The sequence below is a fragment of the Nomascus leucogenys genome, chromosome 7b (genome assembly GCF_006542625.1).
Source record: "Nomascus leucogenys isolate Asia chromosome 7b, Asia_NLE_v1, whole genome shotgun sequence".
NCBI classification, from domain to species: Eukaryota; Metazoa; Chordata; class Mammalia; order Primates; family Hylobatidae; genus Nomascus; species Nomascus leucogenys.
Genome location: NC_044387.1, coordinates 76,786,745 through 76,930,923, shown reverse-complemented (window position 1 = coordinate 76,930,923; position 144,179 = coordinate 76,786,745). Strand labels below are relative to the sequence as shown.

General features: G+C 35.9%; 1 pseudogene across 1 annotated transcript; it reads left to right on the top strand.

The window, feature by feature from the left end:
* The first annotated feature begins 134,703 nt into the window (after window positions 1–134,703).
* Window positions 134,704–135,676, top strand: LOC100582324 (annotated as a pseudogene). Its single transcript, XR_121156.4, has one exon. The product of XR_121156.4 is annotated as a 60S ribosomal protein L5 pseudogene (transcript).
* The last annotated feature ends 8,503 nt before the right edge of the window (window positions 135,677–144,179 follow it).

Below are 144,179 nucleotides of genomic sequence, written 5' to 3'. Positions count from 1 at the left end.
TGTAAATTATTAAATGTTATAAAACATCTATTACACAAAATGGTATTCAGTTATTATAAGTGAAATTTTTAAAAAATATCATTGATGGGAAATACTCAAGACAAGTTAAATGTGAAAAACAGGGCATGCAGGTGCATATATTTTATGAGCTCTATGAGGTATATATGAATATGCAGCACATTAACTGTATTCTTTGCAAATTTTGAATTAGGGATGTTATACATTTCAAAAATGTATAGCCAGGGGAAAATATTTAAAATCTGAGAAATTTTCTTACCTGAAAAAACAAACGAAAAAATCTACAAGTGTGATTCTCACCGTGCAAACAATGTGTTAAATAAACTATTACCACCTACCTACAAATATGACAGAAAAAACATCTTAAATTTAAGGCCCATCAGTTTTATCTGACAAAACAGTTATTATCTATGTCAAACTTTTTGTCAGATAAAACGGATGAGTCTTGTATTTAGTCATTGACCTATTCATAATGTAATGCCACAATATGATCAGGTGAGAAGAAACCACATATATTTTCAAAGTAAAGAAACTTAAGAACTGTAGACAATGATGCCCAAAAACATAATTTGGTGGTTTAAGTACTAAATAGACAAAATATATGTATTTATGTGAAGCACGCAATAACTAACTTCATCAAAGAAAGTACTGTTGATTTTAGTTCTGAAGTGTCATTGCCATGACTACAGCTCCCTGGAGAATGAATTTAGCCTTTCTGTGAGAAGCAATATTTATTTTTAAACAAGTACTTCAGTGACACCTTCATCCTTGCGAATGTGTAACTCAATGATTTATGCATGAGAAGGGAAAGACTGCAATCTCTTCAAGTCTTCTTAGTCCAAATGAAACAGAAATTTGAAGACATTTACCTTTCATTCTGAGTGATAACAGGTTCTCACATGTATTTTCAGATAATTGCCTCAATTTTTTCATTCAATTTGGCAGAGAATTCCCCAATTCTCTGCACAGGAAAGAACTGAGATTATGCAAAACCAACACTGTTGCAGAGTTCTAAAATGAAGGGCAAACAGATGAATAAAGCCAAGAAAACATCTAGGAGAGGCTCTTGGTTACTATGGAATTACAAGCAACTCCAGAAAAGCTTGTGTCAACATGGATTTTTAAATGACCAAGGAGTGTTCTGAGAGGTTTTGCCATGAGAGCAAGTAAATACAAAAATTCATTTGGAAAATCTGAAGCACAGATGGCCACTGGTGTGTTGGAAAAATACAATTCCCAGTGCATCTCTGTGTCGGCACAGTAATTGTGGTTTTAAGTTTATCCTTTTTATTGTTTATCTTTTTTCCTAAGCACAAAACAGATTTATGGCCCTAGTGAAATCTTTAAACATTTTTGGAATTAGAAAATCCACTGCAACTGAAATAAGGTGCGAACACTTCACTTCCAATTCTACTGTTGTATTACGTGATCCACTGGCAAAAGATTTACCTGCTGTTGAGTTTTATTCTGCCCATTTCATGTTTCTTTCTCTACAAGTAACTGAGGTGAGAATCATGTGGGTTTTGGAGTCAAACCTACCTTTAAATTCCAGCTCGGTCACAGACTCACAGTTTAACTATGGACAGAATGCTTAGCCTCTTCTAAGCCTCAGGTTATTCATCTAGAAAATGGTGTGTGTTGGGGGGTGGGTGGGTAATACCATTTACTATAGAATAGGACCTCTATGAGAATTAAATGAGATTACATATGTAAAGTTTCTGACACTCAAGTCCTCAAATGTTAGTGGACCCTCACCCCTCACTTGACCACTTTCCTCCTTCCTGGTTATAATCTGGGACTGGGCCTTCAGCATTTCCCACCATTCCTTCTCTTGAAGATTAGATAGAAATGAGAAACTGAAGTAAGGATACAAGCTGTAGGATAGAAAAGAGAGAAATTACAATAAAGAAGAAACAAAAGCTTCTATTCTGTGATTTTTTGTTTGTTTTTCCAGATTGATTCTAACTCAGCCATACTTCATTTCAACTGAATATTGAACTTGAAAAAATTCAGAATCAGAGACATGGAAACACACAGTCAGAGGAAAATAAAACAACTCAAGAGTAGAACTCTTTAAGAAAAAATAAGTAAAACAGAAAAAATAAATAAATGAAGCAGGTTCCATTTAACAATATTACCCAAGTATTTTCCCCTCTTCATCACAAAGTACAACAGAACACCATTTGATCTTGTGAGAGAAGACACCGGGTTATCCAACCCCCCTCAAAATTCTTCCTATAGGTCAGTGTTCTGCCTAGCTACCCACAGAGAACATCAGACAAGTGCTCCATCTGTGTTTTCAGTCATGTTATGGTAGGAGAAACATTCCTCTGAGCTGTACTAATTAGAGAAGAAAATTATTCAAACTAAAAGAATAGGTACCCCCTAAAGAAAATTCCTACATTTATCCTGATGTCACTCACCATTCTCTAGCTGTCCCTGCATTACGCCAGACATTGTTGAGTCCTTGAGGTGTCTTAGAAATTGTCTCAACTTACAAACAACTTTATGTGAGACTTGTCTGAGATTATTTATTAATGTGTCCAGTCAATCAAACATATCATTAAGCACCTATAGTAGTATATATCTATTAAGGACCAAAGATATTATCATGAGCAAAACAGACATTTTCCCTAACCTTGGGACTCTTAAAAAAGAAAGATACTCATTAGAGATTTATAAAATCACATGCAACTACAAACACTAACGGTGAGTGTGAAAGAAAAGAAATGGGTTCATTGTTCTGGATAAAAGGAAAACTTGCTATGGTATGAGATATCGGAGAGATTATCTATGGAACTGACAATTTTGTTGAGATTTAAGGATGTTAAACTGTAGTTCAGGAGAAAAGAAATCACATGAATTTGGTGCTAGATGAGAAGTGAGAAAGAAAATAGAGAATGTGAGAAAGTGAATGAAGGCCGTGGGGGCTGGAGAGCATTGAGTGCAGAAAGGTCATAGAAGAAGGCTGGGGCCACATTATCCAGGGGCTTGTTAGACACATTGAGCATTTTGATCATCACATGCCAAAAGCTAGGAAGAGATCCTAAGATTACTGCTTTCAAGTTAAGTTCTCCAGGGCAGAAAACCTAAGTTCAATATAGAATTCTTGCATTGATTACCTGTATGACATGAAATTAGAAATTTCCTATTGTCAGAATTTCAAGTAAATCAACAAGCTGAAAAAATGAGCACAAGTTACCTGCAAATTATAAAGAAAGCAGTACTGAAGTATCAGAGACCCTTCCAAAGCTTATGAAAAGATTGCCAACTCTCCAGGGCAGAGACTGTCAGTACTCACCATTATCCTTGTGCTTCTCTTATTTTCTCAGCCACACTTGTAGTCAGGCAGGGGCATGTGTCTCAGTTTTTGCTGGTAAAGATGTAAAGATAAGGCCGGGCACGGTGGCTCACGCTTGTAATCCCAGCACTTTGGGAGGCCGAGGCGGGCGGATCACGAGGTCAGGAGATCGAGACCACGATGAAACCCCGTCTCTACTAAAAATACAAAAAAATTAGCCGGGCGTGGTGGCGGGCGCCTGTAGTCCCAGCTACTCGGAGAGGCTGAGGCAGGAGAATGGCGTGAACCCGGGAGGCGGAGCTTGCAGTGAGCCGAGATTGCGCCACTGCACTCCAGCCTGGGCGACAGAGCGAGACTCCGACTCAAAAAAAAAAAAAAAAAAAAAAAAAAAAAAGATGTAAAGATAAATGATATAATCCATCTACAGGCTTTGTGATTTTAAAATGTCCCCTTCGCCATTCCTGTCCATGATTTTCTACTCCAGGCCACTCTCTCCTGCCATAGCGGCTTTGGAAATCCACAGCCAGGATTCAGGATGGAGTGGGGCCATTAGATTACAATGTAAGTAAAAGGAAATATTTTGTTGTTGTTGTTAAGTCACGACTGTTTTGGAGACCATGGGGGTTGTTACTCATATAGCATAGAGCATTTGATCACTGCTGCATAATCAAACCACAAAATTTAGTGGCTTAAAAGCAATAAACATTTATGAGTTCAGTTTCTGCAGGTCAGGAATCTAAGCATGGTTTAGCTGGATGCCTCTGGCTCAGAGTCTCTCACAATCCAGTCAACTGTCAGCCAGAGCCTCAGTCAAAGCCACTAGAGGATAAACTCCTTCTGAACTCACTCACAAGGTATTGGGAGGTCTGCAGGCTGCCAGAGATATCAGTTTCCTGCCATGTGGGTCTTTCCATAAAAACAGCTCAAAACATGGCAGCTTATGTCTCTAAGAGAGAGAAAATAAACAATACAGAAGTCATAGTGTTTTTGTAACTTAATTTCAGTAGTGTTATCTCATCACTTTTGCCATATTCTGTTCACTAGAGATGAGTCAGTAGCTCCAGCCCACACTTAAACAGATGGGATTCTACAAAGGATTGAATACCACGAGATGAAAATTATTGAGTGCCTGCCATCCTAGAGGCTGCCTGCCACATGTGGTGCCCCCACCTACATGTTCCCAAATAGCCTATACAAAGGGAAAACATAGATAATTTAGAAACAAAGGAAATTGGAGCATATCAGAGTAAGAAATTGTAGGGTGCAAATTATGGCTTTTTTATGTTCTCTCTCTAAGCTTCTTGCTTACCTCCTGCCAAGTAAATGTGGCTTGAAAAGAACCAACCAGAGAGTCTAGGTTGATAACTCTGAGCTGAAGAAACATGCATGCTCATTTCTATTCTGCGCCCAGAGCAGAGTGACCTGAATGCAGTACTGTAGAAGACGTCAGTAGGGTTATGGAAAGTAAAGTTTGAATTAGACATAAGATTGAAATTTCTTAGAAGCCTCACCTAATAATGTGGGACACCTAGATGTGGATGCCTGCATCCTATTTAGCAAATTCTAAAGTACAGGATGACTAGAATAGCTCAATATGACAGGGATGAGACAGGTTATGAAGGGAGCCACTTATAACCCAGTGTGGTATGTCAAGAATCTATAAGTCTCCCAAGGCCCAGCTGGAGGTGACAGATGATACATAGGATTTAGCCACTGTGGTGGATAGACTCCAAGGGGACTCCCAGTGATCCCAACCTTCTGGTACTCAAATCCTTATATAATCTCTTCCCTTTGAGAGTGGGTAAAACCTGTGATTTGTGTAACCAATGAAAAAAGCCAAAGTTGATAGGATGTCACTCCTGTGATTATGTTACATCCTATAAGACTTTGTCTTGTGAACAGTCTGCACTAGAGACTCTCCTTGCTGGTTCTAGAAAGTAAGTGGCCATGTTGAGGAATTCCACTTAGGCAAGGAATGGCAAGTGGCCTCTAGGACCTGAGGGCAGCTGCCATCTGACAGCCAGTAAGAAGCTGAGGTTATAAGTGCTAAAGACACAAGGAAATGAATTCTGCCAACAACCTGAGAGAACTTGAAAACAGATTCTTCCTCAATTGACCCTCTAGATAAGAATGTTGACCTTCCTGCACTTAGATTGCAGCCTTTTGAGACTGAGCAAAGAACCCAACTGAGCCGTGCCCAGACTCCTCACCCAAAGAAACTGTGAGATAATAAATGTGTGTTGTAGTTTGTGGCAAGGTGAATGCAGCAACAGAAAACTACTACAACCATCTTGAAGGTGTTCTTTCCAAGAGCAAAACTCTTAGGATGAGAGATCTCCAAAAAATAGAAATGAAAGTCACATACTGTCAATGGCAGAAAGGACTGTTGGGGCAGCAGGAAAAATTATTGTTAGTGCCAAGAACTGTGCAGGCAACAAACTATTAAATCATATAGAATAGGGGAATGTTGTGAGCTGACATGTGTTCTTCTTAAAATTCATGTGCTGAAGCCTAACCCTCAGTACCTCAGAAGGTGCCTATATTTGGAGATAGGGCTCTTTTAAAAGTTGGTCAGAGTTGGCCGGGCATGGTGGCTTATGCTTGTAATCCCAGCGCTTTGGGAGGCGGAGGTGGGCGGATCACCAGGTCAGGAGTTCGAGAACAGCCTGGCCAACATGGTGAAACCTCGTCTCTACTAAAAATACAAAGATCAGCTGGGTGTGGTGGCGGGTGCCTGTAATCCCAGATACTCAGGAGGCTGAGGCAGGAGAATCCCTTGAAACCGAAAGGCAGAGGTTGCAGTGAGTCAAGATCCTGTCACTGCACTCCAGCCTGGCGACAGAGCAAGACTACTTCTCAGAAAAAAAAAAAAAAAAGTGGTCAGGGTTAATAAGACTGGGCCCTAATCCAATATGACTGATTCTTTTTAAGAAAAGAAAAGGTTGCCACACATTGAGACAGCAGGGATGCATGTGAACAGAGAAAGGACTGTGTGAGGGCACAGTGAGGAGGTGGCCATCTGCAAGCCTCAGAAGAAACAAAACCATTGGCACCTTGATCTTGGTCTAGCCTCCAGAACTGTGAAAAATAAATTTTTGTTGTTTAAGCTGCCTAGTTTATGGTATTTTGTTATGGCAGTCTTAGCAAACGAATACAGGGGATATCTTTACAACACATATGAGTAACAAAATATTTAAACTCAGAATACAGATGGTCCCTGACTCATCATGGGTCAACTTACAATTTTTTGACATTAAGATGGCACTCTTACAACCATTCTGTTTTTCACCTTAAGTACAGTATTCAATAAATTACATGAAGTATCCAATACTTTGTTATAAAACAGGCTTTCTGTTAGATGATTTTGCCCAACTGTAAGCTAATGTAAGTACCTTTGTTTTTGTTGTTTATAACAGAATACCTGAAACTGGGTAATTTATAAAGAAAATTAATATCTTTCTTACTGTTATGGAGGCTGAGAATTCCAAGGTCAAGGGGCCACACCTGATGCAAGCCATCTTGCTGATTGGGACTCTGAAGAGCCAGAGGTTGTGCAGGGCATCACAGGGTGAGAGGGCTGAGCACGCTAACATGCTAGCTCAGCACTCTCTTTCCCTCTTTTTATAGAGACACTGGTTCCACTACATGATAACCCATTCACCCATTCATCCATTCATCTATTCATGAAGATAGAGTCTTCGTTATCCAATCACCTCTTAAAGGCCTCACCTTTCAATATTGCCACATTGGGGATTAAGTTTTTAACCAACGAAATTTGAGGAACACATTGAAAACATACCAGTAAGTGTTCTGAAAATGTTTAAAGTAAGTTAGGCTAAGCTATGATATTTGGCAGTTAAGGTGTATTAAATATATTTCCAATGTATCATATTTCCAACTTATGAGTTTATTGGAATGTAACCGGATAATAAGTTGAGAAGCATAAGTACATGAAGAATTCCTAGAAATAATAAGAAAAAGACAATCCAACACAAAAATGGGCAAGGTAATTGAATAGTCAGGTCATATATATATATATTTATATTTATATTTATTTATATTTATATTTATTTATTTATATTTATATATATTTATGTTATATATATTTATATATTTTATATTTATATGTTATATATATTTATATGTTATATATATTTATATTTATATATTTATATGTTATATATATTTATATATTATATATTTATATGTTATATATATTTATATATTATATATTTATATGTTATATATATTTATATATTATATATTTATATGTTATATATATTTATATATTATATATTTATATGTTATATATATTTATATATTATATATTTATATTTATATATATTTATATATTATATTTTATATTTATATTTATATATTTATATTTATATATTTATATTATTATATATTTATATATTTATATATTTATATATTATATATTTATATATTATATATTTATATTTATATATTTATATATTATATTTTTTTTTTTTTTTTTTTTTATATATTTATATATTATATATTTATATATTTATTTTATATTTATATATTTATATATTTATATATTATATATTTATATATTATATATTATATTTATATATTATATATATTTATATATTATATATTTATATATTATATATATTTATATATTATATATTTATATATTATATATATTTATATATTATATATTTATATATTATATATATTTATATATTATATATTTATATATTATATATATTTATATATTATATATTTATATATTATATATATTATATATTATATATTTATATATTATATATATTTATATATTATATATTTATATATTATATATTTATATATTATATATTTATATATTATATATTTATATATTATATATTTATATATTATATATTTATATATTATATATTTATATATTATATATTTATATATTATATATTTATATATTATATATTTATATATTATATATTTATATATTATATATTTATATATTATATATTTATATATTATATATTTATATATTATATATTTATATATTATATATTTATATATTATATATTTATATATTATATATTTATATATTATATATTTATATATTATATATTTATATATTATATATTTATATAAAATTTATATTTATGTATAAAATTTATATTTATATATATAATTTATATTTATATATAATTTATATTTATATATATAGCTAACTTGAATAGTTGCTTAAATCATAATTATTATCATAGAAATAAAATTTAAAACTACCCACAAGAATGAAGAGAAAGATATTAACAATTAAGTGTTACTGGAGTAACTAGATTATTCAAATATTGCTAATTAGAGTATAAACTGTTGTTAACACTTTGAAACTTTGACAGTGGTAACTGGAAAGTTTAGCATATGCATAACCCCTGACCCAGCAATTCCACTTCTGGGTAACATGTTACACGTGTGCTTCTAAAAACATATACTAGAATGGTCATAGCAGCATTTATATGACTCTGCTACTGTCCGAATGATTGTGTCTTCTCCAAAACACATGTGTTGAAATCCTTCCCCCCAGGGTGATGATATTAGAAGGTGGAGTTTGGGGAAGTGATTAGGTCATCAGGGCAGAGCCCATAGGAATAGGATTAGTACCCTTATGAAAGAGGCCCAGAAGAGCTCACTTACCCCTTTACCAAGTAAAGACATAACAAGAGGGTGCCATCTATGAACCAGAAAGCAAGCCCTCACCAGACACTGAATCTGCTGGTGGCTTTATCTCGAATATTCCAGTCTCCATAACTGTGAGAAATAAATTTCTGTTGTTTGTAAGCTACCCAGTTTATGGTGTTTTGTTATAGCAGCCCAAATGGACTAAGACAGGCTCCTAACTAGAAATTTTCGTCAATAGTAAGATAGTGAATAAATTATATTAAAAATTCTGTATTCTGTAGAAATAATACAGCAATTATTGCTACATGCAAAAGCTTTTATGCATGTCCCAAACAAAATTTGCAAAGAAAGACCGACACCAACTTTATGACTACATTAAATACATATTTGAGAAAGAACAAATTCTATGGTTTTAGAAATCCTAATAGTGGTTACCTTTTGGATATAGTGCAATATGCATAGGATGGGGCATGAAGGCAGTTTCTGTGCTGCTGGGAGTATTTTATATTCAGACTTGATTTGTGCTTACACAGGTGTGTTCACTTTGTCAGCATACTTTGGTGTGTACTTATAAATTTACACACTATTATGTCTATATGTTATATTTCAATATCATGTATTTTTTAGAAGTAGAAACTCATTACACCATGTTCCAACAGGCTTTTGGATCTTTCCTGTTATATTGCTCTTTAAACAATGTTTGTGTCTAGAAAAATAAATGGACTTGATTATTTTCCACTACTACTCACTCTACAAGTTTCAGGTTTGCTTCCTCCAGCAATTTCCCAGGGATTTTAATAATTCTAGACTATTTTTAGGTTCATTTCTTGGTTTTTATTGCTGCAGAGAGTAGGAACTTTGATCCTGGACCCAAAGCTGGCTTCATGGCATGAGATCTGTTCAGTCTCAGAGGGCCCCACACTCAGAAAAGCTCCACGCTTAGTTCAATATTATGTTGCCCCTTTTTGAGACTCTTGATTATTTTCATCTTTGAACTTGTGTCTTGTAAGTGAAGTCTGATGAGGCAATAATGCAGAGGGGATAGGCACAATATAGCTATCCACCTTCCTTGATGCCCTGTTCCCACAGAATGCTCCATGAGTACACAAGTCCTGTGACTCTTGAGTTACAGGCGTTCAGCAAAACTCAAACAAGGAAAGCACGTTACCTCTACCACTGATTAATCAGGAGCACTAACAGACCCAGAAGCCCACCCATTCTGATCAAAGCAGAACTTGCATCAAACAGGAAAAAACACAACTGCATTCTAAGAAACAACATGACCAAGGAGCGCTGTCATATCCTTTCTTACTTGTGTTAATTCCCTGTACTAACTAGTCAACCACTGACACTAAAAATGACGACACAGCAGGAAAGGGAAAGATAGAACTACGCATTGTTCCTCTTCATTTCAGTGCCTATTTAGTTGTCTGTATATGTAGGTAGAAATGTTGGTAGAATGTGCATGTATCAATAAGATAAATAAAAGCAGTTGAGTTAGTTTTATACAGTTTCCACCGTACTTGTAGAATAAAACACATGCGTATATGAGCTGTGAAACATGAATTGTGTAATTTCTGTGATTCCTTATTCTAACACACATTCATATTTGCACTTAAAACTATCATTAGACACTATAAAAATTAAGGGTAAAATTCCAGCTAATTTAAAATTTTAGTTTGGAGTTTTTGTTTGTTTACTTAGAAAGACTTAAATAGTACCTAAAGTGTACCATAACACATCAATAGAGAGACTATAGAAGAAAGTAAAAATTTTATATTTTAGCACCATCACTAGTAGTGTTTTTTTTTCTTGCTTTCTGAACAAGAGGCCCTGCACTTCTATTTTGCATTGGGCCTAGCAAATTATGTAGCCAGCCTTGCTTATATACCTGCTTGGTACATGCCTAGGATTCTTTTTCTCACAAAGCGTTAGACAAGTGACAAAGTTTTTATATATTTATCTGGGCCACAGAATAGAGTTTCTGTAATCCGTGAAGACAGTGAGTGCCTAAGTGTTTCTAGCTGTTAGCAGGAGCCTTTTACCTTGCTTCTGGGAGCATATCTGTTGCCAAGACTTCCATGAAAGGGTATATAATAAAACCATCTGATAGCTGACTATTCATTTCTGGTGACTGGAAATTTCTTTGTTTCAGTCTTAGCTGTAGTATTTATTTATTCTCCTTTATTTTGTCCCATAGCACATAAATTTTTAGTTAAAAGAGATTATACCAAATCAGATGTTTTTCTGCCTTACCTCCAAAAGTCTTTGTCAACATTTTACAATCATCAAATACTTGTTATTTTGTTATTCCCCCTAAAGTTGAAGATATGAACTCACATATACCCTGTATCCGCTTGTGCTGAACTTTATACCCACTGTTTCATGTTAAACTTTGGTAGCATTTATTCCTCTATAGGATTTCATGTCCCTCAGATAAACATTGACACTAGAGAACTGGTCACTTGAGTTCTTTGTGGATAATTCTTTTAAAAATAGCTAACAATAATAACGACAAAGCTAAATAAGCCATATCTATACTATGAATTCACCATACTTTCCTTTGAATCCCTTTCTGTCTAGAAAAGAATCTTCAAGTTTTTCTTTGCTTTTCTTTCTTCACTCTGTATAATCCAGTGTGATTCTACATCTCTCTGGACAAACCAAGATATAACTTCTAATTTTTTTCAGCTAACACCACAGAAAAGGATCCTTATTTGTGAACATAGGTTAAGTGAAAAAAAAAAAAAACAAACTTTATGTTTTTGCCTCTTCTGCACTGTGCTTATAAATAAGACAATTATTATGAAAGAGTTAGGCCAACTATACAATCATAAAAACATTTATTTATATAAATAAGTTTATATATTTATTTAGAAATATGTTTAGTACATATTTATGTACCAAACACAATTGATTTATGTTTAGCATTGCATTTGGTGGAAAATTATAGAACTAATGACTTACAGTGGAAGAAAGAAATAATTTTTCATATTACAAAAGCATCATAACTTAGAGATTTCTCACTTCAGGTCATTGACTCAACTTGGGGTTTTTTACATCTTCCTCATGGAGCGAGATGGCTGCTGATGCTCTGACCATCATTCATTTTTGCTTTAGGTTGGACATATTGCCATTCTTAACAAAACTATAATTTATGTATTTGTTTTATCAAATATTCAGTAGGTAGTTAATAATGTCTAGCCTATTATTATTATTTGTATTTTTTAAACAATTTATCAGGTTGTCAGAGTAATCCACTATTTTTCATTATACGCTAATGTGGACACCTTTGCTTTTCTTAGATTTGTAAACTGTTACCAATGGGCGGTTGGCATTTTACAATCAGAAGCACCAAAATTAGTTGCTAAGTAGTGGAGTACCGCTTAGAAAGCTGGAAGCCAGTAAAATTCATTGAAATAAGAGAAACAGAAACTATGCAACTGGCCATTGATATTTAAATATTTTAATGTGTTCATTTTTATTTGAATATGAAAACTCTCAAGAAAATTCAGCTACTTGTTACAATAATAAGAACTAGCCATTCAAATACTTATAGCAAAAATTTGCAAGCATTTCACATAGAAATAAAAGAGGCTATTCTACATTATGAAGTTTTTGTGTCCTGTAAAGAATTAAACAGTTGGCTGGACACGGTGGCTTACGCCTATAATCCCAGCACTTTAGGAGGCCGAGGCAGGTGGATTACCTGAGGTCAGGGGTTCAAGACCAGCCTGGCCAACATGGTGAAACTCTGTCTCTACTAAAAAACACAAAAATTAACAGGGTGTGGTGGCACACACCTGTAATTGCAGCTACTTGGGAGGCTGGGAGGCTGAGGCAGGGAGAATTGCTTGAACCCAGGAGGTGGAGGTTGCAGTGAGCAGAGACATGCCATTGCACTCCAGCCTGGGCAACAGAGCAAGACTCCACTCAAAAAAAAGTAAAAGGATTAAACAGTCAAATTGAAAGAATGTAATTTTAATTTGTTTGGCATTGAAATAAGAAACGATTATAGCATGACCTGAAATTCTTTTAAGTTTTGGAAACATTAAGTCAAAACATATGCCAATGTGTGGTCAATCACTTGATATCTGTGAAAGTTATTTCTAGAATTACCAATTCATGGTTAATTACAGCAATCAATGCAAAGGTTACAGATATATTAATCTAAAATGTTCCTGTGTCCTACCAAGAAGCTATAGATTTTTAAATAAATTACAAAGGAAAAAAAATGCTTAATACATTTCCATCTAATCACAAGCTACAAGGCCATTTAGTATTAAATAATTCAGAAATGCTCTTGTCAGTGAATTAAGGTCAAGTGTGTTTGATTGTCTATTTAATGCCACAAGAAAAGGAGAGTGAAATAACTTTACAGGGCTGCTGAAAGATAAAATAAAAGGTCTATTTATGACACCCTTTGTTGTTTCTCCACTGATCAAAATTGTCATACTAATTAAAGAATATTGTTTTTGAAAAATAAAGTAGTATGGAAAAGCATAAAATTAAAAGCTGTATTTTCTTTGCTTACATTGGCACCACACTCCTACTCTCACCTATCAGAGGCAACTTTTAAAAAATTATTATTATAGATTCAAGGGATACATGTGAAGGTTTGTTACACAGATATATTGTGTAATGGTGAGATTTTGGCTTCCAGCATGCCCTTCACCTAAATAGTGAACAAAGCAATCCTCAGAAAAAGAATAAAGCCAGAAGCATCACATTACCTGACTTGAAACTACATTGCAAGACAATAGTAACCAAAACAGCATGGTACTGGTACAAAAATAGACACACAGATCAATGGAGCAGAATAGAAAACCCAGAAATAAAGCAAAATACCTTCAATCAACCCATCTTTGAGAAACTCAACAAAAGTATACAATGGGGAAAGGATGTTCTATTCAATGAGTGATGCTGGGAAAATTGGCTTGCCACATGCAGAGGAATGAAACTGAACTCCTATCTCTCACCAAATACAAAAATTAACTCAAGATGGATTAAAGACCTAAATATAAGACCTGAAAGTATAAAAACTCTAGATGAAAACCTAGGAAAAACTCTTCTGGACATTGGACTAAGCAAAAAAATTTATGACTAAGACCTCAAAAGTAAATGCAATGAAAACAAAAATAGAATAATACGACTTAAACTAAAAAGTTTCTGCAGAGCAAAAGAAATAACAGAGTACACAGACAACCCATAGAGGCAACTATTTTAAATAATGTCTTCTTCAAATTTTTTTTTTTTTACTATTTCTTCAACAATATGATCCTTGTTTTCAATTATCTCCTTTAAAAGATACTTGGAGTTTCCATCTCCATAAATCATGGCAAAAGATCTCACTCATATCCCCTCCTTCCATCTCAAAAGTGATAACTTTTCTATTTTCCCTTCTTGCAAGTGTTAAAAATTATGTTCTTTTCTTCTATTAGTAATCTTTTTATAATTAAGTATGTTATTTGTCCTGTATTTTTTGCTTCATCAACATTACACAGTATCACTTAACACTCACAGTGGAAGTTGCAGAAATCGGAGCACTTACATTTTCCCATCCCCTACTCCAATTCCATTTTTAATTTACTGATAACTATTTTTGTCACTTTAACACATTTGTAACAGAAAATGCCAACTCAAATTTAGCGACGGGTACTTTTGGCTCACTTTCGCAAATCACATATAGAATGGACTTCAACCACTTTCCTGTGGCTAGTGGGGACTATGATCCAACTCTGACAAACAAAATGCTGACGCGGGTGGATCACTTGAGTGTGTGAGCTGGGCTTCTGGAGAAGATGATAAAAAGGGGTAGGCTCAGCTGGCCTGCTCCTTAGCATGTTGCTCCTTTATTCTTTCTCTTTCTGTCTACTTGAAATATGAATATAACACTTGGAAATATTATACATAGCCTTCCTTCGATAATGAGGAAAATCTTGAGAATGAAGTTTACACGTGTGACAAATCTTGAATAGTTGTTGGGTTTCTCCAAGAATTTTTCTGAGCACTTTTGTGAACCTTGACTTTCTTAACTGCAGATTTTTCATTGCATGAGACAGCTGATTAAGCCCTTCTTTTCATTTTTTCCTTATTTTCAGGTAAAACCCTTCTTAACTGATTAAAGAGATTTAAAGAAACAGAAGTATTTATTGTTTACTTTTCTAGAAATACAGAAATAGGTGGTCTTGTGTTTAGTCTAGCAAGCCAAAAAATGCCATTAAGTTCTTAGGCTTTTCTAGGTTTTCTCTTAAGTATCGCTGCTAGGTTGATTTATGGAACTCATATTTGTTATCTCTAAGTCTCACCATGAAAACTTTGGTAACCATGGAGATGCACTGCTGAGGAATTCATCTAAGAGAATCTGCTACAGGGAGCAGAATTGACTGACAGTTCCAGCTGCTGTACCCTTGGGTGACCCAATTATGTGAAAATTGAGACCATGATTCCCTTAGGCTGTTCCCAGCACATGACTGAGCAAGGCAGAGGTACTAGATTCAGGCCATTCCTTCCAAGTGATAGATTCTTCTAATGGGAAAATTTGTCACAGGTGCACCCCATCAGCCTGAGACCATCAGTCAGACACCTTCTAAAATAACGCTGCATTCTGAAGCTTTTGCTACTTAATTCTTCCTTCCCCCTCTCTTTTGTAGTTGTCAGACCCATTTCATGGTGAGAAGTCTCTTCTTGAGCGTTCTTGCTTTCTTCCCCTTGATCTGTTGCAGACATTTCCCCTGATAGATCCCATGTATGTCTAATTCTGTCTTGGCATTAACTCCTTGGGACACTCAAACTAACACAGACGGCACTAGGAATGTAACAGAAAATAGTAAAAGTGGCCAGATGCAGTGGCTCATGCCTGTAATCCCAGCACTTTGGGAGGCTGATGCAGGTGGATGTCTTGAGTCTGAGTTCAAGACCAGCCTGGGAAACATGGTGAAACCCTGTCTCCACAAATAATACAAAAATTAGCTAGGTATGGTGGCATATGTCTGTAGTCCCAGCTAATCAAGAGGCTGAAGTGGGAGGACCACTTGAGGCCAGGAGGCAGAGGTGGCAGTGAGCCAAAACTGCACCATCGCACTCCAGCCTGGGCGACAGAGCAAGACCCTGTCTCAAAAAAAAAAAAAAGAAAGAAAAAGAAAATAGACAGTAAAATGATCTTAAGGACTGGCCCACTCCCTACCCCACTGGTAAGGATGATCCCACACCACGTGGAATGTGTGGCACAAATGGCAGCTAAGTTGCTGAAGATTATCAGTGGAATACTAAGTTCTAGTTGATAGGGATCTTCTCATCAGTGTGAAGATTCAGGCCTCTGAGAAATGTGGAGGTATGGTGTTATAACATCAACAGGGTTGGCTAGCTATTACTAAATTATACTGATGACCTGAAGATGGATAATGAACAAGATAGAGTCATGAAAAAAGAATGAAAGCTTGAGTGAGAGAGCCAAGGAGACAGTTTTCTAGCTTAAAAACATTCAGTAGAAGAACAGTCAGTTGAGGAGCATAGTCAAGATTTGATCCAAGATGTCTAAATGCTCAGCCCAGGCAGGTCTGTTATTGCCAATGCCAGGTAAAATCTAGAGCCTGGAAATATGGGATGGGAAACACCAGAGAATGTCCTAAGCATGTTGGCTTTCCAGAATCCTCTACCCTAAACATTCAAGCTTGGAAAATTAACTCACCCTTCCATTTTAAGAGCTAGCATTCCCTATGGCCCTCATTCTCCATATGCCTCTCTTCTGGAAAGCAAAGGAATCCCCTCAAGAGTTGCCTTCGATCTCCCTTCCTGATGGCAAGGTCAATAACTAGGATTAAATCCCAGCACAACCTGGCTGGAGACCTGCTGGATCTAAAAAGGCAGGAAAGAGAGTACACCCTGAAACAGCCATAAGAATATTCTAGTAAGAGTCATAAGAGTATCCCAAGACTGCAGTTTGAGGGTGCTTGATCAAAGTGTTAAAGCATAAGACTGGATAAACAAAATGCATTGACTGGGGGTACTTTCTCAGACATTAGATTTAACACCCTGGCAAAAAAACTTAGCTGCTAGGGTTGCTGCTCACAGAAGCATGGAAAAATTATAGTCAACACTCAGTGAAGTGAAAATGCCCGGAAGATGACATAGGAAAGGCAAAATAGGAAAGTGAGGTTGGCTATGTAATTTTATGTACATTAAGTTAGAAAGACCTCTAATTTAATGTACATATTGCAACCTGAAGGATGTCACCTCATCCTTATAAAATATTTCAGGATATGCAGTCAACATGCTAACTGGGAGAAAATATTTTATAAGGATGAGGTGGCATCTTTCAGGTTTCAATATATACATTAAATTAGAAATCTCCACATAGTGATGAGTTCACAATAAAGAAAACACATGTATCCAGAAATGACTGGAAACAGGAGTGACCTCTTTTATTATTACATTCAGTTACACATAGGAGAATTTGTTCTCATCCTTGCATATCTGGGCTTTGCAAGGTTAGGGGTCATGGTCCTTAAATCTGGAAAATTTTACCAGGGAACACAGAAAAATCTCATTGAACTACAGGATATAACTACTGCAAGTATATTTTATAATTTTGGGTTTAGGAACCAGCAAGGAAGAAGAGGAGTCACCATATTGACCCTTGTATTTGACCCCAATTGGCATACAGGAGACTGCTTTTACACAAAGGAGCAAGGAGGAATATATGTGAAACCCAGGTATGGCAGGAAGAATTCTAAGATTATTCTGAGACTCTTCCCCTGTATAATTCCATGAATGTGATGTAATGTCATATATAGCAAAAGTAGATATTACAGAAGTAATTAAGGCCTCTAATCAGTTGACTATCAATGAATCAAAAGATATTATCCTGGGGAAGGCCTAATTTAGCTGAAAACCTTAAAGGAGATACTTGCCTCCTGGCCTGAAAGAAGCAATCATGTGGTGACTTCCTATGGGTAGGGTGCCTTCTAGGAGCTGAGGGTCTCAGTTCTATGACAGCATGGAACCGAATTCTCTTAAAAATCTGAATAAGCTTTAAAGTGAATCATTCCCCCTCTTGATCCTTTCAATTAAAAGTCATAGCCATAGCTGACACCTTAATTGAAGCCAAATGAGACTCTGAGCAAAACATTCAGTTGAGCCATGCCGAGAACCCTGACCCATGAGGAATGTGAGGTAGCACATGTACGTTGTTTTAAGCTGCTAATTGTGTGGCATTTTGTTATGCTGGAGAGCTAATATACTACGTTACATGCTTGGGAGCCTCTTGGCAAGCTCTGGTCCCAATATAGCTATGAGTTGATAGGTGCGGTAATTTCTTGACTAAGAAGGTTATGATTACCAAGTATATTAGTCTGTTCTCACATTGCTATGAAGGTACTACCTAAGAGGCGGTAATTTATAAACAAAAGAAGTTTAATTGACTCCCAGTTCTGCATGTCTTGGGAGGCCTCAGGAAACTTACAATTATGGCGGAAGGTGAAGAGGAAGCAGGCACTTCTTGACAAGGGAGCAGGAGAGGGAGCAAGGGAGACTATCACCTTTAAAACCATCAGATCTCGTGATGGATCAAATCTTGACATGCGTGAGTGGGTTCTCATGAGATCTGATCCAAGATGTCCCTATCAGGAAAATAGCATGGGGGAAGCCACCCTCATGATCCATTCACATCTCACCACGTCCCTCCCTGGACACATGACTATTACAATTCCAAATGAGATTTGGGTGGAGACATAGAGCCAAACCATATCCCCAAGGGTTTAGACCCTCAGAAAAGAAGGTTTAGGCATACACCGCAGGTAACCTATCAAGACCTGCCAAAGTGGTAAATATAAGTAGAATTTAAATCAGGTAATAGAAGATAAATAAGATGATTACCAATGGTAGTCCTGAGAGCTATGGTATATATGGGGACTGCAGTTTAGCCCACAAGTTTAGTTAATGTTTTTTTTTTTCGTTTTTTTTTTTATTATTATACTTTAGGTTTTAGGGTACATGTGCACAATGTGCAGGTTTGTTACATATGTATCCATGTGCCATGTTGTTTTGCTGCACCCATTAACTCGTCATTTAGCATTAGGTATATCTCCTAATGCTGTCCCTCCCCCCTCCCCCCACCCCACAACAGTCCCCGGAATGTGATGTTCCCCTTCCTGTGTTCATGAGTTCTCATTGTTCAGTTCCCACCAATGAGTGAGAACATGCAGTGTTTGGTTTTTTGTCCTTGTGATAGTTTACTGAGAATGATGGTTTCCAGCTTCATCCATGTCCCTACAAAGGACATGAACTCATCATTTTTTATGGCTGCATAGTATTCCATGGTGTATATGTGCCACATTTTCTTAATCCAGTCTGTTGTTGTTGGACATTGGGGTTGGTTCCAATTCTTTGCTATTGTGAATAGTGCCGCAATAAACATACGTGTGCATGTGTCTTTATAGCAGCATGATTTATAGTCCTTTGGGTATATACCCAGTAATGGGATGGCTGGGTCAAATGGTATTTCTAGTTCTAGATCCCTGAGGAATCGCCACACTGACTTCCACAATGGTTGAACTAGTTTGCAGTCCCACTAACAGTGTAAAAGTGTTCCTATTTCTCCACATCCTCTCCAGCACCTGTTGTTTCCTGACTTTTTAATAATGGCCATTCTAACTGGTGTGAGATGGTATCTCACTGTGGTTTTGATTTGCATTTCTCTGATGGCCAGTGATGATGAGCATTTTTTCATGTGTTTTTTGGCTGCATAAATGTCTTCTTTTGAGAAGAGTCTGTTCATGTCCTTTGCCCACTTTTTGATGGGGTTGTTTGCTTTTTTCTTGTAAATTTGTTTGAGTTCATTGTAGATTCTGGATATTAGCCCTTTGTCAGATGAGTAGGTTGCAAAAATTTTCTCCCATTCTGTAGGTTGTCTGTTCACTCTGATGGTAGTTTCTTTTGCTGTGCAGAAGCTCTTTAGTTTAATGAGATCCCATTTGTCAATTTTGGCTTTTGTTGCCATTGCTTTTGGTGTTTTAGACATGAAGTCCTTGCCCACGCCTATGTCCTGAATGGTATTGCCTAGGTCTTCTTGTAGGATTTTAATGGTTTTAGGTCTAACATTTAAGTCTTTAATCCATCTTGAATTAATTTTTGTATAAGGTGTAAGGAAGGGATCCAGTTTCAACTTTCTACATATGGCTAGCCAGTTTTCCCAGCACCATTTATTAAATAGGGAATCCTTTCCCCATTTCTCGTTTTTGTCAGGTTTGTCAAAGATCAGATAGTTTTAGATATGCAGCATTATTTATGAGGGCTCTGTTCTGTTCCATTGATCTATGTCTCTGTTGTGGCACCAGTACCATGCTGTTTTGGTTACTGTAGCCTTGTAGTATAGTTTGAAGTCAGGTAGCTTTGTTCTTTTGGCTTAGGATTGACTTGGCGATGCGGGCTCTTTTTTGGTTCCATATGAACTTGAAAGTAGTTTTTTCCAATTCTGTGAAGAAAGTCATTGGTAGCTTGATGGGGATGGCATTGAATCTATAAATTACCTTGGGCAGTATGGCCATTTTCACGATATTGATTCTTCCAACCCATGAGCATGGAATGGTCTTCCATTTGTTTGTATCCTCTTTTATTTCATTGAGCAGCGGTTTGTAGTTCTCCTTGAAGAGGTCCTTCACATCCCTTGTAAGTTGGATTCCTAGGTATTTTATTCTCTTTGAAGCAATTTTGAATGGGAGTTCACTCATGATTTGGCTCTCTGTTTGTCTGTGATTGGTGTACAAGAATGCTTGTGATTTTTGTACATTGATTTTGTATCCTGAGACTTTGCTGAAGTTGCTAATCAGCTTAAGGAGATTTTGGGCTGAGACAATGGGGTTTTCTAGTTAATGTTATCTAAGTTTCCTCCCAGGAAAAGGGATACATAGAAACCACGGAAAGCTGTTTTTCAAACAACTGTTATGAAATGAATCTGTGTGGTTCAAGGAGTGGATTTACATACCTATCTGTAAATTCATAAACTAACATCCTAGTTTGTAAATATTTTGAGAATGTGGGTGTCTAACATAAATTAGCCTGAAAAAGAAATACTCTAGTGACCATGAAGGTATTCTGTGTAGCTTTTTCTTTCTTTAAGAAAATATTTTGGGCCAGGCGCGGTGGCTCACGCCTGTAATCCTAGCACTTTGGGAGGCCTAGGCAGGTAGATTGCCTGAGCTCAGGAGTTCAAGACCGGTTTGGGAAACATGGCGAAACCCCGTCTCTACTAAAATACAAAAAAAAAAAAAAATTAGCCGGGCTTGGTGGCATGTGCCTGTAATCCCAGCTACTTGGGAGGCTGAGGCAGGAGAACCGCTTGAGCCCAGGAGATGGAGGTTGCAGTGAGCCGAGATCAAGCCATTGCACTCCAGCCTGGGCAACAAGAGCCAGAATCTGTCTCAAAAACAAGAACAAAAAAAAAAGAAGAAGAAGAAAATATTTTGTGAGAATCAGAGCTGCTGACGTTTGGGGTTCACTTTGGCATGTAGACCGAGGCCATGGTTCCCTGTGCCTCCCACTGGGCAATGACTGAACACAATGAGTGTACTAGTTTTGGAATGTTCTAAGACCTGTCTCCTCTAATGGGAAACTTGCTCTAACTCCCCATTGGCCTAACTGACACATTCACAGGACTTTACTATGATCTGAGTTCTCCTAATGCACTCTTTTCTTCTCTCTCTCCCTTTTAACTGTAAAATCTGCATCACGTTTGGAAGTTTCTCCCCACTCCACTCTTTTCCTTCATTCTCAATCTGCTGCCACTTGTGTGTCTAATCTTGTCTTGACTTCTATGTCTTGGAGAACTCAAATTAAAACAGCTACAAAATCTAAAGCATCACATTCTTATTCACGTATTCAAGAGCATAAAAGAGGTTGCAATTTCTAACATAACCCTAGCCATTTCTCCTTGGTATCTATTTCTTTTAACAAGAAATCAACTTTTTTTCCAGAAGAATTTCAGCAGATATTCTTCAAGGGAGCCTAGTAAAGCAACTATTTGGGTTTTCACACTTCATAGTAGTAGGTAGAATGGAAGACAGTATTTAAAAATGGCTATCCAAAGACAAAAAGAATTTTGAAAAATCTAGATCAAAATAATTCATTATATATGGGAATATATATGGGTAATTATTGACTTTACACAGAAACGTAAAATACTTAGGAATAAGTTTAATAGAAAATGCATATAAAATCTGTATCTTGAAAACTATATTGTTGAGATTAAATAAGATGTAAAATACATGTGGAGAACAATGTAATAAGAGTTAAGATGGAATTACTTAGGCAGTTAGCAAGGGCATGGGAGCCCTCGGTAAGGTTTGTTTGTTTGTTTGTTTTGTGTGTGTGTGCAATAAAGCTTTTTTTTTTTTTTTTTTAATGAAAGCAGTCTCAACTCATTTTCTAACAAAGAGCAGCCTGTAAAGTCAAGCTGCAGACATAGGCAAGCTGGATGAATGCCAGCAGGAACTAGGGGCTAGACATGTTCAAGATGATGGCCCCATCTTCACTTCTTTTGTCACACACATGTACGTGTGACAGGTTGACACTGATCCACTGGAAAGCTCATTTGCATAATAAGATAAGCGTGGGGAAACCAGCCTTCCCTGAGGGCCTTGTAAACGTCATAGCCAATCGAACCAATCTGTGAGCCCTATTTGAAAATACAAAACCAAAGGACAAAATAAAAATCATGAAAAGGAATGAAGAACACCTATGAGATGTAAAGAATAACCCCCAAAAAGCAAATCTAAGTGCCATTGACATTCAACAGGGAGTTGAGAAAGAGCAAGAGATCAGAAGTTTATTCGAAGAAATAACAGAAAACTTTCTAAACCTAAAGTAAGATATAATTATTCAGGTACAAGAAAGATAAAGATTATCAAGCAGATTCAACCCAAATAAGACATATAATTATCAATTTCTCAAAGGTCAAAAGACAGAGAAAGGATCCTAAAAACAGCAAGAGAAAAGCAGCAAATAACACATAAAGGAACTCCAAGTCGTTTGACAACAGACTTCTCAGCAGAAACCACACAGGACAGAAGGGAGTGAGACAGCATGTTCAAAGTGCTGAAGAGAAAGAACTATCAACCAAAAAAGTGTATTCAGTCAAGCTTTCCTTCAAACACAAAAGAGAGATAAATTGTTTCCCAAACAAAAACTAAGGAAGTTCATTACTACCAGACCTGTCTTACAAGAAATGCTACAGGAAGTTCTTCAATTTGAAAGAAAAGGGTACTAATGTGCAAAAAAAACATTCTAAGTTATAACACTCAATGGTAAAAGTAAGTACACAGGCAAATTTAGAATACTTTAATACTGTAATTGTGGAGTAACTCTAATATGAAGACTAAAATACAAATCTATAAAAAAAGAATAACAAGAGCAATCTGTAAAGAGATAAAAAATATAAAAAGATGTAAATTGAGACAAAAAAGGCAAAATGGGGGAAAGGAATTAAAGTGCAGAGTGTTTCAGTTTTTCCTTTATTTTCTTTCAATTAAAGTTAAGTTGTAACATGTTTAAAATAACTTGTTATAAGATTTTTTTGGAGGAGGCTTCATGGTAATCACAAAGCAAAATCCTATAACAAATACATTAAAACGAATAAGCAGCAAATTAAAACCTGTTATCAAAGAAAAATCGCTTAACCACAGAGAAAGACAGAAAGAAATAAAGGAAAAAGAGGAGTTAAAGAACAACCACAAAACAAGTAACAAAATTGCAAACAATGTCTTTACTTATTTATAATAACATTGAATGTAAATGGATTAAATTATCCAATTAGAATGCATAGAGTAGCTGAATGAATAAAAACATTAAAAATAAAAGTAAGACTCACTTCATTTATAAAAGACACACATAGACTGAAAGCGATATGATGGAAAATAGATATTCCATGCTAATGTAAAACAAAAAAATCAGGATAATATATATTCATATTAGATGAAATAGACTCCAATTCAAAGACTGCAAAAAGAGACAAAGAAAGTCACAATATTAAAATAAAGGCGCTAATTTAGAAGGAGGATATAACAATTTTAAATATATATGCACCTAACACCAGAGCACAAAATATATAAAGCAAACATTAATAGATCTAATGGACAGATAAACTGCAAAATAATAATAGTAGAGGACATCAGCATTCCACTGTCAATAATGTACACATCATCCACTGTCAATAATGTGCACTGTCAATAATGCACACTCCACTGTCAATAATGGACACATCAATGAAGAAATATTGAAGTTAAACCATGCCCTGGACCACACAACCCTAACTGACATTTACAGAACATTTCATCCAATTGCTGCAGAATATACATTCTTCTCATCAGCATATAGAACACTCTACAGGATAGACAATAAGTTAGGCTATAAAACAAATTTAAAAATTTGCAATTATATCAAGTATCTTTTCTGACAACAATGAGATAAAACTAGAAATAAGTAACCAGTGGAACTTCGGAAAATATAAAAACACATGGAAATTAAACACCATGCTCTTGAAACATCAATGAGTAAATGAAAAAATTAAGAAGAACGTTTAAAATTTTCTTAAAACAAATGAAAGTAGAAACACAACATACTAAAATCTATGGTATACAGCAAAGCTGTAGAAAGAGAGGAATATGTAGTAATGAGCTCCTCCATCAAAAAAATAGAAATATTTTAAATAAATAACCCAATGATGCACTTCAAATAACTAGAAAAGCAAGAATAAGCCAAACTCCAAATTAGTAGAAGGAAAAAAATAAAGACTAGAAAATAAATAAATTTGAGACTAAAAGAACAATAAAAAAGATTATTATTGTTAAAATATCAGTATTACCCACAGTGATCTAGCAATTCAATGCAATCTCTATGAAAATATCAATGAAATTCTTCCCAAAAATAGAAAAAAAATCTAAAATCTAAAATGAAACCACATATGATACTGAATCGTCAGACAATGCAAATTAAAACCACAATGGAATCTAAGCACACACCCGTTAGAATAGCTACTAACAATAAGATGCAGGATAAGTATCAGAGAGAATGGGGAGAAAAACTGAATCTTTGCATACTGTTGGTGGCAGTATAAGTTAGTACTGAAAACAGTGTGGATGTTCTTCAAAAAATTAAAAATAGAACTGCCATATGATCCCTCAATCCCACTACTGGATATAAATCCAAAAGAAACGACTTCAATATGTAGAAGAGATATCTGCCCTCTCATAGTCATTGCTGCACTATTCACAATAGCCGAGGCATGGAATCAACCTGTATCCATATCCATCAATAGAAGAAAGAATAAAGAAAATTGTGGTAAATATACGCAGTGAAATACTATTCTTCCTTTAAAAATATGGAAATTCTGTCATTTGGAGCAATATGGATGAACTTGGAGGATGTTAAGTGAAATAAGCCAGAAACAGGAAGACAAATATCACATGATCTCACTTATATGCACTTACGTGCAGTATAAAAAAGTTGAATTCATAGAAGTACATTGGTAGTTACCAGGGTCTGGGTGGGTCATGGAGAGTTGGGGCAGGTTAGTCAAAGGATACATAATTTCAATTAGATAGGAGTAATATGTTCAAAAGATCTGTTGTACAATATTGACTATGGTTAATAACAATATATGGTATTTAAAATTGCAAAGAAAATAGCTTTTAGATGTTCTTACCAGAAAAAAAATGATAACTAGTAGCTTTATTTAGCCATTTCACAATGTATAAATATTTGAAAACCACATGTTTTACATAATAAATATATGTAATTTTTAATTTGTCAATAAAAATAGAATGAAATCAATTTTAATTAAAAAATAATCTTTGGGTAATACCCGGTAATGGGATTGCTAGGTCAAATGATATTTCTAGTTCTAGATCCTTAAGGAATTGCCACACTGTCTTCCACAATGGTTGAACTAATTTACACTCCCACCAACAGTGTAAAAGCATTCCTATTTCTCCACATCCTCTCCAGCATCTGTTGTTCCCTGACTTTTTAATGATCACCATTCTAATTGGTGTGAGATGGTATCTCATTGTGGTTTTGATTTGCATTTCTCTAATGACCAGTGACGATGAGCATTTTTTCACATGTTTGTTGGCTGCATAAATGCCTTCTTTTGAGAAGTGTCTGTTCACATGCTTTGCCCACTTTTTGATGAGGTTGTTTTTTTCTTGTAAGTTTGTTTAAGCTCTTTGTAGATTCTGAATATTAGCCCTTTGTCAGATGGATAGATTGCAAAAATTTTCTTCCATTCTGTAGGTTGCCTGTTCACTCTGATAGGATTATAAATCATTCTACTATAAAGACACATGCACATGTATGTTTATTTGCAGCACTATTCACAACAGCAAAGACTTGGAACCAACCCAAATGTCCATCAATGCTATACTGGATGAAGAGTATGTGGCACATATACACCATGGACTACTATGCAGCCATAAAAAAGGATGTGTTCATGGCCTTTACAGGGACATGGGTGAAGCTGGAAACCATCATTCTCAGCAAACTATCACAAGAACAGAAAACGAAACACCACATGTTCTTACTCATAAGTGGTAGTTGAAGAATGAGAACACATGGACATAGGGAGGGGAACATCACATACTGGGTCCTGTCAGGGGGTGGGGGACTAGGGGAGGGATAACATTAAGAGAAATACCTAATATAGGTGACAGATTGATGGGTGTGGCAAACCACCATGGCACATGTATTCCTATGTAACAAAACTGCATGTTCTGCACATGTACCTCAGAACTTAAAAAAATAAATAAATAAATAATCATCTAGTAAAATGGGTCAAAAGAAAGAAAAACAGCAAACAGATGAAAAAAAGTATTTATATTCAAATAAATATAAATGTAAACAATAATGGGTTATTTTCCTTTTAAATTTTAATTGCTTTTAATAATACTACTCACCAAAATGACTTGCCTGTTCTCATTTACTGTTTGGTTGTCAACTTTTTAAGAAGCAATAGGGCTGTCTGAATTGAAAGCCTAAAATGTCATGCCTTTTCATCTCATAATTCTACTTTAATGTATCAATATGGGAATAAATTAAAGATAGGGGAAATACTTTGAAGGATGTCTATTAAATAATGTTTATGACAGCAAAAATAGAAAACCGAGATGATAACAGAATTATCTAATATTTTAGCTGGGTGTGGTGGCTCACACCTGTAATCTCAGCACTTTGGGAGGCTGAGACGGGCAGATTACTTGAGGTCAGGAGTTCAAGACCAGCCTGGCCAATATGGCGAAACCCCATCTCTACTAAAAATACAAAAATTAGTGGGGTGTGGTGGCATGCCCCTGTAATCCCAGCTACTAGGGAGACTGAGGCAGGAGAATCGCTTGAACCAGGGAGGCAGAGATTTCAGTGAGTCGAGATTGCGCCACTACACTACAGCCTGGACAACAGAGGGAGACCCAGTCTCAAAAAAAAAAAAAAAGAAAAAGAAAAAAATTATCTAATATTTTAATTTTGATATGATATTATACCAGGATTCTAATGTCAATAATAAGGCTTTTGGAAAATATTTAATGGCGTGCTTTAGATTTAATTTTTTTAAATATGTAGAATTAAAGCTGAATTGAGAGTATGATCTCAATATCAAAGTATTTTATTGATTTTATTATTAATATCTTGACACAAGACATACTTTTTGTCAGTCTAAAGTATTCATATATTTTATAATACAATGGATATATTGTTATTTAAAGATTTTATAAAATGTACGTATTTATTTATAACTTCCTTTTTCCTCTTGCAGTGTACTTCTTTAGGTTTCATAATGTTTCAAGATGTGACATAGATTTTGTATGAAATAATGCATACTGCTATGAAAATTTAAACTAGAACTTGTTTAAATTTTCAAGTTATGAAATGGTCATTCTGATATGATTGTGTAACTTAAAAAATATAAAGCTTGTATTCTTTTATTACTAGAATTATATTATCAATTTAATTGTATGAAACAAGAGGTCTTTGTATATTGTTGTAATTACTAAACCTAAAATTTTCTGTTTCTTTTTTATCTCTGGAAAAAATCACAAGCATTATTTTGACAGAATTTTCTTTATTTGGATTCACTAGGTCAATTTAGAATATAGTTAGAAATATAAATTGGCTTTTTTGATATCTTAATTTTATTTTATTCTGTGATAAACATAAAATACACTGTTAAAATTATCTTTTGTGTAACATAATTTGTAACACTTAACTGAACCTTATTGTATATTTTCCTTTGTTCTAGATATATTTAAATATCAATGATTCATTCATTATAAATTGATAATTTAATGTTATTTAATTGCATTTTATACTTAATATTAAATTGTTATTTCCAAATGCTTCTTTTACATGTTATTTTGAGAGAACAAAAATGGATTTTCAAAATCTGAAGCAGAGCCCCTATTGTGACCATTTTGTATACATTAGATTTTCAGGTTACTCAACATTTAGATAGGCTGATTGCTTTAAAATTGATTGACTCACTGAAGAGATTCTTTTGGAACTGAATACGTACTATTGGGTGCCTACTGAATTTCAATAGCAGCAAGATGTTTCAGATTATCTCAGTAGTATTTTGTACATCAAAGTATGCAATATTAAAATGAGTTCACTACATTCACCTTGGAATAATGTGGAGCTGCAGGAAGCTATGAGGTTGCATACAATGTGTACAATTTTATTGGGAGAGAAATGGCTTCAAATCAAAACAAGTTTAAAAGACTGCATTATTTATTGAGCCCTGAAACCATTATCTGCTCCCTGAGGAGCAAGGGGCCTGTGTCTGAACAACTGCCAGCATTAAGTACTTAATTTTTGAAGTGCTACTTTTTATGCACAGGCAAAAAAACCCCACATATACATAGATATAAACACTTACACAGATACATTTAAAAAGTCATTTTATATGAATGCATTGAGTGTTGTTAGACCATGCACAATCATAAGAAATTGTTAAACATAGCTGAAAAACAATGATGGACTGACTCTCTGAAATACACACACATATGTACAAATGTACACACACACAAACACACACACACAGGCATTTTCCTTTGAATACATTATTGTAAATACCTCCAAGCATGTCCTTTCTTTAATGTTAGAGAGATTTGGGCACTTAAAGAGAAAGCTCCAGGGTTATAAGACATACCTAAGTATTTGATTTCATGTAATGACATAATTAACATATGAACATTTGCTATACTCTCTAAAGATTAGCTAATCAGTATTTTATTTAAAGAATACAAAATAATCATAGTAGGAATAAGTATATGCACTCAAAATATCCTCTGGTCATTTGAAAAGCCTTAATGCTAAGTATGCTGGAAAATGTGGAGTAATTCACTGGTTTATTTTATGAGAATAAGAAAATATCAAGAATAAATATTAACTTTTATATTTCTCAAAATAAAGATTAGTTTATGTTTTCCTTTGGTGAGCTAAAGAGGTCTTCAATATAACCAACTATAATGATGTGGTTAGAATATGAAATATGAGCTCAGATATGAAGCAATAACTGTGGGAGATTACTTGGTATAAAATCTCTCATCCAAAGATACAAATATGTAGGGGAAAAGTGTTCTAAAAACAGAAAACTTCACTTCAGGTGCCTGCTATTGGCAATGTCCTGTAATAAAGTAGTTGGCATTGATCTATGTTTTCATAAATCCTGTGGTTTTCTGCAGGCTTATTAGCAAAGTGTACTTTGTAAAGTTGCAGGTTCGAATGTCTTTCTAAGGGTGAGTGCTTCTCACAATGAAGCAGTAAGCATGCCCTTGCCTTTTCAGCGGTTGTTATAAATGGCTCCCAATGGTTTTGCAAAAGAAGGCAGAGCTAAGATAAAACTGACCTTAAGACACTTTGAGATCCTCTCTCCCACCACCTGTAAAATAGCAGCTTTAATAATACTCCAGCACTCAGTTTTCAGGTTCATTATAAAAGTTAATGGAAGAGCCATGTTTGAGCACAAATTGCAGTTGCTAACTCCTTCACCGAGTATATATCATCACAACCCTTAGTAGGAATGACAAGTAGTACAAAAGCACCGCAGAGTCAAGGCTTAAACAGATTTCATTGCCAGTTCTACGATAACACAAAACCCTATTCCATCTCCTATTTATTTCAACTTTGATAGACTTTTGTTAGTTGTTTTAACACAACTTATCTTTATTTGTTTTTTGCAATACTTGTATGTTAAGATTACTAGCAAGTATATACGTTTGATAATTTTTAAGTGATTTTCCCTAAAATCAATGAAAGATTTTTCTATTTCTTAATTGCCAATGTACTAAAATAGAATTGTTTTTTTTTATTTTTGAATAAAATGTGGTCTTTTGTGACTGATTTAGTTTCTGATAAAGAAATTCGTTTACCTTAAATTTCATTTGTGTGAGCCTGTGCAGTCACCTGTGTGTGTGTATGTATAATACAAACAGGAGTGGCTACCTGCATGGGCTTTGAAATTTGACCTTTGCTAGTTGATACTGGCTGCCCACTTTCAACATTTGTGAAAAAGATCATAGTGTATACTATCACTTTATTGAATTATTGCAAGCAGTGTAATTTAACATTATAATCACCCAATGGACAGTAATCATTGCTGTAGTTTATATTAGGACAAAGGGAAAAGGATGCATACCTGTGCACTTGATTTTAATGATAAATTTTTGGTGTCACTTGATTTTGTATTCATGAGCAATTATAATTTGAAATATTAATTAAATGGACCCTGTAACATTGCCCAAGCATCTGTTGCAGAACTCCCCACTGGATTGGCCATTGGTTTTCTTACTTACTGTCTGCTTTGTCCAGGTTGCCAGATCTATCTGGCTGGAAACCTAAAGAACCATTCTAATGTTGTCCCCACAGTCAAGTTCCCATTGCTAAACTTCCCTTTTGGTTGAAGTCTTAGTTATATTGATGGGATCCCACTCCACTCCCAGTGCAAGTTTCTTTGCCTCCTTTCTTAGGAGAGAACGGCTCTGACCGGCACTGAGATTTCATGAGCAATAGCAGGTCTGGCAATGGACACACTTGGATGAGTAGACTTTTATGGGGTGAGAGCAAGGAATGTGAATCACAAGAGAGATCTGAGGCTATATCTCTGGGACTGGCTAGGTTTAGGAAAGAAAAGACTGTTGAGTCAAGGTCAAAGAAATGAACAATGTGCAAAGCCAAGATCCTCAGACGGAAAGAGAGAAAGCACGCAGCCAGGTTAAAGAGCATAGGCTTAGAAGGGTTCCCCAAAATGGCAAGCAATGCCTTGCAGACTGAAGTCCTCTCCTTTATGGAGCCTGCTCTGGAATACATGAGAGTTGTTGAGAGCCCGGGTCACTTTGGAGAGCTACTATATCCAGGCCTTCATCCAGAAGTTAAGCTCAATCAACCTTTGTGATCCCTGGATATAGGATCTCAATGCTGATCACTTAATTCTCACACTCTCGCATTTGAAATTTCCAGTATGTGGATACTATTAGCAGGACTTCAGAGGCCAGTTTCCTGAGCCTGATATCGTCTTTCAGTCTCTCTGCTTGGAAACTCACTTTTGATCATTGCATGCCCATTTTGTTTCCAAGTCTGGATTTTTTTTTTTTTTTTTTTTTGAGACAGAGTCTCACTCTGTCTCCCAGGCTGGAGTGCAGTGGCACAATCTTGGCTCACTGCAAGCTCCACTTCCCAGGTTCATGCCATTCTCCTGCCTCAGCCTCCCAAGTAGCTGGGATTATAGGTGCTTGCCACCACGCCCGGCTAATTTTTTGTATTTTTCGTAGAGACAGGGTTTCACCATGTTAGCCAGGCTGGTCTCGATCTCCTGACCTTGTGATCTGCCCGCCTCGGCCTCCCAAAGTGCTGGGATTACAGGCATGAGCCACCGCAACTAGCCACCAAGTCTGGATTTTGAAGTTTACCTCTCTACTATGTGTCCCAGACCCCAGCCATAGATTCTTGCTGTGTTTGCTGTTATGAATATTGTTCCTATAATCTATATAAGGATCCAAACTTGCTTTTACCACTTCTTATGCAAGACATTGCAATCCTAGAAGTATCATCACAGTGGCTGGAATTAGTATCTGTTCAAAACTTCCAATTTGAGGTATAACCTATACTATACTCTCCATTATCACCTATTTCTCATGGTTGGAACTCCCTATACATTCTTCCTACTGACTACTTATGCCATTTTTTACATTTTTCATACCCATCTGAATTTCTGTATTCAGTATATGCTTTGGGGTCTTGTTCCTTTATTCCTGTATATCTGTTGCCTGGTCTTTGGGTTCCAAAACATAGAGATCTTCTCCAGTAGCTTCAAGTAACTGAGGATTTCTAGTAAGAATATGTCTGTGTAAGCAACTAGAACTATGAAATAATAAAGAACCAATGTATTCATAAGGGAAAATTTTATTAATCTGCCTGCATGAGCAATATAATCTTTTCCTGTTTCTCATGTCATCTCTCTTTCTCCACATAGCTATTGACTCTGTTGACCACCTTTACCTGGTAACTTGAATTATTTGCTTCCCTATAATTTGGCTTGTATTTCACTTTAGCTTCCTTCAGTCCTTCTTTGTCTCTCTCATAACTGTTTTGTTTCAGATCTCTCTTCACTCTAACAAAAGTCTTATTATGTTTTATGTTTCACAGTTCATATAGCTAGCCACTAAATAAGATTGTTCGTCTATACTTCCTGTTAATCCACAGGTCATAAGTTAGAGGCAAAAGGCCATTATCCAATTTATTAAATTGGTTATGCTTGAGTCAAGTTCTTACCACTGGAACAATCAGCTGTGAAAAGAAAAGGAGGTGCAGGGTCACAGGATGTAATATGGCTGCAAAGGCTCATGTCTCAGCAGGGCATGCAGGCAGGACAGTGATTGCGGTATCTCTTGCATACTCTTTTCCTGGAGGTATTTATTTCTAAATCTCTGAATCCCAAGAATTCCCAGAAAGCACATTTTCAAACCCTTTGACATCATCTGGTGCCAAGGATATTTACTTAATTTTATCTTTTAGCAGTTAGTTTGATCCAGATTATGAAGAAATATTATTTGGAGATATCAGAAGGATTTGTTCTTAGCAGTTATTATGTAAATAAAAACAACTTAAGGCAAGCCAAGACTGAAAATAATTATTCAAACACCAAGGAAAGTTAGATTTATTTTTAAGTAATCCATGTGAAATGAACAACAGCAGGAGTACTGGCTCTTTACATTTTTATCTGCTAAAGATTATACATCTGTGTGCTACATAATTAATCATGTTTTTTTTTTTTTTTTTTTTTTTTTTTTTTTTGAGACGGAGTCTCACTCCGTCGCCCAGGCTGGAGTGCAGCGGCAGGATCTCAGCTCACTGCAAGCTCCGCCTCCCAGGTTCACGCCATTCTCCTGCCTCAGCCTTCCAAGTAGCCAGGACTGCAGGTGCCCGCCACCACGCCCAGCTAATTTTTTTTTTTTTTTATTATTATACTTTAGGTTTTAGGGTACATGTGCACAATGTGCAGGTTTGTTACATATGTATCCATGTGCCATGTTGTTTTGCTGCACCCATGAACTCGTCATTTAGCATTAGGTATATCTCCTAATGCTGTCCCTCCCCCCTCCCCCCAACCCACAACAGTCCCCAGAGTGTGATGTTCCCCTTCCTGTGTCCATGAGTTCTCATTGTTCAATTCCCACCAATGAGTGAGAACATGCGGTGTTTGGTTTTTTGTCCTTGCGATAGTTTACTGAGAATGATGTTTTCCAGTTTCATCCATGTCCCTACAAAGGACATGAACTCATAATTTTTTATGGCTGCATAGTATTCCATGGTGTGTATGTGCCACATTTTCTTAATCCAGTCTATTGTTGTTGGACATTTGGGTTGGTTCCAACTCTTTGTTATTGTGAATAGTGCTGCAATAAACATACGTGTGCATGTGTCTTTATAGCAGCATGATTTATAGTCCTTTGGGTATATACCCAGTAATGGGATGGCTGGGTCAAATGGTATTTCTAGTTCTAGATCCCTGAGGAATCGCCACACTGACTTCCACAATGGTTGAACTAGTTTACAGTCCCACCAACAGTGTAAAAGTGTTCCTATTTCTCCATATCCTCTCCAGCACCTGTTGTTTCCTGACTTTTTAATGATGGCCATTCTAACTGGTGTGAGATGGTATCTCACTGTGGTTTTGATTTGCATTTCTCTGATGGCCAGTGATGATGAGCATTTTTTCATGTGTTTTTTGGCTGCATAAATGTCTTCTTTTGAGAAGTGTCTGTTCATGTCCTTTGCCCACTTTTTGATGGGGTTGTTTGTTTTTTTCTTGTAAATTTGTTTGAGTTCATTGTAGATTCTGGATATTAGCCCTTTGTCAGATGAGTAGGTTGCAAAAATTTTCTCCCATTCTGTAGGTTGCCTGTTCACTCTGATGGTAGTTTCTTTTGCTGTGCAGAAGCTCTTTAGTTTAATTAGATCCCATTTGTCAATTTTGGCTTTTGTTGCCATTGCTTTTGGTGTTTTAGACATGAAGTCCTTGCCCACGCCTATGTCCTGAATGGTATTGCCTAGGTCTTCTTGTAGGATTTTAATGGTTTTAGGTCTAACATTTAAGTCTTTAATCCATCTTGAATTAATGTTTGTATAAGGTGTAAGGAAGGGATCCAGTTTCAGCTTTCTACATATGGCTAGCCAGTTTTCCCAGCACCATTTATTAAATAGGGAATCCTTTCCCCATTTCTTGTTTTTGTCAGGTTTGTCAGGTTCTGAAATTGTGGCAATAATCAATAGCTTACCAACCAAAAAGAGTCCAGGACCTGATGGATTCACAGCTGAATTCTACCAGAGGTACAAGGAGGAACTGGTACCATTCCTTCTGAAACTATTCCAATCGATAGGAAAAGAGGGAATCCTCCCTAACACATTTTATGAAGCCAGCATCATCCTGATACCAAAGCCTGGCAGAGACATAACCAAAAAAGAGAATTTCAGACCAATATCCTTGATGAACATTGATGCAAAAATCCTCAGTAATATACTGGCAAACCGAATCCAGCAGCACATCAAAAAGCTTATCCACCATGATCAGGTGGGCTTCATCCCTGGGATGCAAGGCTGGTTCAACATACACAAATCAATAAATGTAATCCAGCATATAAACAGAACCAAAGACAAAAACCACATGATTATCTCAATAGACGCAGAAAAGGCCTTTGACAAAATTCAACAACCCTTCATGCTAAAAACTCTCAATAAATTAGGTATTGATGGGACGTATCTCAAAATAATAAGAGCTATCTATGACAAACCCACAGCCAATATCATACTGAATGGGCAAAAACTGGAAGCATTCCCTTTGAAAACTGGCCCAAGACAGGGATGCCCTCTCTCACCACTCCTATTCAACATAGTGTTGGAAGTTCTGGCCAGAGCAATCAGGCAGGAGAAGAAAAATAAAGGGTATTCAATTAGGAAAAGAGGAAGTCAAATTGTCCCTGTTTGCAGATGACATGATTGTATATCTAGAAAACCCCATTGTCTCAGCCCAAAATCTCCTTAAGCTGATTAGCAACTTCAGCAAAGTCTCAGGATACAAAATCAATGTACAAAAATCACAAGCATTCTTGTACACCAATCACAGACAAACAGAGAGCTAAATCATGAGTGAACTCCCATTCACAATTGCTTCAAAGAGAATAAAATGCCTAGGAATCCAACTTACAAGGGATGTGAAGGACCTCTTCAAGGAGAACTACAAACCACTGCTCAATGAAATAAAAGAGGATACAAACAAATGGAAGACCATTCCATGCTCATGGGTTGGAAGAATCAATATCGTGAAAATGGCCATACTGCCCAAGGTAATTTATAGATTCAATGCCATCCCCATCAAGCTACCAATGACTTTCTTCACAGAATTGGAAAAAACTACTTTCAAGTTCATATGGAACCAAAAAAGAGCCCGCATCGCCAAGTCAATCCTAAGCCAAAAGAACAAAGCTGGAGGCATCACGCTACCTGACTTCAAACTATACTACAAGGCTACAGTAACCAAAACAGCATGGTACTGGTACCACAACAGAGACATAGATCAATGGAACAGAACAGAGCCCTCAGAAATGATATGATATTGGCCGCATATCTACAGCCAATTTTTTTGTATTTTTAGTAGAGGCTGGGTTTCACTGTGTTTGCCAGGATGGTCTCGATCTCCTCACCTCGTGATCTGCCCATCTCGGCTTCCCAAAGTAATTAATCATCTTTTAAGAGCTTTCAGGTGATTAAAGAGAAATACCTCAGAAGCCACATTTCCTTCCATTCCTCAGATGGAAATGGATGAGACACTGCTTAATGTGGGAAATACACCAAATGCTGTAGTTTGAGCATCAGAAAAGGCTCTCTGTAAAATACAGCTGAAAATGAGCATGGAGGATCATCATTTGGAAGGCACCTTTAACATTCCTCAGTTCTTCATTAAATTCTGAAATGCCAGTAAAATAATGAGATTAAAAACCACCGTGAGAAATATAAGTTAATTAAAGTAAATCAATTAACATAAATCACGGTTTATACTACATGCTTTATACTACTCCCAGGGATAAAGAATGCATAACGACCTTCCCTATCTATTTGCAATGTTTTTTTCATACTAATTGTATTTTAAGAATAGATTCTGATTCACCATGTATTGAAGGAATAGCCAATTGCATAAATAATCTCTTAGACTTTCATTCTAAGAAAAGAGAGTTCAAGAAAATAAAATGAGACTTCAGGGAAGTCAGTTTCTATGCAGTGTGCTGACTGAAATCAAGTTAAGTGTCTACTTAAACTGTTGCAGAATTGTCTTCCTCATTAACCAATGGCCTCATTGAGAAATGCTATGATCATTATGTAAAATTCAGTATTTCATGTAATTTAGGATGCTGCCAAGGACATTGTCTGCTACCCCACAGTTCATGTCATCCAGTTCAGGTCTCAGAAAAATATCCCTACATTCTGAATAACTGTCTGATTTTAATTTTTATGGAAACTCTGATTAAATAATTCAGCATATTTTATTCTTTCTCTTCTATCTCTCTCATTGTGTGTCTCTTTGTCTCGTTATCCCCCTTTCTTTCACTCACTTGCTTTTAGGCAACTTAAAGCCAAAATTGAGGTCCACCTCCAGCCACTGCATAGGATTCTCCAATGTGCATGTCTGTGTGCATTTGTCACAATGACTTTGATGTTTTACCCATATTCTCCCTTCATCTTGACTCACTATTTGTGATTTGTAAGCTAATTTAAATCATTTATGGAAAAAAGTGGTAAATAAATATATTGGCACTCTGCAATGTGGCAAGAACATAGTCACTGGCTTGTTCCAGCTCATACTGAGGACCAAGTCTTGGGGACAGATTGGTTATTGTGGTCCGTGGAACCAGGCCCTGGCTATATAAACACTACCTCAATAGCACCATTATTGTCAAAGCAGTTCAAAAACTGTTTTACTTTTTTTAGATTCTAGAAATGCCATTAAAGAAGCTAATTTCACATGTTTGGACCTGCCATGTCTATTGGGCTTGCCAAGAATAACTATAGATCCTTGCTATCTAATGGCTGCTCACGGAGGAATTCAGCTTAGCTTTCTGGAGAATATAACTGACTAAAAACAACGTGGACTTTCACATCTATTTGTGCTATTACAGCAACTCTTTAAATTCATATGGAATTCTTTGTACAACTTGCATTGAAAACACTGAAAAGATGTCTCACCTAATTAATTCAGAATAATTGACAGGTGTATTAAAATTGGAAAAAAATGAGACTATGAAATATACTATATAAATGTATTTTTATTATTGCCAGTACTTATGGGAACAGGATTCACAAGCCAGTATAGAGTGCCAAATGCAGGTTCCATCATATTCTGCCTTTCCAGAAAAGTTATTTTAAAAAGCATATTTAGGTTTATGAATAGTAATGGTGAATATATTTTTAATGTGTTAAAAGATCTCATTTTAGATGAAACTATTTTTCTTGTTCATACTACTTTGTTTACAAATCCTTCTTCCCCAATGATTCAAATTTAAACCTTACCACAGCCTCATCCAAATTTCCTCAAAACTCAACATTAATGTATATTACAAAAATAAATTATATCATATCATGAAGATTTTTCAGTGCTTTATTTCCTTGAAATAAGCTAAAATACAGATATTTGAATATTTTAGTAATTATCTTTCTGAAGTCTTACCTTCGTATAAGATGTATTTTGTTAAATGAGGTTACATGAAATTTGCTCCTTAGTATTCTACTGTCATATTCAAAAATAGAAAGCTTGGCAGTATTCCTTGAAATAAGGCTTGAGGAGAGAGCAGGTGGATTCATAAAGGGAAGCTCAGTGTTTACAGGAAGGTGAGTGTACAGGGATAACTCTTGTTAAAAACACCTCTGCATGTTTTTCATGTCACTCTCACTTAGCTGGCTGGGAAACCACACAAAGGCGTTCTGTTTCATGCACAGGACCAGACTCAAAATATTTATTAAGCTCTGCTAAAACCATACACATAACTCGGTGAATGTCTAGACAGGAATAATTAGTATTTAAAGTAAAGGATAACTTATGATGACTTGTGAACACTAGTGACTCGCTGAGTAAATGTGTGTTGATGTTTTGATATTTAAATTCCACAAAAAACATCAGTTTCCTGAGCTGGTCTAACCCCTAAGATTGTATTTCTATTCAGTCTCTCTGAGCTTTTTCTCATTATTCCCAGCCTGAGATTCTATATCTTCAAGTTAATTTGCTTGCTGTCACCCACACAGGAGACTTACTAACCTCCTCAGTATCATCATATATGGTTTGATTATACTGAAATTCTCTTTCCATCAAACTTGACTAATCATTTATCTACCTTCTTTCCAAATGCATTCTCTATGGCTTACCCCGTCTACAGGCTTTTCATAATTGGTTCCTCTTTACTCTGCTCCTTTTGCAATAAATAAATATCCACAACTTCTAGGTATAGAATAGGTTGCTGAGTGCACATTCTCCATGTGTGTTTCTTGGGTCTGTTATGTTATACTTATGTAAATTTAAAAGTCAAATCTTTATACAAATCTAGGTGTTTTATATATTGACATAAACTATCATTTTAATTTTATAAATGACAATTACCTTCAAATATTTAATTTCCTCTTGTTTATGCTCCTTAAGTTAAAATGAATATGAGGAGTATTATATGAATAAAGATTTCTAGATCAAGTAAGTTCAGAAAGTCTCTATTAAACAATAGTAGTTTCCTTTACTGCAGCTCACCTTAGGGCCTGTAATGTGATGTAATATATAACTCTTTTAAGTTGTATTTTCTGAACCTATATAACCATAAATTTTATTGATTTTTTTCCTAAGTATCACTGGACCATTTTGGAAAATGTTATCTTGGGTAGCTAAATGTGATCTATTTGTTTAGGCTGGAGTCCATGATAGTACAAAAAACATTTGTTAAGGTTTTATAGCTTACTTAGTTACTTTTCAATCTCATTTCAAACAACAATCTAGTAAAGTATTTATGCTTATCTGAAGAAAACTTCCCTCAGAACTATTAAGGAATTTACCAATTCCACATATTTACTGATAGTGTTAGTTCTCAAACCCTGACCATAAAGCGTAAATCCTTGATGAACTACTCGGCCTTCATGTGTATAAAACCAGTCCACAGAAAAAAATATTGTAAAGCTCATCATTCTGAATGTTTGAAAAATTAATTCAGCATATATACTGTGGTTCAAACTGGGTTTGGATCTATAGTTAATTGGTTTCACTGACATTTTCTGGATCTTGATAGACAACATTTAAATAAAAATAAATGTCATTTTTTAATTTCAAACATGAGGAAAGAATATAATTTTAAGAGAAACAAAGAAAATTTAAAAGAAAGATAAGGATAATGTATATGATTTTATGTGGTAAGATATTCTTCTGATTCATACTAATTTCACAAATTTTGTATCATCTATATTTTCTTCCCTGTCAAATTTAATATATTAGCAAACTGAAATACATGACATTTCTTTCTAGAAATATGCTCTAAATTTTGAAAAAATGATATACGAAGATTTGGAAATAATTTTTTAAATGTACATTTGAGAACTATGTTATTATATCTATTAGATAAAATGGAACATAATAAAATACAGCAAATTTTAGTTGAAAGTAATTTACTGTATCCAGAAAAAACCTCATACATACACATAGGATATACATTTAAGTTTATATACAGTATAGCATGAAATCATGTTTGTAGAGATAGTAATGGCTATTTTGGGACCCAAATCAGCAAACATAAACAATAATCTACAATATTAAAGGGCAGAATTGTACCCCTCATTTTTATTGAAGATACATTGTTTGATATCCTTAAAACTTTTTAGACATTTATTATTAAATATGCAGCATCCTGAGATTGTTGGTAACTCCCTCGTTAAACATACAAAACCCAATAGTGTACACAGTTTTTACTTTAGCGAAGCACTCAGATAAAACATCTAATATATCTTAGCAACAAAAGATAACAATAACCATTTCAGCAATAGAAATTACCAGATATTAAAGGCATCTTTCATACAATAGCATTTTATTTGCCTCTCTGACACTTCTTATTAGCAAGATTTAAAGGTAAGTTAGACAGTAGTTTTTGGGTCCATTTTGGCACAGGGTGATTCCTACAGTTAGTCTTTGATCTTACTGGGGATTCTGACCAGGAACTTAATCCCAGTAGGTCCCTTACTCTCTGACTCTCCCCATTTCCTGAAGCAAACAAGAGAGCCCAAGTATGCAGGTCAAGTTGAAGAGTCATGAGTCAGATGTGGGACATAGAATCTGGCTGAAGAATGGTGCCAAGTCGTGTGTCTCCAGAAACTTTACAGAATAAAAGGAAATCTGAGTACTGCGCTGCCAAGTGATTCTGGAACAAACTGACACTAGTCCAACCTGTTGTTATGAAATATTTCTTACTTGTGACAGTCCTCATTGATTGATGACATGTTAAATTTGACACTTTTGTCCAGTCTCCAATTTTCCCAAAATGGAGGTAATTGTTTCTTTTGTTATAAGTACTTTGTGGATTCCTTTGTTAGACCCTGTTATGTTGTACTTGTTTGCTTGGAGCCTATCTTTTTAAATAGGCTATGAGCCCTTTTAAAACAAAAATCATGGTTATCTCTGTATCAATATCTTTCTGTACAAATTATTTCTGTACAAATTAATAGACAAATAGAAACTTTTAACAAATGTTCCTTCTGTTCTCCTTTGTCCATTTGGGGTCTAGATAATTTTTAATAAATGTTCCTTCTGTTCTCTTTTGTCCGTTTGGGGTCTAGATAATTTTTAATAAATATCATTGAAGACACTATAGTTTAAAGTACAACTAAAATTTCATTTTAGTGAATACCATTCTCATATTTGGTGGAGGTTATTTTCACATCTTGAGACTTAGTCTGTATTCAAACACTGTGCTATTTAGTGGGATGTAATTACTACTCATTTAACTGCCTACATGTGAAACAAATAACATAATTTTTTGTGTAAAATAGTTATATTTTATATGTTAAGCATCCTTAGTAATGTATAGATAGAGACATGTGTAGACTGATTACTGCATATGTTACACATTCTCTGATCCAATCTCAGTTTATTTCATGTGAGAGTACTGATTGCAGAAAGACAGTCATGTTTAAAAATAAGTTTAAAAAACAAATAAATATAAGTAGCTCAGGATTAATGGTTGTGAGAGTTGGAGAAATTAAAAATAGAGAATCCTTCTCTTGGAGAAAGTGCAACTTAAAATGATCTCATTTTTCCTGTATCTGGGGAGCAAGATCAACAATAAATGTACACATGATTGAAGAATGAGAGTCAATTACTTTTCCTGTGGCTAACTTTATTTTAATACATCTGCGATTAAAAGATCCCATTATTCTTCATCTCCTCATCTTTTCAAAGACAGTTTCCTAAGATACATTTTTGAGAGGTGAGCATTCTTGATATCCTCTCTACTTTCACTAGCAAGCTTCCATCCATCCATTCTGACTTTTAACATTTCTGAAATCCTTGTGCCTTTTATGAGAAAGACTGCCTAAGTGGGAACAGGACTACAGCAGAGGCACCAGGGAGAAGGAAGTTATATTGTTTCCGGTGACAGAAGTCAGTGTGTAAACCAAGACAGTGGCAACATGGGAGGACAACAGTGGAAAGATTTAAGAAATATTAAACACACAGAATCAATAGGACTTAGTAAGTAATTATATCCGGGAAGTATGGGCACAGAAAGGGACAATGCTGACTTTGAGGTTGCATATTATGACAACTTGATGGACAAAGATGCCTCCCATTAAGGTGAAAATCACAGGAGGGAGAAAGGAGGAGCTTTCTGGAGAACTTAGAAACTTATGGAACAAATACATAGTATTGTCAGATAGGCTGTCTACTACAGTTATACACACTGAGGGCCTGAGAGACAGATTCAAACCGAAAATAAAAGTTTGGGAATCTCTAGCATGTAAGTGATGAGTAACATCACATAAAATAAACATGGAAGTGAGAACAGAAGAGGTCTCTTCTTGCACTGCTATAAAGAAATACCTGAGATGGGTAACTTATAAAGATAAGAGGTTTAATTAGCTCATGGTTCCACAGGCTGTATAGGAAGCACAATGTTGGCATCTGCTTGCCTTCAGGGGAGGCCTCAGGAAACTTATGATCATGATGGAAAGTAAAGGGAAGCAGGCATATCTTACATGGCCAGAGCAGGAACGAAGGATGGGGAGAGATGCTACACACTTTTAAACAATCGGATCTCATGAGAACTCACTATCATGATGACAGCACCAAAGGGAGATGGCATTAAACCATAAGAAACCACACCCATGATCCAATGACATCCCACCAGGTGCCACTCCAGCACTGGGGATTACAAATTGATATTGGATGTGGATATACATCAAACTATATTATTCCACCCTTGACCTCTCCCAAGTCTCATGTCCTTCTCACATTTTAAAATACAATCATGCCTTCCCAACAGTCCCCCAAGGTCTTAACTCATACAAGCATTAACTCACATGTCCAAAGTCTAAAGTCTCATCTGAGACAAGGCCACTACTTTCCACCTATGAGCCTGTAAAATAAAAAACCAAGTTAGTTACACTGAAGATACAATAGAGGTGTAGGTATTGGGTGAATACTCTGATTCCAAAAGGGAAAAATTGGCTAAAAGAAAGGGGCTACAGGCCCCACACAAGTCCAAAACCCAACAGGCAGTCATTAAATTTTAAAGCTCCAAAACAACCCCTTTTGACTCCATCTCCCACATCCAGAGAATACTGATGCAAGGGTTGGACTCCCAGGGTTTTGGGTAGCTCTGCCCCTGTGGCTTTGCAGGGTTCATCCCCAAGGGCTGCTCTAAAGAACTGGCATAGGGTGCCTATTGCTTTTCCAGACTCAGGATGTAGGCTGCCAGTGGATGTACCATTCTGAGGTCTGGAGGTTGGTGGCCCTCTTCTCACAGCTCCACTAGACAGTGCCCCAGTGGATACTCTGTGTGGGGGCTCCAACCCCATGTTTCTCCTTTGCACTGCTCTAGTAGAAGTTCTCCATGAGGGCTCCACCCCTGAGCAGGTTTATGCCTGGATAACCAGGCTTTTCCATATATCCTGTGAAATTTAGGCAGAAGATCCCAAGCCTCAGCTCTTACACTCTGTGCACCCTAAGGCTTAATGCCATGTGGGAGCCACCAAGGCTTATGGCTTGCACTCCCTGATGCAGCAGCCCTAGCTGTGCCTGGACCCACTTTAGCCATGGCTGGAACTGGAGCAGATGGTATGCATGGAGCAATGTTCCAAGGTTGCAAACGGCAGTAGGGCCCACAAAACCATTCTGTCCTCCTAGGCCTTTATGCCTATGATGGGAGGGACTGCCAGGATGGTCTCTGAAATGCCTTTGAGGCCTTCTCCCCATTGTCTTGGCTATTGACAATTAGCTTCTCTTTACTTTTTGCAAATTTCTGCAACCTGCTTGAATTCCTCCTCTGAAAATGGGCTTTTCTTTTCTGGCACATGGCCAGGCTGCAAATTTCCTAAACTTTTATGCTCTGCTTTCCTTTTAAATATAAGTTCCAGTTTCAGGTCATTTCGTTGCTCACCCATATGAGCATAGGCTGTTAGAAAAAGCCAGGTCACATCTTCAATGCTCTGCTGCTTCAAAATTTCTTCCAACAGATATACTAAATTATCTGTCTCAAGTTCAAAGTTCCACAGGTCCCTAAAGCCGGGCCACAATGCACCCAGCCTCTTTGTTAAAATATAACAAAAGTGATTGTTCCAGTTCCCAATAAGTTTCTTATTTCCATTTGAGACCTCCTCAGACTGGACTTCATTGTCCATATCACTATCAGCATTTTGGTCACAATAATTAAACAAGTCCCTAAGAAGTTCCAAAATTTCCCTCATCTTCCTGTCCTCTTCTGAGTCCTTCACACTCTTTCAAACTCTGTCTATTATCCAGTTCCAAAGCTGCTTCCACATCTTCAGGTGTCTTTAGAGCAATGCCCCACTCCTTGATGCCAATTTTCTGTATTAGTTTGTTCTCGCATTGGTATAAAGAAATACCTGAGACTGTGTAATTTATAAAGAAAAGATGTTTAATTGGCTCACAGTTCCACAGGCTGTAAAGGAAGCACAATGATGGCATCTGCTTGGCTTCTGGGGAGACCTCAGGAAACATGGCAGAAGGTGAAGGAGAAGCAGTCATGTCTTACATGACTGGAACAGGAGCAAGAGAGAGACGGCAGAGAGATGGTACAAACTTTTAAACAACCAGTACTCATGAGAACTCATTACAACAATGATAGCACCACAGGGGGAAGGTGTTAAACCATGAGAAACTGCACCCATGATCCAATGTCTTCCCACCAAGTTCCACTTTTAGCATTGGAGATTACAAATTGACATGAGATTTGGTCAGGGACACAGATCCAAACCATATCAAGGTCCTTACACGCAGCCTCTGTGCTCAGCCATCTTTAAGGCATAGATAGAAGAGGAGGTGCTCAAACAGGAGAGCAGGAGATTGAGAAAGATCAGCTGGAAACATAGAAGATTGATATCATGGAAAACAAGGAGGACTGAGTTCCCAGGAAAAGTCACTTGGCAACAAAACACAATGAAGCATTTTTGGCACAAGGGATCATTCAAATAGAATGTAAACACCAATGCTTTGTAATCTACAGAACATCTGCTACTTTTACTACTTCACTCCAGCCATCTAGAGTAATTTGTTAATGTTTTGGTGTATAAACTATATGAAAATTTTGCTTTATATGTACAGATAGAACCAATAAATCATAAACTAAACTCCCCGTAAAAAAGTGTCTCTTTCAAATGAATTAAATATCACACAGCAATTTGTTGTCCAGCACATTTTATGAGTTTTCTCCATAATTTTGAGGAAAAAAATCATCTAAAATAAGTCATTACAAAAGGGACTATCATGACCAATACCAAAAGTTTTAATCATATAGTGTAAAATATGTGGAATACTCGTCTGAGAGTCAAAGATTCTGTTGTGTAGTGATTTTTTTTATTATTATGTAAGAATTTTCCTCTTCTGCCAAAGGTAGCAAGAGTGAATAATAGAAATCACTTAGTAAATAAAGTACTCATACAGCTTTAAAACATCCTTAAAAACTCTAAAGGTTTTCAATCTCTTTTGTGCATTCTGTCTATCTCTGTTATAGTTAATCAGCGTGAAAGTCTACCAGTGTTGATTCTAAGAATGAAATTTTAAATCCATTTTCACCTTGAAATTGCACAAGTGGAAAAAAATGCAGGTTAATATTAAAAGTCAGAATCGAGTTCTTAAGAGTTTTTTTTAATTTTTAAAGAGATGTAGGCTATGAAATCATGCCAGTGAAAGTGCTGGAAATCTTTTTGTCCAGATACTCAATTTTTCTGCAGTCAGAACAGCTTACCACCTTGTAGAGGTCTTGAACCACACAGCCTGCTGGTCTCTGCCTTTCATTGCTTTTAAAATCAATGTTTCAAATCTTTGAAATAAGGAAGTTTTTAGTAAGCATATCTACCAAGTCACTGTATTAGAAAATGCAGGAAAATACATTAAAGACATTTTATGCATGTTTACGTTTGGGTTATTTTCTCTTAACCTTTGGGATCTTTTATCACAAAAGTATCCAATTTAACAAGACTGAGTTAAAAGTTCGCTTTGAAGTCAATGAATGTTAAAAGAAAGATGCAAAACTCCAAGCCTCCATAGGACAGGACAATGTTACGGTTCTTTTTAAAGGACATTAAATAATCAGAACTGTTAAATAAGTAGGAGACCATTGGCTTGAGGCTATCTCTATATTTTGAGTTCCTACCCAAAGAACTGCAACCTAACCTAGTATAGAATGAAACCAAAACTTAATTTAGTTTATTTTTTGTAATGTATATTTGGGTCTCAGTCAATCAAAGGCAGCCAAGCTTCAGCCAGTCACATGCTGCCAACTGTGCCAACTGATCAATAAGCAATCAAATTATCATGTAATACTTTACTACTTTACTTCTATTTTCTGTCTACAAATACTCACTGGCCACAATGCCAAAAATAAGCTCTCTAAACTGTTTCTGGTTCTGAGTGTTACCTTATTCACGAATTGTTCTTTGCTCAAATAAACTCTGTTTAATTTGTCTAAAGTTTTTCTAATATAACATCTTCATATAGTAAGATAGGTGGAAGTGGCTGATCTACAGAATTTAGTCTGGATTTAAAATGAAATGAAAGCCACTAAGAAGGAAATAAATCTATGTTAAGAGATTTTCTTGTAGAAAATTTACCTTTTTGTCACTTCACCTCAGATCTTAGGGTAACAAGTGACCATCTTGAAGTAAAATGCTACACAACAATGAATAATGCCATCTGTTTCCAGAAATGTTAAAGATGCTGTAATTTCAAATTTAGACTTACTAGGGGTGATGCAGTCAATAAAGTTACAGTTTTCATAAGATCTTAAAATATAGTTTTTAATAAAATTATTTTAATGTATTTTCTGTATGTTTTGTCAATCGTAAATATCATGGTACACTTCTGTATGACATCATACTTCTGTATGAGTATCTACATGCTTAGAAGTATTGATTTAAAAAACCCTGCAATTCTAACATGTTCATGTGAACCAGTCAACAGCATTCCAGATTTTGGCACAGGGTATTTGGCACAGGGTATTTTGTAATTTTTAAACCTACCTAAATGCATTCCATTATTTTTTTAAAAAGAACATTTAATTATTCCATTTATTTATGAATATTTTTGTGAAATATATTATTTTTCACAAAATATTCACTTAATATTTCACAAAATATTTTCACTTAAAATATTAAGTTTCTAATATTTTGAAAAGGATCATATCTTCTAGGAAAAAATGTTAATTTGGCGATGGTATTGTTATATTAATTTTTAATTTTGTTAGACTCGGAGTAGAAGTAATTCTTATGAAAACAAATAGTAATCAAGTAAAGTCAACTTTTACTATATGCCAGAGGTTTGAAAATATGTATTCTGTTAATGTGATATTCAAGTTAATCAGAAACTCAATCCTAGAATTTTACATACACCCATCAACTTTTCATTATTTATGAAATATACAGGTAAATGGTATGGCTTCTGTCCTGTGGAAGGTGCATATAACTGGATTCTATTAAAAAGAATTTGTGACATTTAAGATGTCTACTAAGTGACAGGCTATCTGATAAATCCCAAAACTACACGAATAAATCAGAATGGGAAATCTCAAATAATGCTGGGATTATTTTTAGAAGTCTCTTAGTCTGATTCACATTTTTCGTTGTACTGAATCTAGTATTCTGACACTGATAAAACATGTAATCAGGGTCAAATATGATTGTTTTTAAATTGACAATAATTATACTCACATCATGTTCATGATGAAATAAAATATATACATTTATATATATACTTATATTTATGTATAAACAGAACTAAGGGGACACCTTTAAATTTAAATGTATGACTTCAAACAATTCTTCTGTTTCTCTAATAGGATTTTCTAATTTTCAAAAACTAATAATTTCACACTTTATTTTGGCTTAAGTCTATAGCACTTCTTTCTCCATCCTTTCCTGACTAATGACCAAGATTCAAATTTCGTTGAGAAAAACAGAAGACATCAGAAGACTTTTAATTTTCCGTCCTTTAAACCTGCCCACCAGAGGCATTTTCCCTCTTCTCTTTCTTCTGTCCTATTACAATGGAGGGTGCCCTCTTGCTATGAAATATCAATTTTTCATCTGTAATGCCAGCACTTTGGGAGGCCGAGGTCGGCAGATCAAGAGGTGAAGAGATCAATACCACCCTGGCCAACATGGTGAATCCCCGTCTCTACTGAAAATACAAAAATTAGCTGGGCCTGGTGGTGCGAGACTGTAATCCCAGCTACTTGGGGTTGGGCTGAGGCAGGGGAATCGCTTGAATCCGGGAGGCAGCAGTTGCAGTGAGCCAAGATCATGCCACTGCACTCCAGCCTGGGTGACAGAGAGAGACTCCGTCACAAAAAAAAGAAAAAAAAATCAGTTTTTCCATTTGTCTTCTAAATCCCAAGCATACTTCCCTTCTCAGATATTTATACTCATCTTCTTTCTCTTTCTTTTTCACATATCATCAGATTCACTGTATCCGCTGGATAATCTTAATTAGGGAAACATATTATATTTAGTTCCAATCCTTTATCTCCCATGCCTCTTTCAAATGCCCTGTGAAAGGAAAATATCTTGGGCCTCCAAAATCACTAAAAAACTCAAGTTGGAAACTGCTTAAGGCAAACCTGCCTCCAATTCTATTCAAAGTCACCCCTCTGCTCACTGAGATAGATGCATATCTGATTGCCTCCTTTGGAAAGGCTAATCGGAAATTCAAAAAAACACAGTGGTTTGAGTTTCACCTATCTGACCTGAAAGCTCCCTCCCGCTTCAAGTCTTCCTGCTTTTACTTCAAGTTGTCCCACCTTTCCAAACTGAGCCAATGTACTTCTTACATATATTGATTGATGTCTTATGTCTCCCTAAAATGTGTAAAACCAAGCTGTGCCCCAACCACCTTAAGCACACGTCAGCAGGACTTCCTGAGGCTGTGTCACGGGTGTGTCCTCAACCTTGACAAAATAATCTTTTCTCATCTAATCTTCAAATATCTCAGCAAAATGAACAAACAACAAACAAAATCTAATACAACAAAGCAACAAAAGTGCCTCTGTTAATGGAACAGGAAGATCTCAATGTCTTCTTTACACAATACCAGAAGGTGGTAACATCAATAAAATCACATCTGTAATTTTTTTTTTCTTTCCAACTTTTATTTTAGGTTCAAGAGGTACATGTGAAGGTTACATAGGTAAATTTTGCATTGTGGGGGTTTGGTGTACAGATTATTTTGTCACCCGGGTAATGAGCATAGTACCAGATAGGTAGTGTTTTGATCCTCTCTCTCCTTCCATCATCCACCCTCTAGCAGTCCTGAGAGCCTGTTGTTCCCTTCTTTGTGTCCATGTGTACTCAGTGTTTAGCTCCCACTTATAAGTGAAAACATGCAGTATTTGGTTTTCTGTTCCTGCATTCATTGGCTCAAGAAATGGCCTCCAGGTCCATTCATGTTGCTGGAAGGAACACGATTTTATTTTTTTTTTCTGGATGCATATTATCCCATGGTGTATTTGTACCACATTTTCTTTATATACTCTACCATTGATAGGCATGTAGGTTGATTCCGTGTCTTTGCTATTGTGAATAGTGCCACGATGAACATACACCTGCATGTATCTTTATGACAGAATGATTTATTTTCCTTTGTGTTTATACCCAGTAATGGGATTGCTGAGTCAAATGGTAGTTCTGTTTTATACATTTCCACCAGCAGTCTAAGTGTTCCCTTTTCTCCAAAGTCTCACCAGCATCTGTTTTTTTTTTTATTTTTTAATAGTGAGAGGTGGTATCTCAGTGTGGTTTTGACTTGCATTTCTCCAGTGATTAGTGATGTTGAACATTTTTTCATATACTTGTTGGCTATGTGTGTATCTTCTTTTGAGAAGTGGCTGTTCTTTTTTAAGGGGATTATTTTTTACTTGTTGATTATTTAATTTCCTTATAGATTCTGGGATATGAGACCTTTGTCAGATGCTTAGTTTGCAAATATTTTCTTCCATTCTGTAGGTTATCTGTTTATTCTGTTGATTCTTTTATTCTGTTGATAGTTTCCTTTGTCATACAGAAGCTCTTTTGTTTAATTAGGTCCCACTTGTCAATTTTTTTGTTTTTGTTGTGATTGCTTTTAGAGTCTTCATCATTAAATCTTTGCTAGGGCCAATGTCCAGAATGGCACTTCCTAGATTTCCTTCTCAGGCTTTTATAATCTTAGGTTTTATATTTAAGTCATCAATCCATCTTAAGTTGATTTTTATATGCAGTAAATGAAGGCATCCAATTTCTATCTCTTGTATATGGCTAGCCAGTTATCTCAACACCACTTATCGAATGGAAAGCCCTTTCCCCATTGCTTGTCTTTGACAGCTTTGTTCCAGATCATATGGTTGTAGGTGTTTGGCTTTATTTGTGGGCTCTCTGTGCTGTTCTATTGGTCTATGTGTCTGTTTTTGTACCAGTACCATGCTGTTTTTCTTACTATAGTCTTGCAGTATAGTTTGAAGTCAGGTAGTGTGGTTCCTGCAGCTTTGTTCTTTTTGCTTAGGATTGCTATGTCTATTCAGGGTCTTTTTTGGTTCCATATGAATTTTAGAAGAGCTGCTTGTAATTCTGTGGAAAATGTCACTGGTAATTTGACAGGAATAGCATTGAATCTGTAAAATGCTTTGGGTAACATGGCTATTTTAACAATATTGCTTCTTCCTATCCATGAGCATGGAATGTTTTTCCATTTCTTTATGTTGTCTCTGATTTCTTTAAGCAATATTTTATAATTCTCCTTGTGGAGATCTTTCACCTCTCTGGATAGATGTATTCCTAGGTATTTTATTCTTTTTGTGACTATTGTGAGTGGAATTCTGTTATTGATTTGGCTGTCAGCTTGGACATTATTGGTGTGTAGAAATGCTGCCGATTTTTGTACATTGATACAGTTAGGCTTTGTATCCCTACCCAAATCTCATCTTGAATAGTAATCCCCATAATCACTAGGTGTCAAGGGAGAGACCAGGTGGAGGTAATTGAATCATGGTTGCAGTTTTCCCCATTCTGTTCTCATGATAGTGAGTGAATTCTCATGAGAGCTGATGGTTTTATAAGGGGCTCTTCCCCTTTTGCTTGGCAATTCTTCCTGCCACTTTGTAAAGAAGGTGCCATGCTTTCCCTTTGCCTTTCACCGTGATTGTAAGTTTCCTGAGGCCTCCCCAGCCATGTGGAACTGTGACTCAATTAAACCACTTTCCTTTATACATTACCCAGTTTGGGGTAGTTCTTTATAGCAGTATGAAAACATGCTACTACATACACTGATTTTGTATCCTACAAAAAAAAATTAAACAAAAAGATAAAAGACAAAAAAGAAAAAAGAACAAAAGAACAATAAAAACCACCACCAACAAAAATCTTTTGTAACCTGAAACTTTGCTGAAGTTGTTTATTAGTTCTAAGAGCATTTGGACAGATACTGTGGAGTTTTCCAGACAGGCAATTATTTCATCTGGAGAGAGAGAGAGAATTTGACTTCCTCTCTTTCTGTTTAGAAAATGTTTATCACACTAAACATTCTATAAAGGTCCAAGTGACAATTTATATGTAACGGCAAATAAATGAACTTCTCTTGTAATATTATCAAATATGTCATGCATGTATATTTCTGCAAAAATATATTCTAAGCTATTGTTCTCCTTACTGAAATATAATTCATAAGTAAAAAATTAAGTGAAAAGAAATTGGAGTTGTAAACAGACTTGCAGGAAGCACTTGAAACCCAGTACATAATGAGTTGTCAAAATCAGTGCAATGCACATCAGCAGAATTAAACTCAGCTGCTAAAACATATTCATTAAATTAGAAGGTTTATACAGTATACACCTTAGCTACAATATTAGCAATTGAATAATAACAGGTAAGTTCTAAAATCCAAACTATTTTTAAAAATCATCATGGATAGGAAAGCAGGGGAGTATATAAAAATATATTCAAGTTCTAATCTTTTTTTTTTTTTTTTTTGAGATGGAGTCTCGCTCTGTCGCCCAGGCTGGAGTGCAGTGGTGCGATCTCAGCTCACTGCAAGTTCTGCCTCCCAGGTTCACGCCATTCTCCTGCCTCAGCCTCTCGAATAGCTGGGACTACAGGCCCCCACCACCACACCTGGCTAATTTTTTGTATTTTTAGTAGAGACGGGGTTTCATCCTGTTAGCCAGGATAGTCTTGATCTCCTGACCTGGTGATCCACCCACCTCGGCCTCCCAAAGTGCTGGGATTATGGGCGTGAGCCACTGCGCCCGCCCATATTCAAGTTCTAATCTTAACAGCATTTGTGAAAATTTTAAAAGTTAAATTTTTCAACAATATAGCCTCAATTAAGTTTTTAAAAATTCTAAATCTAAAGTAAGCCTATTAGAATTTCTCAGAAGTATACATAAGTCTAAATATAAAAAGATACAATTTGAATTGTGCACTTTTGGCTAGAGAAAAACATTCTAACAGTATATATAATGGGATGGGAGGAGGAAAGACCCACAAAGGAGGAATGTGACAAATTTTACTACATAAAAATTAGAAACTCCTGGGCATCAAATACATCATAAATACAAGTAAAAGGCAAGCCAGGTGTGGTAGCTCACGCCTGTAATCCCAGCACTTTGGGAGGCCCAGGCACGCAGATCACTTGAGGTCAGTAGTTCAAGACCAGCCTGGCTAACATGGTGAAACCCAGTTTATTATTCATCTGAGTAGAAACAAAATTTTGCTTTCCAAATATTAAAAAGGGCAATATATGTGTTCTAGATCACAGCACCCATACGCTTACTATGTCCAAGTGCTATAAAAACTAGATTAGAAAGATCTGACTGCATCATGCACTCTGAATAAAACTGGATTTATCAAGAATTCATCAACATGTGAGGATTTATACTGTCTCATATAAAAAGGGAAAAGATTGGGCCCTTTTAATTACTGTGACCTATATCCGTAGATCTAGCTGTAGCCATCAAGTTGGTTGAAAACTAATCAACAATATATTCTTCTTCTGGGCACCAAGGTTTTGCATCCGCTAATAGTGTCATGTGTATCATTTCTCTCTGAGCATCTTGTTAAAACCCCTGCAATACAATTTGAACTGTGTGCTAGGTTTGACAGGTATAAAGCTATGGATCTACAGTTTGGGGTATATTTCATTGCTTATCAACTGTTATTCTGGTGGTATAATAAAAGATCTGTTTTGCTTAGCATATTTTTTTCTCTCAAAAAAATAAAATTTTTTTTTGTTCCTTTATATGCTGATACTGAAACAGGAAACGTTCCCTTGTCCCCCTCACAGGGCGTGTGATAGGGGTGTGGCTCGCTTCTTCAGTGTCCCCCTGCTCAAACCTCTAGGGAAGCGTACAGACGGGCAGGCTGTGGGGCTCCGACCCCACAACAGTGTCTAGGGGTGAATGTTTACAGCCGGAAGCCCCAGTGGGCATGTGTTACAGGGTGCTTTTAGTTTAGCCATCCATAGGCGGCGTGTGTTAATCAGCTTCATTTCTGAGACCCCCTTCCTTATCACAAGGACAGAGGGCTTTCTGCATCCCAGGGTTTCTTGCCTTGGTGTACCAGAAGAATCCGATCACACATAGGCTTGGAGAATGAGTGCAAGGTTTTATTGAGTAGAAGTAGCTCTCCGCCGATGGGGCAGTCAGAAGGGAGATGGTTGTCCCCTGGAGTTGGGCCGCTCAGAGCATCCGGCTCTCTTCCGACTGCCCCCACCAAACTCCACCTCGTGCCACCGGTGGATGCCCTGCCAGTGTGCCAGCATGTGTCGGTGTCCTCTTCCACTGGCAGGCTCTCCAAGACCAACCACTTGTGTCTTCTTCCACCTATGTGTTCCTCAGGGCATCCAGCTGCTTGTGTCTCTGCCTTGCTAGGGTCTTGGGTTTTTATAGGCCCAGGATGGGGGCGTGACGGGCCAGGGTGTTCTTGGGGAATGCAACATTTGGGTGCGAAGGCAGGAGTACCTGCCCTCAGCTAGGTCCGTGGGGGTGGAACCCTAGCCAGGGACCACGCCTCCTCTACCCAGCACTTCCCTTCCGATACTCCGTATCATTTAAAGGGACCAGGCTCTTCCCTTCCCAGCACTCCTGTATCAATACTATAATTCTATCTTTTCGTCATACAAGTTTGAAAGAAGAAAGCATAAAACATTTTGATTTAACTCCCATGTTCTACTGGTTCTCTTGCTGATGGAAGTTAGATTTGCTTCTATTGGAACCTAAGTTCCCACAGGTAATACAGTACACTTGAAAAGTTTCCCACCAGATTAATTTATCAAAACCAGGTTATTCACAGTAATAAAGTTTTAAGGAAAAGGCTTAGGCATGTCGAATCCCACCTTAACACAAAGGCTGTCTTGCCAAACGACCCTTATGGAAACACAAAACCACAAGCCTGAAACTTCTGTCAAAGCACTGTGAACCACAGCCGGCTTTTGGAGACCAGGGAATTTGAAAAGTCAAAACGACAGATTCATACCACCGGGTCAGTCTGATTATTTTTAAATCCAGCCCAGGATTATAATTAGTGATACATACAGCAGAGAGATTATCTAAAGAGGCATAAAGACCTAGGGGGGCCAGTGAATCAGTCCTGGGATTGAATCCTGCAGCTCTGTCACAGGCTAGATGGGATATTGTTATGACCTACGTCAATTTGGTTTTTCAGAATTATTTAATTACTTTACAAAATACTATTAACTTTCAGTTAGTTAGAAGAGGGTGAGAATTTTTCTTTTTTTTTTTTTTTTGCCTATCCCAAGCTTACTATCAGGTGGCATGTTACAATGAAAGAAATCTCAGATCAAATCTAAGAGACATTAAATATTTATCATTAAGTAGGCAATAAAACATTCACTCTTCCTATTATGTAAACTCAATGAAACCCTGGTCTCTGAACTTGTAGCTAGATATAACAGTACATTGCCTAAAATTTTTACCACGATAGCTGCCAGTTTGGGCTAATGAAAGAACTTAGTTTTGTTTTGTTTTTTTTCCAAGAGTCCTAAGTGGCCAAAAGCAGAACACAGAGTCCCAAGGGTCATTTTGAATCATAGATGTAATTAGGCTCATTCCATTCCTACACTCTACTCATGCAAGGCCAGCTGTGCTCCTGAAATGGGAAAAGTTCCCTATCCCCCTTGCAGGGCGGGTGGTGGGGGTGCGGCTTGCTTCTTTGGTGCCTGGCAGCTCAAACCTCTAGGGGGAGCATGTAGATAGGCAGATTGTGGTCCCGGGCTCCAACCGACCCCACGGCAGTGTCTAGGGGTGAATGTTTACAGCTCCTGAAGCCCCAGTGGGTGTGAGTTACAGTGTGTTCTTTTAGTTTTACCATCTGTAGGCAGCTTGTGTTAATCAGTTAAAACAGATCACGGGCCTTATTGCAAGAACAGAGGGCTTTCTGTATCCCAGGGTTCTTGACTTGGTGTATCTGAAAAATTGCATCACATGTGGCCTTGGATAATAAGTCCAAGGTTTCACAGAATGGTGGAAGTAGCTCTCAGCAGGTGGATGGGGAGCCAGAAGAAGGATGGAGTGAGAAGGTGGTTTTCCCCTGGGGTTGGGCAGCTCAGTGGCCCGACTCTCCTCCAATAGCCCCGGCCAAATTCCCCTTGGCGCCACGTCATTCGCCTGTCTGCTGGAGGCCGCTGGTGCCTGTTGGTGTGCTCTTCTGCTCCTCTGCTCCTCTCCATGTCCAGCTCCCTGTCTGCTCCTTTGCTGGTGTGTTCTTCTCCACGTCCAGCCACTTGTGTCTGTGCCTGCTAGGGTCTTGGAGTTTTTATACACACAGGATGTGGGAAGTGGCAGGCCAGGGTGGTCTTGGAAAATGCAACATTTGGGCATGAAAACAAGAGTGCCCATCCTCACCTACATCCATGCGCACAGGCCCAAGGGTGGAGCCACAGCCAGGGACCCCACCTTTCTCTACTTAGCACTTCCCTGCCCCCTCCTGTATTACTCCCATGGTATTTCCAGCCCTTGCTCCTATCTTAAACACCAACTTTTTCACCAATGAACAGTAACTTCTAGCATTTCTATGTTATTTAACAACCATTTAATATTTTGGAAAGATAAAGACAGCTATAGATTAGAAACAGTCTATTCTGGAGCTTGGGCTTCTGTTTTTATGTTGCTTTTATTTTAGGGTTTTGTTTTTATTTTTTTCCAAACGTTAACTAAGCAAGTACTTTTTGAGTCACTCAGAGTGTATATTTCTGATTAGAACACTTAAAATATTAACTAATTGCCCCTATGATGTAAATTGAAATAAATACATCTCTCTCTCTTGCTTTGTTTGGGCTTTTTAACAAAATACCATAGACTGGGTGGTTATAAACAACAGAAATTTCTCACAGTTGAAGGCTAGGAAGTCCAGGATGAAGGTTCTAGCTGACTTGGTGTCTGGTGAAGGCCCACTTCCTCATAGAGAGCTGTGTTCTTACTCAAGCTCATGCAGCACACAGAGCTAGTTGGTTCTCTGGGGTCTCTTTTATAAGGTCATTAATCCCAGTTATGAGGGCTCTGTCTTCATTGAACCTAATCACCTCCCAAAGGCCTTATCTCCTAATATTATCATTTTGGGGATTAGTATTTTAATGTATAAATTTGAAGGGGACAGACATTCAAACCACAGCAATGTCATACTGCCAAGGTTGAGGTATTTTAAATTAAACATAAATTACAGACATTATAACAATTTTAAAGTAAATACATGAAATTTAAATAAATATGTTACTACTAATAATAATATGAATATGTTACTAACAACTAATAACAACCTCACTGACATCTGTTATTTTCTAACATTTTAATAGTAGTCATTCTGATTGGTGTGAGATGGTATCTCATGGTGGTTTGGAATTGCATTTCTCCAGTGATGTTGAGCATTTTTTCATGTGCTTGTTGGCCACGTATATGTCTTCTTTTGAAAAGTATCTGTTCATGTCCATTGCCCACTTTTTAATGGGGTTGTTTTTCAGTAGTAAATTTGGGTCACAAGCTCTCTGAGCATCAGTTTCTTTATCCTTCACTGTTTTAAATGTCCAGTGAAAATAGACTGTAAAAGTATATTAGACAGGAAGTAACCTACCTTTTTGCTCTTTTTCTACTATTCTAAGGGAGCTAGCAGTCAGCTTGCTCCCATGAAATATCTGGCTATGTTCCAGATACACAAAGTAGATGACAGGAAAGTAAGCATTTATTATTTATTGAGTACCTGCAGTCTGCCATTCCCTCTGGTCCTTCTCACAAACTCACGATATAGGCATTGCGGCACCCCCCTTTTCTAAGAACAATCCTTATCCTGTGCACCACGCCTGTCCTGAACCCATGTCAGAGGATCTCCTCTTTTAGGATAAAAATTGTTCAAGGTAGAGGGGAGAAACATTCTTTGGAAGTTTCAGAATTTAACTACAGTGACTAAAGGTGACTATTGCCTCCAGTCCATTGTGGCATGAGGCAAGGGCTGTATTAGTCATCATTAGCCAAGAGTAACAGAATTAGGAGGTGAGCACTGTTCTTGTTTGTTTGTTGTTTGTTTGTTTGTTTGAGATGGAGTTTTCACTCTTGTTACCCAGGCTGGAGGGCAGTGGTGCAATCTCGGCTCACTGCAACCCCTGCCTCAAGAGATTCTCCTGCCTCAGCCTCTCGAGTAGCTGGGATTACAGGCACACACCACCACACCCAGCTAATTTTTTTATTTTTAGTAGAGATGGGGTTTCATCATGTTGGCCAGGCTGGTCTTGAACTTCTGACCTCGTGATCTGCCCACCTCGGCATCCCAAAGTGCTGGGATTACAGGCATGAGCCACCGTGCCTGGATGCTAATATAGTCCAACACAACTAGAGAGTGTTCTAGAACTCAATTCAAGCCATGATCCCACCTCTGTGGAGATACAATAAATGGCTTGCAAACCATTTTATGGTTTTTACTCATTTAGGGAATGCTGATGTCTGATGTTAATAGAATTTGTTAAAGTTTAAAAGGATGAGATATCACTCAGTAATTTAGTGTTACCTTTATCAAGTGAGATAAAGTTAAAATAGGCACACAAAAAATGAAGAGAAAAAAATGAAGTGGGCTTTAAGAGTGGACATACCTGCTTATACTCTTACCTTGGTACTAAGGAATGACTTAGACCCTGGAAAGATAAGAACCCAATATTAATATATTTTCACTAGTTGTTTCCAGGCCCTGGATATGAAAAAAATAAATTTTAATTTCCAGAAAATCCCTACATTAGATTTAATTTTTAACCATGTATGCATTATAGAGATTATGCAATTATCTGAGATTGGAGAAAGACTAAGTAAATCAAGGGAAACCCCAAGGAAGTGTATAAAAGGTTTTCATGCCAGAAAGTACCCCAAACTTTTTACAAAGTATTTCTTTTACTTCTTTTTTTTTTTTTTTTTTTTTTTTTTTTTTTTTTTTGAGACGGAGTCTCGCTCTGTCGCCCAGGCTGGAGTGCAGTGGCGCAATCTCGGCTCACTGCAAGCTCCGCCTCCCGGGTTCACGCCATTCTCCTGCCTCAGCCTCTCCGAGTAGCTGGGACTACAGGTGCCCGCCACCACGCCCGGCTAATTTTTTTTTTGTATTTTTAGTAGAGACGGGGTTTCACCGTGGTCTCGATCTCCTGACCTCGTGATCCGCCCGCCTCGGCCTCCCAAAGTGCTGGGATTACAAGCATGAGCCACCGCTCCCGGCCTGTTTCTTTTACTTCTAAGATTAGTTTCACATCTTCTTATCCTTGGGGTTACATAGGAGCAGAAAAAAAAAATCAAGAATATACAACTGGATTTGGCTTCCACAGATGCACCATCTGTCTCTCCCCGTTCTTTCCATTTTTGGCAGCATCGCGAAACCCAGCTTCCTGGAGCAGTGCCACCAGAGCAGATTGTGCAGGTGTGGGCTCCCAGCATAGACACGTCCTCAGATGTTAGAGGAGAGGACCCACTCAGCAGTCTCTTGCTCCATTTGGCCAACTTCAGAAGTTGCAATTCAAGGGCTGCTTCTCAGCAGGTTTGAAATCATGGGGAATACTGTATTCCTTGTACTAGTTTTCCCAGTGATGTCAATAGGATTATATATCTCCAATAAATGATTTAGAACTGTAAAAACTGAAGGATTCCGATTACTCACAGGGAGAATGAAATAAGCTGAGAATGCCCCAGCAGCTTGTCATCCACTGCAGACCCCTTGATGATGTCACAGAAACAACAGTGGAAAGAGTGTGTGCCTTAACCGGGAGGTCACCTTAGCTTAGAATGGAAGTCAGCTTTCGACTTGACATTTCATTAAAAGTGTTTTTGGTTTTGTTGTTGTTGTTGTTTTTCCTGATGATTCATTGGGATGTAAAATGCAATTGAAAAGATATGTATAAAACAGGCAGAATTTTTTCTTCCCCATCTGCCTCTTAGGAAAAGTAACCATTTTGATAGCCCAGTTCCTTTGCTGTTTGTTTTTGCTACTGTTTTTATTGGGTGGTCACAGACCAGGCACCAGGACTTTGTTTGAGAGTCAGGAAACTGTACTTGCTGCCTTGGCTCTGCCCTGGGCTCACAGCAACTTATTCATGTTTCACTGCAGGACTTTTCTCTCTAGCAGATGAAATTGCCCCCGCCTCCCAGAAAAGTTCTGGGAATTCATGAAATCTTTGATGTGCTCTTCAGAGAACTCAGGTTTCTACTAGAAAGATAAAATGTATTCCATTTGGAGAAAATCAGAAGAAGGCAACAGATTTTAACTTGGAAGACATATTAAAAGGCAGAGAGAGCAATAGAAAAGCATGAGCCCTCTACTATGTTCATCTTCATTCCTGAATGAAACAGAATTGCTTGATGTGCTTTAATCCAATGCCTTGAACCTAATGTCTTTCTCATATTTCACTTGCATAATACACTATAAAGCATTTATATTAAAATGCCAAGTTATTGTTTGATTTTTTCCTCCCTCCCTCACACACAAAAAATAAAACATCAGCATTCATTTATAGATCCATATTTAATCAGACACTTCCAATACTTATTTGATCATTCTCTGAAAAATGTCAAAACTTCCCACTCTGAGATGACTTTCATATTTAAAAATCATTCCATTACAAAATGGAAGCTCTTTCCTCTATGTCATTTTTTATCAAATGGGGCCCATTAGATTTTATTTACTGAGATGGCTTTCTTATTTCCTGGAATCTGATTTTATAATTCTTCCCCCTCTGGACCTCATGAAAATGAAACTTTTGACCTTCCTTCCCTAAAGCTTTTTAGGATGGGGGGCCAACTGTGTGTGATGGATGGCTTAGATGACAGTGAATCTCAAAAGCTTACACACAGGGTGGTCTAGGTAAATTTGGAAATTCCATTCACCTCTAGAATTCAAATACATCAAGCTATGGGTATGTGAGTGTGTAGCTTTGTGTGTGAATGTGTTTAGGGAGTTTTAAGTTAATATAATTCCATCCTGCTATTTGAAAATAATTTAGTCCAATATAAACTGTGAGTTGACCCAGACTGTATTGCCCTAAAAGAAAAATTAGAACCAAGCAAGTTTCCCATTTAATTCAACTCTCTAAGATGCATTGACAAACAAAACAAACTTCAAAGCAAACTACCACAGCTTTCTCTCAACTTTGCCAACTCACTTTACAGGCAGCTGAGTACTTTGAACTTTTAATTTCATTTCCAAAGCTTAATTGGGAGCAACTAAACCATTCCCAGTTTAATATCACCAGCCTATAAATTGCAGCTGAATACAGTGATTGGATCACAAAAATGATGAAGCATTGCTCTTTGAAGTTTGGCTGTTAATGCTTCTCAATCTGTAAGACTTCAAAGGGGCAAGTTGGGCCCCTCCATCACCTTTGCTTACCTGGCCAGTTCTCACCACAACTTCATAAACAGGCTAGAGGCACTTGTGTTCTGCTAATGAGAGCACATCCATGTTTTAAACAGTAAACTTTAAACTTAGTTTCCTACCTGCAAATCATTCAAAAGAAACCTAAATTTATGTTCTTAAAAATGAATTTGCTCCCTTTCTATTATTTTATCTGTGTCCATCTAATTTGCTTGCAGATATTAGTTATCCTGCTTCTGAAATATTAAGATTTGTTTCTATTCAACATAAAGTTCCATGATTTAAAAAAATCCTTTAAAGTTTTACTATTATTCCTACACTTAGATACTGCACTATTACTTTTTCCCAGATGTCTACTGCCTCGCTATCTCACACACACAAACCTGGGACTTTGCCTCTCTATTTTTATTTACCTTTTCATTCTTTAAGCTTCTGCGAACATTTAAAGTGTCTGGTTATACAACAAGGTCACTGATTTGTTATTAACAGTTCAATGATGGAAGAGTCTTAACAATTATTCATCACAAGCTTTTAATGATCCACAGATTCTCCATTTAAGGTCTAATATCAGAATAAGGATTTAATTGTTAGATGTATTTAAGGGAACCTTGAACTTGAGAAGAAACTCCTGGCAGTTAGGTAGGATAACTATCCAAGTGCCTGACCTGGACACTTTATAAACTAGTCTGTCCAAGAGGATTTAGAGGAAACCTTGTCTGGGAGTAGTGGAATGAACTGAAGTCCCACAGCATCCTTTGATTCTACATTAAGCAGGGCCCAGACCACACACAGGCACTTTTTATAATGTTGCTCCCTTGAATATCTGTTTTCTTTATGGAGCAGATGGGAAGACAGAAAAAGCACTTTTTATCATAACAGAGTCTTACAAATGAAGATGATTTTACAATACAGATAAAATTGCTACGATAAAAGATAAAATATTTATATTTTTCAACTTGACATGGAATTTAGTCCAAAGTTAAGAATAAAGAGTAAGAAAGGTATACGGTTTCTGCCTTGCTTGGTTTGAGAATGTTTCTCTTCTAAGTTACTCTACCGTAAGTTGTTTTTGTTGTCTTAGTGGATGTTGGTAGCATGTTGCTTATGTTTCGTCTGTACCATGACATATTTTGTGGTCTGGTTTTGACTCAGAAGGGTAATTCCAAATAAGGAATCATAAGAATTTACAAGCTCAGCACTGTGGGACAAACATATGTTCAAGCAAAGGGAATTTCCTTAAAATGATGAACTCATGGCTGTGATATTTCTGTGACCCAAGAATGATTTGTAAATAGGTCTAGGAAAGAATATAATAAGTTTCCTTCCATGTCCTTGTAAGGGCCAAGAAGCTGATGATGTCTTACTAAAAGCCTGTTTTGCAAATTTGTGAAATTTTAAAAAGACGTTTCTGAGCACACAGGTACTCATGAGAAATTAGCAAGTATAGTCTAGACCAAAGATAAAAAGCACTTACATCATGGTAACCTGAAGTATCTTCATGTTCAAACAACACTTTTATTTAATATGTTCATTATGAAGACAGAAATTGAGAAAAGTAAACTTGCCCTAGATAATGCCATACCCCTTTTCAAAAACCCTTTTTTCAGAAATGTTCATTCAGTTTTTCCCCTTCCAGGACAATCCCACTGTACTCCAACTTCCCAAGTTTGCAATAAGTAAAATCTCTTTTTCGCCCTTCTGTTTCTGTGCTATAAGTACTTGAAGTTGTCTGAGAGTTAATAGGTTCAACAAGATATAACCTACATTAGCATTAACTGAGTATATAGAAATATTTCATTAATAAAAATAAAAACATTATTTATTGAGTCCCTATTATATAACAGCATTCTGCTTGATACTTCAGACATTATTTCAATCCACTCAAAATATGTCTGCAAGATATTTTTGTCTGCATTTTACATAAGAGAAAACTGAAGCTCAGAATTATTCAGCAAATCCTGCAACAGAAGAATTAAAGTTGACAAGACTAACAATGGACAGAGGAGGGACTCAAACCAAGGCTCACTAACTCTAAGGTTTATGGGATTTCCATTATACTCCACTTCCTCTCGTGATTTCCCTGCACCGTATCACAATGTTAAATCCCCAAACAAAACCTCGACAAACATTTTTTTCCTGAGCCATTATTCTGTTTCATTTCCCCTTTCTCTTTTTAATAGTCAATTTTTAAAATATAGTTATTTTACTAACTGCCTCTCCTTCCTTACCTGGCTTTTACTCCTTACTTCAGCTCAATTTGGTTTGCACCACAAATCCTATACTAAAAGCTCTCTTGCTAATGTTATTAACAACTTACTCATTAATTATCTAGTGGCCACTTCTCATATGTCATCTAACTGAGCTTATCTCTAGCATTTAGCACTGTTGACACTTTTCCATTCATGAAGACCTTTCTCGAATTCCAAAACATTCTCCTGCTATTTCTTCTACTTTTAAAACTCAGTCTATTACATTATCTTAATCTCGAGTCAACTTCCTCTGGATGTTTTATAAACTTCCTCAGTGATCTCATCAACTGCTTTTAACTACCAAACTAATATTTAAATCTAAATTTCTAATCTAGCACTCCCTGCCAGTTTCATCCCCACATATAAAAATGTCTTCTTGAATTTACCACTTATTTTTCCTTAATATCCTCAAAATCAACAAGTTTCAAAAGAACTCATCATTACTGCTCTTCTAATTCATCCATCCTAAATTATCTATTTTAATAAATGAGTTCAAATGTATTTTGGAAACCCAGTCCAAAAATCCCCTCACTGTCATGGACTTCTCGTAATCTATATATCCAATATCTATATTTCATATATCCAATCAATGGTTTTACCAGTTTATAATTTCTTGAGTCTATCATTTCCTTTTCATTTGAACTTCTTTTTCTTGACTTCAACTCTAATTTCACATACAACAATTTTTTTACTGGTATCTCTGCTCCTAGACTTGCCATTCTCTCATTGCATTCTGCACAATGAAGCCTAACTCCTGGGTTTAAAGTTACTCAATCGCTTTTTACTTTCTTTGTGGTAAAATTCAAAATTTTTAGAAAGACAGTTATGGCCCCACATGATCTAGCCTAGGGCTTAGTAAACATTTTCTGTAAAAAGCCAAATACAAAATATTTCGGGCCTTGCAACCACAAGGTCTCTGATACACTCAACTCTGCTATTGGGCTAAAGCAGCTGTGGACCTATGTAAATAAATGGGCATGGCTGTGCTTCAATAACATTTTATTTACAAAAATAGATGTCATGCCACATTTGGCTGGAAGGCTGTCATTGGCCAACCCCTGATCTAGCTAGCACCCACCTACTTCTTCAGCTTAACTTTCCTCATTCCCTACCTCTCATGTTGTGCTCCAACCAACATCAACTATTTTGAGTTTCTGGACTTGTCATGCTTTTTTTTTTTTTTTTTTGAGACGGAGTCTTGCTCTGTTGCCAGGCTGGAGTGCAATGGCGCAATCTTGGCTCACTGCGGCCTCTGCCTCCTGGGTTCAAGTGATTCTCATGCCTCAGCCTCCAGAGTAGCTGGGATTACAGTTGTGCCTCTAAGTCTTTACACCTGCTGTTGCTTCCTTCCTTCTAGAGGAATATTCTTCTAAACTTTCTTTTCAAGCATAATTTCTATTTACCTCTTAAAATTCAGCTAAAATATGACATTTCCAGGACGGTTTCCTCAATTTTTCACATGCCAGCTTCCATATGTTACCATATAGTTTTTCACACACTGATGTAATGTTCATTTTAGCTGTATTTCCCACTACCTTATTGTGATGTCACTAATGGCAAGTACTATGGCTTTTATCTTATTATTTTCCAAGATCTCTGGACACTCTTTTGTATGGCAGATGTTATAAAATCGTGTTAGTAAATGAATTAAAACACATGAATGTGTATTTTGAAATTCATTCATGATCAGGCCAGATGAGGAGAGAGAATTTTCAGTGATTGCTTAGAAAGGAAAACTATTTGGGACAGAAGACACCTGTCAGAAAATTTCAAATCTCTCCATGTAGGCCACTATCAATTTCAACAACCTAAGACCTCATAAGCAAATGGCTGCCATCCTTAACTGTTTCACTGATATATACTTCCCAGAAAAAAACCCAAAGATGTGACCTCGGCTACAGAAAATAAACTGCATGTTCCACATTTGGGAGACTATTCAAGGATCAAGATTCTATTTCTAAAGATACCTGGATTTGTAGACAAAAATCATCTCTGTAACAGAGGGATTAATTTTTAGAACATATGGCATCTGAAAACATAAAAGGAAAAATAATTTAACCAGGTATATTAAAGAGAAACATGTAAAGTAGAAAAACAGAAGCAAGGATGAGCAAGTCTGTGTGAAATACTTTGATCAAGAAAACACTTTTACACAAATTATTTTCATTAATACATGTATCAATATTTAGGAAGACAGTGAATCTACTTTGGTTCCAAATGAAATTATTTTAGAAATTCTACTGTCACAGTTAGACAGCTCTGATGTACATGTGGTACTCTTGCCCTACTGTTAAGAATAAAATATTTATGTTGTCACTTGCTGCTGCAGTCCATATATATCCACACACATATATACATTATGTATGTGCACACATATATGTATATATGTATGTGTGTGTGTATGTATGCGCACTTCTTTAAAAGCAATGTGTGTGGGGGTATACACACACGCTCATTTATCTTCTATTTCCTGGAAGAAGAGGCAGAAAATGTTAAGTAATTTATACATGGTAACATAGTTCACAAATGGTGTTGTTTATAAAGGCAGTCCAGTGAAAAATCAGTGTTCTGAATGCATATACACAGCACTTCTACACTGTTATTGACAAATGAGTCATAAAACATGTTGCTGATTAAAAAATAAGCTTATGAAATAAAAGTCAGCTGAGTTAGGACTGCAGTGGCAACTGATAACATAAATATTTTATTCTTAACCATAGGGCAAAAGTAGCACATGTACATCAGTGCTATCTGTCTGCAACAATAGCATTTCCAAAATAACTTCATTTGGAACCAAGTAGAGTCACTGTCTTCTTAAATACATATATCTATGTATGTATGTATATGTGTGTGTGTGTGTGTGTGTGTGTAGGAATATGTGTGTGTATGTATGTGCACTTCCTTAAAAGCAGCATATATATATATATGTGTGTATATATATATATATGCACATAAATGTATATATATGTAAATGTGTATAATTATAAAGTCACATTATATTTTGGGGTCACATTACCTTATATAGTACAATGAAATCATTTGACTAGCAAAAATTAATGTCATATTCTCCCCTAATTAAAATAATGACAATAATAATAATAATAAAAGCAAAAGCTCATAGAGAACTTACTATGTAGCAAACACTCTCAAGACTTTATAAGCATTCATTCATTTAAAATTCATTCAATGACTTGTAGCAATCTATGGAGGTGGTTAATATTATCATTCCCAGATCAAGAAACTGAATTTTAGAAAATTTATGCAACTTGCCCAGGGTCACACAGTGGCAAGGCTGGGATTCAAACTCAAGCAGTCTGGCTTCTGAGCACGTGTACTTAAATACCTCACTCTACTGACTCTCAAGTTGTAAGTGGAATGTCTATTCTGGGGTGTGAAAGCTACTTTTCATTTTTATGGGCCCTATCCACATTCAAATAATGAAGAGAACAAGAATGGATTGCCAGTTTATGATAGATGGTTGTTATTTTACTGTCAGTGAACCAAATTCCAATTCTAACACTGGAAGCCACTGGCCTGTTTCTAATAAAAACAGAATGCAAAATTAAGCATAAATCACCAAAACTTTTATAAAGCACTTCCTTAAAATCAGCATCTAAGGGACTATAGCTTGTATATTTGCAAGAGACAATAAAAGAAGTTAAATATATACACAGATCTCCTTGGTGTACAATTCTAAAACCTGATAAAATGTCTACGGTGCCAAGCGATCTGTGAGAAATTGAAAAACAATAATTACCTTATCTGTTGGCAGTCAGGAAAAATGAAAGTGCTGTTAAATGGTGCACAAAAGAGATTAGTATGTTCATTGAGAATATTCTAAATTAAATAGAAAGGTAATACACGCTTTTCTGCATTAGCATATAAACAGCTCCTTGAGGAAAATTGAAAAGCTGTAGTTTGTGCAGCTGGAATGAATTTTATGGTGGTCATTGGGGCTGTTCACGCAAGCACCTGTTAGGACTGCAATTCTTATTTTTGAACATAGGGGATGCCATGTGACACATGTCACTTCTGGGCACAAGTTAAAGAGCCCTTGTGCTTTGGACCACATTTCCTTCCTTTGCTGCCCTGATCACAGACACACACATCAAGAGGCTGTCTTTGTCAGACTGAGACGCTTCATGAATATAATGAGCAAAGAATTGGGGACAACCGGCACCATATGGATGAGAAATACATGTTTGCTGTGTTAAGTTTAGGATTTTCTTGGTGGTGATGTTACTCCATCCTAATCTAAGCATTCAATCAAATGCAAATTGACCTCCACAAATTCAGGTTTGCGAAAAAAAAAAAAAAAGACATTCTTTTATTTTCTTTAACAGAACTGGAATTTAACTGAAAGCTTCCATCTTATTGGGCTGGCCGTAAATGTTATTCTATACTGGAGTTCATTTCACATTCCCTAAATTTTACCAACATTCTAATATTTCATGGCAGTAAAATGGCAGGGAATTTCTTTTGGTCTTCTCTTCCCATTGGACATCCCTAGAGAAAACCATCCAGGCCTATATGATATTCAAATACGTATAGGATATTCAAGTGTCATATGGGTATTTAAATAATGAAGACTTGACTATTTTCAGGAAGCCAGTTTGTGCCCAATAATCTTGTTGAATGACAGTCAACCTTCTCCTTTCTAGGTACACCATGCAGAGAGTGATCTTCTGACAGTCTTACCTTCACCTCAGGTCTTATCAATTTTCACTTGTAACACCTTGAATGGGGGAAGGATCCAAGTGTTATGGGGACTTGAACTTAAATAGTTTGGGAAGATCTCTTTGAAAAACGAAAATATATACATATAAATTATTCATCTTCATCTGGGTGGGGGTTGCCATGAATATGTATTGGTAATAATTTGCTTAGGATTTGTGTACCTTACAATGTCAATATTATATAGAATAAAAAGTTTAGGGAAAAAATATGATTTTGAAATTAAGTTCAGGACTTGGAAGACTCTCTTCCACCTAAGAGCCAAAGAGTAAGTTTCACGAGCTTCAAGGTAAAGTAGTGCCTCTAACCTTGAAGCCCCATCCTGACCTCTGCAGCCCTCCAAGCCTGGGTAGATTCTGTTTCTCTTAACCCAGGATAATCCTCTCCAAGAGTAGGGAAATTCAATAACAAATGTAAGGAAGGGACCTGTCTTTAATTTCCCCTGAGGGAAGGGAGCATATGTTCTAACTATTGGAAATGGAGGGAGAGCGATTATACCAAGAACTGTCAGAATTAATGTCCCAATCAATTACCCTGCCATATATAAATGTAAAGAGAAAGCTACACACATTTTATAGTTTCATTGCAATTGATCTTGCACGTTATTCACTTAAAATCACATGCATCTTTTTTAAAATAGAAGATTATTCTGCCTTTCAAAAGAAGGAATCCTGTCATTTGAACAACATAGATGAACCTGGAGGACATTATTCTAAGTGAGATAAGCCAGGCAGAGAAAGACAAATACTATGTGGTCTTACTTATATATGGAATCTGAAAAAAGTCAAACTCATAGATGCAAAGAGTAGAATGCTGGTTGCCAGGGGCTGGGGAGCTGGGGAAATGAGGAGATGTTGGTCAAAGGGTACAAAGTTTATTGAGAAAGAATGAATAAGTTCTAGAGATCTAATGTATAGCATGGTGACCTTAGTTAATACTGTCACCACACAGACACACACACACACACACACACATGCACACATGCATGCACATGCACACACACACACACATAGATCCCTATGTGGGGTAATGGATGTGCTAATTAAGTTGATTTGGTAATTATTTTACAACATATACATATATCAACACATTGCATTGTGCAGTGTAAACGTATATAATTATTTGCCAGTATACCTCAATAAAGCTGAAAAATAATTACACTGTTATCTAGCATACATGTCAATACTGGCCCACACCACCTGGAAATGTCTATAGTCATAAGAGAAATTGAGAAATGCAGGGTCACATTGTATACATTTTTATTTCTCTTACTGTACTTGAATGTACAGAAACACAATCCAAACAAAGGGTGGCCTATTAGATAAAAATATTTTCTGTCTTAACTCTGAATAATAAAGAAGGCTTATTTTACCATAAATGGAAGTTAAAGATCCAAAAGAGAGTAAAATATTTGTCACGTCATCTAGACAATGATCATTGCTAAGGGTTCTGAAACAATTAGAAGTCCTCATTGTTTGATTTTGAAGGGTCTATAAACAGTGGATCCTCATTCACTCTTCAACTCATATTCCAAGAACCGAATTATGAATTATACTTTTTTACATAAAATTTCCTAGAGAAGAGTGAAAAAGCAAGCCTTCCATGGTCTCCCCTCATAGGTACCTAATATCAGATCAATAAATTACATATTTTTGAGACAATTCTGCTATAATAATCAGTGGGCCTAGCTAACTGGATTGGGCATGCCAATTCTTTTATGCATTTTGTTTGTTCAGTGTGGCTCTGGCAAAGCTTCCTATCTTAAAGAATTCTGTACTATGTTAATAAACTTGATTGTATTACCTGGCACATGCTTCCTGTATTATATTAAATCTATGATACATCTTTTACTTCCCACACATATGATTAGTTCTATTACCCTCATAATAAGAATGTGTAACACTGTAGATCTTCCCATGTGAACAAGTTTTGTGCATACAAATAATTTTTCCAGTTCCGAAATATTTTAAGAAGTTAAATTTCACGAAAAAAACCCTAAAATTTAAAGTAGGAAATTAAATTGATGTTGCCTAAATATGGATTGATTTATCATAGAAAACCACTTCAAAAAGTTTGCTTTCTTAAAATGCTTTGAATGCTAGTAAAATACTTGGATTTAGATAGTAATTTTTTCACAGATGATTCACATAACTAGTAGCTTTAGAAGGGTATATAAATTAACACTAAAACTGCAAATCGATTATAATTGAATGTTATTATTTAGTAAGACATTGAAACTTACATATGAGATCATTAGAACCACACTTTTTAGAATCTTTTCATAAATATTTATATATAAAGATGTATCTATGATCTTTAGTGCCCTAGCAAAAAAGATTGCTTCAGTTTCAAATGCCATATTATTTGAGAAAGTGAGAGCTGCGTTTACATGTTGGCTACAAGTTATGGATCTCTCTGTCTCTCCTCTCTCTGTCTCTCTCTTTCTCTGTCCTATTCCCTAATAAACCAGTAAAAGAACACTAAACAAAAACACCTGGTTGGATTACATGACCTCACCGGTTCACTAGGAGAGTTCAAAGCTCTTTGTAAATATTTTGCTGCCTTACTAGTAATCAAGCTACTTCCTGAGTGCATTGCTCACCTATGAAAGTTAATTAACTATTTCAATGCATTGGGTACCATTTATTTATTGCATGACAACTATGACTTTAGAAGTTGTATAAGCTGAACTATGAAAATAAATACAGTCCCAGGAACTCAGAACCTAAATGAATTTTGTAGCCTAATATTTCAGTTTAAGTAAATTAAAAAAAATCTTTCAGGCTATGAATAACGCTATCACATATATTATCTCAATATGTAATATCTGTATAGAAGTCATTAGAATTTTACCAAGACGATGACGTTTTAAAGTTACATGGCAATATATAATTTTTTCTCCACAAATGGACTTTTAAATTAAAATATTAATATTGCTAGGGGATCAAGAAAGAAAAAATGTAGATAGTTAAGAAAATATAACCAGAGAAAAAGTGTAAAATTCAATAATTAATTCTATTTATTCAATTCAATTTATTTAATGTAAAAATAACAGTAAGTTATTTTTTAAGAAAAGTAATTTAAAAACTAATATCTGCTTATTATTTAAAATAAAATCAATCTATTTTAAGGTTACCTTCATTATAAAATGGTTATAGGCACATTACTTTAGAAAACAATATCTAAATGCAGAGTCAAATATCAATTGTATCTACTTAACATTTAAAAGAAAAATAGTACCTAGATAGAGAGCAAAATACTTAATGCCCCATAAATTCTTCTTCCCCCATTTTTTCAAAGTAGCCTGTTGAGTGTTGCGTGAATATCATTCCAAATATGTTCTTCAGTAACTCAACATAGGCATTTAAGCTATTAAATAAGATTATGCTTTTTAAAAAAATCATGAGTTCATACCATATGTGATATTCTGAGAATAGTATATCTTTATTGGTAAAATATTGTAGACATTTTTCAATATTAATTTATAATATTTTACCTCATCTTTTATAAGGACCACCTGGTGATTCATTATGTGAATGTAACATTTATTTAAACAATCTCCTAAAAATTATGATCTGATCATTTCCATGTTTTTTTCTTCTTATAAAATTAGCAATGATGGAATATTTATTTATGTGAATATGGCCATAAAAACTTTTTAATGAAATTAATACATCAAATTGTTTGAAGATTTTAAGTATTTATAATTATTGATCAATAAATTACCTTCCCATGAACACTATATAATTCTGATTTGTCCAAATATTTCTAATACCGAGTCTTATCAATTTGTGTATTCTCTGCAGATTTCATAGCTGAATAGCATATGAAATAGCAATAATGATAGCAGTAGCAATGATACCAGTACTTCATTATTGCATAAATTTTTATTGATTTTCTTTTGATTGACACTATTCATTATTCTGTCCTTACCTTTCATACTTTAAAAAAAACTACAGAAGTTTGACCCTTTTCCTTCTGATTTATAAGTACTTTCTTATATAAAGGATACTGGCTTGCATCTTATATATACAAATTGAATAGTTTGTATGTTTTGAAATTTATACTTTTCACATTTTCCAAATTTTGTATCTTTGTTGATGGAATTATTTTTCCAAATGTAAATTTTTAAAGAAATACTATAAACATATTTTAGTTTTTTCTTTTTTATTATTTCTGGGTTTTATGTCCTATGCCAAGATTATACAAAACAAACAAACAAGTACCTCTCTTCTGAAAGTTTTATGATTCATTTTTACCTCCGAAAAATTTTATGCACCTGGTATTTTGTTTTAAGGACTGATCTGAGGACACAATTTTACTTATTTCCAACTAGTAAATCATTTGGCCCAGCACAATTTGCTGAATAATCTTTATATTCACCCCTGGTTTGTAATGCTTCTTTTCCCCTATCTTTCTGATCTCTCTACTTGGACCTGGGAATTGGTGCTGTGACGCCATGTTGTTAAGTTAAGGTGAGTTATAAAGTATATTGAAACATTTGCTAGGCAGGCAAACCATTACTTTCATTTTGGTTTTCTCCCTCAGAATTTTATAATAATTATTCATGAATGTCTACTTTTCCAGAGAAACTCTATAGTTATTTTATGAAGTTTCAATAAATAACTTGTAATTTTAACTAATGTTATATTGGATTTAAAGATTTGGAAACTCAACATGATAAGCTTCTATCATTTAGAATCATGAGTCATAATATTAAATGAGTAAAGTGACTATCATAGATTGCAGTGCTCTGTCAACATAGTCTCCTCAATTGGCATGTTCTTACAGCTCCTCATAAGAAATAGATCTAAAATTAGTATACGGTTATAAAAAATTTTTACATAACCATCTTTCCTTCTTGAATTCTGCCCTAATCGTTCTAATCATCAAGTTACTGATATTATTCTGAGGACCCAGTTTCCTAAATCTTTCTCAGTAACACACTTTCTTTAATATTTGAAAGTCTTGGCCAGCCTGAATATTTCACCTCAGGTGTAGAGATGCCCGGGTGATGTGGTTAAATGAACTCTGCAGGTGAAAAGCCCCTTAGTCTGTTGACTTTTCCACTTATTGAGTGACACTGGGCCAGATACTCCACCACTTACAGCTGCTACACCTTCACTTGTAAAATGTGGACACTAATACTGCCTAGTAGGGTTTTTTTTTTTTTTAAGATTACTGCACATGAACTAGGTGCTCAACAAGTGGCACTTTTATTGTTCAAGTAAATCACCTGTTAATGTACAGTGCATTTATTTTAAATGGCCCAAATTGATGAATCTCACCAAAATTTTTCTTATATTAACGGCTAGAAATATGTGAGAGTCAATCATTTTTGTTCTTTTTCTTTTCTTCTACTTATTGTATCTTACATTTTGTTGGGATTACTCATACATGATTATGACTCACCATTTTCCTGCCTACTGCTGTCAATTCTCCGCAGATGGATTCCAAAGTAGAAGGCTTCATAATCTCCATGACTCTAGGCTCTAAAAGTTATTTTTTAAAGTATATTATACACTAAAAAACTATCAGTAAAAATAGGAATAGCACCATTTTTAGGCAATGTGTTATATTTTCATTATGTTTAGTATTTCCCTCCTCATAATATCTAATCATTTAAAGGTCCTCAAGACGGTTCATGGCTAAATATGTAAAGACAGAAAGTAACTGAACAAAGATACAGTTATAGATATAAAGTTGATGTTCTTTTCTCAAGACTTCATGGACTATGCTATCTTTGGTATTAAGTAAGCCAGGGTCTAAGTAATAAATAGAAATATACACATGCAACTCATTATTGTCACTTTATACTAGATTAATCTCTCAAGATCACTTTTATTATGCCATTTACTCAACTCAAAAATAAGTTATTTTCCTCTTGTCTACCACATCATGTCTAAACGTAGGAGCCCCTATAACCTGGCTCAACACCCCCAGTCCAAACTTATGATCCTCTATTCCCCCAAAAGTACTTCTCCTTTAGTTATCCTGGTATTACACTATCCCATTGATAAGCCCTGCTCATGAAAATATATATCATCTATTGTGCAAGTGAGACATTTCTGAGAGTGAAAGGCGAAGCTATTAAAAATTAGAGTGGGACAACAGTCATATCTAGGTTTATTCCAGACAAAATGGGATGTATGGTAACTCTCCCTGTTCATGGCCTCCCTGTGCCTTACAAACACTTTACTTTCTCCTACATATATCCTCTAAAATCTGACTCAGATCCTGCCATCTTCAGATACTTTTTGTCATGTCAACACAAATTTATCTTTTCTCTGAATTCCTTTAGCACCAAACTACTATCGCATGTTTCAATTGTATTCATGTAGCATTGTGATTAAACTGTGATCTCTTTTATGAAAGTTGGCAGCTAATTGTTTTATATATTCTTCCAGAAGCCTCTCCAGTGCAGGGGAAGTGACAGACACTCAGCAAATACCTGTGGAAATAATTGGATACATCTTTCCATTCCTAAGCTCCCCTGATTAGCCAGGAGCATAAAAAATTAACTATAATATTAGTTCATTATACTTTAAGCAAGAATATTTTAGCTTATTCCATTCCAAAATGCCTTTAAACAAGTAGCAAATACAGCTCAGAATAAATGTATTTTAATAAAACTAAAATGAAGGTCAGAACATAGGGGGCTGTCTGGGAGGACTAAGCATGTATGAAGAACTTTTTCAGCTGGCTCAAGGCAAGAAGTTTCACCTTCTGAAGGAAAAAAAATGGCATAGAAAAATAGAATAAGAATGGACTAAGGACAAATTCTTCTTATTTTAGAGTTGTGCTTAGAGCTAGCACTGTGTGGAGTCATTTTTTCTACCTTCTTAACTTATTATGCAGGAGCTGTTTGAAAGTTCGCTGCGCTTTCTCATGCATTCCTGCCCAGTCTGTGGAACGAAGCTACACTGAGTACATCCTGAATATCTTCTCATACGTAATACAAACCAAAATTATTATGTAAATGACCCTTTATTGGTGTGCGAGGTTAAAGTTCATAGAAGATGCAATCAACAAGCATAAGAATTCAACCCATAAAGATAGGCTCCACTTTCAGTGCATTTTTACTGAATGCATATAATTCAAACCCATCTTAAAGGCTGTCGGATCCGGGTTTGGTATTAAGTTCTGTATCACTGGTAAAAGTACTGTAGCTAGATTTCCTAATTTCAGATAAGTATGATTGCAGTTTTCCTCAACTTTGTTTCCAGTTTCTAGAACTGCACTTAATTAAAAAATTGGTACATTATCTCATTCTAGTAATTTTCTTTGAAAAATGCCCAGGCTGCCTAACTTCACTAAAGACAAGAAATGTAATATAAGTATTGTGTCAGCTATAATCCTATTGCCCAGGCATAGCTGTGTAGAATTACAGTGTAATTCTCTGAGCAAGCCATTTCATTGACTAGATGCTAAAGACTAAACTTCTTACTTAATAAAGATGTATTTTCAGCCTCATGCCATTTCTGATTGTTGACTTTACTGAGATGAATAAGGCCTAAGCTTGTCACATGTAGTTAACTGATCATTCATTAAGCATTCAAGTTAATATGCAAAATCTCAAAACTACTTTTATTATTAATCAAGAGTTCTACATTCATGTATTTATATTTTCTTTTATAATTTAGAGAAAAAATGATCAATTCTCTCCACAGACTATGCAAAATCTCAGTAATCCCTCGCCCAGCCTGTGATAAATAATATTTTTTTAAAAAATAATATGGAATCCATGCTATTTAGCACTTGTATTTGTATTTTAATTATGTTCTGTATGAACAGTGAGATCACACATTTTCATTTGTCAAGAAATGCCTGTCTTTCTTATGGTAATAGTAAGCAGTACTCTGGATACTGTGCTGAAGCATCCTGTTAGCACATAAAATTGCAAGGCATCAACATCTTGCTCCTTATCTCCACTGTAAAGACCTGGCATTTCAAGAAGGAAATGTTATCAGCATTTCTTACCTGTGGCTATATTCAGTAAGTTGTATAAGCTGTTTCTCTGAAGGAAAGGAAACATGCATAAAATTCATGTACTGGCATTCTAATTTGGGGGCCATCAACTCTCAATACGGCTCGTAGCATGAATAATTTAGCTCTAATCCTTTTTAAAAGCCATGTTATAGCTGTTCAGCAGTACATTTCAGTCAGCATGCCGAATAAGTAAGTTACAAATGTCACACCATGATATGACCTTGACAAAATAGGAATTAATGGTATAAAGTAATTAAAAGATTCTTCCTTTCAAATGTCCTCTTTGAATCCAGTTTCTTCCTCCTTTCTTCCTTCAAGTAACACATATTTATTAAGTTTTTGAAAGAAAAAACTAGCTCATGTGGACTATAGAATGTTTTAAAAATGAAATATCATAAAAACGGAAATTAAAATTAGCTAATATTTCTGTCTTGTCATTTTGATGATTTTTTTCTGGGATCTCCTCTACATATGTAATAATATATGCATGTAAGTATATGTACATACATGTCTGAGTATTACATGTGTTTACAAAACTTACATTGACTATACAGTTTTATATATTTTAATATACTTTTCTAACTCTGAAACACATTTTTGTTGTTATATATAAATAACTTCTTCACTGTATACTTTCAATAGATGATTTGGAATCTAGTAATCAGTATTTATTATGTACCAATAAAATGAAGAGCCCTTAATAACATCAGCAACATAACAGAATAGGAAGCTCTAGATCTTTCTTCCTCATGCAGAGACAGACACCAATTCAACACCAATATACAGATATATTATCTTTTTGAGAAATTCAGAAGCTAGTTAAGTGTCTGTTACAACTGAAGAAAGCACAGAACTAGCTGCATCAAATCTGGTAGGAAAACTTGTGGCACCTTCTTGCCACAGCATCTGCCCCTGGGACAGTACCACATGATTGGGAGGAAAGTCCCAGCTCCCAGCTTCTTTCTAGGGAGGTAAAGAGAACACTGGACTATACATTTAATGTTCTGATATTTAAGGGCATCTGCCTAAAGAGGCTTCTGTTTAGCCTGTCTCAGTGTGCTGATGGGACCTAACATAGCTCTATATGCCTGGGAGCCACAAGGACAAACAAAAACAAAAATAAAAAAGACCTGAGTGGGTTGCTGTTACTCCAGAGGCTCCTCTGTATAGGCCAATACAGCTCACCAGCCTCTCCTACTGTGAGTAAAGAGAAGACTAGAGAGAGTGACTAATGTCCCGTCTTTTTAGGGGGCTACCTGAATGAATGCAGTCTAGTCCAACTGATGAGCTCTAACGTACATTAAATGCCTGGGGCTCTGCTGATGATAAAAAAGGAGCTGCTACTTCACAGAATCCATGATCTAGCATAGACAAGAGAGAGAACAAAAGAATATACACTAAAAAACAAAAACTACCAAATCCCCCTAATTAAGAATCTAAACACGTAAGTCCACAGAAACAGAAAAGTATTAAAAGACTTCCAGAAACTCTAGCTGGGCTGATTAGTGAAGGTCGTTCCCTGTACAAAGCCTACCCATAAAGACTAGGAAATGTGGCTGTTTTTTAAAAAGCGTGAATACCAAAACAAAGTTACAAGACCCATGAACAAAAAGGGGATATGGCTCAACTGAAAGGATCATTATAAGGTTTCAGAAATTTGTTACTAAAGAAATGAAGGTATGTGAATTATCAGAAAAAGAATTCAAAATAAATATGAAGGAGGTCAAACAAATGAACAAAAGGAGAACTTCAACAGAGAAAGAAAATATATAAAACAAAAAACAGGACATTCAGAGCTAAACAATGCTGTAACCAAACTGAAAAATTCATGAGAGGAAGCAGATTTGATCAAGGAGAAGAATCACTGAACTTTAAGACACGTCATTTGAAGTTATTGAGTCGAAGACAAAAAAAAAAAAAAAAAAAGAAAAACAGTGAAGAAAGTCTAAGAGACTTACAGGACATCATCAGGTGGTCCAACATGTATATTATGGATGTCCCAGAAGAAGACAGAGAATAAAGGATACAAATCTTATTTAAATAAATAATGGCTGAAAACTTCTCAAATCTAGGGAAGGAAATGATCATCAAGATACAAGAAGACCAAATGACACAATGAGAATGCATACAAAGATGTCCACACCTAGAAACAGCATAATTGTCAAAAGTTCAACACAAATGGAGATTTTGAAAGCAGCAAGAAAAAACATGTCTTTTCATATAGAAGGCAATCTTCATAAGAATAAGTGATTTCTTATCAGAAGCGTTGCAGGCCAGAAAGGAATAGAATAATACATCCAAAATGCTGGAAAAAAAAACAAAGAAACAACAACAACAACAACAACAACAACAACAAAAACCCACTAACAACAACAAAAAAACAGCTGACCAAGAATAATATAATGCAAAACTGTTCCTCAAAAAAAAACGAAGATAAATATTTTCCCAGATAAACAAAAGCTGAAGGAATTCACTACCACTAGACCAATCTTACAAAGAAATGCTAAAGGGAGTTCCTCAAGATAAAATGGAAAGATGCTACAGAGGAACATAAAAGTGTATAGCTCACTGGTAAAGATACATATATAAAAAAATACAGAACACTGTACTAATGTAACAGTAGTGGGTAAATCACTTTTAATCCTGATGAAGTCCTATACACTGAATGTTAATGTCTCCATAATTTATATGCTGAATGCTAATTCCCAATGTGATGGTATTTGAAGAGGGAAAATATTTGGTAGGTGATTAGTTCATGAAGGCAGAGCCCTCTTCAGTGGAAGTAGTGCCATTATAAGAGAGACTCCAGAGAGCTCCCTCACCCCTTCCCCCCATGTGACCACAGCAAGAAGATGACCATCTGTGAACTAGAATCTGCCATTGCCTCAATCTTGGGGTTTTGACACTTGAGAAATAACCTTCTGTTGTTTCTGAGGCATTAAGTGTACAGTATGCTGCTATAGCAACCTAAACTAAGACAGAAATTGGTACTGAGAAATGGAGGTGATGTTCTAACAAATTCCTAAAAATGTAGACGTGCTTTTGGAATTGGATAATGACTACAGGCTGGAAGAGTTCTGAGGTGCAAACTTAAAAAAAAAAAAAAAAAAACTTACAATACTATGAATGGACCTTTAAAGGTGATTCTCATAAGGAATCAGGAAAGAGTAAAACTATAGAGAAAGCCTCAATCTCTTTAAGGAATACTTTGGTAATTGTGAATAGAATGTTGATAGAAATATGGATGGTAAAGACCATTCTGATGAAGCCTCAGACAGAAATGAACATGCTGTTGGAAACTGGAGGAAAGGTGATTCTTGTTACACAGTGACAAAGAAGTTGGCTGAATTGTGTTCATGCTCCAGTGTTTTGTAGAAGGTGGAAAGTGTGAGTGATGAAATTGGATATTTAGCTGAAGCTATTATTAAGCAAAGTGGTGAAAGTATGGCTTGCCTTCAACTGAAAGCCAATATAGAAGCAGCTTAGCTGCTGTATTATACTATGATTACAGTGAAATGTGAGAAGAGAGAAATGGCTAAAAGACAGAATTTTTCAGTAAAAAGAAAGCAGAACTTAAAGATTTGAAAAAAAACTTAGCCTACCAATATTGCAAAAAAATGAGAACACTATGAATGTCGCCGGTTGTCCATTTGATAAGGAAATTAGTATTTATCAGTCATCTCAACAAAGGCCAGATATTATTCTCAAGACAAGGGAAGAATAGCTCTGAAGGTGATTCAGAGATGATCAGGTTGCCATTCCCATCACAGGCCACAGTGCATGAGCCTTCAGGGCACAGCTGCCTCCACCTAGGTTTCAAAACACAGGACCACCTGGAGCCATGGGACTATGATTTTAGCCTGGGTGAGCCAAGGGCATTGGACCCAGACCAAAAGATCTGTGGAAACCCAGCAGAAGGCTAAGGCAGAGAGCCACTGTGGGACCATCTCTACCAAGCCAGGGGACTGACATTACCACCGTAGTAGGCCTGGAAGACGGAGTAGCATGCCAAAGAGGATTATTTTTGAGCCTTAAAAGGTAATAAAGTTTGCCCCAGTAAGTTTTGGACTTTCTTGAAACCCAGCACCCCTTCCTTCCTTCCTGTTTATCCCTTTTGGAATGAACATGTCTATCCTATGCCTGTCCCACACTATTTTCTGAATGCACATAACTTGTTTGGTTTCACAGGTTCACAGCTGGAGAGAAATTTTGCCTCAGGATGAATTATAGTCTCATTCATTACTAATTTAGATGATATCTATTAATAGATGAGGCTTTGTATTTTAGACTTTAGAGTTGATGTTGGAAGAGATTAAGACTTCGGGGGTTATTGGGATAGAATAAATGTATTTTGCATGTGAGAAGAATATAAACTTTGGAGATCAGGAGCAAAATGTCAATATCTAAATGTTTGTGTTCCCTCAAAATTCACATGTTGAAACCTTACCCTCTGAGGTGATCTTATTAAGAGATGGGGCCTTTGGAAGGTGATTAGGTGATGAGGGCAGAGCCTCATGAATGAGATTTGTACCCTTATAAAAGAGACCCCAGAGAGTTAATTTAATTTTTCAGCCATGTGAGGACACAATGAGAAGACAGCTGGCTATGAACCAGGGAGACAGCCCTCACCAGATACCAAATCTGCTGGTTTCTTAATCTTGGACTAATAAGCACCATGAGAATTTAATTTTTGTTTAAGCCACCAACTTATGGTATTTTTGTTGTAGCACCCCAGATTGACTAAGACAAGTACAGAGATGACTTTTTTTCCAGAGGACTTACAACAGAATATATTTTCTAAGAAAAGTGGCACATGCCTCATCTTTTTTTATCTTTATGTAGCAAATCAGTCATTTAAAAACTAGTGTGTGCCACGTGGGGTGGCTTATGCCTGTAATCATAGAACTTTGGGAGAATGAAATAAGAGGATCATTTGAACCTAGGAGTTTGAGACCAGCCTGGGCAACATAGCAAGACCCCTCTCTATACAAAAAAATTTAAAAATTAGCCAGGGGTGATAGCATGCGTCTGTAGTCCCAGCTACTTGGGAGGCTGAGGTGGGAGGATCACTTAAGCCCACGAGTTTGGGGCTGCAGTGAGCTGTGATTGCACCACTGCATTCCAGCCTCAGTGAAAGAGTGAGACAGTGATTCAAAAATACTAAGTAAATACAATTCAAAACTAAAGAAACATTGAATGTTTAGGAAAAATAAGCATTTTTTTTCTTATTCTAATACATGTTCATTGTAGAAAATTTAGGGGAAAAAAATCTATTCTTATTGTCCAGGGAATGTTGGCAAAAATGGCCTTTGTTTGGATAATTTCATTGTTTAATTTCCTTTCTCTGGACACATTTGAAAACCCTAAAGTTATCAAAGTAAATTAAATTCTCCATATTTAATTAAAGGTTTGCATGAAGGCACATTTTGGACTGACGACTTCTAAATTCATATGGTCAACACTGAGAGTCAGGCCCTTTGAGCTTTTTCCTGATAAAAGTTCAGAATAAAGTTTAACATGCTTAATCATTCTTAAATTGTCTGGTTTTTCTACCTTATTTCCTTTATTTCTCTGTAAGAAAAAGAAAACTTTGCCAAATGGTGGGGGCGGGGAGTTAATAATGTATTTTAATAGAATCTTACAGTTTCTTGATGAGCTCAAATTATGAAATAATGTAGGAATCATATAACTTATTCATAAAAATATGTTTACATTATAAAGCCAAAAACAATGTAGAGCCCTTTGTTAATTGTATGGCAAGTGGCATGTGGTAACCTTCAAAGTCTGACTGCATTCCCTCATGAGTGTTCACCTTTTTTTTTTTTTTTTGAGATGGAGTCTTGCTCTGTCGCCCAGGCTGGAGTGCAGTGGCTTGATCTTGGCTCACTGCAGCCTCCACCTCCTGGGTTCAAGCGATTCTCCTGCCTCAGCCTCCCGAGTAGCTGGAACTACAGGCGTCCACCACCACGGCCAGCTAATTTTTGTATTTTTAGTAGAGATGGGGCTTCACCATTTTAGCCAGGATGGTATCGATCTCCCGACCTCATGATCCGTCTGCCTCGGCCTCCCAAAGTGCTGGAATTACAGGCTTGAGCCACCACACCCTGTGGCGTTCACCTTTAGAAAGGGCTCTGATGGTGACTCTGATACATATGCAAAATAAACTTCTGAGAGATTTTCTGCCACTTAGGAATAGAAGATGTTCTCTTTGCCTCCATCTCCAGAGTAAGGGAATAAAGTAACAGTTAGAAGGTAGAAAAATAAACGGCCTAGCCATTTATTCCCCTCCTGATTATATCAATCAAAAGTGAAATTAGCAGCCCCTGCCATATTTGTTTTTCATCTCTTGCCCAGGTTATGTCTGCATGGAGGGCTGAGAATAATATTTCAGAAGAAGCAGGTAAACTATAAATGACCACAAGCAAGTTCCCTTTTACCCTCGTCTCTTTGGTTATATCAGTGTCTAGGACCTGTCCTCTGTAACCGTGCATACGCTAAAATTGTGGATTAACTTGTTGCTTTTGAAGTGTTTAGCTTTCATTATAATGTCTAGATATCAGCTTCTGAAGTTTTAAAGAAATTTTGTTATTAAATGAATGGTATTGCTGATCATTACAAGCAGTTTCTTCAAGATGCCAATATCTATACTTAAAAAAATTCATTGAATATAGTGGAACTACTATACATGGTGTGCTGAGGTGCATTCCTTCCAGATTTAGGGTCCAGTGATGTTCATGTTTGCTTCTTGAAACCACCCATAGTAAGAATAGTTACATCAGAAACATAGAAAAACATTACAACAAAGGACATTGCTCTCCTGGGAAGCTGGTTGTTAATGCATAAACCTGAGTAAATCTCTGCCAGTCATTGGTCTTTTTGCTCTGGGATCCATTCTTCAGCTTCCACCTTATCTGCAGTGTTTTGCAGATGGCCATCTCTGAGATGCATTCTTGGGTTCCCTTGTAAGCTTGTTGCCAGCTGGTTTCAAACAATGGGAGCCACCTACAGGAAATTGTCAGATGAAGAAAAGGAAAAGCCAGACAGGGACTCTAATAGCAATGGCCTCTCCTCTGTAGCTCTAGATTTTGCCAGAGAGGTTGACATAGTTTTCTTCCAGTGTGTCATCTTGGCCCTTGTAACACTGCCTCTTCTCTTGTCCCTGCAGACTTCAAAAGGTAGCAACTTCTTGCAGATGCTAATTTATGAGTTGCCTCAGAGGCCTACATTTGGCTTCTCAGCACTTCAGAGTTGCATGACCAGTTCCCTGAATAAAATGTTGTTTATTTTCATAGTAAGTTGGTAATATTCTTTAATTTTGCTAGGAAAGAGAAACCACGCCGTAAATTTAACAGGAATTTAATATGAAATAATTATTAAACTATGATAGGAAAGCAGCTATAAAGATACAGAAGCAATTCTAAAGGGAACCCTATGCTGAGGCTGACTTTCAAAGGAAGGACAAACTTAGAAGTTTGGACCCTCTTCAGGGCTGAGTTCTCATCTTGGAGAAAGCATGTTTGCAGCTCATGGAATAGCAGAGAAGTTTGTTAGGTTGCCTGGGACAAAACTGGTCTGCATTCATCACACAAGAAAGAGATAAACCTCCAGGGTGCTGGCAAGCCAGGTTGGTCGGCAATACACAGCGGGAATCTGGATACTCTGCGGGTGTTGTGAGCTTGGAGCATGCAGTGTCAGTATGTTCCGGTGGAGATAAGAAGCCTTGGGAAGGTAGTCACAGGGCTTAGGCAGGGCCTATGAGGTCACTGATGGATTTTGCCCTCTGGGTGTGTGGCTGGACAAGGCATCACTGAATGTTCTTACACACCCACACAGCAGAAAGACTGCAACAGGAGCCAGAGAGGGCTGAAAATCCAAAGCAAAACAGCCAAAACCGGGAAGAGAAGCCCCTTCCTTCTGTAATGTGACTCCAGTGCCCTCTATTGACAAAGCTTAACATGGTGCTGTGCTTAAAGAGAAATGTTTAAAGCAATCAGTCCATTACTGCAGAGCAGGCACTGAGGGGTAAATTTGGAGGTAAGGGCAATAAATAGAAATTAACACAGTGTATTTTCTGTGTTCCTGGTTGGGGTCTGATTAATAAAATTCTCAAAGTTAATGCCTTCATTTTATATTGTTATTTTGTCCTATGATCTTTTGCTATTGTTCAGTTTTAAAATATCAGATATTTATCATTATTCTTGATGACTCACTTTCGTTCATGCCTTGGCCTTGATTTAACATCTGTTTTGAATGTGCCATCTACTTTTTACCTTCTTACCATCACACTAATTCATATCCTTATCATCTATCTCAGGGAATAGTGTATTTATTCTTGAAATGAGAAATGACTAAGTGCCTCTTCAAATGAGAAATGACTAAGTCCTTCTAATTTACCAGGCACTGTGCTTGGCACATGGAATAGTCAGATGTGATTCTTTTTTCTTATATAGCTTAAACTTTAGTTTAGAGATTAAGGACACTGATAGTTGTATAATTAAAAACATTAAAAAGTCCCTGAAATGATGATGATAAGGATGATGATGATGATGATGATGATGACAGTAATAGATATAGTCATACATGAGAAAATAGTTAGACAACGTGACACCAAAGATTATGCCTGGAGGAGCTGGTGCTTGAGCTTAGTATGATGGCTGAATAGAGGATAATTAGGTAAAGGGGTGGAAAGGGCATTCCAAATGTAGGGCACGTGTTTAAAGGCAGGAACATACTTATTGAATGATCTTCAAGGAGGCCAATGAATGTGTCTGGCATAGAGAGACAGCAATACAGAAGCATCCTAGGAGATGGGGCTTAAGAGCAAGCTAATATTTGGACCATGTGAAGATTTGAAAACAGTATTAAAGATTTGGGTGTTTTTCCCAATAGCAACGACAAGTATTTCCAGTACCCTCTTAACTTGTTAAGCTTCCGTTTTATAGTTTTCTTCTGGCAAGCCTCCAATCTGAATTCTATGTATTTTTTCCAGTTTTTTTTACTGCCATAAAAATCTATTCATGTAAATCCCTATCTTTTGCATATTGTACACATATACCTCTTCTACCCTGCCATTATTCCAACCCCACTAAGGTAGGCCAGCCTCCACGATAGCCTTCAAAGGTTCCCTACTCCATGCCCTTGTGTGGTTGAATCAGACTAAGTTGTGTAAATAATTGCAGATTGTGAAAGTAACAGTGTGTTCTGTGGCATCATCCTTTATTTGCTCTCCTTCTCTCAGATCATTATCTCGGAAGGAAGCCAGTTGCCATATTATGAAGACACTCAAGAAACCCTACGGAGAAACCCATGAAGCAAAGAATTAAGACCTCCTGCCAACAGACAATGAGGAATTAAAGCCTCCTGCCAATAGCCAACATAAATGGAGGCTCCTGCCAACAGCCATGTGAATTGTCCATCTGAGAAGTGGACCATCGTTTCTCAATAAAATCACAAAATGATTGAAGTGCTGGCCACCATCTTATCTGCAAGCTCATGAGAAATTCGGTACCAGAACAACTCAGCAAAGCCACTCCCAAGCTCTAACTAATGAATATGCCCATAATTAGTTACCCTTTTGTACTCTTATCAATCGATACTCTCTGACTTTCAGTAAATCTGGCCCCTACCAATTAAAATACCAGAGAGAGTAGTTTCAAGAAGCCATCAAAATATTGAGTTTCTTTTGTCCCTAATATTCTGTTACTGATATCTGGGAAGAAATTCCATATGATACTTTGGTATCATATATTACAAAATGAAAATCTTAGATCAAACAACTATCATACATTTATTAGAGTGTATTGTGATTATTGATTTGTTTATAAGACTCCTTATTAACTTGTAAGCTATTTCTGGTTCCAAAATCTATTGGAAAAATGTAATAGATACAGAAAACCATGGGGCTCAGTAAAAAGCATCCTATTAATATTATATCAATTGATTGCAGAGTCCTAACTCTTGTGAATGTGTGCTTGTAACTTTGAAATATACTCAAGATCAGGTCACTACCAGAAATCAGGAAACCAAGAGTCGTAAGAGGCAGAATAAATACTGAAGGACAAACAATAGGACAAAAGGAGAAAACACACAACTAGCCAAAATCAAACTTTTTCAGGCATCTTAGAGAAGAAGTAGAACAAGAAAATGAAAAATCACCAAGTGAGTTCTAGAGGTATGTTTGAAATGATTATCTTTCATCTGCCTTTTGAAGCCAACATTTAAAGAGAATCTTGTGTCTGTTGTAAGATGAGACATTCTAAAAACTATTCTAGAAATGAATTTAATTTTTGACTGACTCACGCATATCAGTTCAGATAAAATAGGAGTGTAGTATTTATCCTCTATTTTCTAGTTCCAATGGTGGAAATTTTGCAAATCCAACTTGTGTAATAATAATATTCAGTCTTAGTACTTCCCATACCTGATAATTTCTCAAGACAAGGTGAATCATGATACTTTCATCTGCAGTGATAGCTAAAAGGTGACTCTGCATCATAATTTCTTATCAGTAGTCAATGTAAAACTTACCTATTTCTCTAGAAAAATCTCAAAAAAAGTGGAGCATCTTAAGTCACACTGTGTCACCTAAATTCACTGGCTCAAAACCACAGTGGTAGAGTTGCATAGTTGTGAGATACCATATGGCCAGAAAAGCCTCAAATATTTGTTATCTGGCTCTTTGCAGAAGACATCTGTTGATCACTGATACAAAGTAATGAAAAGGTTCTATAAGCCACATATGAAAATGTAATATTAAAGTAAAACCCAATATTCATGATAATTGGTGATTGGCTCCTGTGTTTTAGCCAGACTCATTCTCCAATGAGGGCAGTCTAAAATTTGTTATTGTTTGTTTGTTTATTCTTCTATGTGAGGGTGGGAGAGTTGAAAATGAGAGCCCTGGTGATTATCTGGAACTTTCTCAGCCCATGACAATTGTTCAGGTTGTATGGAATCAGTCAACTCCCCACCTATTAAGTAAATATCACCCTCCCCACTGACCTTTTTTTTTTTTTTTACAATAACTGGTAGAAAGCTGACTGAAAATATTGTCTTTTTATTAATCTAGTAACAATACATGCCACATTTTCTATGAACAGAATCTACTTATATTTTAAGACAGAATTTTACTAAACTTTATTGTTTTATTTTATATAAGATATTCAGAATAAAAACCTGAAAAATAATATAATTTCCACAATGAAGATGAGCTTTCTGATATGATAAAGGAGAACTTGATTATAATGGAATGAAAGATTTACTTCTCAGTCATAAGAACATGTCTGGAAGTATTGTGTAGGTTAATATTCATTTATCATATTAACAAAGATGCTAATTTTCCAAGTTGCATAGAAATCCTGAGGAATGAGGTAGACACAAAACAGCATTTGATGAAAAAATGTTATATGTCCCCTATGATTTTCATCTACGGAGTCATTAATTAAGTAGGATGGTATGACGCAGTGGTATCAGACCTGAGATAAAACTTGCTGAGAAACAAGCATCTTCCTTTGTGGAAAAAATACCAGACATTTAAAATCACAAAAGCTGAGACTGATAGATTGCTGCTTTTGAGGAATATAAATTTTCCTTGTCTCTCTCAGTCTCTATAAATATAAATGTGGTCATTATCAGAATGTGTTTCCTGTTCTAACCTTCAGACTCTTAAACCCAACTGCCTATTTTCTAAAGGACATCTTTAAATAAACATAACCAAAACTAAATATTTTATTCCTCTGTATCTCTTAAGCCTGGTCCAGTCTTCGGTTTTACTCTAAATAGTACCAGTATTCACTCAATTGCTCAAATCAAGAAAGACAAAAACAAACACTTATGTATTACCTTTTGATTTCTCCTTTTTTAAAAAAAAAGACCCACATCTAATATATATTTTTTTTTCTTTTTTTTTTTTATTATTATACTTTAGGTTTTAGGGTACATGTGCACAATGTGCAGGTTTGTTACATATGTATCCATGTGCCATGTTGATTTCCTGCACCCATTAACTCATCATTTAGCATTAGGTATATCTCCTAATGCTGTCCCTCCCCCCTCCCCCCACCCCACAACAGTCCCCGGAGTGTGATGTTCCCCTTCCTGTGTCCATGAGTTCTCATTGTTCAATTCCCACCTATGAGTGAGAACATGCGGTGTTTGGTTTTTTTTAAAAAAAAAAACATCTAATATATTGATATATCCTAATTGTTCTACCTTCAAAGTATTTTTGAATCTGTCTGCTTCTCTCAAACTCAGGATCATAATCATAGTCAATGTCATTATTGTCTCTTCCTCAGAACGCTGAAAACCTACTTATCCATTTAGACTCCCTCCTTTCCATCTTTGTCTCCCACCACTCCACCGTCTACGCAGGAAGCAGAGTAATCTTTTTGAAATATAAAACAAATCACATTACTATCCTGTTTAAAATGGCTTCTTACTGCTTTTATACTATAAAATCTATATTATTAGCTATGGCTTACATCTTGAATGATCTGACCACCACAAACACATTCTCTTATGCTACTCTACCCTCCCTAATTCTGATCTTCAGAAAGAAACTGAAAGACACCACACATTCTTCCATATCAAAGCCTTTATATTAATATCTACTGATCCTTGTATTTAGAATGCTCAACCTATGATCTTCATATTTTCACTAGGCTGACTCCTTAAACTTTTAAGTCTTACCTTAAATTTGGTGCACTCAGAGAAGCTTTCTGACCATGCCCTCAAGGCAGTCGCTTACTCACTGAGTGATTGTTCTCTTTTCCCTATTGTTTTATTGTTTAGCTCCTTTATAGCACATGATATCCACCATTAAGTATTCTGTTAATTTATATATATCCTGTCTCTCTCTAAATTGGAAGATCTGTCCGGGCAAGAACCATATCTGTTTCCTTCAACTTTGTATCTCCAATACCTTATATACTACCTGGGATATATAAAACATTCAAATGTGTTTCGTATGTAAATAAATACGAATTAGGCTCCAAGTTTAATTTGTCCTTAATTAGTATGAAATATAACACAGAGCCTTGCACACATTTATCTGCTGTGGAGTGAAAGGAATTTGCTTATATGTGGAAAATGCTGTAATTATATTTTAAATATATTTAGTTCAATATACAAACAATTGAATGAGTTTAGCAATGTTTCAAAATGTTGTGCTGCTACAGTTCCTTATTTCTTTTTGTGATAACTCATATGAGTTATCATCTTAATTTCCAAGAGGTTTCAAAGCAAAAATCCTAAGCAATTATATTTTCTCCTTTTCTTTGAGTCAAATTCTGCTTTTTGATATTTCCAAAAGGCCAGAAGCACTGATTTGTTTTGACTATGTTACTTGTTTAGTACTTGAGATGATTAAAAGTTTAAAAACTTCTTTTGTTTGTATCAGAATTTTTGTGGAAATTCCATACTTAAAAACACAGTACTCTAGAAATTAATCTGAAGCAGTGTCAGTTAGAATTTTGTTAAATGTCTACCCCACCCAAATGAAGAACATAAGGTTTAATATAATGCTGCCATAACTTTGCACTCACTGTGTGCCAGGAACTTTTCTAGGCACTTTATACATATCGAATCATTTAATGCACCTACAAGCCTTATAAGGTAGGTACTATTATTATTCTCATTTTGAGGTAAGAGAAATGAGTTACATAAAGGATAAGAAACTTACTGAAGATTAAAGTTAGTAAGTTACAAAGCAGAAATTCAAACCCACGATATGTGTCTACAGAATGCAAGCTCCCAACCACTACTCTGTACTACTTCCTTTCTAAAACATTTCAATCATCTTTACAGGATTGCCCAAAACCAGCTCTAATAAAACCAATAACATGAGAGTACATAATATCACAAGTCAAGCCAGAACAGGAAAATTATCAAAGTAATAAATATTCCTAGCTAGTTAAGCAATATTTAAAAACAAACAAGAACAAAACCAAAACCAAAGCAATATTCTTATATAATTTCCTGGATGGAAAATAGGCCTCTAAAGAGTGACATTTAGTTGATCTGGCTCACAGGTAACCCAGAGTTTAGTTACCCATAGGTAACTAAATTCATATTTAGTTGAATAGGTCATAGTGCTATCCAAATTGGGTAGCACTTTAAAAAAACATTTAGGTAGTAATTTGCCAAACTCCTTTTGAGTAACTCTTTAAAAATGAAGGTTTGCAATGAAGAAAACAATAAAGAGAATGTGAACCTAGAAAAGAAAGGACATAGTATGACTTTTCAACTACGTTCTTTGCTATTTCATTTTTTTCCACTTACATTCAACTTCATCATGGAAGGATGCTGTACTGGTTATCAGCAGGCAATTTATTTTCTTGTAACTAAACTATATTTATACTGACACTTGTTATACTGTAGTCAAATGTGAAAGGAAAATTTCTGTATGTGCTTGTCTCTATGTATGTCTTCATTTTATAGTTTATTCTTCAACAACATAAGTTTGAGCTGCATAGGTCCAATACACTTAAAAGTGGATTTTTTCAACCAAATTCAGATAAAAAATATAGTATTCACAAGATGCAAAACCCACCTATACACAGGGCCTACTTTACATATATTCAAGTTCCCCCGGGCTGACTGTGGGACTTGCATATGTACAGAATTTTGGTATGGGGAGCAAGTTTTCTGGAATCAATCCACTACACATATCAAAAGATGACTATAATAGTTGGTGGGTGCAGATAGTTTTAGTTTAAACTACCAAACAGAGTATAGACATTTCTAGAGAAAGATTTTTATTGAAAACTTATTCTCTACCAAAAACTATAATCCTTCTCTCTGTTAGAGATGCCCTTTATCAAGTCGAGGAGGTTCCCTTTCAGGACTAACTTAATGGAGAATTCTATCAGGCATGAGAGTTGGGTTTTATCAATTTTTGTTCCTGCTTCTATTGAGATGATGATATGATTTCACTTTCTCTGTCTTGCAATGCAAAGAATTACATCAAGTGATATTCTAAGATTAAACCAACTTTGACTTTCTGAATAAGGCTCACTTGATTATGGCTTATTATCTTTATATATATATATGTGTGTATGTATATATGTGTATATATATATATGTGTGTGTGTATATATGTGTATATATATACACACACGCATATATAATATATACACACATTTATATACACACAAACATATGGAAATATATATATGTAGTTGAATTTGATTTGCTAAAAATCTATTAAGAACTGCATCTATGTTCATGGAGATATTTGTTTGTATTCTTTTTTAAATGTCTTTGGTTCAGAGCACTAACAACATCAGAAAATGTGTTGTGGAGTATTTCTTCTTCAATTTTCTAGAGTAATTTATGTAGAATTGGTACTATTTCTTCCTTAAATGGATTACAGAATTAACATACATAGGCTATTCAAATAATTTATTTTTATCAATAAGTTTAGTAGTTTGTGCATTTAAGTGAATTTTTCCATTTCATCTCAGCTTTCAAGTGTGTATATATCACATATTCTTTATTTATCTGTTGATGGACATTTGGGCTGTTTATGTTTCTAAGCTATTATTGTGAATAACGCTTCAATGAACATGGGTGTACAGATCTCTTCAAGAGCCTAATTTCAATTTTTTAAATATATACCCCATAGTGAAATTGCTGGATTATATGGTAGTTCTGTTTTTCGTTTTTGGAAGAACTTCCATACAGTTTTCCATAGTGGCTGTGCTAATTTATATTCCCACCAATAGTGTCAGAAGATACCCCATTCTTCATGATTTCACCAGCATCCATTATTCCTGGTCTTTTTGATAAAAACCATTTTAACTGAAGTGAGATGAGATCTCATTGTGGTTTTGATTTGCATTTCTCTAATGATTAGTGATGGTGAGCATTTTTTTCAGATACTTGTTGGTCATTTTTATATATTCTTTTGAGAAATATCTATTCAGAACTGTTGCTCATTTTTAAATTGGATTATATGTTTTTTTGTTGGTTGTTCGAGCTCCTTATATATTCTGGTATTAATCCACTGTCAGATGGATCACTTGCAATTTTTTTTCTATTCTTTGAGTTGTCGTTTCACTATTTTGATTGTTTCCTTTGCTGTGCAGAAGCTTTTTAGCTTGATGTAATCCCATTTGTCTAGTTTTGCTGTGGTTACCCATGTTTTTGAAGTCTTACACAAAAAATATTTGCCCAGACCATTGTCCTAAAGTATTTCTCCAATGTTTTCTTCTAGTAGTTTCATGGTTTCATGTCTTAAATTTATGTCTTTAATTCATTTTTATTTAACTTTGGTATATGGTGAGAGATAAAAATCTAGTTTCATTCTTTTGCATATGGTTATCCAGTTTTCCCAGCACTATTTATTGAAGAGACTGACCTTTCCCCAATATGTGCTGTTAGCACCTTTGATCTTGGAGATCACTATCATGTTTAAGTAGTTTTCTTAAAACTGCTATTTTGAATTCTTAGAGAGTTCACATATTGCTGTTTCTTTAGGGTCAGTCATTGGTTCCTTGCTTTGTCCTTTTGAGGAGGTCATGGTTTGCTGTTTTTTCTTGTGAATGCCTATGTCTTTGCTCTGAAGGATTAGCTATCTATTCTAGTCTTCTCTGTCTGGTTTATTTTGGTTTTTCTTGTATTTGTTCATTTAGAGATTCTTTATAATTTACCTATTGATTTTTCCAACAGGTTACTGCCTCTTTTTTGGCACTATTGTACGGCACCTTAAGCCCTGGTTTGTCTTGGTTCTGTTAAACAATCAGAGTGCTGCTGGTCCTAAATGGGGGAGCTCCTGAAGGGGATATTCCACTAGTGTGGGAAGGCTGGTGAGGGGTTCCTGCCCAGGGCACTTGTGAAACAGACATACCATGTGGTGCTGCCGAACAGCCACTCTGATTTGGCAAATCTTCTGGCAGAGTTACAGAGCAGAGTTTCCGCAGCTGGGGATGGGAGTCCTGCCTTTCTCCTTTGTTTCTGGCTGTCTTAAGGGCTATTTCTCTCTTCAGGCATTCTCAATGCTTCCCATGACTTGACGCAGGGACAGGTCTCCTGCAAGGGAACCCAAGATAGTGAGAAAGCTGGTTATCCATCCTCCATCTCACTTTTTCCAATGTAGAAACCATGAGTCAGATGGAAATTTTCTGCGAGCTTGGTACTTGGCAGATTGGGATGAAGGGTGTTATGGACATGAAAGTCCAATTCCCTTATTATCTGCTGGAGTTTTCTCACTTCTCTTTGGTCCTGAGAACTGTCACATCATCATATTTGAATTCTGCAATATTGCAGCATTGTACCTTTGGTTTTGGTTTTCTTCAGATGGGAGTGGGAGTTAAGCCAGCCTGCTGCTATACTCCAGTTTGAAACCAGAACTTAATTTGTTCTTATGTTTAAAATTTCTTAAGGTGGAAGTTCTGGTTATTTATTTAAGACTTTCCAAATATACTCATTTAACACTATCAATTTTCCTCTAAGTACTACTTTAGTTTCATCCTACAAATATTGATATGGTGCATCTTCATTTCATTTTTATATTCATAAAATTCAAAATGCTTTCTCATTATTATTTTGATTTATTCTTTTATTCATGGGTTATATAAAATTATTTTGTGTGTTCATTTATATTTGCGTGTGTTTATTTCTACTGGGTATATACTTAGAAGTGGAATTTCTAGATCATCTGGCAACTATACGTTTAATCATTTAAGGAACTTCTACACTCTTTTTCAAAAGAGCAGCATCATTTTAGAGTCCCACCAGCAGTCTATGAGGGTTTCAGTTCCTTTGCATCCTTGCTAACAGTTGTTATTATCTGACTCTTTGATTCTAGTCATACTATCATGTTTAAGCAGATTTTAATTGTGGTTTTGATTTTTATTTCCCTGATGACTAATGATATCAAACTTTTTATGTGCTTATTGGCCATTTGTATATATTCCTTAGAAAAATACTTATTCAGATTCTTTGCTTCTTTTTTAATTGGATTATTTGCTTTTTTATTATCAAGTTGTAAGTATTGTTTATATATTCCAGGTAAAATTACCATATCAGTTATACGATCTGAAAATATTTCCCCATTCTGTAGATTTTTTTTTATTCTCTAGATGGTGTCCTTTAAAGTGCAAAATTTTTAAATGTTGACAAACTTCAATTTTATTACTTTTACTTTTGTTGTTCATGCTTTTGGTGCTACATCTAAGAATTATTCATCAAAACCAAGATAATGAAGTGTTAGCCCTATGTTTTCTTCCAAGATTTTTATAGTTTTACTCTTATATTAGATGTTTGATTCATTTTGAGTTAAACTTTATATTGCATAAATTAAATATCTACCTTCATTTTTTGAACATAACTTGGCTTGTACCAGGAAATTTGGGTGTACTGAGGAATAACTATATGTACCACACTGTCTTGATTGTCATGGTTTTGTGGCTTTGAAATCAGTAAGTGTAAATCCTTTTATTTTGGTCTTGTATTTCAAAATCGTTTTGGCTATTATGAGATGCTTACAATTCCATATAATTTTTTGAATCAATTTCTCAATTTTTATAAAGAAGTTAACTGGGGTTCTAATAGGGAATCTGATAGCTGGAATTAAATTGCTAGAACAATTTGGAAACTATTGGCATTTAAAAAATGTTAAGTCTTCCAATCAATAAACACGAGTTGTTTTTCCATTTACTTAGATCTTCTTTAAACAATGTTTCGCAGTTTTCAGAGTATTACTTTTGCACTTCTTTTGTTAAATATATTATTATTGTATTCTTTTTGGTGCTATTATAAATACATTGTTTTCTTGATTTTATTTTCAGACTGTTCACTATGATACGTTTTGTGTATCGATCTTGTATCCTACCACCTTGCTAACCTCATTTATTAGTTGTATTAGTTTGTGTGTGCGTGTGTGTGTGGGCATGTGTGTGTATTCCTTAGGATTTTCGAAATACAAGATGATGTAATCTTCCAATAGATAGTTTTACCTTTTCTTTTCCAGTTTAGATGCTTTTTATTTTTTCCCTGAGCTGGCTAAAATAGCTCGTATACTGCAGAATAGAAGTGGGGAGAGCAGACATCCTTGTCTTTTTCCTGATGTTGGGAAGAATTCATCCAGTTTATTCCATTAAGTATGATGTCATATATGGGTTGAGAGTTGCCCTTTATCAGTCTGAGGAAGTTTCCTTCTATTCCTTATTTCTTAAGGATTTCTGAATCACAAAATGTTACTGGTTTTCGTTACAGGATTTTTTTGTGTCTATTGAGATGAGCAGGCAATTTTTATTTTTTAATTTATTGATATGCTGTATTGGGTTAATTCATTTTCAGATGTTAAACAAACCCTGCATCCCTAAGTCTCACTTGGTCATGATGTATAATTATTTTTATATGTTGTTAGATTTGGTTTGCTAATATTTTATTGATTATTCCTTTATAATCCTTTTTATTTCTTTCAGGTCACTAGTAATGACCCTTCTTTCATTTCCAGTTTTAGTAATTTGAGTCTTTTCTTGGTCATTCAAGCTAAAGGTTGATTTTGTCTTTTCAAAGACAAGCTTTTGGTTTTACTGATTTTCTCTATTGTTTTTCTGGTCTCTGTTCATTTCTAATCTAATCTTTATTATGTTCTTCTCCTTGATTAGGTTTAGTTTGCTTTTCTTTTTCCAGTGTCTTAAGGTGGAAGTTTAGGTTATTGATTTGAGGTCTTTTTTCTTAATATAATCATTCACAGCTATGAATTTCCCTCTAAACTCTGCTTTAGCTACATGATATAACTTTAGTATGTCATGTTTGTATTTTCAGTCGTCTCAAAGTATTTTCTGATTTTACTTATTTCTTCTTTGACTCACTGGTTGTTTAGGAGTGTATTGTTTAATTTCCATATATTTGCAAGAGCTACAGATTTTTTCCTGCTATTGATTGCTAATTCCATTTCATTTTGTTCAGGAACACACTTTGTATCTTTTTTTGTTGTTGTTGTAAATGTATTGAGGCTTGTTTAATAGCCTAGCAAAGGGTCTATCCTAGAGAATGCTCCACGTGCACTTGAGAAAAATATACATACTGCAGCTGATGGGTATAGTGTTCTATAGTCTTTTAGGCCTATTTGGTTTATACAATCGTGTAAGTCTCTTATACCTTGTGGATCTTTCGCCTAGTTGTTTTATCTCGTATTGAAAGTAGGTTATTGAAGTCTCCAACTATTATTGTTGAACTATTTCTCCCTTCACATCTGTCAATATTTCTTCATATATTTTACCACTCTGTTATTGGTTTACAACTGTTATATCTTCCTGGTAGGTTGATCTTTTATCATTATAAAAGGTCCCTTTTTATCTCCTGAGGCATCTTTTTGTTTCAAGTCTATTTTGTCTGAGGTCAGTATAGCTTTCTTGTGGTGCTTGATTACTTAATATGTCTTTTTCCATCTTTTGATCATTATTCTATTTGGGTCTTTGAATTTAAATTGTGTCTCTTTTACACAGCAGGAAGTTGGCTTTTTAAAATCCATTCTGACAATCTTTTTATTGGATTTTTCAATCAATTTATATTTAATGTTATTTTTAATACAGTTGGGTTTTTGCCTATCATTTTACTTTTCATTTTCTATATATCTTATCTCTTTGTTTATTCTATTCCTCTTTTTCTACTTTCTTTCTTTTTTTTCCAAAGCAACAAAGGCAGAGATTTATTGAAAAAAAAGTACACTCCACAGGGTGGGAGTGGGCTGAGCATAGGGGCTTAGGAGTCCTTTTTTTGCTGCTTTCTTTTCCAATAATGAATATTTTCTTGTGTAACATTTTAATTCCTTTAATTATTTTTACTACATTTCTTTGAGTTATTTTCTTGGTGATTGCTTTAGAGCTTACCATATACCTTTTAACTTATCAGAATATTTTTCAAACTTATATGAATTTAATTCCCATAATATATGAAAATATTACTCCCACATATTTCTATTTGATTTCCCCTTTCGATGATATTACTGTTATATATATTACATCTAACAATACATTTTATAATATTCTTTACCATCTGAGGTTATTTACTTACCTAGTATAGCTTTGCCCACTTCCATCTACTTTGTGCTGTTATAGTTAGATACATTACACAAGTATTGCATTTCTGTATGTTATAAGCCCAAGAATATGGCATATATATATATACACACACACACACACACACACATACAATTTTAAAAATCACTTGAGAGAAGAAAAAAAGAATATGAATTTTTACACTTATTTAAAATAACATTATAAACTTTATCTATCAATGACTTTTGTTTTCTCCTGTAGATTTGAAATACCATTTGGTCTCACTTGTTTTCAGACTGTAGAAAATCTTTTAATATTTCTTGTCAGGTGAGATAGCTAGCAACAAAATCTCTGTTTATCTGGGAAAGTCTTATTTCATCTTTAATTTTGAAAGACGTGTTTGCAGGATATATAGTTCTCTAGAGTGTTTGTTCAGTTATTTTTTTCTCTTTCATGCCTAATAAAATGTTTTCTCACTGCCTTCTGCCCTCTGGTGTTTCTGCTGAGAAGTCAGTTATTAGTCTCATTTGTTTATCGCATAAGCAATGAGTTGTTTTTATCTTACTGCATTAGACATTTCCTCCTTGTCTGATTTGCAGAATTTTTACTATGACGTGTCTTCTTCTGGATCTCTGCCTTTATCTTACTTGGAATTTATTGAGCATCCTGGATGTGTAGGTTATTATTTTTCAGTAAATTTAGCAAGTTTTCTGCCATTAGTTTTTCAAATATTTTTCTTCCTCTCCATCTGATATTATAAGTAAACATAACTGTCATGCTTAATGGTATACTGCCTTTCTCTGAGGCTTTGTTAGTTTTTCTTTATTCTTCTTTCTCTCTTCTCTTTGGCTTGTATAATCTCTATTATTATATCTTCAAGTTTACTAATTATTTTTTATATCAGTTAATATCTACTATTTAGTCTTTTTGGGCAATTTTTATTTTAGGTATTGTACTTTTGAACTCTAGAATTCCCATTGGTTCTTTTTATGATCCATATCTCTTTATTAACATATTTAACATTGTCATCATGCTTTTTTTTACTGCTTCAATGCTTTAGTTTTTTTTTTTTTTTTTTTTTTTTTTTTTTTGAGACAGAGTCTTGCTCTGTCACCCAGGCTAGAGAGCAGTGGCGCGATCTCAGCTCACTGCAACCTCCGCCTCCCAGGTTCAAGTGATTCTCCTGTGTCAGCCACCCAAATAGCTGGGACTACAGGTGCCATCACCACTTCCAGCTAATTTTTGTATTTTTAGTAGAGACAGGGTTTCACCATATTGGTAGGCTGGTCTCAAACTCTTGACCTCAGGTGATCCACCCACATTGGCCTCCCAAAGGGCTGGGATTACAGGAGTGAGCCACCATGCCCAGTCTCTTTTAGTTCTTTAAATATATTTATAATGGCTTCTTTGAAGTTTGGTTACACTTACATGAAGTTTCTGTTGTCTGTTTTCTTTTTTTGCTGGTATATGGGCCATAATTTTTTATTTCTTTGTATGCCTTGAAATTATTGTTGAAACCTTGACCTTTTAGATAAAATGTTGCTGCAACTTTAGGTACTGGTCCTCTCCCCTCTCTGGGGCTTGCTATTGTTATTTTTTGTTTATTTGTTTAAAGATTGGCTTGAAAATTTTAATTAACCCCATTCCACCCTCTATCAGTGTTAGGCCTCTAATACTGTTCTTCTTGAAGGCACAGCTTTGTGTATGCATCCTGGGACAACAGTGGTTTGATATGGCTCTCTCATTCTTTTTGCCTGACCACATCCAGCTGTTAAACTCCAGTAACTGCTGAATGATGGATCTATTGTTTTCAAAAGTATCCTGAATAAATTTCTCTACACCAATCTAATAAAATTCTAGTTCCTTTGAAGGTGGCTTTGAAATTGCCTTTGCAAAAGTTATCACTATAAGACAATTATTACAGTGAAAGAGATCTGACCTAACTGACTCCATCTTGCTTCTAACCTCTAACCCATCCTTCTTCATTCCTGTGAGTAGGCCGCACTAACTCTGAGAGGAACTTAGTTTATGGTTTAGCTCTGAAACAAAGACAATAACAGCCCTTTCCCCAAACAAACCTCCTTCCTGCCTGGGGACTAGGCTGCCTTTGTAAGACTAACAAATTAGCCAAAAGATCAGAAATTATGTATTAGGAGTCATGCCACTGGAGGCTGCAAATTTGTAAACCCTCTCAGATTGCTCCTGAGGATAACATCACTATTACAAAACCTAAGATCAGTACTTGAGGTATTTTACAGACCCTGCACTTGATGGATCAGCTGGCACCACCTAGATGGATAAAGTGACTCATCTGGTCTTGTGGCCCCCCCACCCAAGAGCTGACTCAGTGCAAGAGGACAGCTTCAACTCCCTATTATTCCGTCTCCAACCCAACCAATCAGCACTCCCCACTTCCCGAGCCCTCACCCACCAAATTATTCTTAAAAAACTCTGATCCCTGAATTATAGGGAGACTGATTTGAATAATAATAAAACTCTAGTCTCCACACACAGCCAGCTCTACATGAATTACTCTTTATTGTAATGTCTTGATAAATCGGCTCTGTCTAGGCAGTGGGTGAAGTGAACTAGTTGGGCGGTTACAGTTACTGTGTCTATATTTGATATTTATTCTGACCTCAGAAGGGCTCCTTCCAGCTGTCTTATTCCTCAGTTCTCTCCTAAAACTACTCAGCTACCATCTAGACTTTATCTACATTAAATCCAAGTACCTCTTTCTAATTGTCTTTCACCACAACTACCTCCATTGTTCTTAAGAGTGTCTAGACTATGGAGCTTCGCTATGCTCTGCTGCAATTGATGTCAGTTCCTTTGAGAAGACATTAGGAGCTATCTGTTTTATGGCTTGTTTCTTCCCATAGGCAAAATTTTTTAGTAAGGCTCTGGAGTTGTGAGTAAAGACAATGGCAAGCTTCTCTGGACTACTGTAGGAGCTTAGTGGAAGATGTGGTGGGGAGGGAAGCAGCCTGAGCCTGAAAACGCTCTTGGATTTTCTCTTCTTGCATGGAACCACCTACCAAGCTGGGGTATGCATGCTGCATCAAGGAAGAGCCTCCATTCTGTGAGTGGAATCTCAATGGAAGAAGGAAGACAGCACTTCTCAACTACGCTTTCCCAAACCTTAGCCTCAGTAACAGATAGCCAGGCACAGGATAAGAAACTCATATCCTGTTTCTGACAGAAAGAAAGTTCTCTCACTGGGAACTAAAGGGAAAGAGATTCCTGTGATTTTAGCTACAGAAGAAAAAAATGAAGTCTCTTTTTCACTATGCTGAAAAAAAGGAGAGAGGGAGTAGTCATGGCTCAACATTTTTACCAAATATTTCTAGATTTTCTTGAATAGATGCTTCTTTATTTGCTGTTTGCTCTTAAGACAATTTCCAAAGGCTTTATATTGTTTTTTCTTTCTTTTCTTTTCTTTTTCACTGGGAAGTAGGTCAGCAAAGCTCTATCCACTATCATACTGGAAGTCAATCTGAACCCTTTAAAAAATCTATTTTTGTTGCAAGCCTCCTGGGAAAAGTGTTCCCAGTTATAAGATTTCTGCAGATACACAGACACACACACACACACACACACACATACACAAACACACACAAAGTTGTTTTTTTAAAAAAAACCTTTTTTGTCATTTTTTTAAAACGACAAAAAGCATTGCAGCACAACAAAAATGTCTAAATTTTTTTATGTTTTTTAGCTAAAATGGTTTTAACAAAATGCTTCTGTTTTGTGTAGCTAATTGCTACCAGTCTGTAACTAAACCCAAGATTACGGTAGCTCAACACATAGAATTTATAGATAAGTCAATTTTGTAACCTTGACTTTTGGCTTTTGGTTTTTGACCCCTACATTGCATAAAAGATTTTCAGGGTTGATGAATGCCTGCTCACCTCCATTCCCATCTGGCCTAGAACCTTTAAATTGGCTATAAAACTTTTTGCTCAAAGTCCCTTGGCCATAGGGGTCCCACCAACCAACAGGATAAACCTGAGGCAGCTAGCCACACCAACCCAGCAATGCTATGGGACACAATGAAAGTTTGGCCATTGAGGTTGCCTCTGGCAAATCTTGTCCAGAAGCAGGAGAATAAGGCCAAAAATGAAATTTTAAGTCTTGCAACTGACTAAATAGATCCCTCTCTTGGCCAATGGAATCCTAAACGAACCTGAGAAACTAGCTCAGGTTATAATGGGAAGAGGGGACTTGGACATACCTCATTATAAGCCCTCCCTTTGGAGTTTGGACACAACTGACCAGCATTAACATTAAGATAGAGATCGTAAGACTGACAAATCATTCTTTGTAGCAATAAAATACAAAATTCCAAAACTGGAATTTTTGGTGTCTGGGATACCATCACATGACAGATAGCAGGCCCTAAAGGAAACCAATGTATTTTGCCACAAAATATATTTCTTTTTTTTAATATTTTTTTTTCTTTTTTTATTATTACACTTTAAGTTTTAGGGTACATGTGCACAATGTGCAGGTTTGTTATATATGTATCCATGTGCTGGGTGCAGCACAAAATATATTTCTTTGGCTTATTTTGGAATGACCCTGCAAAGCTGTCCCCTGTTGCGGGAATTTGCATTCTGTAGAGGATCTCCTTTCCTTTCTAAAGGAAATCTTATTAAAGATTATTGGTAACATACAAATGTCTTCAAAATGTAAATGTGGTCTAAATTATGTTCAAATATTAGGTTTGCTGAATGCTTTAAGGTCATAAACTGCTTCTTTGGCTTTTGAAAATTGTTTAACTTGCCTGCTTTCCAGCTAGGTAAGGCCTGGGGACATGTGGAGTTGGCCACACCCCCTAGCTATGCTGGAATTAGAACTTATCAGAACATAACTTACCAGGTTTTATGTTAAAATTAAAATTGCTAAGAGTCATCATTATAACATGCAGTTAAGACTACTAGAAAGAATTTTACATGCAAGATGTGTAAGAACAGTACAATGAGGGGGTCTTTTGTAAAAGGTTATAAAAGGTTTTTACTTCTTTAAAATTTCTCAGTCATCATTTTGGCAAAATAAATAATTTATGGTAATCTGGAATTCCAAAATCAAACTTTAATTTTAAAACTGTCTTTCCTAATGCCTGGCTTTTTGGATGGATCAGAGGGCCGCTGAAAACATCCAGAAAAGCAGTAAACAGGATTATTTGACATGTTTAGGTACATGGGATTGCCAAAATGATGTTCAATCTTCTTTAGGTTATATTTTTGTGAGTCATACCAATTCATTATTTTTTTTGCTTTTTTGTTTGCCTGGTAACTTTTTTTTTTTTTTTTTTTTTGAGACGGAGTTTGGCTCTGTCGCCCAGGCTGGAGTGCAGTGGTGTGATCTCTGCTCACTGCAAGCTCCACCTCCCGGGTTCATGCCATTCTGCTGCCTCAGCCTCCCGAGTAGCTGGGACTACAGGTGCCCGCCACCATGCCTGGCTAATTTTTTTTGTATTTTTAGTAGAGACATGTAACATGGGGTTTCACCATGTTAGCCAGGATGGCCTGGATCTCACGACCTCGTGATCCGCCTGCCACGGCCTCCCAAAGTGCGGAGCCACCGTGCTCGGCCTTTGCCTGGCAACTTTTAATTGGATATCTAACACTGTAAACTTTGTTTGTCAGTTGCTCTATGTTTTGTATTTCTACAAATAGCCCTATGCTTTGTTCTGGAATGCATTTATGTGGCTTGGAAAAGGTTTGATTCTTTCAAAGGTTGCTTTTTTTATTTCTTTCTTTTATTATTATTATTATTATTATTATACTTTAAGATTTAGGGTACATGGGCACAACATGCAGGTTTGTTACGTATGTATACATGTGCCATGTTGGTGTGCTGCACTCATTAACTCGTCATTTAGCATAAGGTGTATCTCCTAATGCTATCCCTCCCCCCTCCCCCCACCCATATCGCAAGGACAAAAAATCAAATGTTGCTTTTAAAATTGTTAGCGAGAACAGGAGCATCTTTTGGCCTATGGCTAATTTTTCCCTACTACTGCAGGAAATCAATTTTGGTTATTCTACCAAATGCCCCATGAATTATGTAGTTTTCCAACTTAGCGAGTTGGAACAGAAACTATTCCTACCATCATATGAACTCCACGGATGGTTACATTTTTTTTTTTTTTTTTTTTTTTGCCTCTAGCCTTGGGTAGTTTTCTCACACATTTATGAGCTGACCTGTACTCAAGTGAAGACTTAAGGGAGATACTTGCAGATCTCCATACCCTTTCTCTATGAAGCTCTCTGTCTGTGTCTGGGACTTTGCCATGTAACCTCTAGCTGCCTTGGCTGTAGACTTCTAGCTCTGTCTTCTCAACTCAAGGAAACTGAAGGTTATTCCTGGATTCCCCTTGTCTATGCTCTGACTTAGAAATCTCTCCAAGTAGTAAGCTGAGCAAATTGTAGGAATTATGTCATTTGTCCTGCATTTCTCAGGAATCACTGTCCTGTGCAACCTAGTGTCTAATTTCTGTTTTATAGCATTTCATATGAGAATATAAATATGATTTGTTACTCCATCTTGGCTGAAAAAATAAATTTTATAATCTAATATAAAACCTTTTGCCTTTCAGGCATTACGGAAAGAAATATAATAAAATTGAACCCAGTGCTACTTAGGAAAAAATTACGATGATGATAAAATTACAATAAACTTATCAATAGACAATTGTTCTTTCCTATGATAGCAGGTTATAACCAGGAATGAAACCTCAGATGCATATCTTAGGCTTCAAGAAATAACACTGAACTAGCGTTATTTTTCCTATGTATAAGATAAATATGATAGGATACAGATCAAAATTGTTCACCTCAGCTCACATTGGCTTATAAACCCAAATTTTCTGGAGACAATATCAGTACTGATGGTACGTGCACACACACACACACCATTTCATGAGAGTTTCCATTAATCCACATCACTTATTCACATTACTTGCCAGTAATCAATACTGTTCCTGTGTGAATGCATATAATATTCACAAAATACAATTTTGATAATGTCTTACAGGCATGTGTGTATATACACAAACACACACACACGTAAACATTGTGGTTGGAAATGTAAAAATATTTAAGTCATAAAGGGTAACTATGTGAGGTGCTAAAGCAAACTAAATATGGCCTGAGTGGGACTCCGTACTTCAATATTTTAGTCCTTGTAGATGAACTGTAACCTAGCTTAATAGACAAGATTGTAAACCTAATTTAGGAGTATGCGCCTGTAACCATAACTAAGTCTTGGCCAATCCAAGCGGCCATACTTCAACCACTCATAAACTGCTAAGAGTTCAAACTGTTCAAATAAGGCAAACACCAACCTGTAACCAACCCAGCTGTTTCTGTACCTCACTACCAATTTATGTATGTCATTTTTCTTTTATTGTTTATAAATCCTCTTTCACCACATGGCTGTTCTGGATTCTCTGTGAATCTGCTGTGATTCTGGGGGCTGTCTGATTCGCAAATTATTCATTGCTCAATTAAACTCCTTTAAATTTAATTCAGTTGAAGTTTTTCTTTTATCGGAGACAACAGTTGTGTTAACTAACTTGATTGTGGGAGTCATTTCACAAAATATATGCAAATCAAATCATCACATTGTACACCGTAAACACACAATTTTATCAGTTATACATCAATAAAGTTGAAAATGTTAAATATATACAGATACATAAACTTTAAATATATATCCTGTGTGCCTATGAGTCTCAAACTATTATAAAAATAATTGATAATTGCAAAAGAAAATGCTGCGTATACGATATGTACTATATATACTAATATATGTAGTATTTATACTTAGCATTTCTTTTGCAAATATCAACCATTTTTATAGTACTTTGAATCTATCTTTTTCCACAGAAGAGTGTTTATAGAAGAGTGACTAAGAAAGATAGTCCCAACTTTAGAAGCAGATGTACTGTTAAATAATAATGATGATAATATAGCCCTACTGACTTCCAATTTTTCTTCAAGGGAGACTGATTTGAACTTCATGACAGTATAACATTATTAATGGTAATTTAAATTCCATTAAGCAGTAGAGTATCTAGATACTTTCAATATAGTCAAATGAATTCAATATGATCTTCTTAATTACAATCTGGAGTATGGAAGTACAGTAAATTTGGGTCATAGGACCACTGTAGACAATATTTGAAAAGTTTTAGCAACACAAAAAAAATGCTGAAAATTTGGAAAAAAGAAAATATTCTCTAGTATTTAAAATGTGAAAAACATAATTCCCTATGTATATTTCAATGTAAGTCAGTGACTTTGCTTTTAATACCTGAAGAAAAAAAAACATTAAAAATGGACTTTGACAGAAATACTTTTTCAGCGCATAGCATAGTAATCACTCTAACAATAATCATTCTGGTTTAGTATTGGAACACGAAAAATCAAAAATTAGTCATTAAAAACCATACTATTTTCCTTTTTGAGAAACTCAATTAGGTTAGACATTTTGAAAAGGTATGTAACATAGGATTTCTGATTTTCAATAAGACATTTAATAAATTTTAAAGTCATTCTGTGTGTGTGTGTGTGTGTGTGTGTGTGTGTGTGTGTGTTTATGTGGAAAAGTGGTAGATGTGAACTAATGATAGATTTGGTAGATCTAAAACTTTTGAGCAGTTCTGGCCCCTAAAATTGACATGCTTAATGTGGAAAGAAGTTCAGACTCTGTTATTTATCTTTTCCTACTTAATGACATATAAGCATCCTAAATAAGGCAAAACTTGTAGCTTTTAGCTTTATGTAATAGAATTTACACTAACCATGCCTTAGTTCAATAGATGGTCATTTTTCTCCTAGCTGAACTATGTCTTTTTCCTTCATCAGTCTCAATGGACATCTTTGTGGTTATTAAAGAGCCACAAACCTTCACACAGTAGTGTTTTATGCTGGAATAAAGGAATGCGGCTAAAGGGCTTTCTGTTTTCCATACCATTCATTATCAGAAAAGAAAAACTTGCACAGAAGCACCCAGAAAACTTCTTATGTCTCATTGGCCAGAAGAGAATCATATGCCTCTCCTAGACCATGAAATGCCAAATTAGGACTTTGATTTGGTTTGTTTAGACAATTATGATTTATATCTCAGGCCTGGGCATGAGGCCAACTAAAAGAAAACAAAATTGAGTTCTTCTAGGGTGAAGAAAAGAGATACTGGGTGTTTTATAAGCAAGCAACAATATCTGTCATAATTAAACACATACTAATGATAGAATAGTTGGAGGGATAGTTACCATTTTGGATATTTAAATCAAGATTTAAAAAGCTCCCAAAAGCCTGAAATACTTGATTAAAATTTAAGAAAAATAAACTACGTAAATAATTGTAGAATATTTTACATTTCACCATTTACATTCAACTACATTGAAAGTCAGTTTGCTTAAGACTACTTGAAATGAGAAGACACATGTGATTTTGTTTGACTAACACATTCACTGAAATTAATTATTAACATTAAATTGAACCCCGCCACAATGTAAGATTGTATTTATATTGCCTGAACTCTACACTAGGCTAAATTGTAGCTAGAATATTGTTTCCCATCTTGGGATACATTATAAAGAGGCTATTTATAAACTGAAGCACAAACAGAAGAACATCCATGAAAACTGAAGAAGAAGAAAATATTCTAAAAGCTGAAGGCATTTAAAGAGAAGAGAGAAGACCCAACATTTTGTGACAACTATCTCCAAATTTAGAAAGACTTTCCTATGGAAGAATTAGGATTTTTTTTTTTATTCCTCCTGCATGGCTAACATTTACTGAGCTCTTTCTCCATTAGGGCTCCATAAAAACTTGGTGCATTTCATAGGGTTTGATTATTAAATCGTGAATTTATTCCCATCATTAAACTGATTAAGAGAACAGTATTCATAAATTGGATTTTTTCACTGATTATTCTTTCACACTGAAAAGTATGATGCACACTATTCACAGTTTAGAACATAGTATGATCTCAGTCGATGTTAAGCACTATTTTTATCAAATAGTACAAATGGGAAAAGTTACCCATAGAGAAATTTTTGACTTAATTTTTGAAGAAGATTTGGACAAAGTGCATTGTTGAAGATTGCACTTGGTTGCCTGACAAGACAGTAAGTAGCCTGTTTATCACAAGCAAAACTGGAAAAACACCAAGTTATTTATTCATTCATTTATTTAACAAATGTTACCCAACTACCTACTCATCAGGCTCTGTTCTATATATTGATGTTATAGCCATGAAGAAGAAAAAACAAATTTCTGCCCCTCTTAAAGCATATACCATAGTGAAGAGGAAAGACACAAATAAAATAAAATGTGTTGTATAGTATTAGTGCTATAAAGATGAATAAAGAAGAGGAATAGATAATTCCAGGGGTGCTTTTAGGTAAGAACAGGAATCCAAACATTCTCCTATGAGCCAAAGGGAAAAATAAGAAAAAGAAATGAAAACAAAACACAAGATAATATGAACAGAAAACTGAATAGTATGAGCATAAGTCATGTACAAAGTGGATTCTATGGTTTGAATGTCCCCTGCAAACTTTGTGTTTATATTTAATTGCCAACATAACAGGATTAAGAAGTGAGGCCTTTAAAGGGGGCTCTATGCCTTTAGGAAAGAGTTTTCAGGAGCGGGTTTGCTTTTGAGCACTCTTGCCCTCCCTTGTTCTTCCTCCTTCCCCCATGGGATTACACTGTACAAAGGCCCTTACAGGATGCCAGAGCCAAGCTCTGAAACTTCCCAGCCTCTAGAACTGTGAGCCAAATAAATTTCTGATCATTATACATTACCCAGTCAGTGGTATTCTGTCATAGCAACATAACATAGAATAAGACAGTGGGGAAAAAGCATTCCAAACTAGAGGCCTTGAGGAGTGTGCTTAATATGTTCAAAAACCAGCAAAATGAGCGAGGTGAAGCACAGTAGGAAAGTAAGTCAGCAAGGCAGCCTGAGTCTAGACTATGAAAGTCTTTGAAGTCCTTATTAAGGGTATAGATGTTTCTTTATTTAGCTAATGGATTATCTCTCAGTGAAAAAAATCCAATTCATGAATACTGTTCCCTTAATCACTGCTGCAAAGGGAATGAATTCATTAAATAGCTGGGTAACTAACCACATAATCATTCAACTCTTTCTATCCCCTGATATTCTATATCTGACTTACCACTTTATAGAGTCCAAATACGCAATCTCATTTATCGTCTGAAGATTCTCTTTAAATCTGCAATTTATTTCCATAGTCAGTGCTATGAGTGCTTATTTCCTCCTAAAATTCATATGTTGAAAGGTAATAATCACTAATGTGAAGGTATTAGAAGGTGGAGCTTTTGGGAGCCCTCATGAACAGAATTGGTGCCCTTATAAAAGTGACCCCAGAGAACTACCTTGCCTCTTGCCACTTGTGAGGACACATTAAGAAGAAATCCTCTATGAATCATAAAACAAACCCTCACCAGATATCCAAACTCTCAGCCCTTTATCTTGGACTTTCTAGCTTCTAGCATCATGAGAAATAAATTATTGGTTATTTATAAGCTATGCAGTTTGTGGTATTTTGTTATCGTAGCCTCAATGGACCGAGACAGTCAATCTCACCGCGTTTATCACAGGGTATATGGTTCAGTACCTATAATTTCTTATTTTTAAGTCAAGGGATTTTAGACAGACTTATGATTAACAAAGCATGCAGTTTCAATAACTAACATCTATGAATTCATTTTAACCAAAAAGAAAACAAAGATTAGGCTTAGATCTACATGTTTTAAATATATCCCTTCACTTCTTCTGCTGCTTTTGTTGCTAAGTCTCCCTGGCAACATGATGCACTGTGAAGGTCAGGATGAACATTGCCATAAACAGAACAAGGACAGGAAAGTTAACAAAGAGAAGATTCTGTAGCTGCAAAAATACCTCTAGGTGTTCCGGACACTATGTGCCTATAGCTGGCTACAGGATCACAGCAGCCAAAAGCCCTCCAGGAAGAAGTATGGAAGGAGCTTTATTGAGGTTGCAAGCAAGGTAAAAACAAAATTCTTCTCTTAGAAAAATTATTACTGTAATCCATTTCACTGAAAATGCCAAATGTTTAGAATTAGGAAGTCTAGCCATTATAGAGAAATGGTGTGCACTCAGGTCCAGGGATGGAAGTTGATGCCAATGAGATGCATTAAGCAACGTTTAGATGCATGGTAATCGTGGATTGGATGTCTGCTCCAAAAGTGTTCACTAGATGATCTCACTAAATTAATTGGGTTAAATATTCCTAGAGGTTGATCTAGAGCAATAGTTCTCAAACTTTAGTATGTATCAGAATCAACTGGGAAACTTGTTAAACACAGATTGCTGGGCCCTCTTCCTACAGTTCCTTATCATTAGGTAAGGGCTGGACTGGATAATTTGCATTTCTAACAAATTCCCAGGGATTGAAATGTTACTGAAATTAGGAACTACTACTTGGAAGCACTAATCTAGGTACAATTACTTGAGGAATTGAAAATTTGCCCTAAATAAAATACATGTGCCCACTCAACTGTTTTATATAGTAGAGATGAGAAGACTGAATATTATAATTACTTGCTTTAGATCTAAGATTTTTCAGTGGAAACTTTAGTCTGACTTTTTAAAATGATATTATTGTGATGGCTTACATTTACAGATACTTGAATTTACCAGGAAATTTATAGGTAACTGAATTATTTAGTACTCACAACGGCCTTAAAAGGCAGGCTTTACTGTCCTGTTTAATAGATGAAAAAAGGGTTTTTGTCAGGTTGTAAGATTACAAAGCTACTGAATGGCAAGGACAATATTAGAATCTGAATTCTACTTATTTTTCTTACATGAGTGTTTTTCAGAATTTAATGTGCATAGAAGTCATCTGAGAATCTTGTTAAAGTGCAGACTCTGTTGATCATACAATCAATATGTAATGGCAAAAAGTCATCAATATTATGATACTATTTAAAATGAATTAATATTATACTAATCACAGTATTACTTGTATAATTTTAAATGGCAGTACATAAGGTGTGAAAATATTTATGCCACCAAAATAAATTGTGTATAACTCTTGTGAATTGAGTATTTGAAAAAACTATAATCTATCAGACAAAAAAATAGAAAACATAATTTGTCTTTTTTGGTTAATAGAAATGTATATTCTGTTTTTAGTTAAGGCTAAAGAATTCAGCCCTTAAGTCTCAATATGCAATCAAAATAGGAATGGGGCCAGGAGTAGTGGCTCATGCCTGTGATCACATAACTTTGGGAGGCCAAGGTGGGAGGATTGCTTGAGGCCAGGAGTTTGAGACCAGCCTCGGCAACATAGCAATGCCCTGTCTCTACAAAAATAAAAATAAGTGTGGCATGGTGGTGGGTGCCTGTAGTCCCAGCTACTTGGGAGGCTGAAGCAGGAAGATTGCTTAAGCCCAGAAGTTTCAGGCTAGAGTGAGCTATGATCATGCCACTGTACTCCAGCCTGGGTAACAGAGCAAGACCCTATCTCTAAAAATATAGAAATAAAAAATAAAAATAGGAATGGTATAGGTTTTTAAAGCTAGTATCAGCAAGCAGTCCACATTACTCTTAAGAACATTATGCTTAAGTTTGAGTTGCTTCTAGTCAGGAGATTTTTTTTTAGTTTTTTCCTTTATGAATTTACTTGAAGGCCATATTATAGTCAGTTTTTTAAATGCATCTTTAAAATACATTTTATTTAACTCTTATGTTTATTAACTAAATATAAACTATATTTATTTTCAAGCATGTTATTTTTATTTTAAACCATAATATAGCTCTCCAAATACTATCTCAAAATATATAAACTGAGTTTCTTTTAAATACCCTAGGAAATACCCAAAACTTTAAAATCAAGACTACCACACAAGAGCATTGCTGCCTAGAAATAGCCAGCTCCCCAAAATAATTGTTTAAACTTTAAAAACTCTTTTTTTCCTGACATCTGCATTAATTAATCAGTTGCATAAAATCCCTGATATATATGTATTCAATATTTACATGAGAATCATATTTTTATGTTCTAAAATTAAACGTGGACATTTTTAGAGGTTATTTACAAGATGCCCAAGTGGATGCATCTGCCATAGATAATCATCTGCATTGTCAGAAAAATGCAATTCGTCATTTTTCCAGCCGAAGCCTATGTTTTCATGATTCTCAGGATCTCAAGTGATACTAGAATTTTATCTTTTTGGCTCTTAATTTTCTGTCTTTGTTTATATTTCTTAGCCAAGGTTGTTGGTCTGTCTGTGCATTATTTAACTAATGGTTTGAGTTCTCTATCCCCAACCAGAGGCAAAAACTGGTAGAGCATTAGCCACCATTGCATAGTTCAGGGAAAACCCTGTGTGTATATGTGAGTAGGTTCATATGTCTGTAATTAAGAATCTCCACCAGGATGCTAGAAATCTGTCCTATCAGGTCAGAGACAACATAAAATCTGGTTTGTTAGCCTTCTTTTGTTTGTTCATTTTGCTATGTGTGAGTTCAAATCTGTTGCAAAATTATCTTTTGAACAATCAAAAGTAGAATAGACTTTTGAAACCTGGATTTGTGCTTCATTTTTATCCTTCACCAGGAGCTGAGCCTGCTGAATTGAAGCAGAAAGTGATGTGTCTGCAACTGAGAAAAGCCTTTTCCTCTCTTTGTGTGAATTTAAAATATTTTCTTTCCTCTGGGGGATATTATTACACTAGATAATAAAAACTCTCAAATTAATCACATATATTATACATCTAACATTCTCAGAAAATAATGAAACCAAACTTTTAATACTTTAAATCTGCTAGCCATTTGAGAAAAAACAATCCTCATGAAACCACTATCTAGAAACATTTTCACTTAAAAATTCAAATTCATAAACTTAAGGTGAATCTTTGAACAAAATAGACTGTCATAATAATTTTGATTTAAAAAGTGAATAAAGAGCCGTATATAATTTTCATGACTCTATTAGAATTAGTTTGTGCTATAAAACAGGCATACCTTTTATTTTTTAATAGAGTTTGGGTTTTTTATTTTTTGAAGAGGCCAATTAATCTGACTGCTTAAGTTTCTTTTTAAGTTTTAGATAGGAAGATTTTTTTTTTTAACTTTTATTTTAGGTTTGGGGTAAAATTGTAGGTTTGCTATACAGGTAAACTGTATGTCTAGGGGGTTTGGTGTACTGATTATTTCCTTACTCAGGTAATAAGCATAGTACCCAATAGGTACTATGGGTACTAAGGGAGATCTTCCTGCTTCTCCCACCCTCCACTTTGAAGTAATTCCCAGTGTTTGTTGTTCCCCTCTTTGTGTCCATGTGTTCTTATTGTTTAGCTCCCACTTATAAGTGAGAACATGTGATATTTGGTTTTCTGTTTCTGTGTTAGTTTGCTTAGGATAATGGTCTCTAGCTCCATCCATGTTGCTGCAAAGGACATGAGCTCATTCTTTTTTATGTCTGTGTAGTATTCCATGCTGTATATGTCCCACATTTTATTTATGCACTCTACTATTGATGGACATTTAGGTTGATTCCATGTCTTTGCTATTGCGAATAGTGCTGTGATGAACACATGGGTGCATGTGTCTTTATGGTAGAATGATTTATATTCCTTTGGTTACATATCCAATAATAGGATTCTTAGGACAAATGGTAATTCTGTTTAAACTGAGCTGCTTGAATTTCTGACATTGGTTTACTGATCAGAATACATCATTACTTCTACAAACTTTAGGATTGTGAAAATGTAACACTAGGGCTTAATCAAATTGAAGGATAATTCTTCATTCTTTATATTAGCAATAATATCTTTCTATGGGGTGTCACTTAGGTTTGAGATAGAAGAACAAATAACAGAGGCATTTAAAAGATCCAATCTTAATTTCCAAAATGAAATTTCCACACAAACGTTAATTTTTTAGCTTCAGTATTTGTTCTGTGCTCCAAGTTCAAGGAGTCTTATATGATTAATTCACAGTGTTTTCTGCACATGTGTAAAATATCAGGCCAAACATAATGGAGCCAGCCTCTTTTGAAATCAAGACAAAGTTTTAGAGGTTGCTTATTATCAAAATAGAGGAACTGTTAAGAAAACATATCCAAAACTTCTAAATAAAAAGAGCACAGTGTATCATTTCCAAATCCCAGGACTATTTAGAGTAATTTACCTGTGATTGTCATTGATTTTTTTTTTTTAAATTCGGGCCTAGACACTGTGAAGTTGTATGTTAATTTGTGTATTTCTGTTCATTGGAAAAATATCTTAAAAGTAATGGTTTCATTATTATCCTGTAGAACACTAAAGTTTTTTTAAAAATCTAACCTAGAGATCATAGTCTAATGCTTGTTTTTCTCAAATGCCTATACGCAATAGTTTTTTAACCAGCTTTAGCATCTTACTGTTTATTTGTTCATGAGTTCTGTCATATTTGACACATCTTCATTTTATATCTGTACGACAGCTATGTTTTGAATTACTGAAAATTTTATTTGACAATTAGTACTCTGGTACTCACGCATCATAACCACCTCACAGAAAACTCTTGCTTAACTGTGCTTTTCGACTGTAGCCCCATTGTTCTCTATTACTCAAGACCCATACTGTGCTCAATTGAGCTCAGGAAGGATGGAAATATCATCATTCTAAATTCCACTTCTGCCAGCTTTGATGACCAAAGAAAATTTATAAGTATTTCTTTTCAAGTAACGGGTCACATGGCATGCCCTGACTTGACATGATATAACCAAAGACAGAAGCTAATGCAATAAGCTATGAAACTTTGTTAAAACTGACACGTGAGCTTAAGAGCTTATTTTTGTCACAGAATGACTTATTTCCCTTAATCCTTTTCTTCATTTTGAAGGATTATGGCTTCTTTGACACATGAACTTTTTGGAATTTATGAGGATTTTAATGAGGATTTTCTGAAAAATATACAAATTTAAGTGCAAAACTATGAGTGTGTATATTCTTGAATTGTTAAAGATGTGAACCAAATGTTTATATTCATTGCTTTGGGGGAGTATAATTAGTTAATCTGGAGTTTCAGCTACCTTGCTATTGCTATTTTTATCCTATACTCTTTAAAAAAATGTGGAAGCCTCATATGAATGAATTATACTTTTTAGAAATATTCAAATTCCAACGAAGGAAAATTAACATGCATAGAATTTCCATAGATTTTTACTTTTTCCACCTGACAACGTGATGATGGAAATAATTGAGATGGTGATGGTCTGTCCCTCTCAGCTCATTATTCTCGAGTTATTTCCTACAATATTTAATGTTTCCTTCCCACAGATTTCCATAGCAACCACATAGAAGCAGGGTTTCATTATTAATTGCTTAATACCCATTCAGTGCAAAATGATGCCCAGGAGTGGGAGTTCCCTTCTTGGCTGAACTGCTGGCAGTGAGGCCTTTCATTAAAGCTGGGACTGGATACCTCCAGACTAGCAAAGCGCCAATGTAGTCAGTGTTCTCTCAGGAAAAAAGAACTGCAGCAGCAGCTCCCAAAAGCTATAAACCCGTGGAGCGGGTCCCCACTGTGCGTGTGTGCTCAGTGCTACTTGTTTGCATTGTGCTCAGTTCACCCAGCTGCTGGTGTTGGTTTTCTCATTATTTTAAACCGTATAGCCCAAAATAACTTCTGGCATGCTGTCTTCAGCACAGAAACTCATAAAACCTCGGCAAGAGGAGTATTGGCTTTATTATCCTTCTCTGTGTGACTGAAGCTTTCAAAAAGAAAAAAGAAGAGCCTGGGGTACAAACCTGTGACAAGGCCTGTGAGTTGAAGATTTTTAAAATGAGGCCACATGCCTATTGTTAATCCTCACTCAGGGAACACGCTTTCAGCTTACTTATCATCCAGCACTGGAAGCTGCTGATCTGCAGCAGGATTTAGGTAGAGGAAAACAGGCCAAGACCTGGAAACGAAGACATCTGGATTCTTATCCCCAACACTGTCATTAGCTACTGTGTGTGACTTCCTCCAGGTAGCCTCTTTGGATCTTCATTTAATCATCCGTTGGGGGAAAAAAAAAAGGAAAAGAAGGATTTGTCTAGAGAAATTCATGCACACCCTTTCAACAGTGCTTATCACGTAATACAGGTATAATCAATGCTAATTACATGCTTCTTAAGACCCTTCTTGATCTAAAATTCATTTTTCTCATAATCTCTGAGGAAATGTAAGGTGCTCTCAATACAGTTAAGGATCCAAGAATAATACACATGTGATGATTTTGAAAACAAGACAAGACTATACATTTCTGTGCTAACTTGAGAAATACACTAAAAAAAAATAAGAAGAGAAAGGAAGCTGCTCTCACCACCCCACATTTGCCTTAAAATATCTCTGTCTGTTCATTCTTTCTCTATTCCTTTGCTCCTGCTGAAGAAAATGGGATCTTTCTACTTACCAAAGATATTCATTTAACTTGAATCTCCAAATCCCATTTCCTTCTACCTTCCTACAGAATACTGTTCCAAAATAAGCATCCTTTTTTCTTTGTACTTCAACTCTCCTTTTCTCCTTGTTCCTTTCTTGTGAATTAGAAACAATCTCAAGTCTCTCCTTCTCACTATCTTGATTAAATTGTACTACCACTAAACCTGCTGACATTTCCAAAAAACACACTCGCTTGTTTATTTCCTTTTTGTTTTTAAGGATCTCAAGTGCTCAGAATTGAAGTTCTAGTGTATAATTTTTTTTTCTTTTTTTAACTTTTATTTTAGGTTCAGGAATACATGTATAGGTTTGTTACACAGGTAAACTCATGGGGGTTTGTTGTACAGATTATTTAGTCACCCAGGTATTAATCCTAGTACCTAACAGTTGTTTTTTTCTGTTCCTCTCCCTCCTCCCACCCTCCATCTTCAAGTAGGCCCCAGTATCTGTTGTTCCTCTCTGTGTCCATGTGTTCTCATCATTTGGCTCCCACTTATAAGTGAGAACACACGGTATTTGTTTCTCTGTTCTTGCATTAGTTTGTTTAGGATAATGGTCTCCAGCTCCATCCATGTTCCAGCAAAGGACATTATCTTATTCTTTTTAATGGCTGCATAGTATTCCATAGTGTTTATGTACCACATTTTCTTTATCCGGCCTAATATCAATGGGCATTGAAGTTGATTCTATGTCTTTGATATTGTGAATAGTGCTACAATGAACATACACATGCCTGTGTATTTATGGTAAAATAATTTATATTCCTTTGGGTATATACCAAGTAACGGGATTGTTGGGTTGAATGATAGTTCTGTTTTTAGCTCTTTGAGGAATTGCCTCACTGCTTTCCACAGTGGTTGAATTAACTTATACTTCCACCAACCGTATATAAGTGTTCCTCTTCTTCACAATCTTACAAGCATCTATTATTTTTTGATTTTTTAGTAATAGCCACTCTGGTTTGAGATGGTATCTCATTTTGGTTTTGATTTGCATTTCTCTATTGATCTGTGATATGGAGTTTTTTCCATATCCTTGTTGGCTACATGTACATCTTCTTAAGAGTGTCTATTCATGCCCTTTATCCACTTTTTAATGGGTTTTTTTCTTATAAATTTATTTAAGTTCTTTAAAGAGGCTAGATATTAGACCTTTGTCGACATAATTTGGAAAAATTTTCTCCCATTCTGTAGGTTGTTTGTTTAGTCTGTTGATAGTTTATTTTGCTCTGTAGAAGCTCTTTAGTTTAATTAGATACCATTTGTCAATTTTTGCTTTTGATGCAGTTACTTTGGGCATTTTCATAATGAAATATTTGCCAGTTCCTATCTTCAGAATGGTATTACCTAGGTTGTCTTCCAGGGTTTTTATAATTTTGGGTTTTACATTTAAGTGTTTAATCTATCTTGAGTTGATTTTTATATATGGTGTAAGCAAGGGATCCAGTTTCAATCTTCTGCATATGGCTAGCCAGTTATCCCAGCACCATTAGTTAAATTGGAGTCCTTTTCCCATTGCTTGTTTTTTTCAGCTTTGTCAAAGGTCAGATGGTTGTAGGTGTGTGGCATTATTTCTGGGCTCTCTGTTCTGTTCCATTGGTCTATGTGTATGTTTTTGTACCAGTACCATGTTGTTTTGGTTACTGTAGCCCTGTAGAATAGTTTGAAGTCAGGTAACATAATGCCTCCAGCTTTGTTCATTTTGCTCAGGATTGCCTTGGCTATTTGGGCTCTTTTTTGGTTCAATATAAATTTTAAAATAGATTTTTTTTCTAATTTTGTGAAGAATGTCATTGGTAGTTTGATAGGAATAGCAATTAATCTCTAAATTGCATTAGGCAATATGGCCATTTTAAAGATATTGATTCTTCCTATCACATACATGTAATATTTTTCCATTTGTTTGTGTCATCTCTGACTTCTTTAAGCAGTGTATTGTAATTCTCATTGTAGAGATCTTTCACCTGATTGGTTGTATTCCTAGATATTTATTCTTTTTTTGTGGTAGCTTTGAATGGGATTGTGTTCTTGATTTGTCCTTCAGCTTGGCTGTTGTTGGAGTATAAGAATGCTGATTTTTGTATGGTGATTTTGTATCCTATAACTTTGCTAAAGTTGTTTATCAGCTTAAGGAGCTTTTGAGCCACGGCTATGGGGTTTTCTAGATATAGAATCATGTCATCTGCAAACAGGGATAGTTTGACTTCTTCTCTTTCTATTTGGATGCCCTTTATTTCTTCCTTTTGATTGATTACTCCAGCCAGAACTTCCAAAACTATATTGAATAGGACTGATGAGAGAGGGTATCCTTGTCTTGTGCCAGTTTTTAAAGGAAATGCTTACAGCTTTTGCCCATTCAGTTGATGCCGACTTCGGGTTTGTCTTAAATAGCTCTTATTTCGAGGCACTTCCCTTCAATGCCTAGTTTATTGAGTTTTTTTTTTTTTTTTAACATAAAGAGGTGTGGAATTTTATCGAAAGTCCTTTCTGCATCTATGGGGATGATTGTGTGGTTTTTGTCTTTAGTTCTGTTTATGTGATGAATCACATTTATTGATTTGCTTATTTTGAACTAACCTTATATCCCAGAAATAAAGCCTACTTGATCGTGGTGGATAAGTTTTCTGATTTGCTGCTGAATTTGGTTTGCCAGTATTTTGTTGAGGATTTTTACATTAATGTTCATCAAGGATATTGGCCTGAAATTTTCTTTGTTGTGTCTCTGCCAGGTTTTGGTATCAGGATGAGGCTAGTCTCGTAGAATAAGTTGGGGAGAAGTCCCTCCTCCTCAATTTTTGGGAATAGTTTCAATAGGAATGGTACTTTGTAGTAGGCTCTTCCTTGTATATCTGGTAGAATTTGACTGTTAATCTGTCTGGTTCTTGGCTTCTTTTGGTTGGTAGGCTAGTTATTAGTGATTCAATTTCAAACCTCATTATTGGTCTGTTAAGGGAATCAAATTCTTCTTGATTGAGTATTGGAAGAGTGTATGTGTCCAGGAATTTATCCATCTCTTCTAGGTTTTCTTGTTGGTGTGCATAGTAGTCTCTGATAGTTCTTTGTATTTCTGTGGGTTCAGTGGTAATATTCCCTTTGTCATTACTGATTGTGTTTATTTGGATCTTCTCTCTTTTCTTCTGTATCACTCTAGCTAGCAACCTATCTTAATAATTTTTTCAAAATGCCAACTCCTGGATTCATTGATCTTTTGAATGTTTTTTGGTGTCTTGATTTCCTTTGGTTCAGTGCTGATTTTAGTTAATTTTTGCCTCTGCCAGCTTTGGGATTGGATTGGTCTTGCTTCTCCAGTTCTTCTAGTTTTGATATTAAGTTGTTAATTTGAAATCTTTCTTTTTGATGTGGGCATGTAGTTCTATAAGTTTCCTTCTAAACAGTGCCTTAGCTGTGTCCCCAAGATCCTGGTATGTTGTCTCTTTGTTCTGATTAGTTTCAAAGGACTTCTTGATTTCTGCCTTAATTTCATTATCTACCCAAAAGTCATTCAGGAGCAGGTTGTTTAATTTCCACATAGTTGCATTGTGTTGAGTGATTTTTTTTCGGTCTTGATTTCTGTTTTTATTGTGCTGTGGTGAGAGAGTGTGTTTGGTATGACTTCTGTTCTTTTGCATCTGCTGATAATTGTTTTATATCTAATTGTGTGGTGATTTTAGAATATGTACCACATGGTGATGGGAAGAATAACGTATATTGTGTTGTTTTGGGGAGGATAGTTCTGTATACATCTATCAGACCCGTTTGGTTCAATGTTGAGTTCAGGTCCTGAATATCTTTGTTAATTTTCTGCCTCAGTGTTCTGACTAATATAGTCAGTGGGTCATTGAAGTCTCTCACTATTATTGTGTGAGAGTTGAAGTCTGTTGGTAGGTCTCTAAGAACTTGGTTTATGAATCTGAGTGCTCTTGTGTTGGGTGTATCTATATTTAGGATAGTTAAGTCTTCTTACTGTATTTAACTCTTTACCATTATGTAATGCTCTTCTTTGTCTTTTTTGATCTTTGTTGGTTTAAAGTCTGTTTTGTCTAAAGTCAGGATTGGAACCCCTGCTTTTTTCTGATTTCTATTTTCTTGGTAGATTTTCCTCCATCCTTTTATTTTGAGCCTATGGATGTCACTGTGTGTGAAATGGGACTCTCGAAGATAGCATACCATTGGGTCTTGCTGTTTTATCCAGCTTGCCACAGATTAGTATTGTACCAAATGCCTTTTAAACGGGACATTTAGCACATTTACTTTCAAGAATAGTATTGATATGTGTGGATTTGAACCTGGCATTGTGGTGTTAGCTGGTTATTATGCCAGCTTGTTTGTGAGGCTGGTTTATAGCATCACTGCTCCGTGTACTTAGATGTGTTTTTATAGTGGTTGGTAACTTTCTTTCCTTCCATACTTAGTGCTCCTTTCAATATCTCTCATAAAGCAGGTCTGATGATAACAAACTCCCTTAGTATTTGCTTATCTGGAAAGGATCTTATTTCTCCTTCACTTAGGAAGCTTATTTTGGCTAGATATGAAATTTTTGGTTGAAGATTTTTTCTTTAAGAATATTGAATATAGGCCTCCATTCTCTTCCGGCTTGTAGGGTTTCTACTGAGACGTCTACTGTTAGCCTGATGGGATTCCCTTTGTAGGTGACCTCCCCTTTCTCTCTAGCTGTCTTTAACATTCTTTCTTTCATTTCAACCTTGTAAAACTTGATTACTGTGTGCCTTGTGGATGATCTTCTTGTGTGGAATCTTGCAAGGGTTCTCTCTATTTCCTGAGTTTGACTCTTGGCCACTCTAGCATGGTTGGTGAAGTTTTCATGGACTCTATACTGAAATATGTTTTTCAAGTTATTTGCTTTCTCCCTCGCCCTTTCTGAGATGCCAGTGATTCATAAATTTGGACTCCTTACATAATCCCGTATTTCTCCAAGGTTTTGTTTATTCCTTTTCATTCTTTTTTTTCTTTATTTTTGTTTGGCTGTCTTATTTCAGAGAACCAGTCTTCAAGTTCCAAGATTTTTTCCTCAGCTTGGTTTATTCTGCTGTCAATACTTGCGATTGCATTGTGAAATTCTTGTAGTGTGTTTTTCAGCTCTATCGGACCAGTGAATTTCTTCTTTTTTAACAGCTATTTCATCTGTCAGCTCCAGTATCATTTTATTGTGATTCTTAATTTCCTTGGATTGGTTTTCGCTGTTCTCCTGAATCTCACTGATCTTCGTTCCAATCCATATTCTGAATTCTATTTCTGTCATTTTAGCCAAGTCAGTCTGGTTAAGAACCTTTGTTAAAGAACTAGTGTGGTTATTTGGAGGACACAGGACACTGGCCATTTGAATTGTTGGAGTTCTTGCATTGGTTCTTTCTCATCTCCGCATGTGGCTATTCCTCCAACTGCTAGGCTGTTGAAGTAGTCAGGCAGCAGCAGGGTGGTTGTGCTAAAGTCTCAGGTCAGGCAGCCCTGCTCAGTGAGGAGAAATGAGGATGGGGGCATGCATGGAGAACAGTCCAGCTACTTTTCTATGAAATGGGTGCTCTGTCCTGGGGGTCTTGACCAGTCCATAATCCTGGGTACTCTCCAGAGCCTGGAGACAGCAAGGGCAAGGGCTGTGAGATAGCAAAGATGGTAACCTGCTCCTCCTACTGGGTACTCTGTCCCAGGAAGTTGCAGAGTTGCTACTGGCTTGGTAGTTCCAGTTGGAGGTGGCTGAAGACCCAGGTTGGGAGGACCAACCCAGGGAGGAGATATCGGATCAGGGACCCATGTAACAAGCAGTCAGGCTACTTTTCCATAGGGCTGCTGCAGTATGCTGGCAATCCATTCTAGTCCCTAGTTACCTCAGATTTTCTAGTACCTGAAGGCATCTTCAGTGACGACTGCAAAACAGCAAAGATGGTGGCCTGCCCCTCCACCTGGGAGCGCCACCCCAGGGAGATACAGATCTGTTGCCAGCCTGAACACACTGGCAGTGGTGGCTGGAAACCTCGGTAGGGAGCTCCCACCCAGTGGGAAGGAAGGGGATGAGGGACCTACATTATAGAACACTCTGGCACTTTTCCATAGAGCAGCTGTGCTGTGCTGGGGGGTCTGCTCCAGCCCCCAGTCACCTTAGACTCTCCAAAGCCTGAAGGTGACAGTGGCTAAAGCTGCAAAACAGCAAAGATGATGGCCCTCCCCTCCCTTTGGGAGATCCATCTCAGGTAGGTTTGGAATTGCTGCTAGCTGGAAAACATCTGTGGGGGTGGCGGTAGACCTTGGTTGTGGGATTCCACTCAGTGAAGAGAAATGGGTTCCAAGGTCTGTATGAAAAAGCAGTCTGGCTGCCTCTTCATAGAGCTACTGTGCTGTGCTGGGGGACCGCTTCAGTTCCTAGACACCTTGAATTCCCCAGAACCTGAAGGCATCAATGACTAAAGCTGCAAAATAGCTAAGTGGGCAGACTGCCCCTCCCTCTGTGATCTGTGTCTCAGGGAAATTTAATGTTGCTACTCATGGCTAGCTGGAGTTCCGAGCCACAGGGTCTTATCCTGCAAGATGCCATGGAAGCAAGGCCTGCAGACTGTGGCTGCTCAGTCCCCTAGATTCAGCCTCTTCTCTAGGGGTATGTATGGGGGTCTTACCTCCTGTTTTTCTGGAGTTGCAGCCACTTTTGCCAGGGTACCTTTAGCTTCCCTGGGTATCTAAAGCTTCTGGGGCTCCACATGTGCCTGAGCAGCTGCTCTGCCAAGACTCCACATAGCTTGGCATGTTAGAATGAAGGCATTGGTGGACTGGGTTTATGAGGGAATCTCCTGACCCAAGAGTTGCAAAGATCCATGGGAGAAGCATGGATCCCCAGGGTTGCTCACTCACTCACTGCTTCCCTGGGTGGGGAGGCTCCTCTGGCTCCATGCCACTCCGAGTGGGTGGTCATCCTGCCTTGCCTTGCTCCATCCTCTGCAAGTCAAGTTCTTTTCTTAATGAATCCCAATGCATGTACCTAGGTGTTTCAGTTAAAAGTTACTTTCCCCTTCTATTTCTTTGCATGAGAGTGGCACACACTAACTGCTTCTAGTTGGCCATCTTCCAGCATAGAATTTTCATTTCCACTGCAAGGTGTTTCTGTTTAATTTTTTTCTGTATGTTTTCTTGTAGAATATGTTCTTTCAACTCTTCTTTCATAATTCTATATATATAAATATATAAATCCTTGACAAATGTACTATTTTGTGCATATTTCTGTGTTTGACATTCTTAAAAATAATTTAGGGTTATTAATCTTACGTTGCTTACTCTTTTTTTCCCTCACTGTTATATTTTGGGCATTAATCTATCCTCTCATCAGCTTTTGATCTATCACATCTTGGGTAAGTATATAAACCAATTCACTTCCTCCACTGCATAGAATTCCTTCTTGTGCATGTAACTTAATTTATATATAATTTATATATAAATAACCCAAGTTATTTTCAGTGCTTTGCCACTATACTCAAGCTACAGTGACCATCCTGTTAGTGGTCACTGTAAATATCAGCTAGGTTCCCTAGCAAGTTTAGTCCAATGGGGAAATTGCTGAATCAAAGGATAAATGATAACTTAATTGTAATGCTTTCTGGAATGATTACATCAGTAGATATTCCATCATTGCTTGAGGGTTTCTTTTTTCTTTCTTTTTTTTTTTTTTTTTTTGAGATGAAGTCTTGCTCTGTCACTCAACCTGCAGTGCAGTGGTGCGATCTTGGCTCACTGCAACCTCCACCTCCTGGATTCAAGCAATTCTCCTTCCTCAACCTACCCACTAGCTGGGATTACAGGCGTATGCCACCACGCCTGGCTACTTTTTTTTGTATCTTTAGTACAGATGGGGTTTTGCCATGTTGGTCAGGTTGGTCTTGAACTCCTGACCTCAAGTGATCCACTTGCATGGACTCCCAAATTGCTGGGATTACAGGCGTGAGCCACCGTGCCCAGCCGGGTTTCTTGTTTTCCACATAATTAACACATTTACTAATATTCAGCTATGCAATTTTGTCAGTGACAAGTAAACTTGTGTCTCTTTTGTGTAATTTACCTTTTTCTTTTTTTTCTGGCTATTACTGAGGTTGCATATGCACATATATGAATTGGTCTTTGAGATTTTTCTTACTTTGAATTGTCTATTTCTTTTCCTATTTTATATGAGTTTTCTCATCAATTTAAAGGAGTTCCATGGATAATATATGTATTCATCCCTCGTTGACTTTAGAAGTTTCAATATATTTACCCAGTCTATCTCTAATTTTTTGTCTATGGCATCCTTAATTAAACATATTTTTTTGATAGAGTCAAATTAGCCCTAAGTAGTGAAATTATATACAGGGCTATGACAAGGAAACAAAAAGGCCCAACGTGAAACCTTTCCCTTCATCCTTTACAGGTTTTGTTTTTTTTGTTTTGTTTTTTACCATTTCCCACACATATACAATCATTATTCAATCACCATTGTCTCTCTGCAGGATATGAATAATGTTTCTGTTAATGAGCCAGCCTCTGGGAATCATCACTCTCCTATCGCTTTAAGATTTCCAGGTATAAGAAGTCAGCATTGTATGCAAGTTGGCTATCTTGTTCCCCAAACTCCTTAGAGCCATTGGATTTACCAACTATCTTCCTTTCCTTACCATGATCTATAAATTAAACTAAGATTGTTTTCTTGGAGGACAGCAACAACTTCAAAATTTCAAAACTTCCTCAGTTATTCAATACAAAATTTGGATTGGCATTTGATTCTGTGTAATCACCCATTTTTAAAAATGTTCTACCTTTCTACTTGATTTCGTTTATTTGTTCACTATATGCCTTGCCTAAGAACTAAACATAGGCATTCTTCTATATTTTGGTCACAGGATAATTTTTGCCTTTTTCTTTCATTTTTTTTTTCTGTAAGCAACTTGACCACTGCCATATTTTCAATTATCTCTATGCATGGAACTTACAGATGTACAAATCTACATCTGTAATCCTGACCTCTTTTCCTAAGCTTTAAGCACGTTTTTTCTTTTTTTTAAAAATCACTTCCAACTTGATGGCCTACTAGACATTTAAATATAAAATGTCAAGTGCTTTTGCTTTTCATGGGTTTCTTAGCCTTTCTGTGGCTGCTGTGATTCTCCCTACCATCCAGTTTTCAAATCTGGTCATTTTCTTTTTCTGCTCCACTACTCAATTAGTGAGCATTCAACAAGTGTAGATACCCTCATTGATTCTCATGACATTTTTTTCATTGTATTTTTAGAATAAAACTCTCGATCTGGTGCCTACTCCAGTAGCAGACATAACCTTATTTTTTAAATTGAACTTTGCATTCAGATAGATATATATTCAGATGCAGTTGTAAGAGTCAATATAGAGTCTCCTCTATATTTCACTCAGTTTCCCCTACTGATAACATTTTGCAAAACTATAGTGTAATGCTGCAACTACAATACTGATATTGATACAAACTAGTCATCTTATTCAGATTTCTCCAGTTTTACTTTTGTGTTTATTCAGCGCTATATAATTTTGATGTTATTTGTTTTTAACTTTTAATAAAACTTTATTTTTAGAGAAGTTGTAGATTCACAGCAAAATTGAGCAGAAGTACAGAGATTTCCCACATACACCCTGTCCCCACACATGCACAATTTCTTCCACTGTCAATAACTTCCACCATAGTGGTACATTTGTTACACTCTGTGAAGCTGCATTGAGACATCATTATCACCTAAATTATCTAGTTTACATTAGCATTCACTCATGATATTGTACATTCCATAGGTATTGACAAATGCTTATTGACAAATACCTGCCATCATAATATCATACAGAATAGTTTCACTGCCTTAAAATTACTTGTGCTCTGCCTATTCATGTCTCCTTCTCCCCATACCCCAGCAACCACTGATATTTTTAGTCTCCATAGTTTTGCATTTTCTGGAACGTCATATATTTAGAATTATACAGTATGCGTATAGTAGCCTTTTCAGATGGGCGTATTTCACTTAGTAACATGCATTTAAGTTTTCTCCATGTATTTTCATAGAGAAAAACTTTTCAATTTTTTTTAGTATTGAACAATATTCCATTGTCTGGTTGTACCATAGTTGATTTATCCAATCACCTATTAGAGGATAACTTGGTTGATTCCAAGTTTTGTCATCTATAAATAAAGCAACTATAAACATCCCTGTACAGGAATTTCTGTTGGCAAAAGTTTTCAATTTATTTGGATAAATACCAAGGGGTAAAATTGCTAGATTACATAGTATAAGTATGTTTAGCTTTATAAGAAACTATCAAAGTGTCTTTCAAAGTGGTTGTACTATTTGCATTCTCACAAGCATTGAATGAGAGATTCTCTTTACATCCTCACCAGCATATGGTATTATCAATGTTTTGGATTTTGGCCATTCAGGTATGTATGTAGTAGAATCTTATTTTCGTTTTAATTTACAACTTCCTAATAACATGATGTTAAACATCTTTTCAAATGCTTATTTGCCATCTGTATATCTTCTTTGATGGGGTGAACAGACATTCAAGTCTTTTACTCACTTTGAAACTATGTTGTTCATTTTCTTATTGCTGAGTTTTAGGAGTTTTCGTATATTTTGGATAAAAGTTCTTTATCAGGTGTGTCTCATGCAAATATTTTCTCTCGGTCTGTAGATTGTCTTTTTCTCCTGACATTGTGTTTCACAGAGCAGAAATTGTTAATTAAGTTGTTTTTAAATTATTTATTTAAATGGATGGAGCCTTTGGTGTTTTACCTAGAAAGTCATCTTACTGAACACCACATAGGTATAGTTTTGCATTTTACATTTATGTCTATAATCCATTTTGAGTTAATATTTTTGAAGGATTAAGGTCTGTGTGTAGATTTCTTTGTATATAGATGTCCAGTTGTTCAAGCACCATTTATTGAGAAGATTAACTGCTTCATAATATTGCCTTTGCTCCTTTGTCAAAGACCAGTTGACTGGATTTATTTCAGTCTATTTCCAAGCTCCTATTCTGTTAGTCTATTCAGCAATTAGTTGATCAATTAGTCTATTTTTTCGCCAATACCACATTGTCTTGATTACTGTTTCTTTATAATAAGGCCTTTGTTTAACCATGTTATGAAGTATAATACTCAAAATCTGCACATCTGTAATGAATATAATAAAATCTAAATGAGTTTGGACATATGAATTGATCCATTGCATACATTGTGTGAGTTTGAATGTATGCATACAGCTGTAAAACCATCACCACTATCAAAGTAACCTTGAAAAGTTTCCTTATGCACCTCCCTTTTTAATAGAAGGTTTATAATTGTCAGTTTTTTGATTTAGTTATTCTCTTTCAATATTGTGTTGACTATTCTAAATCTTTTCACTCTCTATATACACCTTAAAATTAGTTTGTTGATATTCAAAGAATAACATGCCAGGATTTTGATTATGATTACATTGAACCTACAGATAATATTGAGAATAACTGATATCTTCACAATATTGAGACTTCCTATCTATGAACATGAAATATCTCCATTGATTTAGCTCTTCTTTGTTATCTTTTATCAGAGTTTGTTTTTGTTTTTGTTCTTTTTGAGACGGAGTCTCGCTCTGTCACCCAGGCTGCAGTGCAGTGGCGTGATCTCGGCTCACTGCATGCTCTGCCTCCCGGGTTCACGCCATTCTCCTGTCTCAGCCTCCTGAATGGCTGGGACTACAGGCGCCCACCAACATGCCCAGGTAATTTTTGTATTTTTAGTAGAGACGGGGTTTCACTGTGTTAGCCAGGATGGTCTCAATCTCCTGACCTCGTGATCCACCTGCCTCGGCCTCCCAAAGTGCTGGGATTACAGGGGTGAATCAGAGTTTTATAGTTTTTCTCATATAGGTCTTGAACATATTTTGTCAGATTTATATCTAAGTAATCCATTTTTGGAAGGAGATGCTGAGTAAATATTATTATGCTTCTAATTTCAAATCCCGCTTGTTCATTGTTGTATGTAAGAGAGCAATTGGCTTTCTTATGTTAACATTATACACTGCAACCTTGTTAGGATTACTTATTAGTTTCAAAAGCTTTTTTTGTAAATTCTTTCAGATTTTCTAGTTAGATGACCATGCCATCTTCAAACAAATACTGTTTTATTTTTTCCATTCCAATCTATATATTTATTTTTTTGTCTTATTGCACTAACTAGGACTTCCAATATTATATTAAAAAGGAATGATGAGAGGAGATACCCTTGCCACTTTGTTCCTGATCTTAGTGGAAAAGCTTCCAGTTTCTCAGCATTAAATGTGGTATGATTACTGATGCAAAGTCTTTAATAGATACAAGCCAATTTCTATTCTTTCTTTTGTGAGTTTTGGCGAATTATGTCATTCATATCTGGGATATCAGATTTGTGGGCACACAGTTGTTCGGAATGTTCTTTTGTTATCCTTTTAATGTTCATAAGCATGTAGGGATGTCCCTCTTTCATTTCTGATATTAGTAATTTGTGTTTCTCTTTTCGGCTTAGTTAGGCTTGCTAGGGCAAGAGGCTCATTGACTTAACTGATCTTTTTATAGAATCAGCTTTTGGGTTTTGTTGATACTCTCTATTGATTTCTTGTTTAATTTCATTGATTTCTGCTCTAATTTTTATTAACTCTTCTCTTCTTCCTACTTTGTATTTAATTTGCTCTTCTTTTCTAGTTTCCAAAGGGGAAAAATTAGATGACTGATTTTAGATGATTATTTCTAATATATGCATTCAGTGGCATAAATTTCCCCATAAGCACTGCTTTCATTACATCTCACAAATTATGATGAGTTTTATTATTATTTTCATTTAGTTCAACTTATTTTTTAGTTTCTCATAAGATTTCTTCTTTGACTCATGTGTTATTTAGAAGTGTGTGTTTAATCTCTAAGTATTTTAGAATTTCCAGCTATCTTTCTTTTATTGATTTCTAAATTGATTTCCGTTATAGATTCCATCATGATCTGAGAGCAGACATAGGATTGATTTATTCTTTTAAATTTATTAATGTGAGACTTACATAACATAATACATTCTAAATTGGTGAATATTCCATGTGAGCTTGAGAAGAATGTGCATTCTGCTGTCGTTCAATGGAGTAATCAATAGATGCCACATATTTCCAGTCGATGGATGAGTTATTGAATTCCAGTTATTGAGTTCAACTATGTTCTTACTGACTTTTTGACTGCTGAATCTATTCATTTCTGAATGAGATCTCCAACTATAATAGTGGACTCATTTATTTTTTCTTGCAACTCTGTCAGTTTTTGGTTTTTGTCTCATCTATTTTGAGACTTTCTTGTTAAACACATATACTTTAAGGGTTGTTATATCTTCTTGGCGTATTACCTCCATTATCAATATATAATGTCTCTGTTTATCTCTGATAACTTTACTTGCTCTGAAGTCTGCCCTAAATTTAACATAGATATTAAAATTAACAGATACTTTGCTTTTTTAAAATTGGTGCTAGCAAGGTATATTTTCCTTTACTCATTTACTTTCAATGTGTATGTGTCTTTATATTCAAAGTGGGTTTCTAATAGATGACATATAGTTGAGTCTTCTTGTTTGATACAATCTTTGTCTTTTCATCAGTGTATTTAGACTTGATATTTAAGATTAATATTGATATAGTTCAATTAATTTCTGCCATATTTGTTCATGTTTTCTGTTTGTTTTCCTTTTCATTTTGTCTATTTTTGTTTTCATACTTTTTCTCTTTTTTATAGTTTTTTTATTTTTAATTATTATAAATACATAATAGTTGCACATATTTATGGGGTAGCTGTGAAATTTTGATCCAAGCATAAAATGTGCACTGCCTAAATCAGAATAATTGGGATATCCATCAACTCAAGCATTTATCATTTCTTGGTGTTAGGAGCGTTCCAATTCTACTCTTTTTGTTATTTTGAAATAAAAGTTATTGTTAGCTACAGTTGTCCTATTTTGCTACCAAATACTAGGTTTTATTCCTTCAATATAATTTTTTTTTTTTACCCATGAAATATAGCCTTTTATCACTCTCCCGCCTACTACTCTTTCCAGTCTGTGGTAACCATCATTCTACTTTAACTCCATGAGATAAATTTTTTTAGCTTTCACATATGAGTGACAACATGTGATATTTGTCTTTCCATGCTTGGTTTATTTCATTTAACATAATAATTGGTCCCATCCATGTTGCTACAAATGATAAGATTTCATTCATTTTATGTCTGAATAATTCCATTTTATATATCACATTTGCTTTATTCACTAACCCACTGCTGGACACTTAGGTTGATTCCATATGTTGGCTATTGTGACAGTGGATTATATGGTAGTTCTACTTTTAGTTTTTTGAGGAATCTCCAAATTGTCTTCCATACTGGCTGTACTAATTTATATTATCACCAGCAGTGTACGAGGGCTCCCCTTTCTTCACACATGCCAGCTTTGCCTGTCTTTTGATAAAAGCCATTTTAACTGGAGTGAGATGATATCTCATTTTAGTTTTGATTTGCACTTCTCTGACAATTAGTGATGTTGAGCATTTTTCCATATATCTGTTGGCCATTTGTATGTCTCATTTTAAGAATGCCTATTCTGATATTTTTTCCATTTTAAACCAGATTATTTGACTTTTTGCTATTGAGTTGTCTGAGCTCCTTATATTCAGGTTATTAATTCCCTGTCAGATGGGTAGTTTGTAAATATTTTCTCACATTCTGTGGTTTGCCTCTCCATTTTGTTGAATATTCTCTTTGCTGTGCAGAAGCTTTGGACCTTGATGAGAAGGATTAAAAACCATATGACCATTTCAATAGATGCCGAAAAGCATTTGATAAAATTCAATATCCTCTCATGATAAAAACTCTCAAAAAACTGGGTATTGAAGAAACATACCTCAAGACAATAATAACTGTATATGACAAACTTATAGCTGGTATCATGCTGAAGGAGAACAGAAAGACTTTCCTTTTTTCTTATTTTTTATTTATTTATTTTTGAGACAGAGTCTTGCTCTGTCACCCAGGCTACAGTGCGGTGGCATGATCTCGGCTCACTGCAGCCTCAGCCTACCTGGTTCAAGTGATTCTCCTGCTTCAGCCTCTCGAGTAGCTAGGATTACAGGTATGCACCACCAGACCCGGCTAATTTTTGTATCTTTAATAGAGACGGGGTTTCACCATGTTGGCCAGGCTAGTCTCGAACTCCTGACCTCAGGAGATCCACCCACCTTGGCCTCCCAAAGTGCTGGGATTAGAGGCATGAGCCAGTCTGCCTGGTTGAAACAAGATAAGGATGCCCACTTTCACCCTTTTACGTAAGATAATACAGGAAATCCTAGCCACAGAAATTACATAAAGGAAAGAAACAAACGGCATCCAAACTGGAATGGAAGAAGTCAAATTATTCCTGTTTGCAGATTATACAATCTTAATTTCAGAAAAACCTAAAGATTCCACAAATAAAACCATTAGAACTAATAAACAAATTCAGTAAAGTTGCAGGATATAAAGTCAACATAAAAAAATAGCATTTCTGTATGCTAACAGCAAACAGTCTGAAATAGAAACTATGAAAGTAATACCATTTACAATAGCCACAAACAAAATAAAATACACAATAATAAACTTAACCAAAAATTGAAAGAGCTCTACAATGAAAACTATAAAACATCACTAAAAGATATGGAAGAAGACATCAAAAAAGTGAAAAGATATTCCATGATGATGAACCGAAGAATCAATGTTATTAACGTGTCCATTCTACCCAAGGCAATGTATAGATTCAATGCAATCCTTATCAATATACCAGTGACATTCTTCACAGAAACAGAAAATAGAAGACTAAAATATATATGGAATCAGAAAAGGCCCTGAATAGCTAAGGCAACCCTGAGCTAAAAGAACAAAGCTGAAGTCATCACGTTACTAAACTTCAAATTATACTACAAAGTTATAGCAATTGAAACATTGTAGTACTGGCATGCAGACACATAGACCAATAGAACAGAATAGAGAACTCAGAAATGAATCCACACATTTTCATTCAACTCACTTTTGACTGAGGTATTAAAAACATGCATTGGAGAAAGGACAGTTTCTTCAACAAATAGCTCGGGGAAAACTGGATATCTATATGCTGGAGAATGAAAACAGACTGCTATCTCACCGTACACAAAAATAAAATCAAAATGAATTAAAGACTTATATCTAATACCTGAAACTATGAAACATTGGGGAACCATTTCAGGATATTGGTGTGGGGAAAGATTTCTTGAATAAGACCTCAAAACCACAGCCAACCATAGTAAAAATGGACAAATTAGATCACATTATGTATTTTACAGTTTGAATATTTTCTGATTTTATTTTCTCTCATTTCTTATCATGTTAATTATACCTTTTTTTCTTTGTACTTTTTTAGTTGTTACCTTAGAATTTTGCAACATACATTTACAATTAATCCAAACCTGCTTTCAAATAACACCATATCACCACGTAGGTAAGCCAAGTACCTTATAATAACAAAATATTACTAGCTTCTCCCTTCTGTCCTTATAGTATTGCTACATTCATTTCACATATGCATAAGCATGCATATATATGTGTATGTATATATATATACACATATGTATACATAATCAAATACACTGTTGCTATTATTATTGTTTTCTGTCAGATCAACTAAGCAAAAGTTAGTATTTTACCTTTACTTATGCATTTTCTAGTGCTCTTCCTTTATTTATGTTGATCTGAATTTCTGACCTACATAATTTTCTTCCCTATGAAGAACTTCTTTTGCAAGGCAGGTTTACTAACAAAAAAAATCCCTTAATTTTTATTTTTCTGAGAAAATCCTTATTGCTCCTTTACTTTTGAAGAATAACCTCACAAGGTGCAGAGTTTTAAGTTGGTGGGTTTTATCTCTTAACACTTAAAATATTTTATCCCACTCTCTTCTTGCTTGCTGTGCAGCAAGCTTGCTTGCTTCCTTGCTTCTCAGGAGAAGTCAGTGGTAGTTCTCTGCTCCTCTACAGGTGTAACTGTTTTTTCCTCTGGTTTCTCCCAAGATTCTTTTTCATCTTTGATTTTCTAAGTTTTTATATGATATGCCTAGATGTACTTTTTTGGCATTTATTCTTCTTGGTATTTTCTGAGATTTCTGGATCTGTAGTTTGGTATCTGACATTAATTTAGGGAATTTGTCATTTTCGCATCCATATTGCTTTAGCTCCTATCTCTCCTTCTCTTTCCAGTAATATTATGTATAAGTTACATCTATTTATAGTTATGCCACAGTTCTTGGACATTGTGTTCTGTTCTTAGCATTTTAATCATAGTTTAAGTTGTTTTTTTTTTTAATTCCTGATCTGATAATTCCAACATTCCTGCCATGTCTGAATATTGTTCTGATGATTGTCTGGTCTCTTCAAACAGTTCTTTTGCCTTTCAGTGTGTCTTGTTAATTTTCTTATTACCCCTTGTTGAAAGGTAGATGTGTTGTGCCAGGTAAAAGAAACTTCTATAAGCAGGCTTATAGTAATATAGTGGTAAGAAGGGAGTGGAGAGGAAGTGATCTATAGTCCTACTTTTACATCTCAGTCTTACGGTAATCCCATACCTCTGGACTGCAGACTTTTCTCAGTCTCCCTACTCCCCACATTAGGGGAGACAAAATGACTAGAGGGGCTACAGTTGGGTATTTCCCTACCCTTAGGTAGATTATGCTCTGATATAATCCCAGCAGGTTAGGCTCTGGTTAATTAGTTTCTTTTGAGGGTAGGCCTGATTAAGAAGAAGAGAATTCTCTGGTGTATTTCAAAATGTTTTCTATTCCCCTTCCCTTGCCAGAAGCATGAGGAGATTTTTCTCCAGTATTCACTGTTAGGATCTGGTAGAATTCCTGGAAATAAAAGTTGTAAGAGTCTGAGGGTCCCCCTAGATTTTTTAACTCTCAGACTTGTACACTCTGAGCCTCCAGCTATCCATCAACTACTGTTCAGATTTTTCTAACCCAGCACTGTTGCTATGCAGGTTTCTACTAACGGATTTCTACTCTAGCAAGCTGTGATTCTCTGTATGCACCTATCTCTCCAATTGTTGGGGCAGTAGATTTGTCCTGTGATCCCACTTGTCTGATGGATCTAAGAAGAGTTTTTAATGTTTTAGTTTGTTCAGCTTTTTATCTTTTGTTAGGACTGAGTGAAGACTTCTAAACTCCTTAGGTGCTTGACCAGAAACCAGAAGTCTATAACTTTATAAACATACATACATTTGATTTGGTCTGTTTCTTCCCCTTTGAATTTCTTTATTAAGCCTGTCAAATTTTGTCCAGGCTTCATGATTAACCTAAAAATACTACCTAATATCTGACACTTGATCTCCCAACTTAGACATAATTTGTTTTTATTTTTTAATTTATATCTACTATATTTTAAGATACTTATTAATTTTGACTCCTGTGGGAAGTGTACATGAAGCTAAGCATGTATTTAGATTAAGTGCTAATTGGTCAAATAAGACTTCACAGAAAAAGTAGGATTTGAACTTGTTTTGAAGAATTAGTCATATCCTGACCAAATGGTCTCTGACAAATAATTTGACATTTTTGGTATTTTGAGAACACTATATTCAAAATACACTTTTAAATAAGCTTTCTCTTATGTGCTTTATAACTGGGGCTGACAAACTACAGCCAGTGGACCAAATCCAGCCACTGACTATTTTTGTAAGTAAAGTTTCATTGGCATATAACTACTTCAGATTATTACCAAGACTGTACGTCCTGCAAACCTGAACATTTTCTATCTGGCACTTTATAGAAAAATCCTGAGGACCTCTTCTTTAAAAGTATAAATGGAATATAGATTGAGAGCCCTTTGGGATCTAAAAAACCCCAGTAATACAAATTCCAAGTTTGTATTAGTTTTTTTATTTTTGTTAATCTGAATTGCTCCTCAAAGTTTGAGTCCCTGAATGGCAGCATTGAAATCGCCTGGGAAAGAAGTATAAAGTTTCCAGCCTTTTCCCCCCGCTAGCGCCGCTGGGCCTGCAGGTCTCTGTCGAGCCACGGATGCGGGTCTCTGTTCTGCAGGATGGGGTTTGTTAAAGTTGTTAAGAATAAGGCCTACTTTAAGAGATACCAAGTGAAATTTAGAAGATGACGAGACGGCAAAACTGATTATTATGCTTGGAAACACTTGGTGATACAAGATAAAAATAAATACAACACACCCAAATACAGGATGATAGTTCGTGTAACAAACAGAGATATCATTTGTCCGATTGCTTATGCCCATATAGAGGAGCATATGATAGTCTGCGCAGCATATGCACACGAACTGCCAAAATATGGTGTGAAGGTTGGCCTGACAAATTATGCTGCAGCATATTGTACTGGCCTGCTGCTGGCCCGCAGGCTTCTCAATAGGTTTGGCATGGACAAGATCTATGAAGGCCAAGTGGAGGTGACTGGTGATGAATACAATGTGGAAAGCATTAATGGTCAGCCAGGTGCCTTCACCTGCTATTTGGATGAAGGCCTTGCCAGAACTACCACTGGCAATAAAGTTTTTGGTGCCCTGAAGGGAGCTGTGGATGGAGGCTTGTCTATCCCTCACAGTACCAAACGATTCCCTGGTTATGATTCTGAAAGCAAGGAATTTAATGCAGAAGTACAGCGGAAGCACATCATGGGCCAGAATGTTGCAGATTACATGCGCTACTTAATGGAAGAAGATGAAGATGCTTACAAGAAACAGTTCTCTCAATACATAAAGAACAGTGTAACTCCAGACATGGAGGAGATGTATAAGGAAGCTCATGCTGCTATACAAGAGAATCCGGTCTATGAAAAGAAGCCCAAGAAAGAAGTTAAAAAGAAGAGGTGGAACCGTCCCAAAATGTCCCTTGCTCAGAAGAAGGATCAGGTAGCTCAAAAGAAGGCAAGCTTCCTCAGAGTTCAGGAGCGGGCTGCTGAGAGCTAAACGAAACAATTTTCTATGATTTTTCAGATATAGACAATAAACTTATGAACAGCAACTAAAAAAAAAAAAAGAAGTATAAAGTTTCCATTATGTAAGATGAATAAACTTGGAGATCTGATAGAATGTATAGCTTTTTGAAAACGCTAATACTGAAGTTTCTATAAGACTTTGAGAATAATCATCTCTCTATAGATAACATCTATAGATAATCATCTCTCTATAGATAATAAAACAGTTTGTATACTTGAAATTTGCTAAGATAATGGATTCTAAGTGTGCTCACTACATGAAAAACATGGTAAATATGTAAGGTAATGAATATGTTAATTAGCTTGATTATGGTCATTATTTCACAATGCATACCTATATCAAATCAAGTTGTACACTTTAAATATACACCATTATTTTTCAAAACTAAAAAATCAGAATTGTATATTCTGAAGTCCTATGCCTGATCTACTGAATTAGAATTTACATCTCAAAATGCAATTGATATGCACAGAATGGTTTGAAAAATCCTACTTTAAAGAGCATCAATTGAAGAACCAGCATCCAAACTCATATTTTAGCTGACTGCCTGAATTTGGCTTCTGCTGCTGTCACTTACTATCTCTGAGGCCATAAATAAGCAACTTAAATTCCCTGTGGCTCAGCTTCCTATTTGTAAAATGCAACTAATGTTGTTATATGTATCTCAGTGTCATTTCAGTGATAAATTAGTGTGTGTGTGTGTGTGCATGTATATATATACACGTTATATATATATATATAATATATAACTCATTTATGTATACAATATTTGGAACAGCACTTAATATATGCTATGACATATAATACTCAATATATTATCATTACCATTACTATTTAAATATGTAGAATATTTTTAAAATGTGGCAAGCCAATTGGCTTAGGTCAATTAGCAAATTATTGACTAATTAATAACAGTGACTCAGAAGAAAGGTGCTAGCAGATTCAACTCTAAATCAAAGCCTTTAAATTTTTTTAACTATAATCAACCAGCATAGGAATTAGAGATGATTTTTTTTCAAAATCTTATAGAAACTTTAGTGTTAGCTTTTTCAAAAGTTTTTATCTGAGTTAAAATGGCTAAGCAATAAGATTCCAAAACTTTTCTTAATTGATTTGACAAGTGAGAATATTTCAAAAGTGTCTACTTCCATCAGCCTTAATCACTACTTTTCTGGAATGTGTTCATATCTAATATCACTTTGACTGACAGTGAAATGGCCCCTACCTGAATTAGAACTCCTGAGGAGAAATGCCTCCAAAAAAGCTACTGCTCTCAGGAATGTCTAGATGACACATATTTAGTTTAGTTATAGGTTAAAAGTTATTTCATGGGCAGCTGTGGATAGTTAAAAGGATAAGTAATTCAATCAGAAGTCATTTAAAATAGAAACCCATTGACTGGGGATCTGGATGAGTCTTTACATCTGCAGAATGAAAAACAAAAAAAAACTACTACTCATTTTATTTTAAAATAAATCAGCTTTAAATCTGGGATTAGTGAGGAATTTACTATATAGAAAGAGAGTACTCACTAATAGTATTTTATTAGAACTGTCACTTCCAAATATATTATTTATTGGAATAATGCTCAGGTTGTATTCCTGAAAATGTGAGATTTATTTAAAGCAACAACATCTAAAGTGTAATATCCCAGAAAAGAAATCTTTTTAGCATGTGTTGATGTTGAGCATGGAGAAGAGTAGAGTTGAGGAGAAAGAGCATTGAAGTACTCTCATAATGGAGTGTCTAGAGTTGTACCTTCTGATGGGATAGGAACCAGTCACATATGACCATTTAAATGTCAGTTAAAGGCCAGGTGCGGTGGCTCACGCCTGTAATGCCAGCATTTTGGGAGGTCGAGGCGGGTGGATCACCTGAGGTCAGGAGTTCGAAACCAGCCTGATCAACAATGTGAAACCTCATCTCTACTAAAAATACAAAAATCAACCAGGCATGGTGGCTGGTGCCTGTAATCTCAGCTACTTGAGAGGCTGAGGCAAGAGACTTGCTTGAACCTGGGAGGCAGAGGTTGCAGTGAGCCAAGATTGCACACTGCACTCCAGCCTGGGTGACAAGAGCAAGATTTCCCCTCAAAATAAATACATAAAATAAATTTAAGTTAAAAACTAAAATTAAGTTCAATTTTAAAATGTGTTCCTCAGGCACACTAACCACATTCCAGGGATCAGTAGTCACAGACAGCTAGTGGCTTCATTTTGTGAGGTCATAGAAATATTTCAGTGTTTTAAGAAAGTCCTGTTTCATGGTGCTGCTATAGAATATAGCAAAGACTACAAAGGAACAATCTTAGAATGATTTGGTATGGAAAAGCAAAGTTCTCTAACATTTTTAGAATTTAAAAGTGTATCTATTCTTTGTAGAAAGCCGAGTAGCAGAATATTCTTTTAAACAATAAATTCATTGCATTTGGGTGAGATTTCATGTTCTGTGGCATCTAATGATAGACCTCTTACTTTTTTTTAAACTAAAGACATCTTGAGACTTTGGCAGGGGATTGTTGGGGTTTGCCCATGAACCTTATGATAAAAATATCACATTCATTGTTACAAGTTATTCAGCAACCTTGAAGTCAGTAGCAGTGCAATGTTTTGGCTTTTATTTCTATAATTTGATTCAGATATTTTGTTCTTGTGATGATAATTCAACACTACTAAAAATAGAATAATCTCATTAGCAAAATAGGTATTGAAATCCAAGTCGATTTAAAAATCACTCACTTAATAATCAAAATAAAACAAAAGTATAGTGACTATAAGGATAACGTGTATATCAAGTTACATTTGGACTTAATTTTGGAGCAAACATGTTTTATTTGGAAATTCTGGAAAAGACTAGGATCAGGCAGCTGAGAGAAAACGAGAAGCTCTGTTCCTCCTTTACCTCACTCTGCTCCCATCAGGACACACTGGGAAGCTCTGATATCAAAGCATTATGAAACCACATTTTAATATCTACCTATTTTTCAAAAACATGAACATTGTGTTCGTATTATAAATTTATGATGTGTCATAAAGTACCTAAGATTTCTTGTTTTTAATAATACACTGTCAGCAGACGCGGTGGCTTGTGCCTGTAATCCCAGCACTTTGGGAGGCCGAGGCGGGCAGATCACCTGAAGTCAGTAGTTCAGGACCAGCCTGGCCAACATGGTGAAACACCATCTCTACTAAAAATACAAAAAATTATTTGGGAGTAGTGGCACACACCTGTAGTTCCAGCTACTCAGGAGGCTGAGGGAGGAGGATCGCTTGAGCCCCAGAGATGCAGGCTTCAATGAGCTGAGATTGCACCATTGTACTCCAGCCTGAGTGACAGAGCAAGACTCTGTCTCAAAAAATAAATCAATAAATAAAATAAATAAAAACAATAGTACACTGTCTTTAATAAATGCCACTTTTAAATTTTTTTATTTATTATTTTCCACAATTTTGTAGCATTTTATGACAATATATTAGGCATATTTTCATATTTATGGCTGTCACCACCCATACTATAGAATGCATAATTTCTACTGCAGTGTGATAGTGACTCTATATGTAGCTTTTTACGTTTTGCAAAATCCTGCAGGTTAAGATTTTTTCTCTATCAATCAAAAAATAGTGAGGGGAGGGAGAAACCTATGAAGTCCTCATTTAAAAAGAGAATATTATTTGCGATCCAAGCACCTGAAAGTTCTTCAATGAGACTTCTCCATCAGCTAAAAATAGCTGCAATATAAATGCAAAGAAATATTTTGTGTGGTATTTATACCTTTCAAGTAGAAGTTACATTTTTTCAATAGTTCAAAATAAATATAACAAGGATATAAATGCCCCTTAAAGACTTTATTCTCAGAATTACTTGTTTTAAAAAAGAACTGGATGAATTAAGCTTTATTATGCTCTTATTTCATTCAGCTAAACTTTACCTCAGATACTGCTGATATTTACTAATACAACTGGCTCTGGTAAGTTTTTTAAAAGGACATAAAACTATATTAGATTTGAATATATCCAGGATAAAATTTACTTGGAAAGCTGCCATAATTGTCTAGAATATCCCTAATTAGGTCAACAGCCAACACAGAAACAAAACTCGGTTCATAAAGTGTCATGTTTTTAGAAGCTCTGACAAAGGCAAGTTATGGTTTTGATGCCTTTCTATCCATGTTTGCATAGTCTGTGTACAGCTGCACAAAAGAAGCTCCATGCCAAATATGCTCAAAAGAGCCTGTGCCAGACTGAACAGACAATGTCATCACACACAATGATCCTGTGGGTCAATGTTCTTTTGTAACTTTAACATTAATTACTGTCTTCTAGAAAAAGAGAGAGAAGAAAAGGAATGGTCATTTTTTCTGTCATTTCTTATTAAAAATAACATTTCCTCAGGATTATAACAAAATTCTAGAACAAGACCAAGGTGTTGAGTCTTTTTCTCTTCTGAAAATAAAACAGCTCCACCTTGAGGTAAAAGTATTTTATCATAGTTTGAGGTTATATTTGAAGTAGAAGGTTGTATTTGGGATGACTAGTGACCAATAATTCCTCATGGCAAAAGAAACAAATAAAGAGCTCCAAAATTATACAAGGGATTTGGAAGCTCATCTTTTGTTCCCACTTTTGGTCAAAAACAACCGGTGTTAGTTACCTAAGGAGGACAAACTACTGTAATCTTAATGGTCATTTTCAGACTGGAATTTCATGTGGTCAAATCTGTGTTGATGAAATTTTATTTGAAGTTGTCAAAAAGCAAACTAGAACTTTAAAAATAGATTTACTCCCCTGGTATTCAGTGGTATATAAACTGCCAAGAAAATACACAAATGGAACTTTCTCTTGATAGAACCTACCACTAATATCTTACTGTTGGCAAAATGTTGCTGTGCTTGCATATAAGATAAATAGTGAAAGATAATATTCTATATACCACTCACTTTCTGCAGCTGAGCCTTAGGTTGATCTTTTCTTGTTTTTCTTTTTGACTCACCTTTCAAGGGTAGAACTTGAAGCTGCAGCAGAAGAAGATATGGAAAAACTAAAATCTTCCTCAAGCAAGTATTAGAGTAATTGTCATTATCTCACCATGCTCTTTTCCTGGTTATAAATATGCTAGAAAACATTGTTACTGTAATTTTAATAAAGTATTTCTCTATGTTTTCTTCTGATTATTTTTATTATTTTATATGTTATTTGACTATGTAGTCAACTTAGAATATTTGTGCATGTGTGTAAAAGTGACATTGCAAGCTAATTTTCTATATGAATAAAAACTTCTCTCCATGCTGCTTATTTGGTCATTACAGGTATAGGAAAAAGTCATTTTTTTAATGTTGATCTTGTATTACTGAGCCCTCTTATTAACGTCAATGGTTTTTCAGTAGATTCTTTAAGTTTTTAAGATAGATGGCCATATCATCTAAAATAATGCTGCCTCTCTTGTCTCAATATTGGTAATTGCTTTTATCTAGAAAATCATGCAATTATTATAGACCGTAGTGAATTTTATAATTCCTTTACTGTTTTTATATTCCCATTATATATTAATGTTTAGAATTTAGCTTTATTTTTTAGTCTCAGGTTAGTTTCACAAGGAGATACAAATGCCACAGACCCACTTTATGGGATTAGTGTCCACCAGCACAGGGGACACTGTGGCAGCCTTTGAGTGAATTAGCTGAGTGGCACTTAGTTTGCAACACACCGAATGTAGCATCTGATCACAGTTCAACACATTTGAGAGGGAAGAAAGAAACGGAGATGGAGAGAAGAATCTAAGTAAGATGTTAGCAGTAGCACTCACTTTCATATTCACCAACTGAGGGCTAAGGAAAGCAGCTAGATGCCCAGGCATTAGGAAAAATGTTCGCCTAAGAATGTGCCTGCTATTCAGCTACTAAATTCCATTAAAATGTCCTCATTCTTATGGTCCATCCTTAACATCTTCTTCCAACAGCTGCAGGTGCTCCCTCAGAGCTTGGGTGGGTAGGAAATGTATACAGGAAAACATAAAAAATATTTTGGATGTATATTCTCAAAATAGGTGAGGAGGGAATATTTAAATAAACATGGTAAATGTGCTATAATAATTAATAAAATGTATTTGTTTGGTATTGAAATCAATTGTCCTCCAATATATTGGGATATAAAATGCATTTAAAAATATGGTACATTCAGTAGGAATAAATACATACTTTTTTAAAATTTAGAAGCCCTTTTTGTACACATTTTTAACAATCACCTCATAATGATGATACTACCTGAAAATTGAAAATAAGAACCATAAATTTTGGATTTAAAAGTGGTAGACAAACCCCTTTATTCCTGGTTTCTTTAAACAGAAAGAATGTAAAGTATCAGTAAATACTAGTTATTTTTATAGATGAAAAATTAGTGCAGCTCCAGGGAAGAAACCCTTGGGTCTCAGGTTTTCTAGATGCAAAAGAGAGATAATAAGTACACCTGCAAGGTCACAATAACTGTGAAGTGATTAAAGACCCTGGGCTGAAAGACGCTCCTAAGAAAAGCATGTGTCAAAGCTCACAATGTAACAAGGGGTCCATGAGTATTTGACGGAAATGTACACACTTCATCTTTTTGCTTGATGTCCAATTAATATGTTTTATTAAACCTGAGGTAAACTTGCCCTTAAGCAAAAATTCCTGAAAGTGCTCTTTTACTATTTGTTAGCTCCAAAATAAACAGATCTCCAAGCCCCTTCCCTGAAATTCAGTAACTACTTGGGTGGCATTTGTATTTTAAAGGAGAAAGCAATACAAGTTTTGCACTTTCCGTATGGAGCTGGAATCACATAGGATATTTAACCTATATATTTTATCTTAAGTATATGAGTGTCTTTTTAAGGAGATTAAGGGATGAGGAGACATATCAGAGCAAACCATAGGAGACAAGCTGGCTCTCCCACTTCCTTAGTTAACAGAACATGTAGTATCAGGGTGAGGAAGAACAAGCAGGGATTAACGAGTTCCAGGAAACATGTATCATCATGCAAAAGAAAAGAATTGGCGGAGTTTCTAGGGCAATCCAGCAATTCCCCCAGCTCCTTGGCTAGATTCAGCATGCTGCTACTACTACTTCTCCTCCTCCATCTGAGGTGAGGCCAAGTTATTAAACTCCTGGGTCACTATCTCCCTGACTGAATCATCCCAGAACCAGGCATCAGACCCATCTGACCTCTCCCCTCCTCCCAGGCTGCTCCTCGCCAGGCCGAGCTAGGTCCCAATTCTTCCTCAGCCTCTGCTTCTCCACCCTATAATCCTTTTATCACCTCCTCTCCTCACATCAGGTCTGGCTTACAGTTTCATTCTGTGACTAGCCCTCCCCCACCTGCCCAGCAATTTACTCTTAAAAAGGTGGCTGAAGCTAAAGGCATAGTCAAGGTTAATGCTCCTTTTTCTTTATCCCAAATCGGATAGCGTTTAGGCTCTTTTTCATCAAATATAAAAATCCAGCCCAGTTCATGACTTGTCTGGCAGCAACCCTGAGACACTTTACAGCCCTAGATGCTAAAAGGTCAAAAGGCCGTCTTATTCTCAAAATACATTTCATTACCCAATCTGCTCCCGACATTAAATAAAACTCCAAAAATTAAATTCCGGCCCTCAAACCCCACAAGAGGATTTAATTAACCTTGCCTTCAAGGTGTACAATAATAGAAATAAGTTGCAATTCCTTGCCTCCACTGTGAGACAAACCCCAGCCACATCTCCAGCACACAAGAACTTCCAAACGCCTGAACCCCAGCGGCCAGGCGTTCCTCCAGAACCTCCTCCCCCAGGAGCTTGCTACAAGTGCCAGAAATCTGACCACCAGGCCAAGGAATGCCTGCAGCCCAGAATTCCTCCTAAGCCGCGTCCCATCTGTGCAGGACCCCAATGGAAATTAGACTGTTCAACTCACCTGGCAGCCACTCCCAGAGCCCCTGGAACTCCGGCCCAAGGCTCTCTGACTGACTCCTTCTGGGCTTAGCGGCTGAAGACTGACGCTGCCGGATCGCCTCAGAAGCTCCGTAGACCATCATGGACGCCGAGCCTCCGGTAACTCTCACAGTGGAAGGTAAGTCCGTCCCCTCAGTCAATACGGAGACTACCCACTCCACATTACCTTCTTTTCAAGGGCCTGTTTCCCTTGTCTCCATAACTGTTGTAGGTATTGACGGCCAGGCTTCTAAACCCCTGAAAACTCCCCGACTCTGGTGCCAACTTGGACAACACTCTTATGCACTCTTTTTTAGTTATCTCCACCTGCTCTGTTCCCTTTTTTTTTTTTTTGAGACAGAGTCTCGCTCTGTCACCCAGGCTGGAGTGCAGTGGTGCAGTCTCGGCTCACAGCAAGTTCCGCCTCCCGGGTTCACGCCATTCTCCTGCCTCAGCCTCTCCGAGTAGCTGGGACTACAGGCGCCCGCCATCATGCCCGGCTAATTTTTTTTTGTATTTTTAGTAGAGACAGGGTTTCACCGTGGTCTCGACCTCCTAACCTCGTGATCCGCCCGCCTCGGCCTCCCAAAGTGCTGGGATTACAAGCGTG